This window comes from Oncorhynchus kisutch, linkage group LG7, assembly GCF_002021735.2.
Source record: "Oncorhynchus kisutch isolate 150728-3 linkage group LG7, Okis_V2, whole genome shotgun sequence".
Classification (NCBI taxonomy): domain Eukaryota; kingdom Metazoa; phylum Chordata; class Actinopteri; order Salmoniformes; family Salmonidae; genus Oncorhynchus; species Oncorhynchus kisutch.
In genome coordinates, this window is record NC_034180.2 from 7,970,289 (window position 1) to 8,089,257 (window position 118,969).

The 118,969-nt window shown below is 43.2% G+C and overlaps 5 protein-coding genes across 12 annotated transcripts; 3 read left to right on the plus strand and 2 right to left on the minus strand.

Annotated features, from left to right (window-relative positions):
• The first annotated feature begins 6,583 nt into the window (after nt 1-6,583).
• On the plus strand, nt 6,584-8,163 carry LOC116374648 (tudor domain-containing protein 7B-like). The gene is made up of 2 exons (XM_031828226.1): nt 6,584-7,099; nt 8,056-8,163. Exons 1-2 carry the CDS (start codon nt 6,755-6,757, stop codon nt 8,161-8,163), a joined length of 453 nt encoding a protein of 150 aa, XP_031684086.1. The 5' UTR covers nt 6,584-6,754.
• A 3,417-nt stretch (nt 8,164-11,580) lies between these two features.
• Nucleotides 11,581-30,426, plus strand: LOC109894127 (tropomodulin-1). Of its 2 annotated transcripts, XM_020487360.2 has the most exons (11): nt 11,581-11,934; nt 13,937-14,145; nt 15,773-15,929; nt 18,151-18,267; nt 20,592-20,681; nt 22,795-22,925; nt 23,285-23,392; nt 25,063-25,206; nt 26,144-26,288; nt 27,571-27,696; nt 28,134-30,426. In XM_020487360.2, exons 2-11 carry the CDS (start codon nt 14,023-14,025, stop codon nt 28,190-28,192), a joined length of 1,200 nt encoding a protein of 399 aa, XP_020342949.1. In that variant the 5' UTR covers nt 11,581-11,934; nt 13,937-14,022; the 3' UTR covers nt 28,193-30,426. The 2 variants fall into 2 exon arrangements, with proteins under 2 accessions (XP_020342949.1, XP_020342950.1); XM_020487361.2 differs by lacking the exon at nt 27,571-27,696 and having other exon boundaries at nt 11,591-11,934.
• Nucleotides 30,427-30,775: 349 nt separating this feature from the next.
• On the minus strand, nt 30,776-42,349 carry LOC109894128 (complexin-1). Of its 2 annotated transcripts, none has more exons than XM_031828418.1 (4): nt 42,020-42,349; nt 40,656-40,773; nt 36,525-36,703; nt 30,776-31,975 (listed from the first exon to the last, which is right to left on the minus strand). In XM_031828418.1, the coding sequence occupies exons 2-4, from the start codon at nt 40,684-40,686 to the stop codon at nt 31,781-31,783; spliced, it is 405 nt and encodes a 134-aa protein (XP_031684278.1). In that variant the 5' UTR covers nt 40,687-40,773; nt 42,020-42,349; the 3' UTR covers nt 30,776-31,780. The 2 variants fall into 2 exon arrangements, with proteins under 2 accessions (XP_031684278.1, XP_020342951.1); XM_020487362.2 differs by having other exon boundaries at nt 41,625-42,292.
• Nucleotides 42,350-50,213: 7,864 nt separating this feature from the next.
• Nucleotides 50,214-91,560, plus strand: LOC109894129 (bifunctional UDP-N-acetylglucosamine 2-epimerase/N-acetylmannosamine kinase). 4 transcript variants are annotated; one of them, XM_031828421.1, is made up of 13 exons: nt 50,214-50,581; nt 75,940-76,151; nt 76,509-76,755; nt 77,183-77,390; nt 78,232-78,384; nt 78,995-79,207; nt 79,576-79,663; nt 82,611-82,824; nt 84,198-84,327; nt 84,803-85,024; nt 86,986-87,168; nt 87,386-87,505; nt 89,496-91,560. In XM_031828421.1, the coding sequence occupies exons 2-13, from the start codon at nt 75,958-75,960 to the stop codon at nt 89,729-89,731; spliced, it is 2,208 nt and encodes a 735-aa protein (XP_031684281.1). In that variant the 5' UTR covers nt 50,214-50,581; nt 75,940-75,957; the 3' UTR covers nt 89,732-91,560. The 4 variants fall into 4 exon arrangements, with proteins under 4 accessions (XP_031684281.1, XP_031684280.1, XP_031684282.1 ...); XM_031828420.1 differs by lacking the exon at nt 50,214-50,581 and adding an exon at nt 52,161-52,576; XM_031828422.1 differs by lacking the exon at nt 50,214-50,581 and adding an exon at nt 65,661-65,735.
• A 6,867-nt stretch (nt 91,561-98,427) lies between these two features.
• On the minus strand, nt 98,428-107,935 carry LOC109894130 (clathrin light chain A). 3 transcript variants are annotated; one of them, XM_031828423.1, is made up of 7 exons: nt 107,626-107,926; nt 105,054-105,091; nt 104,661-104,778; nt 104,243-104,354; nt 103,110-103,163; nt 101,024-101,059; nt 98,428-99,489 (listed from the first exon to the last, which is right to left on the minus strand). In XM_031828423.1, exons 1-7 carry the CDS (start codon nt 107,816-107,818, stop codon nt 99,318-99,320), a joined length of 723 nt encoding a protein of 240 aa, XP_031684283.1. In that variant the 5' UTR covers nt 107,819-107,926; the 3' UTR covers nt 98,428-99,317. The 3 variants fall into 3 exon arrangements, with proteins under 3 accessions (XP_031684283.1, XP_031684284.1, XP_020342953.2); XM_031828424.1 differs by lacking the exon at nt 101,024-101,059; XM_020487364.2 differs by lacking the exons at nt 101,024-101,059; nt 103,110-103,163 and having other exon boundaries at nt 107,626-107,935.
• Nucleotides 107,936-118,969: the final 11,034 nt, after the last annotated feature.

Here is a 118,969-nt window from a genome sequence, read left to right on the forward strand (position 1 = left end):
CAACGGTGCAGTTTAAAAAAGTACCAAGAAGAAAGAAAAGGAAGAGTGCATCTGTCCTCTGGATGCTTTAGTGATGGTAGTGTTACTGTACAAAACATTTTAAAATGATTTCACCCTACTGAACATGACTTGCTGGTATACTATGTAATAATGTGTCGTCCATTCATCCTACTGTTTCCCAGCTCCCTCCGTTACCATCAGTAACATCTCTGCTTCTCCTCCAACGCCCAAAGCCCTTCAGCCGGGAGGCTACAACCCCCAGTTGGTCCAGAGTCGGATCTCTGAAGTGCTGAAGAAGTACTACAGTGGTCTGTGGCTGTCCAAGCTGCCCTGTGTGTACCGGAACATGCACAACCAGGACCTACCTGGCGAAGAGGTCATAGACCTGGAGAACTGGACACATGTCTGCTCAGTAAGTATCTAGTGGAAAATCATATTATCTTTGTTTCCATCAGCAACAAAAGGAATTGTTTTGAAATGATAGAAATTTTCCAGTTTATTTTTCACCCACAGATTTTCGGAAACATTCGATAGTCGCGCCTTTTTCCTGTAGTGTTTTGAGATGTTTCATGCACTTTGATGCATTGAGTGAAACTTTGTGTTTCAGGTTGAGAAGCCCGTTAGTACCAATCGAGCAGATAGGCTGGTCTACCCCCCTCAGCCCAACCCCCCCAGCCTTGCTGTCGGACCAGTCAAACCCGCAACGGCCCCTTATACTGTCAAACCAGCGACAACCCTCCTAGCTAAACCCATCACTACCGCTCTAGGCAAACCAGTCACCACCAACCCAATGAAACTGGCCCCTCTATTCTACTCACTGCAGAGCCCCTCCTTGAACCAGAGTCAGACCTCACCCATTCCACCGGCCCCCTCGTGGAAGTACTCCCCGACCCATACCCCCACCTCTCCAACTACCCCCTCTACCTTGTGGAAGCCCTCTCCTTCCCACCTTCTCCCTACACCCACCTGTAATTTGTGGAAACCCTCCCCTACTTCCACCTCGCCCTCATGGAAGCCCACAACTACCACTTTCTCCCCTACTCCCCTCCCCAACTCCTCCCTTCCTCACCTCCCCCACATGGATGGGCTCCCCTACCCCCACCACCCCTATCCCCCCTCTCCCCTACAGCGGTGAGCATCCCTGCGGAGGCGTGCCTCAGACTGAAGGAGCTGCTGTCTAAATACAGCCACGGCCTGTGGGCCCACGCCCTACAAGGAGACCTTCAAGGCCCCCCTTCCCAGAGGACATCCTGGCCAACCTGTCTCTCTTACAGGACATCTGCACTGTGGAGTACCCCATGCCTGACAACAAAAATAAGGCCATCCTTTACGGCCCCGTCACGGAGTACAAGGCCACGGTAGGGCTGCCTGTTCTCCTCCAGAAATATTATTGTATTTATTCATTGTTTAATTCAGGTGATCATATATTGGAGTCATTTCTGATCCTAAGTCGGGAATCGACTCTTGAAATTGATTCTCTCTCAATCCTGAGCCGACTCCAATAGAAGAAACTGGTAGAAAACACATTGGCACAACTGTAGTAAGGTATGTTGTTTGGACATGCAGATGAGCAGCACCCCGTCCTCCCCGTCGGGTTATAAGCTCAACAGCACCCACATGATTCCTCCACTGCTGCTCCCCAAGGAGGAGTTCCCCTCAGTGCTGGTTGTGGAGGCAAGCAGCATCGACCTGGTCATCCTCAGGTAGCTTATTTCTTTGGTCATTTGATTATTTCTTTTGATAAATTGCTCGTCTTCGACGTTGCAATTTCGAGGGCATTTCATGAACTTTTCAGGTAATTTTTGCCACCTAAAGCCTCTAATTTCCTGTTTAGAAGATTCCCTCCCCTGCAATATTTCCTGCGGTTTCCGGAAATCCTTCAACCAGGATTTCAGAAAAACCTGAGAACTTTTGGGAAATGTTGGGGATTTTACTTTTCATACTCATTGCTACATTGGCGAGGGCTACTCTCAGGCCCTGGAGGCAATGGAGGAATCCATGACAACGGTCTACAGCCAGCTCAGTGCTCAGAGGCTCCTCCCCTTCCCCTCGGCTGGCCAACTTGCGGCCTTCAAAGTGAAGAGGGGTGAGGAGGTCGCCAGGGCCCAGGTCTGTGAGGTCATGACTGACAAAAGTCAAGGTAAGGAAGGTCTGGAGGGGCAAGCTCAATGGAGAATCTCCATTGAAAGTTCTGTTTAGTTCAGGACTAGGCTTAATCGGTATCCAAGAAATCTCCCCTATAGGTTTGTGAAGCGCTGCAGGGAACTGTGAGTCAAAACACGATTAGGTGGTGAAAAGTTTAACAAACATTGGCCTATTAAAATGAGGTGAAAAGAGAATCAAAATCAAATCAAATGTATTTATATAGCCCTTCGTATATCAGCTGATATCTCAAAGTGCTGTACAGAAACCCAGCCTAAAACCCCAAACAGCAAGCAATGCAGGTGTAGAAGAAGTGTGTGATAATGGGTTAAAAGGTCTTTCTAAGGTCTTTGAAAGCCAAGTTATCAAACAGATTACCGACCATTTCGAATCCCACCGTACCTTCTCCGCTATGCAATCTGGTTTCAGAGCTGGTCATGGGTACACCTCAGCCCCGCTCAAGGTCCTAAGCGATATCATAACTGCCATCGATAAGAGACTACTGTGCATCCGTATTCATCGACCTGGCTAAGGCTTTCAACTCTGTCAATCACAACATTCTTATTGTCAGACAACAGCCTTGGTTTCTCAAATTATTGCCTCGCCTGAATCACAAACTACTTCTCTGATAGAGTTCAGTGTGTCAAATCGGAGAGCCTGTTGTCCGGACCTCTGGCAGTCTCTATGGGGGTGCCACAGGGTTAAATTCTCGGGCCGACTCTCTTCTCTGTATACATCAATGATGTGATTCTTTGATTCACCTCTACGCAGACGACACCATTCTGTATACCTCTGGCCCTTCTTCGGACACTATGTTAACTAACCTCCAGACAAGCTTCAATGCCATACAACACTCCTTCCGTGGCCTCCAACCGCTCTTAAATGCAAGTAAAACTAAATGCATGCTCTTCAACCGATCGCTGCCCGCACCCGCCTGCCCATCCAGCATCACTACTCTGGAAGGTTCTGACTTAGAATATGTGGACAACTACAAATACCTAGGTGTCTGGTTAGACTGTAAACTCTCCTTCCAGGCTCACTTTAAACATCTCCAATCCAAAATTAAATCTAGAATTGGCTTCCTATTTTGCAAAAAAGCATCCTTCACTCATGCTGCCAAACATACCCTCGTAAAACTGACCATCCTACCGATCCTCGACTTCGGCGATGTCATTTACACAATAGCCTCCAACACTCTACTCAACAAATTGGATGCAGTCTATCACAGTGCCATCTGTTTTGTCACCAAAGCCCCATATACTACACACCACTGCGACCTGTACGCTCTCGTTGGCTGCCCTCGCTTCATACTCGTCGCCAAACCCACTGGCTCCAGGTCATCTACAAGTCTCTGCTAGGTAAAGCCCCACCTTATCTCAGCTCACTGGTCACCATAGCAGCACCCACCTGTAGCACGCGCTCCAACAGGTATATCTCACTGGTCACCCCCAAAGCCAATTCTTCCTTTGGCCGTCTCTCCTTCCAGTTCTCTGCTGCCAATGACTGGAACGAACTGCAAAAATCACTAAAACTGGAGACTCATATCTTTCTCACTAGCTTTGAGCACCAGCTGTCAGAGCAGCTCACAGATTGCTGCACCTGTACATAGCCCATCTGTAAATAGCCCATCCAACTACCTCATCCCCATACTGTATTTATTTATTTATCTTGCTCCTTTGCACCCCAGTATCTCTACTTGCACATACATCTTCTGCACATTCTAGCATTCCAGTGTTTAATTGCTATATTGTAATTTTTTCGCCACCATGGCCTATTTATTGCCTTACCTCTCTTATCCTACCTCATATGCACATGCTGTATATCCACTTTTTCTACTGTATTATTGATTGTATGTTTTGTTTATTCCATGTGTAACTCTGTGTTGTTGTATGTGCTGAACTGCTTTGCTTTATCTTGGCCGGGTCGCAGTTGCAAATGAGAACTTGTTCTCAACTAGCCAACCTGGTTAAATAAAGGTGAAATACAAAAATAAGGATATAAGGATACTTTTCTGCAAACTTTTTAGTTGGATTTTACAGTCTAGTGTGAAAAATAATAATCATGGGAAGCAGGAAATAATGAGGACGTTTTTATTGGCCCTCCCTTTGCTAGACTTAGTTTTAAAGGTGTCCATTCCACATCACCTACAAGGCCCTGTTTATAACCAGTCTTGTCTTGTTGCCCCTCAGGTGTTTTACCTGGACCACTAGCCAGGTGTACTACTAGAAGACTGTGCCTTGTAGGTTTTCAGTCCACAGAGAGTTCAAAGGCCCTGTTTATAACCAGAATGTCTTGTTGCTCTACAGGTGTACTAGGTGGAACATGGCTTCTCTGAGGTCCTCAGTAGAACCACACTATTGGAGCTGCAGAAAGACTTCCTCAAGCTGCCCTTCCAGGCGGCTACCTGTCTACTAGCTGGTAACCAAGTTCAACTCCCATTTCCCCCATTTCTTCTGAGCGTTGCAACTACAATGTGTCTCCTGAAAAGGATTCGTTGGAAAGACGAGTTGGGATTTGTGTGATGGAGAATACAAGCAGGTAGCTAAATGCAATGTTTATTTACACGTGACACGTCACCACAGTTAGTGGTATTCCACATTCTCCTGTGTTTAATCTGCTGTCTTTATCCTTCAGGGATCCTCTCATATCTAAGTACCTCTGGGATGTAATATGGGGCAAGAGGTTGATTTTAATCGCTTTCGTTCTTTTTCCATCTCTCTTTCCCGCTCTCTTTTCTCTCTCCAGCTCTCTCTCCCTCACGCTTCTGTCACCATCTCTTTCTCCATTTCTCTCTCGCTCCCTCACGCTTCTGTCGCCATCTCTTTCTCCATTTCTCTCTCGCTCCCTCACGCTTCTGTCGCCATCTCTTTTTCCATCTCTCTCTCTTTCTGTCTCGCTCTGTCTCTGACTTGCTGGGAGCAGCATAGGGTCAGCCTCAGGGGGAAGCACATTATGTGGTTAATGGCCTTGCTCTATGGCACACCGGCAGTAGGTGTGACAAAGATGACACCCAGGCCATATGCCACCCAGGTTATACTCTATTTTTGAAAGAGTACATTAACCAAGACCATACGAACATTTATGACAGCTGGACGTACTATGGTCAGAAGGATACAGGAAGAAAGATGGAAGCAAGATAACTGATGACTAACACGTGAAACATAAGCATGCAATGCATACATTATTTTTAGGACGTGAAAAGGGTTCTACCATCGTTATAACCTAACCAAAAGCAGATATGGGCGTTAGTGGGTGTGAACTAGCTCTGAGATGAGAAGAAAATAATAAAAGGTCAAGGGAAGCTATTTTCATATAGAGGGAGGGGACTCTATATGTTATGCAAGGACAGAATCCTATAAAGACAGGACTCTGTAATATGAGAATTTAGTCTCTTTCCATGGAGGGGCTCGGCCCTGTTGTGTTAGTGATGGGGTCCTTCCATAAAGGGGCTCGGCCCTGTTATGTTTGTGATAGGGTCCTTCCATAAAGGGGCTCGGCCCTGTTATGTTTGTAATAGGGCCCTTCCATGGAAGGGCTCAGTTTTGCTACTTTGTATTAAAGTGTATATTGAATTCACAAGTTCTTGTAAGAGTGTTATATTTCTGAGACGATTCTCCACGACACCGCCTGGTCAAATTGAGCAATCAGTTAGTCAGGGAGGTGACCAAGAACCCGATGGTAACTTTGACAGAGCTCCACAGTTCCTCTGTGGAGATGGTTGTCCTTCTGGAAGGACTCCCATCTCTGCAGCACTCCACCAATCAGGCCTTTATGGTAGTGGCCAGATGGAAGCCATTCTTCAGTATTTCTAAAAAGCTGTTTTTGATTTGTCATTATGGGATATTGTATGTAGATTGATGGGGGACGACGACAATTTAATCCATTTTAGAATAAGGCTGTCACATAACACAATGTGGAAAAAGTCAAGGGGTCTGAATACTTTCTGAATGCACTGTGTCAACTGTTTTTGTACTACAGGTGTGGTAACAGCTAGCTGAACAGCTGGTTCAGAATGTAATTTGGGAAGAAATTGCAGTAGGCACACTTTAAACAAAACTATTGAATTTGCTTGCTTCAAGAGCAGCAATATGATGCTTGAAAAAGTGAAGCATAGACGGATGAGAGTTGATTAGACATTTAGAAGCAGGTGTGATCCACAGCTGGCGCAATGAAAGAATTGGGCCACAGAGTTGTCCTCATTAGCATAGCTTTCATCAGCTTTCAGAAGACACGAACTGAAAGTAGGCACACTGGATGTCCAAAAAGACAAGATGAAAGGCTCTAACTTGGACTGATTTTAACCCTCTCTTCCCCTTTAGTTAAAAGCACTTTGAACAAGGAAAAATAAACATATTTTCGATTGATTTTCCTTCTGCACTGTTAGATCTTCAAGGTTTCTAACCCTCTCCCTCCTTTCCTCTATGCGCTGTAGATCTTCAAGCTGAACTTTAAAATGAAATGCTATTGATTCTCCTATGTCATGTCGATTTCCAAGCATTTTTAACCCTTTCCTTTTCTATAGAGCTTGAAGCTGGACGAGGCCAAGCTGGTGCACATCTACCTGTTTACCTCTCAGGGCTCCCAAGATGTCACCAACAGTGTTAACCACCAGATGGTGACCTCTGACCTATGGAAGCACCCCGCCTTCCCCGGACCCCAGAAGGACGGCCTCCCTACCCCCAGTTTCCTCGACACCATGGTCGCCAACATGGTGGATCAGTTTACCCACGACAGCCCAGCCTGCAGCCCTATCCTTGTCTCCACCAAGACCCCCAGCCCTCTGGAGGGTGCCGGGGACACATCAAGAGTGCTCACCCCCACTTTGGTCACCTGCGCTTGGGGAGAGAAGCAGCTGGCGCTGACCCCTCTCATGGAGCTTCCCCAGGCGGGCCAGAACATGGACGTCTACGTGTCTGTGGCCTGTCACCCGGGACACTTTGTGCTGCAGCCGTGGCAGGTATCCAGTTCAAGAGAGCTGTCAATGTCTGTGTCCCAAATGGCACCCTAATTCCCTACATGGTGCACTACATTTGCACAAAAGTAGCGCACTATGTAAGGGAAAAGGGTGCCATTTGGGACTCTGCAGAGAAATGGTTAATGGCGTAGCTTAGTCTTAGACATTGATTTTGTTTAGTCTTGGCGATGACGTGTATTTGGATATATGTTTTGTATATTTTAGTCCGTATTGTTGAACTCCCGTAACAGCGATTTCTCTGTCCCCCCCCAAAAATTATTGCTTTCAGTGTGAACTAAGACGACTAAAACCACATATAAAGTATGTAGAAAAGATAACCGTGCTTTATCATTTTTTTTATATAATCTTTGAGGACCGACAATCATCAAAATAAAAGCTAGACAGTCAGGGAGAATTGAAAGTTAAAAAAACAATGACTATAGCAGTATATATTTTATTATGTCCTTCTATTATTATCCTTGTCTCATCGCACACCAGCAACTCCAGTGGCGGGCCGGGGACAGTGCGCGCTAACCAAGGTTGCCAGGTGCACGGTGTTTCCTCCGACACATTGGTGCGGCTGGCTTCCGGGTTGGATGCGCGCTGTTTTAAGAAGCAGTGCGGCTTGGTTGGGTTGTGTTTTGGAGGACGCATGGCTTTCGACCTTCGTCTCTCCCGAGCCCGTACGGGAGTTGTAGCGATGAGACAAGATAGTAACAATTGGATACCATGAAATTGGGGAGAAAAAGGGTAAAAAAAAAGAAAAGCCCACTTTTTTTATTTAAAAGGTATCTCACCAACAGATGCATATCTGTATTCCCAGTCATGTGAAATCCATAGATTAAGGCCTAATGAATTAATTTCATTGACCGATTTTCCTCATACGAATTGTAACTCTTGCATGTTGCGTTTTTATATTTGTGTTCAGTACATTTTGAAATGTGTCAAATAAAACTCAGGACCCGTACAAGCTGATGGGAGAGATGGTCCTTTACAACAACCAGAGTGGGGAGACGCCGGGGCCCGGAGATGAACAGAAAGGCCAGGCCAAGGTGGACCATAAGTGAGTGGACAGATTAGGGCCTGGAGGCCTCCACAGTTTTTTGTTATTTTATACAAATGAAAAATGCCAGTCACACACTTGTCAAATCAAATCAAATCCAATTTTATTTGTCACATACACATGGTTAGCAGATGTTAATGCGAGTGTAGCGAAATGCTTGTGCTTCTAGTTCCGACAATGCAGTAATAACGAACAAGTAATCTAACTAACAATTCCAAAAAACTACTGTCTTATACACAGTGTAAGGGCATAAAGAATATGTACATAAGGATATATGAATGAGTGATGGTACAGAGGAGCATAGGCAAGATACAGTAGATGGTATCGAGTACAGTATATACATATGAGATGAGTATGTAAACAAAGTGGCATAGTTAAAGTGGCTAGTGATACATGTATTACATAAGGATGCAGTAGATGATATAGAGTACAGTATCTACGTATGCATATGAGATGAATAATGTAGGGTAAGTAACATTATATAAGGTAGCATTGTTTAAAGTGGCTAGTGATATATTTACATCATTTCCCATCAATTCCCATTATTAAAGTGGCTGGAGTAGAGTCAGTGTCGTTGACAGTGTGTTGGCAGTGTTGGCAGTAGCCACTCAATGTTAGTGGTGGCTGTTTAACAGTCTGATGGCCTTGAGATAGAAGCTGTTTTTCAGTCTCTCGGTCCCAGCTTTGATGCACCTGTACTGACCTCGCCTTCTGGATGACAGCGGGGTGAACAGGCAGTGGCTCGGGTGGTTGATGTCCTTGATGATCTTTATGGCCTTCCTGTAGCATCGGGTAGGTGTCCTGGTAGGTGTCCTGGAGGGCAGGTAGTTTGCCCCCGGTGATGCGTTGTGCAGACCTCACTACCCTCTGGAGAGCCTTACGGTTGAGGGCGGTGCAGTTGCCATACCAGGCGGTGATACAGCCCGCCAGGATGCTCTCGATTGTGCATCTGTAGAAGTTTGTGAGTGCTTTTGGTGACAAGCCGAATTTCTTCAGCCTCCAGAGGTTGAAGAGGCGCTGCTGCGCCTTCCTCACGATGCTGTCTGTTTGAGTGGACCAATTCAGTTTGACTGTGATGTGTATGCCGAGGAACTTAAAACTTGCTACCCTCTCCACTACTGTTCCATCGATGTGGATGGGGGGGTGTTCCCTCTGCTGTTTCCTGAAGTCCACAATCATCTCCTTAGTTTTGTTGACGTTGAGTGTGAGGTTATTTTCCTGACACCACACTCCGAGGGCCCTCACCTCCTCCCTGTAGGCCGTCTCGTCGTTGTTGGTAATCAAGCCTACCACTGTTGTGTCGTCCGCAAACTTGATGATTGAGTTGGAGGCGTGCGTGGCCACGCAGTCGTGGGTGAACAGGGAGTACAGGAGAGGGCTCAGAACGCACCCTTGGGGGCCCCAGTGTTGAGGATCAGCGGGGAGGAGATGTTGTTGCCTACCCTCACCACCTGGGGGCGGCCCGTCAGGAAGTCCAGTACCCAGTTGCACAGGGCGGGGTCGAGACCCAGGGTCTCGAGCTTGATGACGAGCTTGGAGGGTACTATGGTGTTGAATGCCGAGCTGTAGTCGATGAACAGCATTCTCACATAGGTATTCCTCTTGTCCAGATGGGTTAGGGCAGTGTGCAGTGTGGTTGAGATTGCATCGTCTGTGGACCTATTTGGGCGGTAAGCAAATTGGAGTGGGTCTAGGGTGTCAGGTAGGGTGGAGGTGATATGGTCCTTGACTAGTCTCTCAAAGCACTTCATGATGACGGATGTGAGTGCTACGGGGCGGTAGTCGTTTAGCTCAGTTACCTTAGCTTTCTTGGGAACAGGAACAATGGTGGCCCTCTTGAAGCATGTGGGAACAGCAGACTGGTATAGGGATTGATTGAATATGTCCGTAAACACACCGGCCAGCTGGTCTGCGCATGCTCTGAGGGCGCGGCTGGGGATGCCGTCTGGGCCTGCAGCCTTGCGAGGGTTAACACGTTTTAAATGTCTTACTCACTTCGGCTGCAGTGTCTCCGGAATGAAGTCTGACTTCATTGTGTTTTTAGTCCTCGCTGATTTATGGGCTTTGTTTGGTTTCGTTTTCACATGGCTGAGGCAATATAACTGTTAGAGAAGAAGCCCCTGGTGGCCCAGGTGGAGTGTGTGGTGGAGGCGGAGCTTCCCTGGGATAGGAAGGCGATTGGTTGATTCATTTAATGAATTTATTTGAGAATGACAAAAATACATAAGCATAACACAAAGTCACTGGTTGCATCTGAAAGGGCACCCTATTCCTTACGTAGTGCACTGCTTTTGACCAGGCCCCATTTCAGAGGAGACAGACATCTGGGTCCACAACGTCATGGCTGACTTCCCAGAGGAGCTGAGTACCGCCCCGTAGAACCGGACTGGACAGACCGAACGCATAAGACTGTTGTGGTATCCTTTTCTTATCCCGCACAGGTAGAACTCTGCCAGAGTCTATCACATACGCTGAAATTATGTACAGCACTGCCTTGCAGCATATAACTGTTGGTATCCCTTTCACTTATTCCACAGGTCACAAAGATCTGCCAGAGTGTCACAGGTCATTGGGGAGCCATTTATGCAGAAGCGTGGTCTTATCAGCTTAGCAATGTCTGATGCATAGAACTGTGTTTTTTTTCTTCCTTATCGTATGTGTGGGGTGGGGTGGGGGGTGAATCTATTTGCAGTTGTGCATATACAGAGAAAGGGATTAAACAGCAGTACCGACCCCATCGATCTCCTTAGTAGGTTATGTCGTTCATGTGTATATACAAAAAGTGTCCTTTATCGTTCAGTTTCAATCTTCAATCAAATACTTTGCATAGAAAGTTCTTTGCTGATTTAGTTATTATTCAGCACCAACTTATGGTCTTTGCAGTTGATCTGTTTTAAGCCATTTGTCCTTCTAACTTGGGATTTTGTTTTTGTCTTTTACTTAAATACATTTGAATTTTTAAATAATAACGTAAGTCGACTGTATTTAATTCGTTTTTCAATACCTTGACTTTTTAAATGCTTGAAATTGATTTGACTGACACTTATTTAGCTTTTTGTGCGTGACATCTCACAGTACTAACTTAACTTTTGAAGGAAATGGAGGAATGTAGATTTAGCTGAATAAATTGATCATTCAAAAGCACTACTTTGTTATTAGTAATGAACGATAATACAATGTATAACTACTATGCTGTTTTATACCGTCAGTGGAATATGAAAGGAGAATTCTGTTTTGTGAATTTTGTTCAATTAAAACATTATACGAAATGGTATTCAATGACAAAGGTTTTTATTATTTACAATGAAAACGCGCTATTGTTTTTGCTGTTATTCTAATGTACCGGTAATGTCTACTCTAACGGTAATGTAAATGGCGAGTGTATCATTATAATGGCGCATGTAGCTCACTTGCCTGAAGAACAAGTGTGACATCACTTGACTGGCAGCGCCGGGCGAGGAAGAGTAAGGGGGTCGGTGAGTTTCCTTTGCCTTCGTGGGAGTGTTGTACTACATTACGCAAACCACTGAAAGACGAGTAGAAAGCAAAGTTCAGGATTTCAACTCGGCTGCAGTTGACAACATTCGAGGATATCCGTGCGGATTCCCAACTTTTTTCCCACCCTTGGTTACGGCGTACTTTTACTTTCCTTGTATGAAGCGACTCTTTAGTGTGACTCGACTTCCCAGAAAATAATCCATATCTGGTCAAAGTATTCAACTGTCACAAAGCGGGACCCGTTCGCTATAAATAGCCGGGATAAGCAGTGGAGGAGGTACGTGCATATGAAAACTAGCGGACTAGTCCTTAACAAATACAAAAACTCACGAATAATTAGCATATAAAGAACTTTTGCCATATCCCATGTTTTAACCCAGACTCTAACTAAAGCTTCAAATGAACCGGTGTTCCCTCGAAGTGTGTGTGTGTGTGGAACTGAAGTATTGTGTTACTTTGAATAAGCAATTTGTTAATTTTTGTATTTATAATGCAAAGTTAGGCAGATTCGAAAGAATGCACATGAATGACAGACAGCTGTCCGCCTGCATAAATTCCCGACCTATATCTTGTTAACCTATGGTTTTTAAATCACAATTGAAGTGTACTTTCTTTTAAAATAAAACCAAAATATTGCAGGTCTACTACCCAATGACAAAAACAACCTTTCGCATTACTTTGCTGCCTGGCCTGCTTTGCATCAACTCCCAGAAACTGATAGGGACAATTACAAGCGTTCTAAACATGAACTTATCTCCCAACTCCACTTCTTTCCTAATATAGTATAACATTGTTTGCAGTTAACATAACATATATTATATTGGAACAAATGGGCATTTTAAATAACATTGTGAAAAGATTGTCAATTCAGGCATTTTGACAGATTTAGTGTTTAGTTCTTGAATGTCACTTGTATTAGCCTAATGTCTTACAATTTGTGCTGTATGTGTAAGTACTAAGTAAGTAGTACTTATGGTATGTGGTTGTCTTACCTAGCTACCTTAAGATGAATGCACAAAGTTGCTCTGGATAATGACCTTTGCTAACTGACTTAAATGTATAGGTAATGTAGTACGATAACCTTGAGCTAGGAAGCTACGAGACACCGTCATTATGTTCCTAATCATGCATTGCTACATCAGACTCCAGGCCTCTGTAAATATGTTCCCTTTTCCAAGGTGACTGGGAGTGACAGGGGAGCTGTTTTTATCAGCTGTCCCCCATCAGGGTTTAAGAGGCAGGCCAGGCTTTCCGCTGCAGTTTGGCCCACAAACCTTCAACTCCTCACTGACCATCAGGAGGCTAGTTTAGTTGTGAAGCCAAACAACAGACAGAGTACTGGGGTGTATTTATTACGCCGACTCTGCTGAAACCCTTTTTTTTTTTATACTCCTAATGGAAAACGTTTTGCAACGTTTTGGACAAATTCAGGTAGGTCCTTCCCTGTTTTGTTCCGTTTGCTTCTTAAACGGTATACAGTTTCCATTTCAAGAAAAGAAAAGTACTGCAGGCCTCTCTCCTTAAAACAGTGGTTTCAAAATGTTTTTGGGTCGTGATCCCCCCCCCCCACCTAAAGTTAGTAGTTATTTTTTACATGTAGACTACTATCGGAAGTTAAGTACAATGGCAGTGGTTCACAAATGTTTATTTTGACCCACATGAAGATTGTGGTGTTTTTTTACATGACCCATCCAGCCTGTCCCAATTTGCTCCCTACCCCTAGGCCCTAACCCTCTGATGTTTGCAGATCTGAATAGCCTCAGTAGGTATTGGCCTAAGCAATGTAGTGGAGGTGTCACCATTGCCTAAGCAATATAGTGGTGACGCCTCCACTATATTGATTAAATCTTACAGATCTGCAAACATTGAAGGGTAAGGGATGTTTCTAGCCGTGCTCTGGGCTTGGGACACAACCCACTAGTAGGAACCTACCCCACCCAGCATTTTGAGAAAAAAAAGTTGGCTGAAGTGTTGTTGGACCTGGAAACAGCATTCTTAATGCATTTAGAAAAATAATAATAATTAACGGCATCTCTGGGCATTCCAGGCCATTAATTAAGCAACACAAGTTAGTTTCTGTTAGTCAAGGGCCCACTTTTCAGTGTTTATCCAACACATCAAGTTATTGGTGTTTACCAATAGTCTCTCATCTCAAATTTATTGGATAGATGCAGTGTTTGGATTTTGCTGGTAGGTCTGCCTTATCACTCAGCTAGTTGACCAATCAAACCATATTGACTAAACCTTGTCTCGTCTGTTTTTCATCCACCTTCTTGCAGACTTCCTTTTGAAAACGTCGCTGGGCACTTAGTTGTCTTTTTTTTTTTGGGGTGGGGGGGGGTCATTGGGATTCTATCGCGCCGCCATGTCCACCTATAAGAAAGAAGTAGTGAACTACAGGGACGTGGACGAGGATGAACTACTGAAGAAACTCTCAGAGGAAGAGCTACAGAGGCTGGAGGATGAGCTGGAGGAGTTAGATCCTGACGTAAGTCTAAAACTCTGATCTTCTTGGTGTGCGCGCGTGGTTATGCGTACATCTGGAGCTAGGAGTTCGATCCTGACGCAAATCCAAAACATTTATCTTTGTACAAGCTCAACAGAGATGGGAGATGCTCGGTAACAGGACAGTGCATTTAATCACGCTATCACGTTCAAAAGTCTAGGACTATGAAAAGATCCCTCAACCAAACATACAACCCACTATGAAGTAGACCGTGGTATAACACTCGTATATTAAGGTTTACAGATGTACCAGAGCCTTGGTTAAGAGTAGCTCACTATATAGGCATTAGGGTGCCATTTGAGAAACATAGGGAGAATCTCAATTGCGTCCTCTCGCCTCGCCTCCTCAAAACCCATTGGAGGAGATGGTCTGAGGGGTGGGACCTCTGGCTTTCTCGTCAATGGGTTTTAAGGAGGTGAGAAGCAAGGACTTGAGGAATTTGCAGGAACTTGAGATTCTCCCACAGACTAAGACTGACAAATGATACTCAAACCAATTTAGTCATGAGTACATCTTAGCTGGAAGCGTTGTTGGATGATGATGTAGCCCAAGTCTGTCAGATGGATTTCACATTTCATAACTTAAATTTTTAAATGTTTTTAATATATATATTTTTTAAATCCTTTGAAATTCTTATAGAGCATGAACATATTAACCTATCATATCACGTTCATATCATATATTAGCCTATATATCGTATCAGTGTATATTCAATTCTAATATGCAGTTGTAGGTCTAAACAATACAGTGATCCTCAAACCATCTTCCAAAACCAACTTCCCAGTGAAAGTCGAGAAAAACAGGGATTTCTCATGGTGTAGGCCTCACCTGCTTTTTATAATATAATATATGTTAAGTTATAGGCCCATCAGATATGTATGATACTGTATAATGCGGCGGTGCTTGACTTCATCTTTATCCGTAAGTAGTTCGTCTGTCGAGGTGTTGACACAAGCTGTAATAAGGTTATGATGAATGGTCGACGGCTCACATAAAGTCTGGACACCTACAATACCAGGAGTGCCAGCCCAGGCTTAGATGACTGGGGGAGGGTGTGTGTGTGTGTGTGTGTGTGTGTGTGTGCGCACGCGTGCGCGCGCATCTAGTGGTGCTAGTCCGTCTTTCCCTGACTTTTGACGATATCGTCCAGATCTCCCACAGAGCCATGTTAAAGAGTTAAACTGATATGTCGGGTATAAATACTGTGTCTTTAAGTGGCCAGTTCACTGTAGGTGCTGAAAGCTAAGATAAGATATTGGTCTATCGCTATAATATGGACCTGGTTTAGCATTCTGCGGTCTAAGAATAGCTGTCCGGGAACTGCCTTTGTTATTTCTGTTAGTGTTATTTTATCACAGTTAGTGATTGTGTGTGTCCTTTCACTCTTACATTCGGGCTATACGTCACACTAGGAAGTGTGTTACTATCTCAATGTTTAATGTTTCGAGAGTGGGCGGAAATGTTGTATGTAAACAAGTGCAATCCCACCCATTGCTATCATTATTGGCCAATGACGATCCTTCCTTGTGGTTAGAATACCCTCTTACCTAGAGTAAGTGCAACCAATTGTTAGCATTATCGGCCAATGATAAATCCTTCCTGTCTTTAGAATGCCCTGTTGCCGGCCGGGATGAGGCAGAAGGATCAGACCAAGAAGAAGCCGACCGGAACCTTCCAGAGAGAGAACCTGGTAGCCCACCTGGAGAAGCAAGCCAAGGAACACCCTGACAAGGAGGACCTGGTTCCGTTCACTGGAGAGAAGAGAGGTATGACCGCAGGCCCCGGCAGGATAGAATACCACTATAGGCCTGTGCTTCACTGGAGAGAAGAGAGGTAGGACCCTGTTAGATCTGATCTGAGCATCATCTCCACTTGTGGTGGTGGAGCCGTCCTCCTATTGTTTACATGTAATCCTGTCAGATCTATGAACACAGAGGGGATACGGGCTAGCTTGGCTATTGGCTAGGGGAAGTGGCTGAAGGCCAACGTGGACCGTGGCCAGGGACATATAAACAGTGATAATAACCTTTTGAGGTGAACCTTATTGCCCAGCGGGCCGAGATCCAAATATTTTCAGAACATTACAGCCATTTAAATAAAGGCCTAAAGTCCTACATCCATCAGGACCAATCAGTGGTCTCAGACAATATCTAGTTCCAGGAAACTGGACCCCAGTCACAACCCAGTTTGTATGCTGGTTCATCTGTTCTTGCCTATATCTGGACATATCCAGCTACAAAACTGCCTGAGTTGAGTCTGCCTACCTATCAGACCAAATAAGATCTCAGACAGTCTGGTTCTGGGAAACTGGGCCTGCCACAATTGAGTCCTCTAGTTCGTCCTTCTTTATATCTGGACATATCCAGGTAGAAATCAGGGCCTGGTGCCAGCTGACTCATCCCAGATCCACTCAGGTGTAGATGTAGCCTGCTGGGTATCAGCCTGCCTCTCTGTGTGTCCGCCAGACAGCGTACAGTCTGGGGGGATCAGTTTCAGCGAGGTGAGGCCCGGAATCTCCAATCTTGATCACATAAGGAGTATTATTTGGGATGTGAGGTGATTTGTAGATCACTGATTCTGTGCAGTCCGGCTGCAATGTAGCCGATCTCCAACACTCAAGCAAGCACTGTGTCTCAGCCAAGCCTGATAGATGACAGGTACCGACCAACCACAGAGACGAACATCCTGCTACATCCTGGCACCCAGCAGCTAGCCTGAAGGTGAGGTGACTTTCCAGTTGGAACATCTCCACTGGTTCCACAGACCCCAGAACAGATAATCCAGGCTACAGTCAAAGCCAGCAGGACAGGCGGTGCTGTAACTGATCCTGGACCTGGAACTGATATGAGTAAGACCTCAAACCTCTGGGCATGTATTCATAAAGAGTCTCAGAATAGGAGTGCTGATCTAGCATCAGTTTAGCCTTTTAGAGCCAAATGAATATGATTACATGGACAGGGAGGAACCTGATCCTAGATCAGATACGGTAGACTGTGGCTACGTCCCAATTCTTTTTTTCCCCCCAAAGTCTGCCCTTGCACACTTCCCGTTTATGGATTTATTCCCTCCAGCCAAATATTCGTTTTAGATCCATGACAGGGAGTGTGCAAGACAAGTGCACAGTCTGCAAACTTTGGGAGAACGGACAATATTTGGACCACACACACAGCCTGTCACTGCAGCCTTCCTCCCCCCCAGTGTTCGTTCACATAATCCTGTTCCGGTGTTCTGAGGCTTGGCCGGGGCGGCGTGGCGTGGGGCGCTACATGTCAGACATGGCTGGGTATAACACGAGAATGTCTTCGCCCCCATCTGTCCCAACAGGCTGCCTGGCTTTTTACAGCTCACTCTGAGTGACGATATGAGAAGCCCCATGATGTAAGATGATATTGCATATCAGTCTTGTATTTTCCATTGTCAGTCTGTGTAACCTAGATGGAATTAAAATGTAAGTTTTCCTCACAGAATGTATGGTCATGTTCACTATGTAATGGTAGTTGGCTACTGGTGATTGGGTAATGATCAGTCTATTTTAGTATCGAGGCATTGATTTTTCTGCTTTCCTGCAGTCAAAATGACCAATTAAAGCATTTCATTAGAAACGAGCTAGTTCTAGTTCCAACGAGCTAGTTCTAGTTCCAACGAGCTAGTTCTAGTTCCAACGAGCTAGTTCTAGTTCCAACGAGCTAGTTCTAGTTCCAACGAGCTAGTTCAAATTCAATCAATCAAATGTATTTTATAAAGCCCTTATTACATCAACAGTTGTCACAAAGTGCTTTACAGATAACCCAGCCTAAAACCACAAAGAGCAAACAATGCAGATTCCGAAGCACGGTGACTAAGGAAAAAGTCCCTAGAAAGGCCGGAACTAGGAAGACACCTAGAGAGGAACCAGGCTCCTAGATGTGTCCAGTCCTTCTTCTGGCTGTGCCGGGTGGAGATGAATAGTGGCATGTGTTGTATTAATGATTGTCCCCTAACTTCCAGGTAAAGTCTTTATACCTAAGGATATGGTGGACCCCATCATGGAGAATGTATCTCTGGAGCCAGAGCTGGAGGAGGCACTGGCCAACGCCAGCGACGCTGAGATCTGCGACATTGCCGGTAGAGAAACCATGCACCTTCACGTGCACACCCCCCTTTACAGACGGACGTAAACAGATCCCTTTTTGCCATCTTTCCCCGCTATCACCGTTCCTCTTTTATTTTCAGTCTATTCACCAACTTCAGCTAATATAGTCGAAATCCACGCTTACTAAACAGTCACTTTAGAACGCTCACTGACACTCAATCAACTTCGCTGTTCACTCCTCTAGTCAGTAACTTCCTCCTTTTCTCTCTAACTCTCCTCTATCTCTTCTAGTGATCCCACCCTTCTCCCCCCCCCCCCATACGCTGCCATCGTCATCACCCCTTCCATGACTGCTGTTGGACACCATGGTCGCCCTCTCTCTGGGCTTTATGACAAGCAGCCGCGGTATTTGCCAGCCCACACACTAGCTAGGGCCGCGACGATACCAGTACCTGTTAGTATCGTGGCAAGGAAGTAAAACACGAAGCAAATTTAGCATCTTTAGGAAAACAGCTCTAATGCGAGAAACAAACATCATTATGTTGTCATCCAGAGTCACATTCATTTAATTTCCAAACTGAAGCACACAATATTTGACATACAGCAGGTTTTTATTAAAGGACCAAAGAGTTTGGTCTGCTTTATGTTTTCATTTTTGCCTCGGGTACTGCTGGTTCATATACTGCTATCGTCCCGGCCCTAACACTAGCTGCACATTTATCTTGACTGCATTTCTCTCCGCTTCCCTAAGTATTAGTGTTAATCGGTGACTAGTGGTTTGTTTGCCAGCGTATTGTTTTGGTCCTCCCAGACATTTCCAATGGTTTGTAATTAATCCACAGCCTCCTCATGGTGAGTTTCCAACTAACTCTTCACGGCTGCTTAAAATGGACGGCTCGTTCTCCGTTGTTTATCTCAAAGAAAACGAACTGTTCTCACACTCTATCATTCTGACAGATGAAAATAATACACTGGCTCTTTTGTTTTTTGCTTCTCTCCCGAACTGCCCTCTTTTCACTCCCTTTTGTTAATTTGTGCTCCAAGTCATCTACGGTGGTCCAGAAAGCACATTTTATTTGAGTTTTCCCATCAAACTGGACACAAGATAAAACTACTACTTCTAATAATAATACATTTGATTTAAAGCGCTTTTCAAAAACCCAAGGTCCATGAACAGTAAAAGAGAGGGGGGGGGGGGGGGGGGCAAAGCTAAAACTAAGGTTCAAATTAAAGCTAAAACCGTGATCTTTGCGATAATCAAAAACATGTTGATTAGTCAAGCATGTTCCTGCAGTTCATAGGGACTGTTCTAACTGTGGCAGCAGAGGACACCCAAGCCAGGGAGAATGTCTGCATTGTGTGACGTCTGCAACAGTGACATGTGCTATTTAAACAATGTATTTAATAATGACTTGCAAACGCTGGCATCGACGCACGTGTTCTTTTGTATGTCTGGCTATGACAGGGATGACTATCTACTGCTGTGTGTGAAATGTTTTGCGAGCCGATTGTTTGGCTTGGAAGTTTGCGAGTTTTGAACGAGGCAGCTCTCAAGGCCCACTTGTGGGTGTCCTGTCTGCTGTCTTAGTTCAGCATATGATGTTTACTTGGCTAAGGAGAGCGCTGGCACTCACACCCACGTCAACTCTTCTGTGTTTATCCCTCAGTGCTCACGTCATTTGACACAATGTACTCTCGCGCTCTCTCTCTTCTCTCTCTCTTTCTCTCTCTTCTCTCCCCCCTTTCTCTCTCTTCTCTCTCTTCTCTCCCCCCTCTCTCTCTTTCTCTCTCTTCTCTCCCATCAATCCCCTCTCTCTCTTCTCTCCCCCCTCTCTCTCTCTTCTCTCCCCCCTCTTTCTCTCTCTTCTCTCCCCCCTCTCTCTCTCTCTTCTCTCCCCCCCCCTCTCTCTCTTCTCTCCCCCCCCCCTCTCTCTCTTCTCTCCCCCCCTCTCTCTCTTCTCTCCCCCCTCTCTCTCTTCTCTCCCCCCTCTCTCTCTTCTCTCCCCCCTCTCTTCTCTCCCCCCCCCTCTCTCTCTCTCTCTCCCCTCTCTTTCTCTCTCCCCTCTCTTTCTCTCTCTTCTTTCCCCTCTCTCTCTCCCATCTCCCCTCTCTCTCTCTCCTCTCCCCCCTCTCTCTCTTTCTCTTTCCCCTCTCTCTCTCCCATCTCCCCTCTCTCTCTCTCCTCTCCCCCCTCTCTCTCTTTCTCTTTCCCCTCTCTCTCTCCCATCTCCCCTCTCTCTCTCTCTCTCCCCTTTTTTTTCTATTTCTCTGTCTCCCTCCTTCTCTCACTTAATGTTTCTTTCCCGTTCTCCCTCCTTTTGTCCATCTCTCCATCTCTTCTCTTCCCTCCCTCCAGCCATTCTGGGAATGCACACTCTGATGAGTAACCAGCAGTACTACGAGGCTTTGGCCAGCAGCAATATAGTCAACAAACAAGGCCTTAACAGTAAGTGTACCGTGTGTGTGTGTGTCTGTATCCCTCCTGTCTGTGCCAAAGCTCTCGGGCATCGTTTTTAACAATGTTTATCCTTTCATGTATTGTACTTATTCGGGTTTTGCTTTTCAAGTGGATTTGAGAAAGAGTGGCACCAACGCGTACGTGTTTCAGACAGTTCACAGAAGTTAAAAATAAAACATGAATTGGAACCAACATCAAAGGTCCAAAGAGAACTGGACAAAATGTTCCTGTTTACAACTGAAGACTTTTACAATCCTCCGTTGCACCATTTCTGACGTTAAATAATATAATTGAAAAACGTGTTGATTTAGCCAAACAAACTAAGTGCAGCAAATATTTATTAACTTTCGACATTGAACATCAAGAGTGCATTTGTTATTACTGATTTAGATTATATGCTGTGCATTCGGGAAGTATTCAGACCCCTTGACTTTTTCCACCTTTTGCTACTTTACAGCCTTATTCTAAAATTGATTAAATAGTTTCCTCCCCTCATCAATCTATACACACTACCCCATAATGACAAAGCAAAAACAGGTTTTTCGAAAGTTTTGCAAATGTATTTAAAAAAAATTGGGAATATCACATTTACATTATTATTCAGACCCTTTACTCAGTACTTTGTTGAAGCACCTTTAGCAGTGATTACAGCCTCAAGTCTTCTTGGGTATGACACAACAAGCTTGGCATACCTGTATTTGGGGAGTTTCTTCCATTCTTCTCTGCAGATCCTCTCCAGCTCTGTCAGGATGGATGGGGAGCGTCGCTGCACGGCTAGTTTCAGGTCTCTCCAGAGATGTTAGATCGGGTTCAAGTCTGGGTTCTGGCTGGGCCACTCAAGGATATTCAGAGACTTGTCCCGAAGCCACTCCTGCGTTGTCTTGGCTGTGTGCTTAAGTTCGTTGTCCAGTTGGAAGGTGACCCTTGGCCCCAGTCGGCGCTCTGGAGTTGGTTTTCATCAAGGATCTCTCTGTACTTTGCTCCGTTCATCTTTCCCTCGATCCTCACTAGTCTCCTAGTCCCTGCTACTGAAAAACATCCCCACAGCATGATGCTGCCACCACCATGCTTCACCGTAGGGATTGTGCCAGGTTTCCTCCAGATGTGATGCTTAGCATTCAGTCCAAAGACCAGATAATTTTGTTTCTCATGGTCTGAGAGTCCTTTAGGTGGATTTTGGCAAACTCCAAACGGGCTTTCATGTTCCTGTTACTGAGGAATAGCTTCTGTCTGGCCACTCTACCATAAAGGCATGATTGGTGGAGTGCTGCAGAGATGGTTGTCCTTCTGGAAGATTCTCCCATCTCTACAGAGGAGCTCTGACGGAGTGACCATCTTGTTCTTGACCACCTCCGTTTGTCCAGGCTGACAGATCTATGAAGAGTCTTGGTGGTTCCAAAACGTGTTCTTGGGGACATTCAATGCTGCAGATTTTTTTCGGTACCCTTCCCCAGATCTGTGCCTTGACACAATCCTATCTCGTAGCTCTACGGATAATTCCTTTGACCTCATGACTTGGTTTTTGCTTTGACATGCACTGTCAACTGTGGGACCATATATAGACAGGTGTGTGCCTTTCCAAATCATGTCCAATCAATTGAATTTACCACAGGTGGATCCAATCAAGTTGTAGAAACATGTCAAGGAGGATCAATGGAAACACGATGCACCTGAGCTCAGTTTTGAGTCTCATAGCAAAGGGTCTGACTTACGTAAATAAGTTATTTCTGTTTTTTATTTGTAATACATTGGGAAAAAAACCTGTTTTCACTTTGTCATTATGGAGTATTGTGTGTCGATTGCTGATTTAAAAAAAAATGGTATCCATTTTAGAATAAGGCTGTAATGTAACTAAATGTGGAAGATGTCAAGGGATCTGAATACTTTCCGAATGCGCTGTACGTATTGATAATAACATTTCTGTTGTCTGTGTTTTCCAGTGTACTTGGTATAAGCCTGTGTTTTCCTATAGGTGTTATCCAGTGTACTCAGTATAAGCCTGTGTTTTCCTATAGGTGTTATCCAGTGTACTCAGTATAAGCCTGTGTTTTCCTATAGGTGTTGTCCAGTGTACTCAGTATAAGCCTGTGTTTTCCTATAGGTGTTATCCAGTGTACTCAGTATAAGCCTGTGCCTGATGAGCAGCCCAACTCTACTGACGTGGAGGAGACTCTGTTGAGGATGCAGAGGAACGACCCTGACCTGCTGGAGGTCAACCTCAACAACATCAAGGTGCTACATTACGTTGATTCACACGCACACGGTCAGTTAAAAAGATGTATACGATGTCATTATGTCCTCCTCCTATACCTTTTCTATTTCCTTTTTTTCCTCTTTAGTCATTTAGCAGACGCTCTTATCCAGAGCGATTTACAGTAGTTAGTGCATACATTTTCTTATTTTTTTAATTTAATACTGTTCCCCGTGTGAATCGAACCCACAACCCTGGCATTGCAAGTGCCATGCTCTACCAACCCGAGCCACACTGGACCCACAAAGGAGAGACAGTCTTTTTCAAATGCATTAGTCATCCGTCCGATTTTTAAAACAGTCGTGTGTGTGTGTGTGTGGCTTTATTGATTGTGTTCCAGAACATTCCAGTGAAGACACTGAAGGCTTTTGCAGAATCCCTGATCGAGAACACTGTAGTGGAACGCTTCAGCATGGTGGGAACCAGGAGTAATAATCCCGTAGCCTTTGTGAGTATTGCTGTTTTACCAAATCACCTGCACAAATGATTGTAGCAGTTACATCAGACAATGTGAATATACACGTCTCCGAGTCTTAATTAAAAAGTCGTCTCCATCTGGAAATTCAATTAAAAAACCGACCTCCCTTTGGCATTGATACCTGGGCCTGTGGCCTGGTCAAAAATTCAGTATCAGTCAAAAGTTTGGACACACCTACTCATTCAAGGGTTTTTCTTTATTTTTGCTGTTCTACATTGTAGAATAATATTGAAGACATCAAAACTATGAAATAACACAAATGGAATCATGTAGTAACCAAACAAGTGTAACACAAATCCAAATACATTTTATATTCTTCAAAGTAGCCACCTTTTTGCCTTGATGACAGCTTTGCACACTGGCTGTTCTTCCTTCACTCTGCGGTCCAACTCATCCCCAAACCATCTCAATTGGGTTGAGGTTGGGTGATTGTGGAGACCAGGTCATCTGATGCAGCACTCCATCACTCTCCTTCTTGGTCAAACAGCCCTTACACAGCCTGAAGGTGTATTGGGTCATTGTCCTATTGAAAAACAAATGATAGTCCCACCAAGCGCAAACCAGATGGGACGGCGTATCGCCGCAGAATGCTGTGGTTGCCATGCTGGTTAGGTGGGCCTTGAATTCTAAATAAATCACTGACAGTGTCACCACCGAAGCCCCATCACACCACCTCCTGCATTCTTCATGGTGGGAACTACACATGTGGAGATCATCCGTTCACCTACTCTGCGTCTCACAAAGACACAGCGGTTGGAACCAAAAATGTCAAATTTGACTCATCGGACCAAAGGACAGATTTCCACCGGTCTAATGTCCATTGCTCGTTTTTCTTGGCCCAAGCAAGTCTCGTCTTCTTATTGGTGTCCTTTAGTAGGGGTTTATTTGCAGCAATTTGACCATGAAGGTCTGATTCATGCGGTCTCCTCTGAACAGTTGATGTTGAGATGGGTCTGTTACTTGAACTCTGTGAAGCATTTATTTGGGCTGCAATTTCTGGGCTGGTAACTCTAATGAACGTATCCTCTTCAGCAGAGATAACTCTAGGTCTTCCTTTCCTGTGGCGGTCCTCATGAGAGCAAGTTGAGAGAGTGCCAAGCGTGTGCAAAGGGTGGCTACTTTGAAGAATCTCAAATATAACATATATTTTGTTTTGTTTAACACTTTCTAAGTTACTACATGATTCCATATGTGTTTTTTCGTTGTTTTGATGTCTTCACTATTATTCTACAATGTAGAAAATAGTAAAAATAAAGAAAAACCCTGGAATGAGTAGGTGTGTCAACTTTTGACTGGTACTGTATGTAACCGGTGTGAAATGCCTAGCTAGTTAGCGGGGTGCGCGCTAATAGCGTTTCAATCGGTGACGTCACCCGCTCTGAGACCTTGAAGTAGTTGTTTCCCTTGCTCTGCAAGGGCCACGGCTTTTGTGGAGTGATGGGTAACGATGCTTCGTGGGAGGTTGTTGTTGATATGTGCAGAGGGTCCTTGGTTCGAGCCCAGGTAGGGGCGAGGAGAGGGAAGGAAAGAACACTGTTAGATGTATATAGGGAAAATTGTGCCATTTCAGACACAGACATGCCTGTAATTATAGCCCATATAAATATACTGTCCCCGTTTGCTGTGTCTCTGTGCCTCAGGCCCTGGCAGAGATGCTGAAGGTGAACACCACACTGAAGAGTTTAAACATAGAATCCAACTTCATCACAGGGACGGGTATCCTGGCTCTCATTGCCTCACTGAAGTCCAACACAACCCTGCAGGAACTCAAGATCGACAACCAGGTACAATGAAATACAGCACAATCGTTATTGGAGGCCTGGGTAATGCCAAAATGTCCCATATATTTGTCAAATGTCAAATACATATCGACAATCCTTCCTCATAAAGGACCGTTCTCTGGAAAACATTTTGTGAAAATCCCAAAGAAATCGTGGTCTTTTTTTGTTGTCGTCCTGGTTTCGTGAGGAAACGCCTGTGTTTTGCCATCACGGTACCCAGCCCTACCAGTTACAATAAGACGTCACGAGGACCACTTGAGTCTACTGTTTCAACAGGGCCAGATTGTAAAAAGCAAATCATTAAATTCATTCATTGTGGTGTGATATTTCTGCCAGTGGAACACTTAGTAGTTGTTATTCCTTCCCAGTGGGGGAAAACTGGCTGAAAAGGACATCACTGCAACCTGCTTAATCAGATTGCAGCCAAAACTGGTTGAAATCTGGTTGTTGCAACGACCTAATTTCAACCAGTTTTGCCCACGCCGGGCTACTTCTTGCCAGTGAATAATTGTTCCTAACATAAACTATGCTGAATCTCTTTGATTCCGGAAGGTTTTATATTTAGACACTTTACTAACAACGTCACCTTTCATTTTATTCATTGTGCTGAGTCATGGATGAACAATACCCAGTGGACAAGCTGGTTGAAATGACAACCAGAAATGGCATCATTGTAACCGGTTATTTCAAACAGGACATTGGGGAAATCATCTAGGTTCACTGGTTTACACGACGTAATGTCTGGTTTTAAATTGGTTTGTAATGGCGTCATTTCAACCAGTTTTACCCGCTGGGTGATTCCTTCTATGTCCCCCCCACCCCACCAATTATTTAAGCTGCCCATCTGACAGTGCAGACAGGCTCAATCAAACGCTAAATTTGGAAAGGAAACGAATACTATTTGAATCCAGGTCTGATTCCCCCTCTCCCCTTCCTCCAGAGCCAGCCGCTAGGTAACAAGGTGGAGATGGAGATAGCCAGCATGCTGGAGAAGAACACAGCGTTGTTGAAGTTTGGCTACCACTTTACCCAGCAGGGCCCCAGGCTGAGGGGCTCCAACGCCATGATGAACAACAACGACCTGGGTGAGATGACGGTTCTGCTAATGCTAACAACCTGGCTGAGATTGAGGTTCAAAGACTCACTCACAAACAATAGATTAAAATATCTCTTTTATACTCAGGGTTTCTCTCCCATCGTTACTCACAATCTTAGAGATGTTCAGACACCCACCCACCTCTCACTCCATTTTCCAAAACAACGTTGAACTAATGAAACCTGCTAGAGAAGGTGCAGAGCATACGTCGGCTGTAACTAGACCTCGTAGTAGCCCATTGTAATCCATCTTAATTCACCATCACTGTTTTATGTAACTAAATAATGGGAGGAGCCAAGCCAGTCACAACACTCGGCTGTTTGGATCCCTTCCTGGATGATGACCTCACTAGAACTAAAGTGGTGTTCCAGTGAAACACTCCCAGACTTCCCAGTGTGATCCCTCACAACAGCTGAGACACCACTAGAGACATGGGACTGCATCCCAAATGGCACACTATTCCCTTTATAGTTCACTAACCCGTACATTAGGGCTCTGGTCAAAAGTAGTGCACTACATGGGGAATAGGATGCCATTTTGGATGTGCCCTCAAATTGGTCTATTCGGGGACTTGGGTTGTTGCCGAACACATTCGGGGCCGTCTGATTGGTCCAGAAACCCATGGGTTGGGCCAGAGCCAGAACGCAAGTGGCTAAAGCGGCGGTTTGAAAATTCACCATTGGCTTTGATAATCTGATTGGTTAGAGATGATCCAATTGATGATGCCTTTGTTTAGTACAACATCCCTCGTGCCCCTCGACACCACAAAACGACTTCGGTGACGGCAGTCTCAGAATAAAGTCTGCAGCGAACGACAGAGCAGCGGAAGATCTTAGTGTGAGTCATCGGGCTAAATGTTTTGGGTCCAAAACACATGATCAAAGACACGTCAGGTCTTGTACAAAGACTGTAAAAAAAAAAAAATGTTTAAAGATGGTCTTGTACTAATCTCTTGGAACGAAATGATTGACCTAGTTTGCACACAAACATCAATGTGTCATCGTGGTTGTTTTACATAACGATTACATTTTCTCTTGAACACGGCATGGTACCAGTTCTATCTACTTCCAAAGATGTGCATGAGGCGCTCTCGTCTTGGTTGACGTCTATATGATCATAGCACTTTTTCTCTTCAAGAGTGAGTGAAAGAGAATGCATGTCAGATCTGTCAACTGTCACTCACTGTTTGTGTGTGCGTGTGCTTCACTCATATTGCTCGTGTGTGTGTCTATGTTTGTTTGTTTTTTGTGTTTACCACTGTTGTGTTGCAGCTCGGGTAATCCGATCTGATCATCACTCGGACAATTCCTTTACCCTCACTCTGTCCGTGCCGGAACTGGAGAGGGCATTTGGTAAAAAAGTTCAAGCCGAAACTCACCAAACCCAAGACCAAGAAAGTAAAGACAGCAGTTGTATCGTCCTACCTCTTCAACCTGACGCCTCTTTTCCTTGAGTTCTACCCACGACTCCCTGCGTGGTGCCTTCCATTCCTCCTCGTCATCTCTTCTCTTCCCGACAGTGGCAGATCTTTCTTCAGTAGTTGTTAAGTGGGTCTTTTACAGAAGGGGACTGCTTGCTTAAGGGCTCTTTACAGTTCAAGCTTCTATTTTCTACTTAACCGTCTCTTTCAAACGTTTGGAACAGGGTTTTTTTTCTGCTTTCTTTACCTGTTCCCAAATCTTTCAAACTGTTTTTCTAAACTTCAAACTCTTCCTTCATTGCCATTCCTTTGAGTCAAGTATATGTTGTGTTTGAATAAAACCTGATTTTACCGAAGCTGCCGATTGTGTTTTAATAGTTGGACTAATTTCAATTTCTTCTTCTCTGACCACAGTAAGAAAGAGAAGGCTTGAAGGAGGTCCCATCTTCCCCAAGTGTCGGACAAGCGTGTAGCGCCGTGCCAGGCGGCAGCACTGCCCGGGCCCGCCCAGTCCCGTATTCAGCCAGACGCACTCCCAACAGATATCCCATCAACCCCTGCTTCCGAAACCCTAACCTCGACCCCTCCGTGATGACAGAAATCTTTCCAATTCGAATGTCAGAGGCTTTGGCAAATCTTGTTCCTACTGTGGAATGGAGTTGATCTACTATTGTAAAAAAAAATGTTTTTCCCTTCACAGTTTTCTGCTGATATCGGTTTAGATATCTTCAGTAATAATAATAATATCTGGTAATTGTGACATAGAGAAGCAGCCCACATATACAGAAAATATTTATTTTGTTTACTGGAGATGAACTTGTTGTGGTTGAAGACGAAATGGTGTTACACCCATAATGTATATTGTACCAAATGCCAAGGGCAGCAGATAGCCTAACGGTTAAGAGTGAAAGGTTGCCGGTTCAAATCCCTGAGCCGACTAGATGGAAAAAAATCTGACGGATGTGCCCTTGAGCAAGGCATTTAACCCTAATTGCTCCTGTAAGTCGCTCTGGATAAGAGCGTCTGCTAAATGACTCAAATGTAAATGACTTAACTTGCTTATGATGTTCATACCACATTACGGATTTCAGCATTTCGCAACCACGTAACTTAATGTTTTAAGACAAGTTGTTAGTCTGCACTTTGTGCTGTCTGTAAGCAAAGGCACATAACGGTACATGGAAGCTATGTTCAGAGGAATTGTTAAAGATTAAAAACATTTGGGGTGTAAGTTGTTTGTTTGTCAAAGTTGACCCCATAGAGACAACCACTAAAAGCTGGTCCTAGATCAGTTTGTCTGCTATGGTGTAAATCCTGTAGTATTACTGATCTCTAGTCAGTTTAAGTCTTCTCGGTCAAACCTTACACAGAGAGAGGTTGCTACTAAGCGTTGGTTCTAGATCAGTTTTGTGACGAAGTCGATATCTACTTAAGACTGACCAGGTGAAAGCTATGATCCTTTGTTGATGTCACTTGTTAAATCCACTTCAAATCAGTGTAGATGAAGGGGAGGAGACCGGTTAAAGAAGGATTTTGAAGTCTTGAGACAATTGAGACATGGATTGTGTATGTGTCATTCAGAGGGTGAATGGGCAAGACAACAGATTTAAGTGCCTTTGAACTGGGTATGGTAGTAGGTGCCAGGTGCACCGGGTTGAGTGTGTCAAGAACTGCAACGCTGCTGTTATTTTCACGCTCAACAGTCCCTTGTGTATCAGGAATGGTCCACCACCCAAAGGACTTCAAACCAACTTGACACAACTGTGGGAAGCATTGGAGTCAACATAGGCCAGCGTCCCTGTGGAACACTTTCGACACCTTTTAGAGTCCGTGCCCCGACGAATTGAGACTGTTCTGAGGGCGAAAGGAGGGGTCAAACTCATAAGGTGTTCCTAATGTTTTGTACACTCAGTGCATACTTGTTTTGTTCACCTGTGTGTTGGTCACTGACGGACAAACTGATATAGGACCAGCTCTTAGTGGCCGTCTCTGAAGCTGCTTTGGAATTCGTACTTAAACCCGGCAGATGTGATGACATGTCATCATGGCAAGTTATGATTGATTATGTTAAATGATTACTTTAGTTACACAGTAAAGGGAGTAGCAGCATTTCCCCCCTCCCCTTTTTTCAGTTACGCTGGTCGAAATGCTGTCAGTTGAATGTGTCTTGCAACCCAAAAGTGTGCAAACTATGAATTCACTGTCATCACTATGTAGCCTATCAAAGCCCAAGAAAAAGCATAAAGACAAATGACTTGACCTGCCTGTTGTAAGATCCTATGAGATTTTTCCTTTAATGAACACTCCTTCAGGTATTATTGCTATGTGGCCAGGTATCAGAGTTGTCATGCACCATTTGTTTTTGAGGGGAGCACTGATGACTAAATTCAATATCCTGTCATTAAATCCGTGTTAAAATAAACAATATATATGTGTGTGTGGATGAAGGATGGATGAGGGGGATACGTGCCCCCTCAGATTCAAAGGGCATAATGCTACTGATTAGGTATATTACTGTATGGTCAAAAGGGACAACTATAGTGTGTACAACAACCCATCCCGTATGAACTACTGCTGAATATGACTGTGTGTTCCTTGCCCTCGCCTGGCTGTTGTTCTTTCTTGAGTATGAGTATGTTTTTGTTAAGATAGTTCACACGATTGTGTTTTGTTGTTGTTCATGGATAAATCAGGTTTGAAAGTATTATGCACTGTGTTTATTTGTCCTTTTTTACGCTTCTAGGCCGATGCACCAAACCACGTATGACACGCCCTCTTGGGGAAAGTTGAGAGAACTACATAATTCCCAACAGCCAGACCCCCAATGAGACATGATGGGACCAACCACTGCTGCCAAAGTAAGATGCTTTGGTCCGTTGGGATTGGTGGCTGACTGGATATTTCCTGCTAAGAGTACCCAAATATTGCTCACTTTTTAAGTTGCGTCCTATGTTAATATTTATTGTACAATAACCTATCCTTCTCAAAATAATGTGTTTAATCTCTCTAAAGAACAAGACATACCTCCCACAGCATTGGAAAAAAAACAACCTTTGTGTCTGTGAACCAGTTTTATTAATTCTCAAGCAGAACATACATGATGGCCCTTTTATTGCTGATAGCATTCCATTCTGATTACCAACACTACATTCTTACAACCAACCCACAACCAAGTACAACAGAATTATCAAGCATTATTACCCTCTTCATTCTTAAACTGTTCTTAGCTAATTATGACTTTGCACAACCTTCTGGCAGTTCAGTGGGAAAACAGATTTCCCTTTTTATTCAGGTGATGGAAAAGCTAGCCCTCCAGTCAACACAGATTTTGTAATAGCTTTAGAAATCATGATTAAATAACTTTTTTTTAAATATATATATAGCAAATCCTGATAGCGTTGTTGTTGAATTCCGGTTTAATGTCGAAGCATAACGTTAAGTAGTACAGATAACCCTGGTCATCCTCCCCGTCCCAAAAAAAAATGTAAATGAAATTCCTGAATGCGTACATTTTATAACCATTATTACATTATACCTTATGATAATATAACGACATTCAAAATCAGAGTTATTGCCATATAGTTTTGCGTGACTACGAGAGGAAAAAAGGATATTGTACATATTCACAACTTGACTTGACAAATGGCATGCAAAGACGTAAGGTATAAAATTTAGTTTAGACCTATGGCTACAACGGGCCATACCGAGCTAGACATGACGACACAGTATATGGACATATATACGTACGTACGTGTGCAAACATTTTCACATAAACCTCATAGACAAAACCAAACATTACCCTAACATCATGATATGATTCTTCAAATTTCATTTAAAGATAAAATATGGCTTATAGTGTTATTCTCTGATGTTTTTAGAAATACGTATGATTATTTCATTATTTCCAACCAACCTAAAACAGGTGAAGCGAGGAATGTTTTTTAAATTTTAATTTCCGTTGCTAACTCTCTGCTGCAGGGGGGCAGAAAAGTAATCTAAAACTCTCACCAAGAAGGATACCGTAACAACCTAATGTAACTCCAACAAACGTGTTTGCTCGGCTACTTCTTCAGCATGTCTTGGAGAGGACCAGGGAGGTATTTCATGACCGTGTCCATGATGCTTTCCTCTTCGTCGTCGTCGTCTCCGCAGCCCTTGGGCACGGACGATTTAGGGCGGGTCAGACTGCCCTCTGCAGACTGCTCCATAGCAGCCTGGGCCTCAGCCTCAGCCTCCTCCCTCTTCTTAATTCCGTACTGGAAAAACATGATGAAAGCTTTATAATAGAGATTACTATCATTGTGTCAGACTGCCCTCTGGAGAAAACGGATAGTAAAAGTAACAGCGTTATAATAACATTGTCTCAGAAAATATACTTCTTATGAACGCCACATGGTTAGGAGGGAGGTGAGGGAGTGATGCAATAATAATGTTGCATCACTCCCCACGCAATAATAATGTAAAGAATAACAAAACATTTAAGCATTAGGTCAGGAAATACAGGAAATATAGTGGGGGTGGAGTTATATTAGAATGATGTACTTCATATAACGGCATTAATTAACAATAATTTGGCAACATAAACATTAGGCGCGTTCGAGCGCATAACTTTTGTTACGTCGTTGGTCACTGCCTTTCAAAGTGTGTTGCATTATGGTTATGAAAATTGACTGACTTGCGACTAGATGTCGATTGCATGGCCTTTACAAAACTCATGTTATCAAAGGCAGTGGCATGTATTCCTGGATGCCAAGGGAAGCCAGGCGTACCCAAATATTTGGCCAATTAAAAAAAAAATACAATTCCAAAATAATTTGTCTTTTGTCTCTCTCTGTGTTTTCATAATTTTCTGTCAATTCGCAAGTTGCTGAATCTCATCGGAGAAATCAACGAGTGAGGGAAACAAAGCCCCTCTGTCTCAGTGTGTGTATTCCATGTATCTGATACTGTCTGGACCAAAATAGTATACATTTTGTCGCTGTAGCATTTGAATGATTGATGCCAGCAAGCAGTTGGCCACCCTTGATAAAACAATTATAAAGTATTTAGCCAATCAGCATTGAGCTGAGCTCAACTGTGGATTGTCCTGGTGCAGCAAAACACAAGGGAGGCCAGTTTGGATTTGTCTTCAGACCAATCAAAAAAAACAATTTTCAGAAAAACGTCTCTGTTTTTGGTCTGCTTGTGTTGACGTCCTGCAGTGGCTAGCTTGCTAAATCGGCCTTTTCCTAAGCCATGGATGGAAATGGGATTTTGAATTATATTTTTACTTAGTCATTGGCCTGTACAAAGAATGATGAAGGCGATTCAGATCTAACCCTAAATTAATACGTTGTACCACTGGCCTGAGACGATTGAATTTCAATATGTATCCTAGATGTCGCCTAGAAGGAGCACGCTAACTAGCTAGCTAACTTAGCTGGTTCATTGTTGCCCATGTAAGGAACAACAAAAACTAAAAGTGCACTGCACGATAGAGCCACAGACTGTTTTGCCAACATGAAAGAGAGGAGGATATCATTTGTGTTCAACTAGTCTACAAGTAGGGTGAGTAATTTAAAAAAAGTGTTTTACTTGTGCACGCACACACAAACACACACACACACACAGAAATCAGTACCATGGACAGCCACATGATGTTGAAAGGGTGCTGGAAAAGCGGTGCTCCTTTTGTCTTTGTGCTGTGGTTCTAAATCAGTAGTTGTTTTAGTAAACCATCAAACATGAACTTGCTTGACCATGCTGCAGGTGATAACTGTTTGTATGTAATATATATATATATTTATATTTTATATTTTATATTTGCTTTGTGGACTTCACCGGAAAGATGTTGCCTTCTGTTTTTTTGATGAAACAAACGTATGTGTAGTTGAATTTATTCCGCCACTTTGTAACCAGTCTTTTTGATGTCACAGCCTTATTGTATATCGCGGTGGTGTATGATCGAATGGGTTATAGAGCAAACAAGTGATTTCACCCACCCACTGCTACTGATCAAAGGTCATGCAGTTTCTTATGAAGTCGCCTTCTCACCAACTGCACCGTGGGAGGAACTATTTGTCACTATTTGTTTGTTTGTTGGTTTATATCTGACCCATGTGAACGTGGGCAAAAATTTGACAGAAACAGGAACAAATGTTGCCAGGATTCTAAAGCTACAGGGGATACAAATGAAAGTGACATTTGAGACCTCTCTCTCTAAACAATTAGTTGTGCAAACGTTATGTTTTCGGTTTGTGAGTGTGTGATTATGGGGGTATAGAAAAGTTTATTTTGGTATTTATACAGAATTTAAAAAAAATAAACAATAGCCACAATGTTGACACTGCAATGTTGATCTGTGCCTTGCGGTCGGGAAACCCACTACAGTGTCCGACCTTCGGGCTGTTGCAGATGCACCTCCCCCGACTTCACTCTCCAACTTTTGTCTACAGTTCGGCTTCGTTAGGCTTACCGCTCAAACACACCCATTCTGTTCTAATGCTGTAATGCTGCTGCATATTACTGGGGTCCGTGACCTCGATGCTGATTGCACGTTAGCTGTAATTCAATCAAAATCACTGACTGGAACAGGCCTCTGGGGTTAGACCAAAATAACATTCTTTGTGCTCTCACTGTGCTAGGAGAATGCATGGCATGTCATCTTGTGGAGAAAGGGAGAAAAAAACTCCAAATGGAAAAGATGTATTAACACTCGCCCTCTTGCTGTACAAGAAGAATGTTGTTTTTGGACATATTCTGCAAATCCGCTGAATGTTTTTGAATGAACTACTGGGAGGGAAGTGCAGGCTTTCGTTCCAACCTTGCAGTAACACACCCGATTCAGCTAGTCAAGGTCCAGACTGAGGACCTTGACTTATTTGATTTAGGTGTTTTATTGCACAAAACTGCACACCCTGAGGAACCCTGGGTAAGGGCTATTCCAGGGCTATATATTACAGGAAATTGGGACAGGATTCAATACCAAATGTAGTGTGAGCCATTGTTGTACAGTAGACCTACGTAATAGCCTGTTACAAAAATCTATTTCCCAACTTAAATAACAGAAACCTGGAGATGTGATGTCACCCACTCTGTTAGAAGTAAGAGAGAGTTTTGTGCATGTGTGGTGTGTGTGTGTGACAGAGAGAGTGAAAACACAAATCTGTGCTAATTAATTTATCTCTCAGAACAGAAACCCAACTCTTCTTCCTCTGACATATTGTGCACAGCTGTTACTAGCACCTTTGTGCTTTTTGGGTTATTTTTAGGATCTTTTTTTTTTATTCCTTCCAAAAACAGAGCTGTTACAACTCTTCTCCTCTGCTTCTACTAGTCTCTTATATGTCTTTATTTGTGTTTTACTACACTGTTAGAAAAAAAGTGTAGAAAGTCTAGAACCTTAAATGGTTTTTCAGCTGTCCCCATAGGATAACATTTTAAAGAAACCATTTTGGTTTCAGGTAGAACGCTTTAGGTTCTAGGTAGAAACCTTTTGAGTTCCATGTAGAGCCCTTTCCACAGATGGTTCTTACATGGAACCCAAAATAGTTCTACATGGAACCAAAAAGGGTTCTCCTATTTAAAAAAACAAAATGTAACCTTTATTTAACTAGTTATGAACAAATTGTTATTTACAATGACGGCCTAGGAACAGTGGGTTAACTGCCTTGTTCAGGGGCAGAACGACAGATTTTTACCTTGTCAGCTCAGGGATTCACTCTACCAACCTTTCGGTTACTGGCCCAACACTCTAACCACTAGGCTACCTGCCGCCCCAATGGGGACAACCAAAGAACCTTTTTGGAACCCTTTTTCTAAGAGTGTAGGCCAGTGCTACCAAGCTGAAATCAACCTTGATATCATAGTCCGTTGAGAGAATTCAGGAGAGAGAGCAACCTTGAGGATGAGGGAAAGGAGGGCTGGAAGGCAGAGGTCATCCTGTCTTTGGCTGCCTCTGCCGTTCTGCTTTTCAGAGTCTCTATTCCCTAGCTGTTATCTTCCTGCACTGTGGTGGCTAGTGGTTACATAGCAACCATGCAGCAGCAGTGCATCAGGCAGCTGAAGAGGAGCACCGCTTTAAACACGTTGTAACATGAGAAATGTAGTCCTTCCGGTAGCCAGATATGAGTAAACATTATTTTACAATAGTTTCCCTTTTCTGACGTTTAAAACTGACCTTTCATTTTTGCCTAGAGTGAGCCGCGTCGTGTATGACATTTTTTTTGTTAAGTGAAAAAAATCTGTGCTAAACTTCCAAAAGATGGGGGGCCATGCCATGAAAAGGGGGAAATGGTTTTGTTGCTGTCAAGCGAGTGCAGTCAAGCGAGTGAACAGTGGCCTCGACTGCAGCTCCATTAGCTGACCCCTGCTCTGACTGGGGCCTCTGCCAGTGTGGAAACAGGACAGCTAGCAGCTCTATACCGTCGGACCAAACTCACTTTCAATTCCTGTGCAGTAATTAAAATGTTTATTTTGTTAGTGTATTTAGGCTGTTTGAAAAAGTACGAATCCTAAGCAACCTAACTTACAAGTACAATTAGCCAACATAGCTACTTTACTAGGTCAAAGCTGTGTGTTGGAACATCTTGATAGAGTAGGGGTGAAGTAGGCCTTGTGAATTTCCTTTCTCTTTCGGCTTCAGATCTGCCTACTTCTCACCCCCCCAAAATTGTTTGATTTTAGTAATAACTAGGGCCCGGGAGTTTTTCCAGCTCAGATCAAGAGGTAAAGAGAGAACTCAGGGCCCAACATGAACTAAAATTGCCAGCTGATAGAAAGGCAGTGTGTATAACTGTTCAACGTCACATTTATTATTTAGTTTACCTTGTCTCTGATGCCTTGTCGCATTGATTCCCTCTCCACTTCCATCTTTGCATATTTATCTTTCCTCTCCTCCTCCTGCTGCCTCAGAGCCTCTTGTCTTTCTTCCTCTTTCTTCTCTGCATCGGGGTCGGGCTCTTCCTTGTCTCCTCCCATCATCTTGCCCACATCAGGTGGCCCTCCTGGGTAACACAAAGACAAAGGGCTTGTTCGACATTGCAGCTGACAGTGCAGGCGACTGCCGACCTGACTGATCTACAAATCACCTTGCACCAGAAATAACTACTCATTATTATTTGTAGATCAGCCAGTCAGTCACCATTTACCCACAACGCATCATGGATTTGATGATCTCGGACACAGCCATTGGCAACTGTCAGACAGGCTTACTTACTTTTAACATAGACTGTCATATTGTACGGTAGGACCGCATTTACATACATTTGTAGTCACAGACACATTATCCAGAGCAACTTTCAATCGACATCCAGCGCCTTACAATCAGTGAAGTAGTCACATTAGATTTTTTTTTTGGATCACTGGGACAAGGACGAGGGAGCACTCTTGTCATTTTTTCCCCAGTACAGAATATGCAACGATATGAACTGTTTTCGGTGATCCTCATACAATGAGAAACTAAATCGTGTTCTCATGTGGAGCCATCCATTCGTAACACAAGTTTCCCTCGCACGTTTCAATGCAGAGAAATGCTGAATGTCAGGAAAAATGTTATGTCACAGTCGCAAGCATTCTGCCAAATGAGCAGAACTGTTACAGTCCGAGGTATTGCCCGACAGTGCCTCACGACTGCATGCTTGGTCATGCGAGAGAGGGAGGGGGAGAGAGAAAGAGAGAGAGATAGAAAGAGGGAATTCCAGGAGACTGTTGTGCCCCCTGGAGTGAGCTGCTAGTCTGTTTTTTTCTTCTTTTTTTCTTGCTCATCAGCATAAAAAAGAACTGCAGCAAAACGGAGAGCAAGAGAGATTGCTGCTCCTGTAGCCGGTCGGTGGGTCAGGGCTTATAGAGCTGACTGCAAATCTACATTCTCTCCCTGATCAGATAGAATCCAGGTTATATAGCATGGTGTCACCAAACTGAACACCATACAATCACTGGGGAGCACACTCAGCAGAGTGTTCAGTCTGGTTTAACCAGGATATATCCAGTCCAGGTTAGTTTCAGCAGTTTCAAAAACAGCTGTGCTTAGTAATAGGCAGCATCATCAACCCCCCACCTCTCTCTCTATCTCTCTCTCTCTCCCTCTCTCTGTCTGTCTCTCTCTCTGAGTTTGTATTGTGAGTTGATATGGGCAATAGTTATAAATAGCCACAGCTGGTTCTTGGTGTCATGTTCTGATGATGACTGCAGTGTGTGTTTTCTGTTTCATTGCACGCCATGTGCTTTGAAGAGGAAGGCGTGTTTCATGCCGTCGTGGGGCACATTAGATTAAGGATTAAAGAGGGCCCTTTATATGAAACTGTGTAACTATGCATCATCTCGTAAACCGTCTTGCTCCCCCTCCTCCTCGTCCTCCTCTTTGTCGTCCTACTCCTCTCTGTCATCCCACTCCTCGGGATGACGAAGAGTTCTACTTACAGTTCTACTGTCTCTACCGTTTTGACATTGGTGGGGTATAATTCCTTATTTATAGATTCTGGGCTATGCACTGAAGGAACTCAAGGTCACACACTCACTAAGGAAAATGATTAGCTTTGCAGTACAGAGGGAGGGATTCGGGGAGATACAGGAAGCAGTTTAGTGCACCCCCTCGCTGATACAATCTCATCTAAGTGCTTTCGAATAATGAGATTAGCTTTGACTTTCAGTCAATTATCGAGCTAGAAGAGCATCTGAAGATGCCTCCATTCTATTTTCTGTTGAGGAAAAAGAAATAGTTGCCCCTCGGCAGTACAGTACCCTTCACAAGCTGGATAGATTCCCTGCAGGCTCAATAAAACTGTAGGTTTTCTTGGAGGTTAGAAATATGGCTGATTCTCCCCTAGGCTCAATTGAAGTCTAGGTGGACCGAAGCCCCACCATTATACTGGATCTTACAACTATCAGATCTGGTCCCTTCAGATCGGCAGATGCCAAAGGGAAATAGGCTAGCTAGAGGAAAGGAGGTTGTTTTCAGATTGGCTGTTAGTCTTTCATAGTCCTGTGTGTGGATGTTCCTTTTTTCCTTCCATTCCAATGTTTCCCATTAGGCTCCACTATGTGGTGGCGTGTTGTGGGGTTCTAGGTAGAAGGACTAGGTCTTGGTCTGACACTGGTCTTGCTCAAGTTCAGATCCTCCTCAGATGAATCTTGAGCTGCTGCCTCGGTCATGATGACACACTGGGTCTTGGTTTGATCCGGTTTGTACCAAGTCAGCAATGAGACACACCTTGGCCTAGATTCCATTGAGTGTATGTCTGCTATCATAAAATAGCTTGCACATCCAGTTTCGGCATTCACGGCCTCTATTCACAAAATGTCTCAGAGTAGGAGTGCTGATCTACGATCAGATCCGCCCTCTTATCCATTATGATTTCAAAAGTCAAACTGATCCTAGATCGATCAGCGTTTCCGACGCATTGTAAATACGGTCCCAGGCAATCGGAAGAGGAGTGTAACACGGAGGAGACTAACATGTGTATGAGTCATATGCCATAACAGCAATCTGAAGAGGCTGGTCAATAATCTCCTTCTGCACTTCTTCTTTGCGCCCCCCCCCTCCCCCCTCAGGCCCTGAGCCAAAAGATGACATCACCTAACCATTCCACTGAAAAAGGCTACATAGCCTGCATCCCGATTTTCCCACCCTTCCACTCATGCGTCCCGTCATGGATTTTACAATGCTGGAAAGCACATCAATCCATGACAGGAAGGGTGCAAGTGCACACTGCAAGCAGCAGTAGACTGGGGATGCGTCTGAAATGGTTGCCTATTACCATATGGTCCTGGTCAAAAGTAGTGCACTATGCGTAGAGAATAGGGTGCCATTTGGGAAACACATTTGGGTGATGGAGCAGTCAGTGAGTGTGGTGGATTCTGGCCTCTGTCACCAGCTACCTGGAGCTTGATTGTCCGTGTGAAATTGTTTTTCATCTGTCAGGTGACAGAGACATCATGCAGGGATGTATAAGAGTACAGATACATGGAAATCAGAGATGAGATTTGTGGATAAATGTGTGATATATATATTTAAAACATGATAATAATTAGTTGTTAATTATGTTCATCAAGTTTTTTTTAAATGATCATTTATTGACTGGCGTATTTAATTCCTTGATGTGTCTGTTGAGGAGTCCATCCCTTCTGCTTTACTGTCTTCGCTGTACCTCTGCATTCAGGCTCTGTGGTTTAAGTGGACTACCGCGGACCAATGAATGAAAGTTATCTGTTTAAATGTGTTGGCTGACAATCAACATTATATTTGTGACAAGTATCTCAAAGTTAACTGTAAGAGAAAAAAATGTATTTAGTTAAGCCTGAATTAGTTCAATTGATACAAAAACATTTGGTTGATAGTCACAGATAACAGGCTAGATTATATGAGTGTGAAGTAGAATTAGAGTGTAGCTGTGTGCATCTGTAATCAAACACTTTAAATGCTGGTATGTGGGAAAGGGGCAATGCTACTGTTTGTTTCGGGATTCTTATCATGGAGACGGGAGAGAGCACGGGGCTATGCAGAGAGTTGGTGGTTGGTCCTGCATTTCAATGAGAAATGTAGGCTACCTCTCGCAATCTCGACTCCCACACACAATTTCTATAGGCTGCTCAGCCAGTGCAGCAGAAGACCCCAACAATGCAGAAGACCCCAGAAAATATGATGGAAAAAGTACCACAGGTGTACAGCATTATATTTGTCAAGACCAGGTGTTCACTTATCAAGTTTGACCTTAACATTTTTGTTCTAATATAGTCTACACCAGTTTGGTCCATAATGATAAAGGGACAACGTTAGTCAAAAAAAATAAAATGTTATGGATATAGCTTATAACTATATTCATTAACTTAGAAATAATTCATAGAATTGAAAGAATGGCACACGTAATGTATTTTCCCATCCCGTGTACAGTATATGCTGCATTGCCTTTGAGTGTCAGACACGACCCTGGTAATGGTGCAACGCGTTAATCAACTTACCTCCCATAGCTGCCTTCATTACAAAATTCATGATGATGCTTTAAGTCTTGCCTCCCCTCAGATTCACAGTTTCACGTCAGACAGGACAGATGCTGCCCAGGTGCCAGGAGAAGGAAACCTTAGAAATTAAGACAGTAGAGGTTCAGTGGTTATATTGGCCCATAACTCACTTTCTCCATCAATGACCGTGTGTCTCTGCTCCCTCCTTTTAGTTTGCAAATTGAATGGTGTGATTTACAAACAAGATGCGTTGTTGGCTACACCTCCTCCGGGTAGTGCTAACCTCAAATGTATAGCCCACTCTATTTTATGAATTTATTCTGACGGAGATAGCCTTGTGAAGGGCAGAAAAAGGTCAATTTCGAGCGGTTTTCTTGGGGCATATTTTGTAAAAAAGGCTATAAATTGACGGCACTAGTGTCGTAAATAACCGCCCCAACGTTGGTATAACGTAGCCTAGTACATTGCATGGGGCCAAGCTTTCCTGTACTGTACATCAAATGGGAAGAAGCAGCCTCATGTAAGCATAGGCTACCAGACACGATATAGCACCCCAATGCCGAAAACAGCGTTCATTTGATCAGGCAAATATATAAGGCTAATCAATTCCTCGAGTCCATAATCCGCGTTTAATGTCAAACTTTCAATTGTTCGGATTCAGTCATATGGTTTAAAACCCATATGCACGGTGAGTTGTAGCCTACGACGTCCCAAGTAGCCTAACCATAATCCCAATCATGGCTAATTTGAAATGAATAGGGCCTACGATCACGTTTTTAAAAAAAATATTCCCCTTTATTCGGGACACATAACCTTGTCTGAACCCACATACAGCTACAAAAGCAACGGCAAAAATCACTTCCTTTCTCGGGCGAGGAGCGATTTCAGCACCATTGTTGGGGGGACAGCTCCCAATTCGTCCCACAACATCAACATCTCTTGTGTCTTGCGATCGGGACATGCGATTACCTTTCCGAGCGCCTTGGATCTCTCAAAATAGCAAAGTTATCCTGGCAAAATATAGAAGTTGTCGCGAAATAAAGAGGGTGTGGAGATCCTTAGATGCTCACTCTGAGCATCCCTGCCGTATTTCCACCGTCTTCCTGGCTTCTGCACAACGACTGCACGCGCGTCAGGGGAGGGAACTGCAGTTGCTGTCTGATGATGAGGAGAGATGGGTAATCACATGGAGTTCTACCAACCTTCTCCCAAACGTCCCACGCCTTCACTGACAAAAAACTGCCCCGGACTTGCAACGTCTGCTCCCCCTATTACCCAAGATTTGGCTACTAGGTTACACCGTTTGGCAAACCGCCACTTTGATACCCCAGATTAGCTATATATAAACTCTCTAATAAACGTACCTTCAAAAGTCTGACCTAAATGTTTTCGCAAATAGGGTGAATGCACACTTCAGCTGACGTAGGCTTCTTCTGTAGGTTACTCACGTCATGCACCATTTCGTTAGCTCGTTAATTCATTAGAATGGATATGTTGATATATTTAAAGGTGGTTGCAAGATGTTTAGTCAGCGTTCTAGTCTATATAGTTCGGTACTGCGCCGAGGTGCAATGATTTTTATATCGGATAATAATTTATTGGATTTATATAGTGCTGTTCTACCAACTGAGGTACTCGCAGCGCTTTACACAGTAGGGGGAAACTCATCTCATCCACCATCAACGTGTAGCGCCCGTCTGGGTGAGGCACGGGGAACCTTTTTTGTGCCAGAACGCTCTCCACACATCAGCTAGAGAGGTGAGGAGTGATATATGCCAATTAGGAACGAGGGGGATAATTAGGTGGCCATGATGGAATGGGGCCAGGTTGGGAATTTAGCCATGACACCGAGTTAACACCCCTCCTCTTACAATAAATGCTATAGGATTTTTAATGTCCCACCCAAAAGACGGCATCCTATCCAGGACAATGTCCCCGTCACTGCGGCATTGAGATCTCCTCAGACCAGAGGGAAGTCCGGCCCTCCAACACAACTTCCAGTAGCATCTGGTCTCCCATCCAGGGGCCGAACAGACAGACCCTGCTTAGCTTCAGATGCAAGATGCAGGGTGTTACGCTGCTGGTTCGATTATCATGGCACGCTTTATTTTAGAGATTTGAAGATTGAAATCCGATATATATATATATTTTTTTTTTTTATCAACAAAAAAAAGCGTGGATTGTTCTCCATTCACCCCTGATTCAGAATATACCATTTTCATACTCATGGCATGTTTGGTTCAATAGCTATTGTCGAGTTTAAAAAACACACACAAAAACAATGTCCGCAGAGTATCTAATGTGAAACGGAATATAAAACAAGCTCATTTTCTTGTCAATAATTCAATTACCCCGACAAATGGTAATTTCAATGAATTTTCCTCCAGTCACTGTGACTTTGCAAACCTGCATGAAAACAACGCTAAATGAGACCAATAAGAATGTGTTATAGGCTTAAACAACTGTCAAATGTAGGGAATGGATAGAAGAGCATGTTTCATTCATATTCCCCACCAGGCTCCAAAGATGCTCAGAAAACTGTTTTAAAATGTCATAAACCATTTCTTCCCCTTACCTTTTATCTTAGTATTATCTGAAGCTGAAGAAGTGTTTCTTTGTGATGATAAACAGGGTTTGGGTCTGGTACATTCATTCCACAAATGATACACAGGGTCAACAAGCGTGTTTTTCATTTCTACTGCCTGTTGTCGGTTATTTGAAACCATTCCGTTTGTAAGTCAAGTGAGCATCAAAACAAAATGCATGACATTTCAGTTGATGCATTGGTGCACCTCATTTGAATTACAGCAACTGAGCTTAAGACAACCAGATAAGGTTACTAAACTTTTTATTTTACTTTTATTTTACCAGGTTATCCCATTTTCAATGGAGAACATGGACAGAAAAATCTACCAGGAAATAAGAACAATAAACAAAAAAGCTAAATGACCCTAAAGAGAGGAGAAACAGGTCTCCTACAACACTGCACATGCCCAAAAGCTACTGTATGAATTAACTATTCATCTGCAGTCTCCTAGCTGCTCCCTCAATCTCTCTCACCCTCTCTTCCTCTCTCTCTCCCCCTCTTTCTATCTCTCTCTTTCGATCTCTCTCTTTCACACACACTTATCTCAGCCCCCCCCCCCCCCTGCCCCACAGTCTCTCTTTTGCTCTCATCCTCTCCCCATCTCTCGGTCTCTCCCCCTTTCTCCCTCCATCTCTCCAATCTCCCCCTCTTCACTTTTCCCTCCCTCCCTCCCTCCCTCGCTCCCTAACTCCAAAATCACATTTGCATTATTTAACAGCCCCTGCAAGGGTGACTTCGTCTTGGCGTGCTTGACATGCTGCCTGCGCCCCACTGCCTAGTGCTAGTGCCTATATACACCAAGCCCCACTGCCTAGTGCTAGTGCCTATATACACCAAGCCCCACTGCCTAGTGCTAGTGCCTATATACCAAGCCCCACTGCCTAGTGCTCGTGCCTATATACCAAGCCCCACTGTGAGTCTTTGGAGCCAGGCAGCTATACTAATAACTGACTACAGTAGAGGGTTAGAAGAAGGGCTGCCATAGAATCCATTCATTCCTCAAAACACTGGGACTGTATCCAGTCGAAACACACTGACACAAACATCCATCATTCTCTATATAGAACCCTTGTGTGCTGTAAAAATGACATCACTGCGTTACAGAAACTCACACCAGAGAGGGGGATTCTGGGAGTTCCATTGAGCTGTATTGGAGAACGTTGGAGGAGAGGAAGAGATTGAACCATTTCACTATTTGACTGCTAACACAGTGGTTGGCAATGAGAAATGTTGCTTTTAGTCACGTGTAAAAAGCTTTGATTTATCAGGAAAGGATATTTGACATTGTGGAAAAATGTTGTGGGGGCCTGTAGTGTTTTCAATGTCATTACATTCTGAGAAATATGAATCAATTGTACATTTCACATTTACGTCCTTTCGCAGATGCTCTTATCCAGAGCAACACCACCGTCTGGGTGGTGCAGTAGTGCATGCATACATTTTCATACTATCACACTCCTTATGATATTCTTAGTCCAACTCCCCTCATCTGTGCGGAGCTGAAGGACACCTCTCTCTCTCTCTCTCTCTGTCTCTATTGTGCTTTTCCCGAAGTAGAGCAGAGCCGAGGAGGAGGGGCACGTTTGCTTTGAAATTAGTGTCAATCAACTGCACTCTGTGGTCTCTGGAGGAGGTGTGACTGCCTGCCTGCCTGTCTGCCTAGCTGGACTTCCACCGCAATGCGTAAAGGGTTCACACCCCAGCGAGGGCGGGTCCAGCTCGGCCGGACGTCCTGCAGCTATTGTGATGTTAAGAGCTTTGAGTGATCTCTCCCCACTGACTGGGCCCTGACTCTGTCTGGCTGGGCGAAGGAAACAGCCCAGACAACAGGGGGGGAGTTGGGAGTTGGAAAGTGTCCATAAGTGCTGCATACCTTACAGAGAGCTGGAGATGTACTGCAGATTGCGTCCCGACTCCCGTTCCTAGACTACTCGGAGGCAGCTAGATCATTTTCTTAGCCCCCCATACTAAATTGCTCTTTCACACACTACACACCCCCTTTCACTCTGGGTTTTTAAGATAAAGTGTTTGTTCATGACATTGGATGAGTGTTGCTCCTGAAGGGTTTTGGGTTCATCTAATTAGCGCAGTGAGGGATATTTGGCTGAAAGCCATGTTAACACACAATTAGTAGAGAGACGGTATTTCCGTGTGTGATACAGAAAGTCTTGGTGTCAAATGTGAATATTAGCTCCAGATGTGGACCCCAACAGGCTTCCTTCCGCTCCTTGCTACTGCGCATAGGGAAAATGCCCTCGCGAAATCACACTTAAGTAAACTAGTGGAACACTGTTCAGGTTTTTGCTTTCTCTGTGTATGCTCATGCATACCTTTTGATCCTTGCGTGCACACCATTACTGGTTTGATTAACAACGAATTCGGTGATGACTTGCTTACTAATACCTTAGCGAGACTGCAGCCGTACCCCCCCCCCCCATTTTGTCAGAGTGTTTCTGAACTCTCTGTGCCATAACCTTCAAATATTTCTTTAAAAATGTATTTTGAAAAAAAGTCTACTATCCTTGTCTGATGTGCAGCCCAGCCCACTGTTCAATTCTCCCTGCATTGCTATGACAAAAAAATCCTATTGTACTTAATCTGTTAAAACACAGATCCAGTCCAACAGACTCAACGCTCAGCGATACTCATCACTGGTCATCGGGAACCCTCTAAACCCATACCCAAAGGCCTCCGTCAGGCAAAACAAAAATATCCATCATCACAAAGATATCCATCCACCATCTTAGTCCCCCCCCCCCCCCCCCCCCCCAAAGAGCATTGAATAACGTGGTTCTAGATTCGCTAACTCTGCAGAAAGGGAAAAAATCTGGCGGCCCCAGTATATGCCCTGTATTGATTAAAGGCTGTTGATCGATACTGCACAGTTGATGGTTAGTAGTTTTATGAGGGGCAGTCATGCCGTTCCCACTTTGTTTTATGGTCCTCTTCACCCTCTGCTGACCCAGTACTCTTTATAGGCTCTGGCTAGGGGCCAGGCAGGGGGAGGCAGAGAGGAAGGAAGGCTGGGGGAAACCGACCCATTCAGGGAGACCAGGTAGGCTGGGGGAGACAGACCAGACAGGCATGCCGGGAAGAATAGGCAGGGAGGGAGGGAGGCAGGACAGGAAGGCTGGGGGAGGTCAGGCAGACAGACAGACAGGGAGTGCGGGGACATGTCTTTAGTTCAGCCTCCGAACATCCTCTGGAGTTCAGTGGCAGAGGGGAACGTTTGATATTGTGTTCACTAAGGGCTTTGTTTGTTCTCTGTCTGTGTCCTCGTAGAACAGCGAGCTTGTTATTCTGCAGTGTTTGTGTAGTGCTTTGCTGTTACTGTGTCCCTCATCGATTGTGAGTCATGCATTGAAAAGAGAAGTACAGTCAAAAGGATATTTGATCATATTTTGTTATAACAATGATATTACCATATCCGTGTAAACATTTGGGGTATAACATCAAGTGGTTGAATAGGAGTTGTGTAGGTGGTAAAGGTGGCTCTAAATCATGTTGCATTTCCACAATCATTTTGAAGAGAGATTTGTTCTGTTCTGTTCTATGCTGCCGTCTCCTGACGACTGCTGACACTGTCACCCCTCACAGCACGTGTGTTGGTGTATTGATTACATGATTACCAGCTTTGACACACACACACACACACACACACACACACACACACACACACACACACACACACACACACACACACGGGACTCACATGCACACGCACATAAACCCATGCACACAAGGGCGGGCGCGCATACAAATCACTCACACAAACTGCTGTTGCTGGTCTTTTAAACGCTGTGTAGGTCCATGAATACATATGGTAATACATTCAAGGGGTCATGCATATTTTACAGCTTTAAAGGGTAGGCGAGGGAGAAAACAGTGAGTGACCAGATATATCCGAATCTTCTAAAGATATTTCAGGTCATACCTCTCCTTTAAAAATAATCTCCACTTCAACTGATGATAGCATATGCAGTACATAAACAATCCCATAATTGACATGCGTTGTGTGTATGACTTTGCAGATATGATGGGTTGCCCTTGAGAGACCTTCACGAGCATTGCAGGGATGATGAAATGCACTCTCTCTTACTGTATTCGCTCTACCTCCCTCCTCTGACCAAACCATGGAACTGCACCCAAATCAGATGCGCAGTGAGCATACCAGCGTTTAAATTGCAGGGGTGCATCGAGGGAGGCAGTCGTGCGACTGAATTGTTGGTCCACACAACCGTCTGGGTGGTTCAAACAGCTTCCTTTCTGCTGTAATTACTTCCTGAATTCATTATTCAAATGATTAACTGCTTTTAAAGGGGTGAATTGGATGCTCTCCCAGCTTCTACCCTGTAACGTATATACGGTGTAGCCTACAGGCTACACCTACAATTGCTGTTAAGGGCAAACACTATACAAATGGTCAAATCAGTTAGTCAACCGACATTTAAAACATAATCCAAATCAAACGTAGATGCCCTGGCTCCTGAGCATAACAGAGCAGAGCTTATTTTTTTTCTGTACAAAATGAAGTGACAAATATAATGGAAAATACATACATTGTCGATATAGCCAATCTCTTTGGATATTTATCTAATCTTTTCTCGTCCAGATAAGTCCTCCTATAACACAGAGCACTGTGATAAGTGCTTCCTGTACTGCCCCGTAAGCAAACCTGAATTCAAAGTGGACAGGGAAATTCTCTTTTGACTTGGTTGTTTAATAGTGTTGGGGGAGAGGGAACCCAGTTTTGTGGGGGAACACCTGAGCAGTGGAGCTGGACAACAGAGGGGAATAGGGAATACCTGATAACCTGCCCCCTGTGGACAATGTAAATGTAATGGGGTTGTGTTGTGACGCAGACCAGTGAAGTTAAGGTCTATTTCTAAGACTTCTAAGGGGCGACTTTATAGTCAGCCAGATACTGTACATACTTCACAAAGGCGACTGTTAAGTGAATCAACCTGGGGACTAGTGGTTCGCTTTGTTTCCCTAACGTCTATTGAAAGCAGTGTTTGCAAGTACCTAATTTAATCTAAGCGTGCAAAGAAGATATATATATATATTTTTTTTTGTCTGTGTAAAATGCATGAAATAGGGTGCCAGCTGAAAACATAGTCAGTTCCAAGGAGCCCATTGCAGCAGTGTGACAGCCTTTTGTTCATTTAACACTTACCTGGACAAGTCCCCGAGGTAGCGCTGTTCTTTCATGATGTCTGGGGTTGGGGGGGGGGGGGGGGGGGGGGGGGGGGGAGGAGTGTCTGCATTCTGGTCTCCGTGCACGTCCTACTGCGTCACACAACCCGCCCCCTCCATCACCCCCCTACCTCGCTCTCTCACTCCCCTCTTCTCTCTCACTTTGCAGCTCTCAAGGCTTAACACCAGCCAGCTCTTATGCAATCCAGCCCTCACTTGTGGAAATAGCCCTGCAATGCAGCACAGTTATGAAATAGCAAGCCGCACTGCTGCTGTTGGGTTGTGCTCAGGATGGAGGCTGAGAGAGATGCTCAGTGAAGTGGCTGCAAGCGAGAGAGGGAGGTTCAGCACAGAGTATCTGCATTTATAGAGGGGGTTGGAGATGGAACACCCAGAGAAGAAAGTCCTTGAGAAATAACTGTTTTTCAAATCCTCTGTTTTTCTGTAGGCTACTTCATTGCTGCGTCTGATGACTGTATGCAAGCACGCAGATTTGCAGAGTTCTGAAACATCTGAATGAAGGAGTTGATCAGACATTTGATTGAAAATGCTACCCTAAGAGGACCAAAATCACTTGAAAGGTGTCGTAGCAGAGGTAGCCTGGTAGTTCGCTGAGCTACGTGCGCTCATTTGCCTGATGGGTGACCTTACCTGAGACCTTAAGTTCATATAGATAACACCTAGACTTTAGCTTAGCGGGATATTATGAGTTGAGTGACGGCCATAGACCGGTGAGGACCCACATTTGATACCCGGCCCTTTCAATGAAACTCATCCAGGCCAGGGGTAGTCATTGATTAAAGAAACATTTCAGAGAAAGAGCTCCATCAAATGGCAATGAGAATCCTTCAGAAACTAGAAAAGGGTACATTTTCTGAAGAAAATATGTGTGCTTGCTTCAGCATTTGCTACATTTTTAAGATACAGTGTATGTATTCTAGTTAGATGAGTTGTAAGTATTGGTCTAGATTAGAGCTAGAGTCTGTTTGTGCTTTTGCCAGCTCCATTGCTGTCACTGTCGAGCCATACATAATTGGCATCAGAACAAAGAGTGACAAGGCATTGACATGATGGTACGAACAGACTGGCACACAATCTAGTTGGTCTTGATCTATAGTCTTATAGAAGGTCAAACTATTAAGTCTAGGTAGAGGTCAAGTAAGTTGGTTAATGACTTGACTTGTACTATTAGACTAGTTAGATGTCTAGTTGGTACAGTTGGTTTTTGGGTGTGGTTGAGTTGGCTTAGACCTAAATCTACGATGAAGTTAGATGTTTAGATGGTCTCGTCCAGGGTTTCACAAACTCGGTCCTGGTGCTCCCCCTGGGTTCACAGCTTTTTTGTTGTTGTTGTTGGGGGAGGCAAGTCCGAGTTTGGGGAAACCCTGGTCTCGTCAAGGTCTATGTTATAGTTAGATGTCTTGTCGATAGATCTATAGTGAAGTTTGATACCGAGCTAGAAGGCCTGATTGGTGGAGTGCTGCAGAGATGGTTGTTGTTCTGGAAGGTTCTCCCATCTCCACAGAGGAACTTTAGAGCTCTGTCAGTGACCATCGGGTTCTTGGTCACCTCCCTTGACCAAGGCTCTTCTCCCCAATTGCTCAGTTTGGCCAGCTCTATAAAGAGTATTGATGGTTCCAAACAACCTCAATTTAAGAACGATGGAGGTCACTGTGTTCTTGGGGACCTTGGAGGGGGGGGGGGCGTCACATGCACAGAGTGTCACCAACTAGCCTCCCGCCTGCCGTACTAGTAACCAGTAAACGGTGTCCTTCTCCCACGTCTGTCGGGCAACTTTTTCCACGCTGTTCTATTAAGGAAGACAGGTGTTTGGCAGGAACCAATGGGATGCTTGGGGCAGGTGTTCCTGTAGATACAGGAATGCCCACATGCAGGAACACCCCTAAATTGCAGACTGCAGTTGCTCACTAATTGTACTGGCTCGGTGAGAGGTTTGCGCTGCTCGAATATAAAATGAAGTATGTATTTTTTAAGATGTATATTTCGCACACAATATGTGCCAATAACGTTATATTAGTTTGAGTATAAGTACCCGGGACTATTTCACGTTCACGCAAGCCTACATCTGAAAGAGACATGATGAGAGACCTTGCATGAAATTAGAGGATCTGCTTGAATAAAGGTAGGTAGCAAGTTAATTTAGTGCAACGTTCACGCTTCACAGTATTGCAAACGCCAGCTTGGTGGTACCTAGCTAGCTAACTTTGACCTAGCTACAGTAGCTAGCTGACGTTAGCGGAACTACATTTTTGGTTAAAGTTACCTTGCTAGCTAGCTAACGCAATATAGACAAGACAAACACATTGTGCTCCGTTATAACTAACTTCGCTATCATTTTAGTTAATGTAATATATGCGCATTTTCACTATGAATCACAAAGCTAGCTAGCCTAGTTGAAATTAGTTGAAGTTAGCACACGTAAGCTAGCTAGCAAGTAGGAAAGGTAGCACTAGTCAGCTATTCATCATATAGATACCAAATGTTACATTTGTCATTGTCTGCTAACTAACCAGTGTGAATAAAGCGGGTTGAGTTAACTAGCTAACGTTATCCCGCTAACGATGTTAACAGCAACCCTTAGATAGCTAACTGCTAATAGCTTGTTGGCAACATATCCGGGCCACAATCGCTTGCTGATTTAAGCTTTTTAAGCTAATGGGGATGTAGCCGGCTAACGTTAGCTACTTGTATAAATTGAGACTGACTTTGATATGGCAAGCCTAACTTTACAAAAATGTCTATTCAAACTAAAAAGTAATATTTGTATTCCCTGACAAGTTTATTCTAGCTAGCTAACATACTGTATAATTGAAATAGCTACATTTTAATTAGCTAGACTAGTTAGTCCTTTCATGAGAAATATATATAGTTAGTTGAAACTGGCTAATTCTCTACCTACATCTGAGTTCAGCAATGCCCATCACTATTATTTAATGTACATTTGTGGCGTGAATGTAGGGAGGGAGGCCTGTGTGCTGGCTATTAGAGAATACAGTAGATGAGTGTTTGTTGCTTCGGGTGTGGAATCAAATATTTTGTCCCACCACCTACTACTGTACATCAAAGTACATTCTTAGTATTCCTCTGTTTACCAGTGGGTGGCGCAATTTCACAATCAGCAACACGTTATTTTCATAAACTGCTTTTAGATTTGATAGTATATGATACAGATATATAGTATGAAATAAACAGACCAGGATCTGTCTTTGTTTAGGTACGAAATAGACGTGTGATGCAGGCCTATGTCTAGTCTATACAATCTTGGGAGGCAGACCCTTCATATCCTAATCAGACAGCACTAAAAGTTTTGTAAACACCAGCCAGAGAGTCTTGTAGGAAGTCGAAACAAAAAGGCAATGAATGCTAGATGCTACAGAATCACGGAGTTCACAGGATGTCATCAATACAATACACCAGTAAATCATTTGTGTGCCCTCAGTCCTTGCACATCCAGTCTGGCGTCAACCATTATCAACAGATAGGAGAATAATCCATAACATTCAGTATCAAGTCCAGTGACCATCAACCCCCAACTTGAGTATCACAACCACTGGAAATCATGTGTATTACAGATAGAATGTTTTGAATATTTATACATTTTCCCTATTAATTACCCTCAACTGAATATTCATTTTGTATGACATTTTTTATAGAATTTTAAAACATACAGTGAAGCCACTCAACATTTACATTCAGCAGACACTCCCATCCAGAACGACCCACTGGAGCAACCAGGGTCAAGCGCCCCCACCCAGTTGAACCGGGGACCCGAACCAGCGAACACTCGGCCACCCGCCCTAGCTCCCAACAGCCAGAGCACCAACCATCTAAGATACCCCTACAGTTCCCATTTTTCCAAACAGTGAAATTACTTGACCAACAGAAAATAATATCAAAGATCTGTATATAATGACGAGATGCTTATGTTTACGTCCTAACAATGGGAGTGGTTCGAAGGCAGGGAAGGCAGGCGGACAAGTTTAGGCCCAAAATAAGCCCATAGAAATGCATTGGATTAATTTTGGACTGATTTTGGCGAGAGTGAAACTGATCCTACGCATGCATACAAGGACCGGACATTTTTTCATTAAGAGTTCAATGGAAACATTCAACAATGGTAAGTCTATCGCGTTACAGCCAAAAGGCTATAGCCTATTATTGAACATGCAACTCCTTAAATGTAATGGCAATATGTAGATTTCCGCCTAAATGGGCATACCCAAAGGTAACTGCTATTCATGTGTAATTACGTGATTGTTACATATAAAACTTGGTATATTTGAAAAGACATCTGAGAGATCGTGAGGAAATTATCAGAAGATATGAGTTACATAGTTCAGAGTACACAAGATCAAGCACACAAAATAACTGTTTTTTTTATATTGAAAGTCCTATGTCAAGCTACAAGTGAATTATTGATGACAACGTGAACAATATCAGAAAAATTATGGGATTAATAGACCTAACAACTAGAAATGAGCAGAAGTTTTAGTAAGTGGTGTCAGGTGTGGTTATGGGGCGTTTCCAAATCTCTGAGCCAGGTAGCAATAGTTCTCATTACGCATAAAGGTTTAGGCCGAGGCCTCCCGAGTGGCGCAGTAATCTAAGGCACTGAATCGCAGTGCTAGCTGTGCCACTAGAGATCCTGGTTAGAGTTCTGGCCTTGTCGCAGCCGGCCTCGACCGGGAGACCCATGGGGCGGTGCACAATTGGCCCAGCGTCGACCAGGTTTGGCCGGCAGGGATGTTCTTATCTCATTGCGCACTAGTGACTCCTGTGGCGGCCGGGCGCAATGCACGCTGACACTGTTGCCAGGTGCAGTGTTTCCTCCGACACATTGGTGTGGCTGACTTCCGGGTTAAGCGGGCATTGTGTCAAGAAGCAGTGCAGCTTGGCTGGGTTGTGTTTCAGGGGACACACGGCTCTCAACCTTCGCCTCTCCCGAGTCCGTACGGGAGTTGCAGCAATGGGACAAGACTGTAACTACCAATTGGATATCACAAGATTGGGGAGAAAAGGGGGTAAAAAAAAATGTCTAAGCCTTGCTTTCTCCCACCCAGGTCGTCTGCAAATCCATGGAAACCTTATCTCATTGGCTAAAAGACTGTTAAGTTGCCATAGTAGCCAATCCCCTGTGTAATGGATGCCTACCGCTCGTAAGCAGGCAACATCATATTTTTGATGCGCAAAGATATAGTCACTTGGTGGAAAGACATACATCATCAGATAACATGGGCAATATGCTAGATTTCTTCATACCAACCAAATTATTAATTTGATACCCTCTATGTAGCTATAGCTCAAACACAGACAAAATCTCAGTTTACCTTGTAAGATGTTTGGTGAAAACGTTTTGCAATAAATATTTTGACTCTCGGGGCTGGTGATCAATAATTGTAGGTCACAGGCAGACAAATAAGATATCCTCATGATCTGTGGAATCCAGCATTTCGGTGTGTATCAACGTATTCCGTGTTTTAGTTTATGCTTCACAACGCTAACCGGAATGTAGGTAGCAGCCATCTTGAAATGAGGTCATCTGCATGAAGGCACCAATCAATAGCCAAGATTCTCAGCTTTCCGCAGACACCCTGCTTTTGCATATAGGGATTACCCTTCTCATACCAGACTCAGTTGAATAAAACAAATCTCATAGGCTCCCTAAATATGGGGACTTTACATTTTGAGACTTGATGAGGCAGCTAATAATGCACACCTAATGCAAGCAGTTCCATATCATATCTATTTAATCTTTGTCAAGTGCTGAATATAATAAGTGTAGACTTTACTGTGAAATGCTTACTTACAAAGCCCTTAACCAACAGTGCAGTTCAAGAAGTTAAGAAAATCTGTACCAAGTAGACAAAAATAAAAAGTAATAAGTAACACTAATAATAATAAGGCTATATACAGGGGGCACCGGTACCAAGTCAGTGTGCGGGGGTACAGGTTCGTTGAGGTAATTTGTACATGTAGGTGGGGGTGAAGTGACTGCATAGATAATAAACAGCGAGTAGCAGCAGTGTACAAAAGGTAGAGCGGAGGGGGTGTCAATGTAAATTGTCCGGTGGCAATTTTATTAATTGTTCAGCAGTTTTATGGCTTGGGGGTAGAAGCTGTTAAGGAGCCTTTTGGTCCTAGACTTGGAGCTCCGGTACCGCTTGCCGTGCGGTAGCAGAGAAAACATTCTATGACTTGGGTGACTGGAGTCTCTGACAATTTTATGGGCTTTTCTCTGACACCGCCTATTATATAGGTCCTGGATGGCAGGAAGCGTGGCCCCAGTGATGTACTGGGCTGTTCGCACTACCCTCTGTAGCTCCTTACGGTCAGATGCCGAGCAGTTGCCATACCCAGGCGGTGATGCAACCGGTCAGGATGCTCTCAGTGGTGCAGCTGTAGAACCTTTTGAGGATCTGGGAACCCATGCCACATCTTTTCAGTCTCCTGAGGGGGAAAAGGGTTTGTCGTGCCCTCTTCGACTGTCTTTGTATGTTTGGACCATGATAGTTCATTGATGTGGACACCTAGGAACTTGAAGCTCTCAACGCTCCATTACAGCCCTGTCAATGTTAATGGGGGGCCTGTTCGGCCTGCCTTTTCCTGTAGTCCACGATCAGCTCCTTTATCTTGCTCACATGTTGTCCTGGCACCACACCTGCAGTTCTCTGACCTCCCTATAGGCCGTCTCATCGTTGTCGACGATCAGGCCTACCATTGTTGTGTCGTCAGCAAACTTAATGATGGTGTTGGAGTCGTATTTGGCCACGCAGTCGTGGGTGAACAGGGAATATAGGAGGGGACTAGGTACCCACCGCTGAGGGGCCCCTGTGTTAAGGATCAGCGTAGCAGACATGTTGTTGCCTACTCTTACCACCTGGATGCGGCCCGTCAGGAAGTCCAGGATCCAGTTGCAGAGGAGGGGTTTAGTCTCAGAGTCCTTAGCTTAGTGATGAACTTCATGGGCACTATGGTGTTGAATGCTGAGCTGTAGTCAATGAACAGCATCCTCACATCTTTTTGTCCAGGTGAGAAAGGGCTGTGTGGAGTGCAATAGAGATTGCGTCATCTGTGGATCTGTTGGGGCGGTATGAGAATTGGAGTGGGTCTAGGGTGTTCGGGAGGATTTAGTTGGTGTGAGCCATGACCAGCCTTTCGAAGCACTACATGGCTACCGACGTGAGTGCCACTGGGCGGTAATCATGTAGGCATGTTACCTTCGCTTCCTTGGGCACAGGGACTATGGTGGTCTGCTTGAAACAGGTAGGTATTACAGACCCCGTCAGGGAGAGGTTGAAAATGTCAGTGAAGGCACTTGACAGTTGGTCTGCGTGTGCTTTGAGTACACGTCCTGATAATCCATCTGGCCCAGGGCTTTGTGAATGTTGACCTGTTTAAAATGTGTGTTCACATCGGCTACCGAGAGCGTTATCACACAGTCATCCAGAACAGCTGGTGCTCTCATTGCTTCAGTTTTGCTTACCTCAAGTCTAACATCCATATATTAAAGCTGACAGTCTGCACTTTAACTTCATAGTCATTATATCATTTCAAATCCAACGTGCTGGACTACAGAGCCAAAACAACAAATGTGTCACTGTCCCAACACTTTTGGAGCTTACTGTAACTATCGCAAACAAATATATGGCATGTTAATATACCTTTCCTAATCAGGGTCTATGTTTGGGATAGGCGATGTAGGATTATCAATATTTCCTATGCAAACAATTTTCTCGCTATATAGATGGAGCATGGGGGTGTCTATCCAAACAGTGTCTATGCAAACAGTGTCTATGCAGTGTCCTCTGCTTGGACCCGGATGGTTAAGAGGATGTAAACAGACAGCAGGTGAATGGGTCCAGAGATCTGTGTCTGTTTTTTTCTGGTTGCTTATCAAAGATAGCTGGCTATCTTGGTATAGAATCAGCTTGATCCCCTCTGTCGAAGACACTTGGACATTTTCAGTGGTATTGTTTGCAAACACACCCACATAAAGAAAATGAGAATTAAAAACAGGCTCAGTCCCTGGTTCGACCGTGATCTTGCAGAGTTACTCCACCTCAAGAATTGCATTTTGGCGGAAGGCTCGGCACACGCATACTCAGGCTGACTGGCTCTCGTTTAAGCAAATGCGAAATAAGTGCACTCGGGCTATCCGGAAGGCCTAAGTTAGTTACTTTAAGGAGCAGTTCTCTCTCTGTGGGTCTAACCCCAAGAAGTTCTGGAAAACGGTTAAAAACCTGGAGAATAAACCCTCCTCACAGCTGCCCATGTCCCTTAAAGTTGGGGATGTGGTTGTTACTGACAAGAAGCACATGGCTGAGCTCTTTAATCATCACTTCATTAAGTCAGGATTCCTATTTGACTCAGCCATGCCTCCTTGCCTGTCCAAAATGTCCTCATCTCCCACCCCTTCTAATGTGATTATCCCTGATGCTTCTCCCTCTTTTTCCCCTGCCTGGCTACAAAGTTTCTCCCTGCTAAAGGAGCTCCTTAATTAAACTTGACCCCAAAAAAACATCTGGGTCAGATGGTTTAGACCCTTTCTTCTTTAAGGTTGCTGCCCCTATCATCTAAAAGCCTATCTCCAACCTTTTTAACCTGTCTCCCCTTTTTTTCACCTTTATTTAACCTGGTAGGCAAGTTGAGAACAAGTTCTCATTTACAATTGCGACCAATTGCTTGGAAGGCAGCCACAGTTCGTCCATTATTTAAAAGGGGAGATCAAGCTGATCCTAACTGTTATAGGCCTATTTCTATTTTACCCTGTTTATCAAAAGTGTTGGAAAAACATGTTTATAATCAACTGACTGGCTTTCTTTATGTCTATAGTATTCTCTCTGGTATACAATCTGGTTTCTGCTCAGGTTATGGATGTCACTGCAACCTTAAAGGTCCTCAAGGATGTCACCATTGCCCTTGATTCTAAGAAATGTTGTGCTGCTATTTTTGACTTGGCCAAAGCTTTTGATACAGTGTACCATTCCATTCTTGTGGGCCAGCTAAGGAGTATTGGTGTCTCTGAGGGGTCTTTGCGCTGGTTTGCTAACTACCTCAGTGTAGTGTATAAAGTCAGAAAATCTGCTTTCTCAGCCACTGCCTGTCACCTAGAGAGTACTCCAAGGCTCCTCAATCCTAGGCCCCACGCTCTTCTCAATTTACATCAACAACATAGCTCAGGCAGTAGGAAGCTCTCTCATCAATTTATATGCAGATGATAGTCTTATACTCAGCTGGCCCCTCCCTGGATTTTGTGTTAAATGCTCTACTACAAAGCTTTCATAGTGTCCAACAAGCTTTCTCTACCCGTAACCTTATTCTGAACACTTCCAAAACAAAGGTCATGTGGTTTGGTAAGAAGAATGCCCCTCCCCACAGGTGTGATTACTACCTCTGAGGGTTTAGAGCTTGAGGTAGTCACCTCATACAAGTAGTTAGGAGTATGGCTAGACGGTACACTGTCCTTCTCTCAGCACATATCAAAGCTGCAGGCCAAAGTTAAATCTAGCCTTGGTTTCCTCTTGTAATCGCTCCTCTTTCAACACAGCTGACAAACTAACCCGGATTCAGATGACCATTCTATCCATGCTAGTTTACGGTGACATAATTGATAGATCGGCAGGTAAGGGTGCTCTCGAGCGGCTAGATGTTCTTTACCATTCGTCCATCAGATTTGCCACCAATGCTCCTTATAGGACACATCACTGCACTCTATACTCCTCTGTAAACAGGTCATCTCTGTATACCTGTCACAAGACCCACTGGTTGATGCTTATTTATAAAACCCTCTTAGGCCTCACTTCCCCCTCTTAGGTCTCACTTCCCCCTCTTGGGCCTCACTCCCCCCTATCTGAGATACCTACTGCAGCCCTCATCCTTCACATACAACACCCGTTCTGCCAGTCACATTCTATTAACGGCACACATCCCTGAGTCGCTCACCTTTTCAGTTCGCTGCAGCTAGCAACTGGAACGGGCTGCAACAAACACTCACACTGAACAGTTGTATCGCAATCTCTTCATTCAAAGACTCAATCATGGACCCTCTTACTGACAGTTGTGGCTGCTTTGTGTGACGTATTGTTGTTTCTACCTTTTTGCCCTTTGTGCTGTTGTCTGTGCCCAGTAATGTTTGTACCATGTTGTGCTGCTACCATGCTGTGTTGTCATGTTTTGCTGCCTTGCTATGTTGTCTTAGGTCCGTCTTTATGTAGTGTTGTCTCGTCATGATGTGTGTGTGTGTTGTCTCATATATGAGGTCGACCGATTTGATTTTTCGATAGCGATTATTGGAGGGCCAAAAAAGCTGATGCCGATTTTATAAATAAAATAAAAAAACATGTATTTGTAATAATGACAATTACAACAATACTGAATGAACACTTAACTTAATACAGCAATAAAATCAATTTAGCCTCAAGTAAATAATGAAACATGTTCAATTTGGTTTAAATAATGCAAAAACAAAGTGTTGGAGAAGAAAGTAAGTGCAATATGTGCCATGTAAGAAAGCTAACGTTTCAGTTCCTTGCTCAGAACATGAGAACATATGAAAGCTGGCGGTTCCTTTTAACATGAGTCTTCAATATTCCCAGGTAAGAAGTTTTAGGTTGTAGTTATTCTAGTAATTATAGGACTATTTCTCTCTATACCATTTGTATTTCATTAACCTTTGACTATTGGATGTTCTTATAGGCACTTTAGTATTGCCAGTGTAACTGTATAGCTTCTGTCCCTCTCCTCGCTCCTCCCTGGGCTCGAACCAGCAATATATCGACAACAGCCACCATCGAAGCAGCGTTACCCATGCAGAGCAAGGGGACCAACCACTCCAAGGCTCAGAGCGAGTGAAGTTTGAAACGCTATTAGCTTGCGCTAACTAGCTAACCATTTCACTTCGGTTACACAAGCCTCATCTCGGGAGTTGATATGCTTGAAGTCATAAACAGCACAATGCTTGACGCACAACGAAGAGCTGCTGGCAAAACGCACAAAAGTGCTGTTTGAATGAATGTTTACGCACCTGCTTCTGCCTACCACTGCTCAGTCAGATACTTAGATACTTGTATGCTTGTATGCTCAGTCAGATTATATGCAACGCAGGACACGCTAGATAATATCTAGTAATATCATCAACCATGTGAAATTAACTAGTGATTATGATTGATTGTTTTTTATAAGATAAGTTTAGTGCTAGCTAGCAACTTACCTTGGCTTACTGCATTTGCGTTACAGGCAGTAGAGTGGAGTGCACTTGTGGAGTGCAACGAGAGAGAGGCAGGTCGTTATTGCGTTGGACTAGTTAACTAAGCTTGCAAGATTGGATCTCCCGAGCTGACCAGGTGAAAATCTGTCATTCTGCCCCTGAACGAGGCAGTTAACCCACCGTTCCTAGGACGTCATTGAAAATAAGAATGTGTTCTTAACTGACTTGCCTAGTTAAATAAAGATTAAATAAAGGTGTTAAACATTTTTTAAACACAAAAAATAAACGCAAATCAGCGCGCAAAAATACGGGTTTCCGATTGTTATGAAAACTTGAAATCGGCCCTAATTAATCGGCCATTCCGATTAATCGGTCGACCTCTAATATATACATTTTATCCCATCCCGCAGGAGGCCTTTTGGTAGGCACGTCATTGTAAATAAGAATTTGTTCTTAACTGACTTGCCTAATTAAATAAAGGTTAAATATAAAAAACATTGATCCGGCTTTGTAGTATACTTTTCAGGTTGTATCATTGTACCATTCCAACCCGTCCCTCAAACCTGGTAAAATAAGGGTTAAAAATTAATACGAATTTCAAACACCTGAGGGGAAGAAAAAAAATCTTAATCAGACGTGGCTATGATATTTGCACAAAGGAAGGCCAAGGACTCAGGCTTTATGCCTAAGCAAACAAGGACCAACCGAAAGACACCCTGCAGATGGCAGAGCTGGCAAAAAGCCACAAGTACATCTTGGAGGAGATGGGGAAAGAACTGATGTTTTGACATGGTTCTTTTATGAGTAAGATTTATTATAACCTTAGTAATAATGTTAGGGACCGATTTTACAATAAAAACATTTGACACGTTGAATCATCAATGAACACATTGAATCATGATGCGGGCGCTGTATGTGAATTGTAAAATAATATATGTAATCGTACAAAAAAAAAATTGATCAACAATCAGATGTATTGCACTGTTATGCTTTAGCTTGTGCTAGATAGCACCATAAGTCCCTCGATTGGTTTTTAAAATGGTGAAAAAGAAAATACAAGAACTAATAATGAATCCAAACAAGGCACAAATGAATCCCTTCCTTTGACATAAAGCAATTATTCCTGCACTCTATCTGTACCAGGCAGGTTCCAGAACTAAGATGCTGATTTAATGCATTTTAGACGTTGCATGCAGAACACCCATACGAATATTATAGCTTATCCATACGTATAAATATGAGCCCAAGCCTCTCCCCAAAAAAACTGAATATATTATACAGCAGAACAACAAAAGCCCATAGATTTAATGACTTTTGAACATAGTGCTTTCGGAAAGTATTCAGACCCCTTGACTTTTTCCACACTTTGTTACGTTACAGCCTTTTTTCCCCTTCATCAATCTATACACACTACCCCATAATGACAAAGCAAAAACAGGTTTTTAGAAAGTTTTGCAAATCTATATAATATAGAAATGTATTTAAACGTGTTACAATTGATGGAGTCACGCATGATTCACCAAATGATATTTTGAAAGAGGAAGTAAAGTACTTAGGGAATATGTTTTCATTTCAGGCTCCTCCATCTCCCCTAACTGAAACTAATTGAATGGATTTTTTCTCTAATAATATTGTAAAATTAACATCTGTACAGAAAGACTCATCTGAAGGCCAAATTACAGAGGAGGAACTGCTTGAGGCAATTGGGGCCTTTAAGGATGGGAAAACTCCAGGGCTGGATGGCATACCAGTGGAAGTATACAAAACTTTTTTTGATATACTCAAAGGACTCTTATTAGCATGTTTTAACCACTCCTATATAAATGGTAGATTATCAGACATGCAACAAGATGGTCTGATATCATTATTACTGAAACAGGACCCAAGTGGTATATATAAAGATCCAGTCCATTTAAAAAATTGGAGACCTCTTACACTTCAGTGTTGTGATGCAAAAATCCTAGCAAAATGCTTGGCGCATAGAATTTAAAAAGTATTGTCAGATATTATTCATCCTAATCAGACAGTTTTTTTAAATGGACGATACATTGGAGATAATATAAGTACTGGAAACAATAGTATACTATGAAATATCGGGGACCCCAGATAAAGTACGACTGGAGTTTATATATAAATGCCTAGAATATTTCAATTTTGGGGAATCTCTTATAAAATGAGTTAAAGTTATATATAGTAACCATAGGTGTAAAATAGTAAATAATGGCTACATCTCCGAAAGTTTTAAACTCTCTAGAGGAGTAAAACAAGGTTGTCCACTATCGGCATATCTATTTATTATTGCCATCGAAATGTTCGCTGTTAAGATTAGATCAAACAATAATATTAAGGGATTAGAAATCCGTGGCTTAAAAACTAAGGTGTCATTGTACGCTGATTCATGTTTTCTTTTAAAACCACAATTAGTCTCTACATGGCCTCATAGAGGATCTAGATACTTTTGCTATTCTCTCTGGATTAAAACCAAATTATGATAAAATATCTTAAGATCTTGCTACCATGGAAAGGAAAATACCTGTCTATTTGTGGAAAAATCACCCTGATTAACTCTTTAGTTATATCACAGTTGACCTATTTGCTTATGGTTTTGCCTACACCTAGTGAGCTGCTTTTTACATTATATGAACATAAAATATTCAATTTGATTTGGAACGGCAAGCCAGATAAAATTAAAAGGGCCTATTTATATAACGAATATGAATTCGGAGGGCAGAAATGATTAAATATTAAAGCATTAGACCTCTCAGTAAAGGCATCAGTCATACAAAAGTTATACTTAAATCCAAACTGGTTCTCTAGTAAATTGGTACAAATGTCTCATCCTATGTTCAAGAAGGGACTTTTTTCCCTTTACTCAGATTACACCAGCCCACTTTCGATTGTTTGAAAAGGAAATAATCTCCAAAATATCTTTATTTTTTAAACAAGCCTTAGAAATTTGGTTACAATTTCAGTTTAATCCACCTGAAAAGACAGAACAAATAATACAACAAATATTGTGGTTAAATTCAAATATACTTATTGATTTAAAAAAAACTAAAATTAAATCAATAAGTACATTTGAATTTAACCACAAAAAAACTGTTTTTTTTAAAGAAATGTTTAAAAAAGGTGTAATTTTTGTGAATGATATTATAAATAGTACTGGTGGAGTTATGTCACACATGCAGCTAACACAGACATATACGGAAATGTCTGCTCTACCCAAAATTACAACCAATTAATTGCAGCATTACCACAAAAATGGAAGAGGCAAGTAGAAGGGGAAAATAGTAAGGAACTTGTATGTCGGCCCTGTATTAAAGAAGATAAATGGTTAAGAAAAGTGTGATAAGTAAAAACATATACCAATTTCATTTAAGGACCAAAAAACTGACAGCTGTGCCATATAAATTGCAAAATAGTTGGGAAGAGATTTTCGATGTACCCATTCCATGGCACATGGTTTATGAATTGATACGCAAAACAACGCCGGATGCAAAACTTCACATTTTTCAATTTAAATGACTATACAAAATTCTTGCAACTAATAGAATGTTATATATATATGGGGGATACAATCTTCCCAGTTCTGCAGATTCTGCTGTGAGGAGGCAGAGTCATTAGATCATTTATTTTGGTATTGTCCATATGTAGCTCGTTTTTGGTCACAGGTCCAGGAATGGCTGAAGAATTGCAACATTTGCCTAGAACTAACGCTGCAGACAGCAATACTGGGTGATTTGAAAAGCCATATAGTCAATCAATAATATAATAATTATTTTAGCAAAAATGTTTATTTTTAATTTACAAACTGTAGAAGCTATGAGAATAGAAATGTTCAAGTCGTTTGTGAAGCATCACAGTTGAAAAATATATGGCAAATAGAAATCCAAAATGGATGATGTTGAGAGATAGATGGGAGAGGTTGAATGGAGCTGAAGGGACTAATAGCAAGATAAAACATGTAGAACATACGTGGTCTGTAAGATGTATATATGTTCAGAACGTTTGTGAAATAGCACAGATAGAAATAGAAATCAAACTGGATGGACATCAGAAATAGAGGAAGGACAACAAACAAACAAAAAATAACTTGTTAAATAGACTGTGAATGTAAAATGTGTATTAAGATGTATAAATTGAAGGTAAAAGCCAAAGTGTTTATTAGTTTACTCCAATAAAGGAGTGGTTCTGCAGGTGATAACCACAGACAACCATATATGGGGGATTGGAAATGATGCAGACAATTACATTGATGGAACCAATATTCTTTCTGCAATATTTAGCTGATCCACCCCCTTAAAAAAAAAGTTTTTGCAAATCTATAAAATGACATTTATGTACGTATTCAGACCCTTTACTCAGTACTTTGTTGAAGCACCTTTGGCAGCAATAACAGACTCAAGCCTTCTTAGATATGACACTACAAGCGTGGCACACCTGTATTTGGGGAGTTTTTCCCATTCTTCTCTGCAGATCCTCTCAAGCGTTGTCAGGTTGGGGAGTATCGCTGTACAGCTATTTTCAGGTCTCTCCAGAAATGCTTGACCGGGTTCAAGTCTGGGCTCTGGCTGGGCCACTCAAGGACATTCAGAGACTTGTTTCCGAAGCCACTCCTGCGCTGTCTTGGCTGTGTGCTTAGGGTCGTTGTCCTGTTGGAAGGTGAACCTTCACCCCAATCTGAGGACCTGAGCGCTCTGGAGCAGGTTTTCATCAAGGATCTCTCTGTACTTTGCTGCGTTCATCTTTCCCTCGGTCCTGACTAGTCTCCCAGTCCATGCCACTAAAAACCATCCCCACGGCATGATGCTGCTTCACCGTAGGGATGGTGCCAGGTTTCCTCCAGATGTGACGCTTGGCATTCAGGTCAACGAGTTCAGTCTTGGTTTCATCAGACCAGATAATCTTGTTTCTCATGGTCTGAGAGTTCTTTAGTGCCTTTTGGCAAACTCCAAAGCGTGCTGTCATGTGCCTTTTACTGAGGAGTGGCTTCCGTCTGGCCACTCTACCAGAATACCTGATTGGTGGAGTACTGCAGAGATGGTTGTCCTTCTGGAAGGTTCCATCTCCACAGAGGGAGCCCTGTCAGTGACCATCGGGTTCTTGGTCACCTCCCTGACCAAGGCCCTTCTACCCCAATTGCTCAATTTGGCCACACCTGAGCTCAATTTCAAGTCTCAAAAATGTCAACATGTCACTTTGTCATTATAGGGTAATGTGTGTAGATTAAGGACATGTTTTATTTAATCCAGTTTAGAATAAGGGTGTAACAAAATGTGGAAAAAGTCAAGGGATGCACTGTAATTCGTCACCTACAAAATGAAACAAACTCTAGTAATCGGCTTTGAGTGTGGACAGTTATTATGCATACTATATGGACTGATTCTTACGTTACATTCCAAACATGGATTATGCAGGGCAGTTTACAGAATAGTTAGCCTACAATAAATAGTGCATTTATATGTGATTTTCAATAGTAATGGGGAATATTTTATATTTCTATAATTAATAGGCTAACATGACTTTGTTTAGCTACAGAATATTTCACCATTGTGTTTTTCATCACCTCGCTCTCCTTCATTCCTTTCTTGAGTGTGCAGAGAAAGGGGCTGTCAACGGTGAAATATGTTTAGTTGTGAAAACATGTTTGTTCACAGATTTCAGTTTATTTGTTGTGGCTTAAGTGGGAGGTCAGTCAACCAGATTTTAACTCTTTAAAAAAAAAAATCAAATTCTTTAACTGCAAAGTGAAAATGATTGTACATGCCGCGAGAAGTAACTGTTTCTGGCAAATAGGTTCCCGGAAAGCGGCAGTCCAAAACAGAGGTTCCGGCAGGATCCGGCCCAAATTAAGCACTGATGCCAACCCTGTTCCTGGCATCATCCTGTAGGTTTTTACTCCAACCCCAGTTGTGGAACCTGATTCAACCCTGAGCTACGCCTATTAGTCAAGTGACATTTTGGAAGTGCCAGTGCAGGGAGTAGTTATTTCAACTCCGATATTGGCATGGAAGGAACATTGGAGAGGAGTACTAAGAGTTAGGACTAACGGGTTCTGTCGCAACATGAGGTAAAATCTAGCATATTTCTCAAGTATCATGACGTTGTGTAAGAAAAGGATCCATAATCATTCTGGTGCTAGCTACAACTAACCTAGTCATTCCCTTTGCGATTGTAGCCTATTTCGTGGATTGTTTCTGACACAGGATAGGCCTCGATGTATCATTTTTTGACCACAATTCACACTGTGCTCAAGCTGACATGTTTCTTGTTGGCTGGATCCATTTGGTTGTATCAATCCACACCCAGTGTGTCAATAGCTGAATTAAGTTCTATGTCATGCCTGGAAGCCAACTGTTATTACCAAGTATCTGTCTAGCCTAGTGGTTAGAGCATTGTGCCATTAAACGAACACCCCGAGCTGATAAGGTAAAACTCTTGTCGTTCTGCCCCTGAACAAGGCAGTTAAACCCACTTTTTCTAGGCCTTCATTGTAAATAATAATTTGTTCATAACTGACGTTGCCTAGTTAAAGGTTCAATAAAAAAAAATGTTGCTTAGTATCTCACCTTACAACTATTAATAACTATGTGTCACCTTATAATTATTAGGCTAAGTATCTGTGACTGACTGGAATTAGTCCTATGCTGTTCTTGGAACTAGGCTAGTAAACATATTTGTTAGTACTACTAGCCTGGGGCGACAGACCACGTGGTACAATGACCAGCTATCTCGCTCGAAGTGGACTATGGCTTAAAAGAGTGGAGTCCAGGCTAGGTTGGTGGTACCTTCTTTTAGTTTTGTTTGCTCTCTTTCTTCTGCACTGTTTTTTTTTTAGAGGGGAAGCCTGAACAGTGAGGTGATACTTTGGTCATTCTATTTGGCCTACTGTTTTATTGGGGGCTGGGGGAGAATAGGTATGGAAAGGGGGATACCTAGTCAGTTGTTCAACTGAATGCATTCAACTGAAATGTGTCTTCTGCATTTAACCCAACCCCGCTGTGATTTAGTTTAGGTTTTATATTTTACTGTAAATTTGAAAATGGCTAGTTTTTATTTAGTTTTGCTTGGTTATAGAAAGCAGCACAGTATTTTTTTGAAATATTTTTTTTATAAGCTTAGTAGTATTCCCGGCAGCATTATTGCTTCATGCGTCTGGTATGGAGAATATGTCATCATCAAATTCTTGTCTGTTTTTCATTACTAGGCCGGGTCGGTGTTACTTAATTGGCCTATGCGGTTTTGCTCAACAGTGGAAACTTCATTCAGCACAGAAGACGCTTTTTTCCGTCTTTTTTTTTGCAAGGGAAAATTAGGCGTGTGTGCATGTGTAGAGGCGCAGGCTACGTACCAACTTCATGTTCCATGATGGGGAAAATTCCTGGTTTTGGCAGATGTCAGTTCACACCCAGTAAGTGTTTAGGGCCTAGGCGTATCAACAGCAGTAGTAATTAGCTAGCGATAGTCGGCTGTGCCTGTGCCAAAACTCCAGTATTCATCCTATAGCTTGTTCTCCCATCTTTTTAAATAGTGAGCCAGCATGTTTTAAAATATATTTTCATGACTGATCAAAACCAATGTTATCATGCTCTCTGTCTCTCTGAAAGCAGACGTAGTGCGCAATATGTTCCCAGATAGCACACGTATGTCTGCCCAACGTATGCACGATGTATACAGGATACATTGGGAAGATGCCAATTAGCAAACGCTGTATAAACGGCAAGACTTTGATGTATTTAGAATGCCTACATCTTACAGTTCTACATTGTTTTATACATCGACATTCTGTTCTGATGTCTCATTGATATCTTCTCCAAACTATATATATATATAGATAGATATATATGGCAGATGTCAGTTCACACCCAGTAAGTGTTTAGGGCCTAGGCGTATCAACAGCAGTAGTAATTAGGGCAGGGCAGACACTACTATATATATATATATATATATATATATGGAACATGAAATCGCAATAAAATCTCAGTATCAAATATAACGCATATGAAATCCTAAGAATAGCAATGCATATGGTATCGTCACATAAGTGTCACGATAATGTAATGAAACAGGCAGGGAGCAGGTCTCGAACCCTCGACCTTCTAGCCCGAAGTCCAGCGCGCTATCGACTGTGCCGCAAAAACATGTTCAAGCGGCAGAGTCGACATCCGCGCTTATAAACCCAGGGTCGTTACAATAATATCGTATTGTGCGGTCCCTGTGAATTCCGTGTCTAGCATAGAATATGTTCAGTCCTCCACCCACCTCGCATTCGTCTCATCTAGGTGGTATGTAGACAGGGCAAGAATATCTACAACATGACTTCATTATTCCTTTCGGTGTAACTAGGCTAGGGCTGGCGATATGTCGAATTAATTTGTTTTTGCGCAATATTCCAAATGATTGTATCAGAATCCAGTTGTTTTTATGAGCATGTATGTCAGTCTGTTCTCGTGTTTTTGTTGTTGTTGGTTCCTTCGCACCTTCTGTGCTGAGTGTAGTGACTGTAGGCTGTGAACCGTTCTATTTACATTCACAAACACCAAGCCCCTCAACCATATCACTCATTCCTCTCAGACGAGATTTCAACTCGCTATTTGCATCTGAGGTTTAATCCAACGGAATCTGTCACATGGACACCGAAACAAATTGAAACATTATTTTACTGTAACACAGAAGTTAGCCTTTCTAACGATACCCCATTGTATGTCTTAACTACTCAAATTGGGCGCAGGGCAGACACTACTAAAACGGAAGTATTAATGAACATTTATTCTGGAAAATTAATGTTCAGTTTGTGGCACCGGGCCATTGCGGTTCGCCAGAAGCATTTTAGCCAAAGACTGTTATACTAGCTGTCTAATCCGTTTTATAAATGTGCAATAAGCTTGAAACACAATTCTATAAGGAATTGGAAACTTGTTATCTCAAGGTAGTCCACTTGAATTCAACATCTGAACAAAGTAGACAGGCTAGCATGCTGTTCAAACAGTTGGAGAGAAGGGTGTGTTCATAACATTCCAACTGTTCTACCTCGTTATACCTCGTTCTACCTCGTTAGCAAATAGATCCAAGTTGGCTAGACTTTAAATATAAAGATTAGATGGCTACTCACTAGAACGTGGGCTTGTGCTTGCGAGATTGTTTGAGACTTGTGTTAATTTTCTATAATGCCTGCTACAAGAAGTTAGATATTATTAGTGAATGCGCGTTATGCAGGGTTCGGGTTAAATTTGTAACGAAAAGGACATTTTCCAGATCAGATCAGTGATTATTGCAAAAAAACAAACTATATTGATTAAATTATTAGTGGATTTTATGGTCGTGGAAGGCTTATATTTAGGCTAGGTATAACCCTGAATTCATTAGATTATTGCTGACTATATGAAATGCAGTGTATTTGACCTTTTTAATTGTAAGACAAAGCTTATTGTGAATCACCCCATAGATTTGTCCATATTGCTCAGAGCTAAGCTAGGTCTACCATCTTTAAAGGATGGCTGATCAAGTGATATCTACTACAAGTATTGTGACTCCCACTCCAACGAACTGGGAAGGCAGACAAAATGACTCCAGACAAAAGAAAAACGGGGTTGACTTCATCACAATGAAAAGCTTCAAGTAGGAAGAAATGTTCTAGAAATGTTTTATTCTGTATAATTTTTTTACATTTGGTTTGAGAGTGCATCTAAGGTTAAAGAGAGGGGCTCTTGGAGTGTTTTCAAGAAACCCTTTGGTCTATAATTCACTGCTGATGTGTTGATAGGGGGCAATGATGGTCATTGATTCCCAGACCTATGGTTGTCACGGTACCAGTATTGCAATAACACAAATTATGATACTTGATTTTCTGCGACAACAAAGAGCATGACTGAACTCTATTGTCCTTTAAAAACCTGCTGTTTTTAAAATATTGTGTGACGAGCCTTTAGCTTGGGGGTGACAACAGGGTGTGACTCTGGGTGACAACAGAAAGCTGGGTTTGCAACATTAGGGAGAAAAAAGACTTCGCTTCATTATCAATATATGGTTATTGGCCTCACATTTCTTATTAAGCATTGATTTATCTGGGTTGTTGAGATCATAGTCAGTCTGTAATATATTGGGCCCTGGCTGTAAGAGGCTCCGATGCAGGAAGCTTCAATCGTTCCCTCTCGCCCAGCAGCCAATCAGGGCTCTCTTGAGTCAGATGAGGGAAGGCCCCTCCCCCTCCTCCCCTCTTTACTCTCTCTCAGCAGGCTGCTGCTGCTTTGTCGGTTAGGAGGAAGACCAGCTAGCCTTTTGCAGTGAGACTTTCAAATGATCCGAAGGGAAGCAAAGAGACCAAAGAAAGGAGGAGAGAAGGATAGAGAGAGGGGGAGCTCTGAAAGAGAGAGGGAGAGGAGTGGATCGCAGAGTGGACTGACCATGCGTCCAAGGCCTATAGGCAGAAACCCTCATGTGAGTCAAGGTGGCTTTTATCCTCCTTTTTTCCTCCTCGCATGCTGCTGCTCCCCTTATCGCTCAGAATAGGAAGCAGCCCCGGTCTTGTGACACTTCATTGGAAACAAGGGCAGTGTGTGTCAGAGGGAGGGTGAATTCTGGCTCAAAGGCTATGTATGTTTAGACAGGCAGACAAATTCAGAATTTTTTCTTTTGACCAATCACATCAGCTTTTTTTCCACATCCGATCTTTTTCAGAGCTGATCTTTTTGGTCAAAAGACCAATTAGTGAAAAGATCAGAATTGGGCTGCCTATGTAAACGCACCTTAAGAACCAAACCAGTGCGGGGAGGAAAAATGCCTGGCTAGCATGTTAGCTTTTCAGTGAGACATCCGGTGTAGTGTGTGGGTGAGAGATGCAGAGAAGGGATGGGTTAGTTGGATTGTTGTGATGAATGCATGGACTGCCCAATGTTTCTCTTCTCGTTGTTCAACAAACCAAAGGATAAAGATTTAATTTCACGTTGCAGTTGAATGGGATTTTTTTTGTGCCTCTTTGTATGGCTGTGCTCAAACTGTACTGTGTGGGTAGTTGGCCAGTTCATTGAAAAATGCGAAGGTTTCTCTTCTGGTTGCTAGCGTAGCCTTACGACTGTGAGACTATGTGAATGTGACATGTTCAATTGAGGCACCGTGTCTTTCATCACTCCACATGTCATTGAATAAAAGGGGTTTGTTTCCAAGATGACATTCATACAATGTTCGGTTGTAGGTTAATACATTGATGAGGCCAACTGATGATCATCAGAGCTTTTGAGTCCTTTATATTAAGAATATCATAGCATTTGGGGCACTATGCAATATATTTTTATGAAAGTTAGAGCGGTTCACGGGCTATGCCTCGATATCCCAGGGACAACGGTCAGCTTAGGCGTCTTTCAGTATTTGTGGTTGTTTGGATGCTGTGACGGTGCCTGAATTATAGGCCTGTCTTGCTCTGTACTACATCAGGTTTTTTATTTATTTTTTAACTGGGTGTCAAAACTATGCTGTGGTGAGCAGCCTTGATTTAGCCTCTCCTAGATTTAAAAAAACAAACATTTTCAGCTGAGAAGTCTTTAATCTGGGTCTCCGTTTGCGTTGAATGACTTCTTATCACCGCCGATCATCTGCTCCAAAGTTGAAACCTCAAAGGGGATTCCTTATGGACAATGTCTGGCACAGTCCCATTTTTAAACCACCTCCAGGAACGCCCCAGGCTTGGGTTACTTGTTGACGCGTCTGTCAATATTAGGCTGTAGTTAGTAGTGCACCATAACATTTACAGTTGTGTTCTTTTGACTGCACTTGTTTTTAGGAGTCTGTTTGCCTGGGCGTTGGTACAGCTGCATTTGTACACTGCCGCTCTGCTGCGAGTCAATTATTACTTCACAGCTTGGTGGAAGACATCTCACTCTTCTACAGTCTCAGTTCTATTGAAGGGATGGAATAAGAATATACACATATAAATATATGGATGGGCATTGACCGAGCGGCATAAGCAAGATGCAATAGATGGTGTAAAATACAGTATATATACATATGGGATGAGTAATGCAACATAGGTAAACATTATTAAAGTGACTAGTGATCCATTTATTAAAGTGGCCAATGATTTCAAGTCTATGTAGGCAGCAGCCTCACTGTGTTAGTGATGGCTGTTTTAACAGTCTGGTGGCATTGAGATAGAAGCTGTTTTTCAGTCTCTCGGTCCCATCTTTGATGCACCTGTACTGACCTCGTCTCCTGGATGGTAGTGGGGTGAACAGGCAGTGGCTCGGGTCGTTGTTGTCCTTGGTCTTTTTGGCCTTCCTGTGACATTGGGTGCTGTAGGTGTCCTGGAGGAACAGGTAGGTTGACCTTGGTGATGCGTTGTGCAGACCGCACCACCCTCTGGAGATCCCGGCGGTTATGGACGGCGCAGTTGCCGTACCAGGCGGTGGTGCAGCCAGACAGGATGCTCTTAATTGTGCATCTGTAGAAGTTTGTGAGGGTCTTAGGGGCCAAGCCAAATTTCTTCAGCCTCCTGAAGTTGAAGAGGCGCTGTGGTGCCCTCCTTCACCACGCTCTCTGTGCGGATGGACCATTTCAGTTTGTCCGTGATGTGTACGCCGAGGAACTTAACTTTCCACTTTCTGCTGTCCCGTCGATGTGGATAGTGGGGTGCTCCCTCTGCTGTTTCCTGAAGTCCACAATCACTTTGTTTTGTTGACGTTGATCTTATCAGGGGTTAGCCTATACTGTGTAAATATTATCCCATGATCTATCTGGACGTGGTATCAGTTCTGACTCGTTTAAAAAATAGATTTTTGGTTCTGTTGAATTTGATTTTAGACTTTGATCGTTCTTACAGCGTAGCCTAGAGTAGGCTATATCAATACTTTTCTTCATTGATATTTATACCACCGAAGTACATTCATAATCTGTTCACTGCAGAAACATTCTGTAATAGTAGAATAAAACAAATTGGCTAAGGCTGTCGAAGGACTCTAGGTAATTGATGATGAAGAGAGATCAGGATGGGATGTTTTATTGACCGAGACGAGCAGAGACACACGGGCAGGTGTCGAAGCAGGCAGCCATGACGGAGCACCCGGGAGAAAAGTACATTTTCTCAAAGCTTTACTTCTTTGTGACTATCTTTTTTATACTTGGTTTTGTGTCATGTGCCTTTAAAAAAAAAATTGTAATCAAATGAAACGTATCACAACAGTTTGAGTGTAGAGTTTCAATAAACCAGTAGACCATATCTGGCTAAGCTTCCAGGTAACCAACTTTAACCATTTACATCAGTGTTGACATGAGAGACCACAGATACAAGTAGCTTGTTAGCGGCTGGAGTGTACAGCAGGGCCTTCTCTCTAGACCTTGGGAGGAGACTCTCCTTAACTTAAGACTTAATGGATTCACACACAGATTGAATTAGTTTCAGGAACCACCTGCAGGATGACCCCATATTCTATGATAAAGTGTTTTGTTTTTCAAAGGCCCGTTGGACATCACTGTCCATTTTTGAGCTTACAAACAAAACACACAGAAGCATGTTTATATACAGTGCCTTTGGAAAGTATTCAGACCCCTTGACTTTTTTTCCCACATTTGTTACGTTACAGCCTTATTCGAAAATTGATTAAATAGTTTATTTTCCTCATCAATCTACACACACTAACCCTTTCCCTCGATCCTGACTAGTCTCTCAGTCCCTGCCTCTGAAAAACATCCCCACAGCATGATGCTGCCACCACCATTCTTCATTGCAGGGATGGTGCCAGGTTTCCTTCAGACGTGACGCCTGGCATTCAGGCCAAAGATTTCAATCTTGGTTTCATCAGACCATCAGACATTTTGAATGCTTAGCAGGACAGGAAAATGGTCCAATACACACACTTAATATAAGGAATTTGAAGTTATTTATACTTTTACTTTTGATACTGAAGTATATTTTTTAACCAAGTACTTTTAGACTTTTACTCAAGTAGAATTTTACTGGGTGACTTTTACTTGAGTCATTTTCTATGAACGTATCTTTTACTTTTAATCAAGCATGACAATTGGGTACTTTTTCCACCACTGGTTGATAACGACAAATCATTGTGGTCAATTTGCTATACGTCAATTGCTTTTGCAAATCACTATGACCCCCGCCTCTCTCTAACCCTTTATCACATTCAATGGCAGCGGAGGCACTGAACCCTGACCTATATTACTTTTCCGATCCCTTCACTGTGCGCCTTCAACATCATAGCTGTGATTGGTTGTCGTAGGTAGCCATCCAATGATTGTGGAGATAATTGTCAGACTTGCCCTTCCATATCAGAATCGGTGTCTGTACATGAGGACAGGACTATATAAGGCTAGTATTTGTTTATTAATTAGTTTTGTGGTTTAGTTTTTTTTTTGTGTGTGTGTGTTTTCATGCAACAGTGCCTACATAATAGGAGAACCCATGAGAGTATTGTCTTGCATGGAGATACGATACGAGGTGTTACTGTTGTAGTGTATATTAGATGAGCATAGCCCAGGGCCCATATTCATAAAGTGTCGCAGTTAGTAGGAATGCTGATCTAGGATCAGTTTTGCCTTTTTAGATTATAATGACTGTACAGGGGGGTTTCTGATCCGAGATCAGGACTCTTACTCCGAGACTCTTTGTGAGAATAGCCCCAGATCAGAGTTGTTGTAGTCGGATCAGAGGGGCATACTACAAAAGCTGGCTAACTTGGTGATCCTGCTAACATGGATAACAATCGTATCAGTCCATACCAATTTCAAGCATATATTCCGAAATAATGCGAAGTTATTTCGGAACATTTGAAGTAAGTTAGCTGGCTAACTTATTGATCCTGCTTCGTGACATTCCCCTCTAGATAGTATTAGTCTCGATCAGAGTTGTTGATAGAAGTAGCCTTGTTGGTTGAACAAGAGCGGATCACCAGGCATAGTTAGTTGACACAGCAGACCATAGCCCTATACTATGAATCTGGTTTGAGGAGTTGGCGAGGAAGCTTTGGTCAACTCGGAGGTCAACTCGGGATAACCGGTGACACGAACGTCTCACCTTTTTTAGCCAGGTACATTTCTATGGCAATGAATCGGTCAGAACAAACAGGGCAGGCTAACTCCATGTATCCTGAAATGAAGTGTCTGAGCCAGAAGTTGAGGACCAATGAAATTCAGATTCCCTCCCTCTTGCAAAGATGGGCCTGTTTTCCTCAAATGAAGGGGATAATGACTAAGACTTACTTTTGGTATACCAGCCACGGTGGCAGGTAAATGTAAAAAAAAAATGGATGTGCATACTTAATGTTTCTAAAACAAGAAATGTCTTACTAGTAAGTAGTAATGTGGTATATTGCTCTATTTAATATTCTGTGACCTTGAGTAGTTTAAGAAATATCAGACAATGTTTAGACGCCCCTTTCGGGTTACTTTGGTAACAGGGCCACTGGAGTATCACGTGTGTAAATAGCCAAGAATGTCTCACTTTAGACTTTCAAGTAAATTAAACCAACTTTTTATGCCTGTGCCCATTTGCTTCTAAAAACAAATCTTAGAGTGCTCACAGTCCCCCATCAGTGTTGCTGTGCGAGGTGGGATAGCTATTAGGTTATAATATATATATTTTTATATATATATATATATATATATATATATATATATACACACTACCGTTCAAAAGTTTGGGGTCACTTAGAAATGTCCTTTGTTTTTGAAAGAAAAGCACATTTTTGGTCCATTTAAAATAACATCAAATTGATAAATTGTGTAGACATTGTTAATGTTGTAAATTACTATTGTAGCTGGAATATTAATGGAATATCTACATGGGCGTACAGAGGCCCATTATCAGCAACCATCACTCCTGTGTTCCAATTGCACATTGTGTTAGCTAATCCAAGTTTATCATTTTAAAAGGCTAATTGATCATTAGAAAACACTTTTGCAAATATGTTAGCACAGCTGAAAACTGTTGTACTGATTAAAGAAGCAATAAAACTGGCCTTCTTTAGACTAGTTGAGCATCTGGAGCATCAGCATTGGTGGGTTCGATTACAGGCTCAAAATGGCCAGAAACAAATAACTTTCTTCTGAAACTCGTCAGTCTATTCTTGTTCTGAGAAATTAAGGCTATTCCATGTGACAAATTGGCAAGAAACTGAAGATCTCGTACAATGCTGTGTACTACTCCCTTCACAGAACATGATGAGGAGCATCGGGCCACAGGCCACTCCTATAAACCTCACTGTTTTCATCACAGCTTCCTTTGACTGACATTCCAGCGTCTCAACTCTAAACACCATCTCTCTGCTCACCAGGAACTGTACTATCTGAGAATGCAGAGGACGAGAGAGAAGACTGACAAGATAGAGGAGAGCAAAGCCATGAGGAAGCTGCGGGTGTGCGTGGCAACGTGTAACCGGGCAGACTACTCCAAGCTGGCACCCATCATGTTTGGCATCAAGGCCAACCCGGATGAGTTTGAGCTGGAGGTGGTGGTGCTGGGTTCCCATCTCATTGACGATTATGGGTGAGTTTGAGCTGAATGTGGTTGTGCTGGAACTAGTTTTTCCTGATCCACTGAAATCACAACTATTTGCCAATGTTTTTACAATGACAGTCATTGTTTATTTGCACTCTGATGAAAAAGTGTTATTTGAGTAATCATGTCAAGTTTTTTTGCTTGACTTGACCAGGAAAAACTCCTGTCCTTAATGAGGACCACACTGGAAATAAGTCTGAGTTTGTGTTTTTATCCGTGATGATATTTTGTTTATTGTTCATTTCACTTAGTTGAATCAACTTTATGTATTTAGAAATCATCTAATAGGATGTATTCATTCATTCATTCATTAAATGATTAGTTTGACCACCTGTCCTCCTTTAGCAACACGTTCCGGATGATCGAGCAGGATGACTTTGACATCGGCTCCAAGCTGCACACCATCGTGCGTGGGGAGGACGAGGCCGCCATGGTGGAGTCAGTGGGTCTGGCACTGGTCAAGCTGCCAGATGTCCTCCACCGTCTCCGTCCCGACGTTCTGGTCGTCCACGGCGACCGCTTCGACGCCCTCGCCCTGGCAACTGCTGCCGCTCTGATGAACATTCGCATCCTGCACCTGGAGGGAGGAGAGGTGAGGGGATGGAGGAAGTGATGTCATATATCTGAAGGTTTTTTCCGGAAGTAGTGTTGGGAGCCGAATATAACTAGATTAAAATATTGGTTGCTCCCTCCACCTGGTATTTGATATAGGATGTTTTTTAAATGTCGTTTTGTGTATTTTAGTTACTATTTACCGTGTAATTGCCATCTAACTATGTCATTACTGAGTTAATACCTGCTTATTACCATAAAAAATAACAAGGTTACCAAAAATACACAGAAGTCCTGGAAACCAAAGAAGGCAACATAACAGAGATAATGATGGTCTTGGTTCAATAAAAATAACTATTTGTTCCCTAAGGGCAATGGCAGTGCTTCAAACACTCAACGAACCGCCACAGAGACAATACAGACTTTTTTATCCTGATGTCTGATCCTTCCTCCTTTCCCATCCCAAGGTGAGCGGCACCATCGACGACTCGATCCGTCACGCCATCTCCAAGCTGGCCCACTACCACGCCTGCTGCACCCGCACCGCCGAACAGCACCTCATCGCCATGTGTGAGGACCACACTCGCATCCTGTTGGCGGGCTGCCCCTCCTACGACAAGCTGCTGGCCGCCCATCACCGCGATGACTACATGGACATCATCAGGAACTGGCTCGGTACGTATTGGAGTAACTATCCTTAACCCCTAAATCAGTGTCGTTCAAACTTTTTCAGTGGGGGAATGCAGTTCAATGCAGTATACCAGACTAATAGCTAGGTTCCAGGGCCCAGTGTTTTTCCTGGTCAGGCAGGGAATTACAACCTCTGCTGTCAGTGTCAAGCACCCAAACTAAGACGGCTACAGTTTCTGCACAGCACCAGTTTTGAACTCCTATTTGAATATGCAGTAGATCTCTTGGTCGGAATTTTGTACTGACCTTGATGGCCTAGTCAGCTACAGTTACCTGGACTGAGGACAGTGATGCCGTTTTTGTTTTAGGTTTGATGTCCTGCCTTTACATCACCAAGGTGACAAATCCGCTGTGTCTTTGTCATATAATTATATCTAACCCTGGCTGGTATTACACCCAACATGAACCCACTATTCATTTCCAACACGCACTTGTCAATGAACGCACCACACTTCAGAAACAGCACGTGAAAAGTCTGTCAGCATCCCAACAACTTGTCTTCTCGAGATACAGGTAACGCACCCTAACGTGGTGTGTGAGTGGGCGGTGCCCTGGAGTGCATCCAAGCGACCTGAATGGTTGGAATGAGGGGAGGCTTCAATAAAGGGTGATTGACAGGGCTGCAGGCCAATCAGGTTGAAAGGGCCAGCCTTTTATTACCAACTTTAGGACAGTGGTATAGTACATATACCACTATATAGTATAGTGATATGGTACAGTAGCTAGTACCTTCGGTGTGGAAAGAGCAGTGGCAGCGGTAGCCTGTTGACTTCCCCCAGTTCAGAAAGTACTAGAATGCTGAGAATGTTCTAAATGACATCCACAGGAGACAATGTGAAGGAGCACGACTACATCGTGGCCCTGCAGCACCCGGTCACCACTGACATCAAGAACTCCATCAAGATCTACGAGCTGATGTTGGACGCCCTCATCTCCTTCAACAAGCGAACGCTCGTCCTCTTCCCCAACATAGACGCAGGTCAGTGGGGGGTTCTCCAATTTTTTTTTTTCGCCCTTTCCTCATTTCGCTCCTCTTGGCGCCGTCATATTGCGCAACCCCACACGCACATCGTGGAGCTGGAGCTACAGTGTCAACTCTCCCTTGGTCAATAGTGTGAGAAGGCTGCTCTGTTGAAGGGATCTGCTTTTCTAGTTCAGCTGCATGTCTTTGATCCTTCTTAGATCTAATACATGTTCCCTCTGTAATTGGCTAGGAACAAGCATGACATGTTTTGGGTTTCATCTTACACGCTACAGCAAGTGTCTCATCTAATGCCAACAGAATGTACAGTAAATGCCTAAGGCAATTTAGTGTCTAGGGCTGAATCCTTCAGTCGGTCTCATGGTTAGGGCTAGGACTGGTTTGAAGAGCGTAGAATGTCCCCCAGAAAGGATTAGAAACCAAGTTTACAATACTTAATATCCAACAAAACACTACGGCAAAACAAGAAATGGCTGCAGTTGATTCAGTTGAATGTCCAAGTGTAGACTGTGGAGGAGTCGGTTAAATTAGACATCCCACAGTCTTCTCCGTTCCGTCTTGTAACTCCTGGCAACACCTGTCCCGTCTCCGTGACGACCCCCAACAGGAAGTAAGGAGATGGTGCGTGTGATGAGGAAGAAGGGCGTGGAGCAGCACCCTAACTTCCGGGCGGTGAAGCACGTGCCCTTCGAGCAGTTCATCCAGCTGGTGTGTCACGCTGGGGCCATGATCGGCAACAGCAGCTGTGGCGTCAGAGAGGCCGGGGCATTCGGGACCCCCGTCATCAACCTGGGGTCCAGGCAGACTGGGAGAGAGACTGGTAGGGGGGTCTACTAATGTTAATTTAGTCCAAAATGGCAGGGTAGGGGGGGGGGGGGGGGGTCTACTAATGTCCATTTAGTCCAAAATGGCACCCCATTCCCTATATAGTGCTCGAATATGGGCCTTGGTCAAAAGTAGTGCACTAAATGGAGATATGGTGTACCATTTTGGACTAAATGTGTGCCATTTTGGCCTACTTGTGGTTACCAGTGTTACTTTTCATTGTATATTTCCTGGTATAGTTCTTCATTGTAATTTGCCAATACAGTATGAGTGTTTTGGTGGTTGCTTTGTTGTCATTCTTCAAGTCGTCCCATTATGAATGCTTATAGGATGTTGAGCTGTATTATTTTTTTATATTTCCAGGTGAAAACGTCCTCCATGTCCGAGACGCAGACACTCAGAATAAGATCTACCATGCCCTGGAGCTGCAGTTCGGGAAGAGATACCCCTGGTTAGCATTATCGTTATTACAAGTTGCAACAGGGAGACACCATCCAGCCCAGAAGCAGAGAAAATGTCTAACTGACCTCTTGGAGACGGGACCTTTCTATCCTAATCAGACAGCACCACATGTTCAGTAAACAACAACACCAGAAAGACTTGTAGAAATACAAAACAAAAAGGCAGCGACTGTCAGCTGATACAGAATCACAGTGTTCACAGGATGTCATCAGTACAATACAACAGTGAATAATCAGTGTGTCCTTGTACATCCCGTCTGGCGTCAACCACTATCAACAGATATGAAAATAATCCAGAACATTCACTATCAAGTCCATCAAGACCATCAACCTGCACCTTGAGTGTCACAAACGGAACACTGGAAAGTGTGTGTTACAGAAACTCCGAATCACTCTGAACTGAACTTAAAGGTGAACCGCCACTTAGAAGCAACTTATTTGGTTTTAAATGGCCCATGTGGCATCGATACGAGTCAGAAACATTCATTCTAGTGTCAAAATTGACTACAAACTGTAAATAAGATCATTTTGGTCAAAGTCCAAAACGGAGTTTGTCACGACATACTGGTGAGTTGGGGATGGATTACGATCGTGCCCAATGCCCACTAACAGAAAATAAAAGACAGTGCTGATTGTCCTCTGTCAGCTGTACACACTCCATCCAATCACAGCAGCCAGAGCATCCAGACTGAGACCGACCTGCCCATTACTCAGCACCTCAGACTTGTCGCCAATGTTATGCTGAAATAACCCTGGAGTGGCCACTTGCTGATGTGTTTGATAGTGTCAATCACTCAAGTCTGACACTTACTTGGCCAAAATGATCATGGAGACGATCAGAGTGCACTTGTCTCTCAACTGGAACGTGTCAGTATTCCTAAACCCATTCGTAAGCATATTGTCCCCCCCCCAAAAAAACTGTTTTGTAACATCATTCCCTATTAAACACTGTCAGACCGATACACTCTGGTAATGATGAGAAAGTTATAAAAAGCAAAACTGCGCCGAAGCGCACACTTCGCACCGCACCAGTGACTTGATAAGCTGATTGTGGCCTGGCTGCTCAATATGCCTGATGGCTACTGTTTCCTGGCTTCATTGACAAACACAGAGTTGGAACTTAGCTAGCTAGCAAGTGATTAAGGGCACTGATAAACAGCGTGTAGCTTGTGCTTTATTTACGATAGTTTGACAGCTTGCAGATAATGAATTCGCAGACATGTTATTGTTCCCAGAAATCAGTCCTGAGCGCGTAGCCACTTGACAGACTGTCTGCAGTGTACTGACTAGTTTCTCATGGACATTTTGTTAACTTGAGAAATACTGCACCAAACACCTAGATTTAGATCACTAGATTTAGAATTGCGCGACTAAAACCTTCTCGGTAAAAACTTCTACATTTAATTACAGATGTCTTCATTACGGATTAATTCTGACCATTTTAATAGTTTGAGGAAGTGGCACGGTGACTCAGGAGGGACAAACAACTGTACCTGCCATGGTACAATTAAGCAATAAGGCCCGACGGGGTGTGGTATATGGCCAATATACCACAGCTAAAAGCTGTTCTCAAGCACGACGCAACGCGGAGTGCCTGGATACAGACCTTAGCCATGGCATATTGGCCATATTAGGTGCCTTATTCCTATTATAAACTGGTTACCAATGTAACTAGAGCAGAAAAAAACGTTTTTTTTTCATACCCATGGAATATGGTCTGATGTACCACGGCTGTCAGCCAATCAGCATTTGGGGCTCGAACCACCCAGTTTATAACATATGAACATACCACACCCCCAAGACAACTCTCATTCGGCTTCAGTCATGGTCGCTAGCAATTCTTAATGAGCAATCTTCAAAACGAGGCCAAATCAGTGTAGTCACCCTTTAAGTAATCTTAAATTTCCCCATTTCAAGAACTTATACCTTAAAAAATATATGGTAATCTATTTGTGGCAGAATTGGCTCTTTTCAGTGTTTCTTAAACCTGACTTGGCTTGTTAAAGAAAGGTCTGAAAGCTCAAATCCCTCTTCTCCTGTTATATATGCACTCACACACTACCATTCAAAAGTTTGGGGTCACTTAGAAATGTCTAGAAGTCCAGCATCCCGGAGTCGCCTCTTCACACTGTTGACGTTGAAACTGGTGTTTTGCGGGTAGTATTTAATGAAGTTGAGGACATCTGTTTCTCAAACTAGACACTCTGATGTACTTGTCCTCTTGCTCAGTTGTGCACCGGGGCCTCCCACTGTTTCTATTCTGGTTAGAATCAGATTGCGCTGTTCAGTGAAGGGAGTAGTACACAGCGTTGTGCGAGACCTTCAGTTTCTTGGCAATTTCTCCATGGAATAGCCTTCATTTCTCAGAACAAGAATAGACTGACGAGTTTCAGAAGAAAGTTCCTTGTTTCTGGCCATTTTGAGCCTGTAATCGAACCCACAAATGCTGATGCTCCAGATACTCAACTAGTCTAAAGAAGGCCAGTTGTATTGCTTCTTTAATCAGAACAACAGTTTTCGGCTGTGCTAACATAGTTGCAAAAGTGTTTTCTAATGATCAATTAGCCTTTTAGAATGATAAACGTTGATTAGCTAACACAACGTGCCATTTGAAAACAGGAGTGATGGTTGCTGATAATGGGCCTCTGTACGCCCATGTAGATATTCCATAAAAATTCTGCCTTTTCCAGCTACAATAGTAATTTACAAGATTAACGATGTCTACACTGTTTGTGATCAATTTGATGTTATTTTAATGAACAAAATATGTGCTTTTCTTTCAAAAACAAGGACATTTCTAAGTTACCCCAAACTTTGGAATGGTGGTTTATATATTTCTTTATAGTAACCCTCACAATTTCCATTTTTCACATTGAACTGAAATCTCACTAAAATTCCCCTCTTCTTCATCCCGTGTGACCCCCCCCCCCCCCCCAGCTCAAAGATCTACGGCGACGGGAATGCGGTGCCTCGCATCATGAAGTTCCTGCAGGCCATCGACCTTGATGAGCCACTGCAAAAGACCTTCTGCTTCCCCCCCATCAGGGAGTGGGACATCTCCCAGGACATCGACCACATCCTGGAGACTCAGAGCGCCCTAGCCATCGACCTGGGGGGGACCAACCTCCGCGTGGCCATCGTCAGCATGAGGGTACGAGGTAGTGGTGAGGGGGATGCGTGAGGTGGGGGGGGGTACACTGTGTTACACTGTGTGTTAGATTTATTAATCATCTTACCATTATTAGTCGGGATTGGTTAAAAGCATAAATCCTCTTCCTGGTCATACATCAGCATAATAAACATACAGTACATTACACTATCCATCTATTCTCTCACTGCTGTGTGCTTCTCTGATTTCTGTCTAACCATCCATGTGGGGTCATCATCCCTCTACACCCAACTAGTTCAGGTTTGTAATGGTGATTGATAGTGTAGAATGCCCATAAACACCAAAGGACCCTAGAAGTGTACTAAAGAAACGATCGATGGAACTATTTCCCATACCAAGATGGCATGATGTACAGAGCTGAAATGACTTGCCTTTCAACACGACTGAGAATTAAGCCAATTCTGCCATATTTTTGTAACGTTGCAATTCTCATGGATGAAGCCCCAGGCCTGTACCATTTCTAGCCTGATCAAGCCATGAACTGTCCCTCTCCATCTTTGGAGGATGCATGCGCTCAAAGACTTGGCCTCTATTGGTTGACCTAACTATAGCCAGGCTACTCATGATGTATTGCTTGTTTTCTTTTTTTCTTTTGAAGCACTTTCAGATTGTGCAAAGCGCTATAGAACTGTCATTTGTTATTATTTGTCGCGGGCATTTGTGTTGTCTAAAACTGCTTTTCGTCAGTGAGTAAGTTGGAGTTGAACACAAATGTCAACCGTGAGAAGTCATATCTTCTATTCTCCAACTTCATGACTAATGGTTAGATTAGAATGTCATCCGATCATTCTTTAGCCTAACGGAAGTCGTCTGTCGTTTTTTAACACATTTTTATCTTGATTAGGCCCCATTTGATTTTACGTGAGTAACACCATGAGCATCTGCCGATCAGATGAAAGTGGCTGTGAGGTATAACATTCTTCTGAGACGTCAGAGATTTCTTTATATCTATATCAGGGTCAGACAAGCACTGACTTGTCAACCAACACATTGTGTTGTCCTTTCCTTGTGTGGCCTTCCTTATCTAATAATGTACCAACTGTACTTATGGGTTGATTGTGTTGAACAAGTGGATTGATCTGCATGAAATATCTTTGTGGGTAACAATTTAAAACGTGTTGGTTCTCTGTGGCTGAGTTGGTAGAGCAAGACACTTGTATGGGTTGTGGGTTAGAGCTCTGCTGGGGCCACCGATAGGATCACTAACTCGCTTCGGATAAAATCTGCTAAATAGCATATACTTTATTATTTATTATGGGCAACAGAATAAAATTTCATTTTAAGGAACATTTTATTTTAAATATTAGTGTTTTGGTCTGATTTTTAAATTTTTTATACATATTTTTTAATTGTAGGGTAAGATAGTGAAGAAGTACTCTCAGGCGAACCCCAAAACCTACGAGGCTAGGATCGAGCTGATACTGAAGATGTGTGCGGAGGCAGTCTTTGACGCTGTTCATCTCAACTGCCGGATTCTGGGAGTGGGTATGTGGCTTTCTCTCCTTCATGAAATGTCCCTTTTTATGCTTTGAATTGCACTTGAATATGGCAACCTTTTCTTATGCGAATGTGTCAAGCACATTGACTATACCAAATGTTGGGCGGGGCTTGCAATTGAACCATTTCACTGTGCTTGTGTCAAATAACTTCCCTTTATTCAATGTTTTAAATGCTTAAACGTCCCAATCTCTTGCCCCAGTTTGTTGTGCTCCGCGACAATAAATACGCTTCAAAGTCTGCGTAGACCCTAGTTTTCTCACTATATAATCATTTTAGTAATTTCGCAGACGATCTTATCCAGAGCGACTTAGTTAGTGCAATCGTCTTAAGGTTGCTAGGTGAGACGATCACATATCACAGTCGTAAGTACATTTTTCCTCAATGAAGAACTTGTTAGTAGCTAGTAGGAAAAGACCCCTAGTTTGACAGGATCTGATTTGCTCTCCTCCACCCCCCTCAGGTGTGTCAACTGGGGGCAGGGTGAACCCACAGGAGGGTGTGATCCTCCACTCCACCAAGCTGATCCAGGAGTGGAGCTCCATCGACATCCGCACCCCCATCTCTGACGCCCTCCACCTGCCCGTCTGGGTCGACAACGACGGCAACTGTGCTGCCCTGGCAGAGAAGAAGTTTGGCCACGGCAAAGGAGTGGAGAACTTTGTCACCATCATCACTGGAACGGGTACTATTACTGTTCATTCTGCTGATTCATTGTGTTTCTATGAAATATGCACGACTGTCATTATAACCTTTTTAACTTAAGGTTAGATTATTTGCAAAGGTTGAGAATACATTCCACACCCAGATGAGATGGATAGTAAACAATGACTGTGTGGGTGGATAGCGTGCAATAGAAACTAGGCAATCAAATGTCAGTCTGTACTTATTTTCTTCATTTTGAGTGGATTGAAAAGGTATTGAAAAACCTGGATTTGTGTCCTGGAGCACAGTCCTCCATAGCTACCCCCTGTCGAATGAGGGATTGTCTTTGAGGCATTTGCAAACCATTTTGATTTAGTTTTTACAAAAGTGAGCGACTAAAGGGGAAAAAAACCTTGCCGTAACCATGTTTTTTGACAATGCTACTGATACTATTAAGATCTCCTATTTAATTCACTTGAGCTTTTCCTGAGGGCAATGACATTTTTAAATCTGAGGCATTGGAAACGATAGCAACGATGACCGCACCTGTTTGTATATAATCTCTTAACGCAGTGCTAATGTGTAAATCATAGGTTGATGGCAGCTTAATTAAAGCTTAACGTTGCGACACCTGGTTATTCGATCAACAGGCTATACACGCCCAAAAAAAAGCATCAATAGCCTTTTTTGTCGGATTTCACTGACGACAAAATAATTCACCCATGTCAAATGTATTTATACAGTTTACAGACACACCTGCGCATAATTGTTCGGGGTTGGAAACGTTTCTACTGTCTGCAAACCGGGCGTGGTGACATTCTTTCCATGCCTCTGTCCTTTGATATCCAACATAACAATAGTATGATTTTCAATAGTCAAGTTCCACGTTCTGAAAGCGGACATTTTTAACTAATGCATATAAAATGCTAATATTAGTCAGTTTAATTACTTACACTTAACCAGTCATATCTAGATTTGGGCCAATGTGGTTTCTGTCTGAACTTTCCGAGAGCGCCACTTTCTCCTCCGAAGCCGTTGCTAAGTGATAATTGACGCTTCTGTGTTGTGCTCTTTATTTCTGCTAGTTTTCAATACCTAATGAATATGTCCAGTGAAAGCAGATATGCAATTTGTTGACACCACAACACGGTACAGACGTGGAAACACATGTCAATCCATAAAAACGTCCGTTAAATCCCCCCCCCCCTCTCTGTTTTGCTTGTTTACAGCGGGTCATTTCATAGAGGGACTTGTTGGAGGCGCTCTCGTGTTACATCTCCAAAATGTAGAGAATAAAGACTCTTAACATGGCAGCTGTTCTAAAAACCGGACAGAACTCTCTCTCTCTCATGTATGTGTGTAATGTGTGTGTCTCTGGACTTAACCGTTGTGTGTCATTTCTGAACCGGTGTAGCGACCCAATAAGCATGGCTTCTTCCTGATTTGCACAGGATCTGTTCTAAGCAAAGTTCCGTCGCCCATAGTGACGAATGAGGTTGTTTTGTTTTGCTCTACCGTTGTATTGCTAGCTGAAGTATCTAATTAGTCAAAGTTAACAACCCCCCCCCCCCCCCAGTTTGTCATTGATCAAGGAACGAACATAACAATTAGCTAGCTAATCAGTCAGATAGCAAATGTTAGCTATCATCAAGCTGGTGCACAAGATACGCCACACGTTTAGTTTTTTTTGTGAGTCACAACATATTGTAATGAAACAGGCAGGGAGCAGGCCTCGAACCCTCAACCTTCTAGCCCGAGGTCCGACTGTGCCGCAAAAGCATGCTCCTGCGGCAGGGTCGATTTCCGCTCTTATAAACCCAGGTTCGTTACACTATTAAGGATTGCTCGTTCATGCCAGCGTAGCTACGTAGTGTACCTACCCATCAAAACAACATTTGTCACTATAGGGGTGTCAGAACCTTGCTAACAAAGGACCCCTAACAAATATGGTAGTCGTGCTGATCGGGAAGCCACTAACCATTCTGTTTGATTTGTGAACAGGCATCGGCGGGGGCATCATCCAGCACAACGAGCTGATCCACGGCAGTACGTTCTGCGCGGCCGAGCTGGGCCACATCATGGTGTCTCTGGACGGGCCGGAGTGTATGTGTGGCAGCCGTGGCTGCATCGAGGCCTATGCATCAGGCATGGCCCTACAGAAAGAAGCCAAGAGGCTCCATGACGGTTAGTTAGAACACTTCTTGATTCAAATTTTTTTAGGTAACCCTTCACTTAAAACCGGAAAAGCATCATGCATGGTGGTTATAATGCATTGAACCAGGCACACATTGGATGTCCGTCTTCACCAGGGAGGGATGCAAAGCTTAAAACGGCACGCCTTTTGTCGAATGAAAAAGAGATGTTGATTTGACCCCTGGCATGTGTCTGTTTGGTTCTCCAGAGGAACTGCTGGAGGTGGAGGGGATGGGGGATCTGAAGAAGGCCGAGTTCGTCAGCGCCATCCACCTCATCAACGCAGCCCGCCTGGGCAACAGCAAGGCTGAAGCCGTTCTCAGAACAGGTGGGTCCGCGCTCGTTATGTTGGTTGAACATCACCTTAAATCAGACCTACTCTTTCATAAGTTAAATGATGCGGTGCCTGTAGAAAGTCTACACCTCCCTTGGATTTCTTCACATTTTGATTGTTAAAAAGTGGTATTACATTTTATGTTGTCAATGATCTACACAAAATACTCTTCAAGTGGAAGAAAAATTTTATCATTAAAAAAAAGATTAATGAAACAAAGCATTAATATACCTTGATTAGATAAATCCTCCCCCCTCTGAGTCAATGAGAAACACTGCAGCCACCACCATGCTTGAAAATGAGGCAGTTACTCAGTGATGTGTTGTTGGATTTGCCCCAAACATAAGGCTTTGGATTTAGGCTAAAACACATTTTTTTGCAGTATTACTTTAGTGCATTGTTGCATACATATATACGTTTTGGAATAATTGTATTCTGTATATTTGTATGCTTCTTTTCACGCTGTCATTTATTTGGAGTCACTACAATGTTCAGTTTTACTCCCATCACAGCCATTGAACTTTATCTGTTTTAAAATCAATGGCCTCATGGTGACATCTCTAAGCAGCTTCCTTTCTGTCCAGCAGCTCAGTTCAGAAGAACGATTGTATCTGTGATGTGTCTGGGTGGTTTAATGCATCATCCACAGCATAATTATTAACGTGAACATGCTTAAAAAGGATCGGACCATTTTTTTCAATTTTCGCCAAAGATTTGGGTATGCCATTTATCTGAAACTAGGATATGCATATTCTTGATACCATTTGAAAGGAAACACTGAAGTTTGTGGAAATGTGAAATGAATGTAGGAGAATATAACACATTAGATCTGGTAAAAGATAATACAATTTTTTATTTTTTTATTGTTACATACAACCTCATGCTAATCGCATTAGCTCAACCGTCCCATAGGGGGGACCGATATTCAATGTCTGATTTGTATGCCAGCAGTATACCACCCTGCATACCACTGCTGGCTTGCTTCTGAAGCTAAGCAGGGTTGGTCCTGGTCAGTTCCTGGATGGGAGACCAGATGCTGCTGGAAGTGGTGTTGGAGGGCCAGGAGGAGGCACTCTTCCTCTGGTCTAAAAAAAAATATCCCAATACCCCAGGGCAGTGATTGGGGACACTGCCCTGTGTAGGGTGCCGTCTTTCAGATGGGACGTTAAATGGGTGTCCTGACTCTCTGAGGTCATTAAAGAACCCATGGCACTTATCATAAGAGTAGGGGTGTTAACCCCGGTGCCCTGGCTAAATTCCCAATCTGGTCACCTAATAATCCCCAGTTTACAATTGGCTCATTCATCCCCCTCCTCTCCCCTGTAACTATACCCCAGGTTGTTGCTGCAAATGAGAACTCAACTTACCTGATAAAATAATAGATAAATAAAAAGTGACCCATTACCAGTCACTGCCCTTCATTATGAGGCTTTCTAAAAGCTCCCTGGTGCGGCAGGATAGCCTAGTGGTTAGAGCGTTGGACTAGTAACCGGAAGGTTGCAAGTTCAAACCCCCGAGCTGATAAGGTACAATCTGTCGTTCTGCCCCTGAACATGCAGTTAACCCACTGTTCCTAGGCTGTCATTGAAAAGAAGAATTTGTTCTTAACTGACTTCCCTAGTTAAATCAAATAAAATCTGTGAATTTTCTTTTCACTTTGACATTATGGAATATTTTATGTAGATCAATGACCAAAAATTACAAAGTAGGATTGAAATAGATTGAATTGTAACGCAACAAAATGTGAAAGTTCAAAGCACTGTACATTTATTTTTCCTCAATGACTGACCTGGTTAAATATGTTTGATAAATACGTTTGATCATTTTCATTTACTAGCTGAAATATGATGCATGACAACAAGATATCAAATGTGACATTGACATCATAGTCCAGAGCCAGTTTGAATCATAGTGCATCTGTATGAAAGCCACCCTGTATTTTATAGCTAACAACTCTCCTCACCCCCGTTTCCTCCTCATTCAGCCAGCATGGCCCTCGGAGTGGGCATCGTCAACATCCTCCACGTGGTCAACCCCTCTCTGGTCATCCTGTCAGGAGTGCTGGCCACCCACTACCAGGCACCTGTCCAGCAGGTCATAGGTCAGAGAGCCCTCACCTCCGCCCAGCGCATCCAGGTCCTGACATCCGACCTCGAAGAGCCCGCCCTACTGGGGGCCGCTAGCATGGTGCTGGACTACACAACCAGGCGCATCTATTAAGAACATTACGGTAATGGATTACACAACAGGTGCATCTATTAAGAACATTACGGTACTGGACTACACAATCAGGTACATCTATCTATTAAGAACATTACGGTAATGGACTACACATCCAGGCGCATCTATTAAGACCCATGGGTCAGTTGTCAAGCTCTAGTTTTCATTTGTGGTCCCCAAAGGAGGAGGGACATATCTTTCAATATTTTGACCCTCATAGTTCCATGTTTTTGTTACGTCTTAATTCTAAATGTACAATATGTTATTGTTGAAGCCACGCTATGAAAGCTGCATGTTGCTATGACATATTTAATTGTATGTATTTGTCATACCGAGCTGTAAGCACTTTGCGCCACTTTATCTTATTTTGTCTCCATTTTGGAATCGGCAAACGTTACTGCTGGTTTGGAAAACCAAATGCCCCCAGGAGATGTTTTAGGTACCGCCACGTTAAATGTTTCATTTCAATCAATCAATCAAATGATTCATTACCATTCAATCATTTAAGTTGAGCATGTGGAACTGGAACCAGTTCTGCAACCAGGTGACTTACCCAAGGACCACTCTCTATAGGACCACTCTCTATAGGACCACTCTCTCTCTAGGACCACTCTCTCTCTAGGACCACTCTCTCTCTAGGACCACTCTCTCTCTAGGACCACTCTCTCTCTAGGACCACAGTTACGACGTACCCTCAAATGTAATGCCTATGCTATGTATGTCCATAGTTGTCTTGACTGTGTGCTTCAATTGAAGGTGTGCTGCCAAATCACTTGTATTCACTATCATTCTTTGTTTTGTTTTATGTGCACTTTTTTGTTGTTGCCTTGATCTGTCATATTTGAAGAGTTTACTGTGTACAAATCAGTCATGTGATTATCCCGTTTGTCTATTTCTGTTTTTGATCATGTCATGGATCCTGAAGCTTTTTTTATTTGACTTCACTTGGGTACTTTGTGACCCCCCCCCTCTCAATGCAATGGGTATTCTACACATTAAACACACGCAAGAAAATGTCCGTTACGGATGGGTGGATGGATTAATATGGTTCATTAGATGCTATTCATGGTTTTAGGTGTGGCAGAACAAGGCTACATCGTAAACACACCACAGGGCTTGGCGGAGTGCCAGTCTGCTTGTGCTATCGTAGGGTTGAACATTAATGTCCCTGAGGGAAAATTGGCTTAAATCCAGTACTGCTGTATACAAATAAACACTGAACATGAAATATTTTAACATAATACAACGCACTTTCCCATGTCATACATACCGTGTCACTCATTGTCATCACAATCAGTGACGTTTTAGTGTATTATCTGCCACTAATCCCTGGAATCGAATCCACTATCCTGGTGATACAAGCTCCAGGTTTTACCATCCAACTGAGCTGCAGAGAAACTCGGGGCATAGTGATTACAATCAGGTGGTGGTGCGATTGAGACGCCGCAAACCAGAATGGCTGATTTCTTCCCATGCCCTTCATCTCCAGTTGGCAAGCAAGATCCGCCTCCAGCTGTTTGTCACAGTAGTAGTGTGATTTTATAGAATCGCATCCGGTTCACAAAACAGTTGCACACTTTCACTGTACAGAAATTGCCAGGTATCTACTTGGTAAAGGAGAGAAAAAAATGTATTTACAATATATAAGTATGGTTTCAAATGTGACAATACAAAGTAGTCTTGTGCCAATACCCCTGTTCTTTTGTCTGTTTTGACCATGTCATAGACAGACACTAGAATCTATACTGTACAAAAATATGAACGCAACATGTAAAGTGTTGGTCCCATGAAACATGAGCTGAAATAAAAGATCCCAGATATTTTCCATATGTACAAAATGTTTATTTCTCAAGTTTTGTGCACAAATTTGTTTACATCCTGGTTAGTGGGAATTTCTCCTTTGGGAAGATAATCCATCAACGTGACAGGTGTGGCATATCAAGAAGCTGATTAAACAGAATGATCATTACACAGGTGCACCTTGTGTTAAGGACAATAAAAGGCAATACAATGCCACAGATCTCTCAGGGGAGTGTGCAATTGGCATCCTGACTGCAGGATTGTAGTATGCTCTTCAAGGATGAATCCTGGTTTCAACTGTACCGGGCAGATGGAGTCGGCGCTGTGTGGATGCCCCATGGTGGGGTTATGGTATGGGCAGGCATAAGCTATGGGCAACCAACACACATGCATTTTATTGATGTCAATTTGAATGCACAGGGATACCGTGATGAGATCCTGAGGCCCATTGTCGTGCCATCACCTCATGTTTCAGCATGATGTTGCATGGCCTCTGTATAGGGTTGCACATTTTGGGGAATATTCAGAGGTGGAAAAGTTCCTTGGGAATTAATATTAATATCATTTGAATGTAGATATTTTTTGCATTGGATATATTTACTATATCATATGGAGACAAACAAACCTTTTACCTTATAAGTAGACATAATTACAAATTATTAAATCCTTCAATAGAAAAAATGTTTTGTTACGAATGAGTCGACTTCACATGGCATGATTTCACTGAACAACAAAATAAAGTTAATATTGAATGATCCATCACATCTCCCCAAAACGTTTTCAACATCTGTAAAATTATAGTCTAGAAACTAAAGATTTGGTTGTCTTCCTCTCAGGCTTCCATGTCTTCTCCCTGGACCTCCTCAATGTCCACCTCTTGAACATCAGACTCTGAGGCCTCATATTCACTGTCACTTTCCAACCTTGTTGAGGATGGCTCGTTGTCAGACTCAAAAAGCCTCAAATGTGCCCAGGTGGCCACTTTTTCAACCCTTGTATTGGTCATCCTGTTGCGTGCTTTGGTGTGTGTGTTCCCAAACAAGGACCAGTTCTGAGGCGGCTGATGTTGGTGGGATTTGGAGGATGATGATGGCAACAGGGAAAAGAGCCTCAGATCCACAGAGTCCCTTCCACCAGGTAGCTGATGAGATATGTTAGCACGACTGCCATATTGTATCTCCATCCCAAAGCCCTTGCTTGTAAGTTTACTTCGCCAGACTGCCAAGAACCTTGCCCTCATCCAGGCCAAGGTGGCGAGACAGTGGTGATGACACCATTGGCCTTGTTGATCTCTGCAGCAAACAGGATGCTCTTGCCAGCATACTTGGGGTACAACATGTACGCTGCAACATGTATGGGCTTCAGGCAGAAGTCTCCCCGCTTTTTGATGTATTTCAGAACAGCAGTTTCCTCTGCTTGGAGCAACAGTGAAGTGGGCAGGGCAGTATGGATTTCTTATCTTACATCTGCAAGCAGAGTCTGAACATCAGACAGGATGGCTCTCCCTCAATCCGTGCAATGGTTACTGCTACAGGTTTCAGGCTGCTTACCACTCTCTCCCAAAATACATCATCCAGCAGGATCCTCTTGATGGGGCTGTCCATATCGGCAGACTGTGATATGGCTATTTCTTGGAGAGACGCCTTCCCCTCCAGGAGACTGTCAAACATGATGACATCAACACCACTACAACGGGTGTTGCTGGGTAGCTTCAATGTGGTGCTCTTATTCTTCAAATCAAATCAAATCAAATGTTATTTGTCACATACACATGGTTAGTAGATGTTAGTGCGAGGGTAGCGAAATGCTTGTGCTTCTAGTTCCGACAATGCAGTAATAACCAACAAGTAATCTAGCTAACAATTCCAAAACTACTACCTTATAGACAAGAGTAAGGGGATAAAGAATATGTACATAAAGATATATGAATGAGTGATGGTACAGAGCGGCATAGGCAAGATACAGTAGATGGTATTGAGTGCAGTATATACATATGAGATGAGTATGTAAACAAAGTGGCATAGTTAAAGTGGCTAGTGATACATGTATTACATAAGGATGCAGTAGATGATATAGAGTACAGTATATACGTATACATATGAGATGAATAATGTAGGGTATGTAAACATATTAGGTAGCATTGTTTAAAGTGGCTAGTGATATATTTGACATCATTTCCCATCAATTCCCATTATCAAAGTAGCTGGAGTTGAGTCAGTGTGTTGGCAGCAGCCACTCAATGTTAGTGGTGGCTGTTTAACAGTCTGATGGCCTTGAGATAGAAGCTGTTTTTCAGTCTCTCGGTCCCAGCTTTGATGCACCTGTACTGACCTCGCCTTCTGGATGATAGCGGGGTGAACAGGCAGTGGCTCGGGTGGTTGTTGTCCTTGATGATCTTTATGGCCTTCCTGTGACATCGGGTGGTGTAGGTGTCCTGGACAATTCTTCTCACTTTGCTTGGTGAGGTAGATTGCTGCTATAACTTGATGACCCTTCACATACTTAACCATTTCCTTGGCTCTCATGTAGAGTGCATCCATTGTTTTCAGTGCCATGATGTCCTTGAGGAGCAGATTCGATGCATGAGCAGCACAGCCAATAGGTGTGATGTGAGGGTAGGGCTCCACTTTAGACCAAGCAGCCTTCATGTTCGCAGCATTGTCTGCCACCAGTGCAAATACCTTCTGTGGTCCAAGGTCATTGATGACTGCCTTTCAGCTCATCTGCAATCTAGAGACTGGTGTGTCTGTGCTCTTGTAGAATACTGGTTGAGGGGTGGACATGATGTAGTTAATTATTCCTTGCCCACAAACATTCGAAAACCCATCAGAGATGATTGCAATACAGTCTGCTTTCTCTATGATTTGCTTAACCTTCACTTGAACTCTGCATCCAGCAAATTAGTAGATAAAGCATGTCTGGTTGGAGGGGTGTATGCTGGGCGAAGAACATTCAGAAATCTTGTCCAATACACATTGACTGTGAGCAGTTGCGTACACAGCTCCAGCAAGACATTCATCAGCGTTTCTCTGACTACGTTCCTCCATAGAGTCAAACAAATGTCTGATTCCAGGAGGACCATGAGCTGTTGAAATCGTTATGGTGTCTGATTCATCATTTTCACCTTGAATAGAAGTACAGGGATTTTTGTCCAGCGGTTGCTTGTTGTGAGCGCTAAGGGAACTTTATGCACGTGGCCAGATGATTCTGCATCTTTGTTGCATTCTTCACATGATTTGGCACAGTAGTTGCAAATGTACACCGCTTTTCCTTCTACATTAGCTGCAGTGAAATGTCTCCACACATCAGATGGTGCTCGGCATTGTCCTTGAAAAGATTAGTAACAAATTTGCAAAAAAATTTAAATACAATTCCATGTACAGATAAATAGTTAAGCAGTTAGATGAAACAACTCCTTTGTATAAATGTTTTAAAATGAAACATGTATGGAAACAGGTGAATTAACACTCAGTTAGCAGTCTCAAGCAAGCTAAAACCCACATAGTAGAAAAAACTAACTTGCAGAAATTGTTAACAAGTTAGAAATTATTTAAACACTTTTCTGTAGGCTACTATTTACTAGATAACAAAAAGTCTAAATATATTCACCCCACCCAGTATTGTAATCAAAACTTACCAAAAGGCATGTAGTCCTTGGCTCAGACAGTGTAGTAGTTGTGGGCTCAATAGCATCTCATTAGTATGCAAGATCTTGAGAATCAGCTGTACATGCAATTCAATTCCATTGAATTGGGGATAGTTTAACCAAAATATGCCACAAGACCTAGAATTGCCTTGTCTCTCCCACAAAAAAAGGTTCACTGTTATAAGCTAACCTTTTTTGATGAATTTAAGCAAAATTCCACAAATTCCCAGGCTTAACTTCCCATGGAAATGTACCGGAAAGTTTCCGACCCTTTGCAACCCTACCTCTGTTCACTCTTTCTGGAAGCTGAAAATGTCCTTCATTCTCACCAAACATGTCACCCATTGAGCATGTGTGGGATGCTCTGGATCAACGTGTACAACAGGGTGCTCTAGTTCCTGCCAATATCCAGCAACTTCACACAGCGATTGAAGAGTGGGACAACATTCTACTCGCCACAATCAATAACCTGATCAACTCTATTGCGAAGGACGTGCCGCGCTGCACGAGGGAAATGGTGGTCACACCGGATACTGACTGGTTTTCCTTTTTTTAAGGTAACTGTGACACCAACAGATGCATATCTGTATTCCCAGTCATGTGAAATCCATAGATTAGGGCCTAATGCATTTATTTAATTTGACTGATTTCCTTATATGAACTGTAACTCAGTCAAATCTAAGAAAGTGTTGCATGTTGTGTTTTATATTTTTGTTCAGTGTAGTTGTCTAGAGTCAGACAATTCACCTGAGCAACAGTCAGTCAGACCATCACCTACCAATGATTAAAGGAAACGTAGAGCTACTGACTGGAATGCCTCCTCTGTTTTCATAGAGGGTGGAACGTGGCCATCAACAATGCCGCTCTCGCGTTCAGCCTAATATTTACTGTTATAGATGTATCACTTGGTTACGGTATGTCACCACACTGTTTTCCATGTACAAATACAGTGAGATGTGAGGGGCCTGGCTTCCAAAATTAGGTAAATACTATTCCCTGAACAATGAATTAGTTTAATGTAAAGTACTATGTCAAGAGAGTATGACAACGTAAACCAGCAGGTCTTTCAGTCCTCTGGGAATGTTTTCATAGCCTAGCTATTATACACTGCTCAAAAAAATAAAGGGAACACTAAAATAACATCCTAGATCTGAATGAATGAAATATTCTTATTAAATACTTTTTTCTTTACATAGTTGAATGTGCTGACAACAAAATCACACAAATTATCAATGGAAATCAAATGTATCAACCCATGGAGGTCTGGATTTGGAGTCACACTCAAAATTAAAGTGGAAAACCACACTACAGGCTGATCCAACTTTGATGTAATGTCCTTAAAACAAGTCAAAATGAGGCTCAGTAATGTGTGTGCCTGTATGACCTCCCTACAACGCTTGGGCATGCTCCTGATGAGGTGGTGGATGGTCTCCTGAGGGATCTCCTCCCAGACCTGGACTAAAGCATCCGCCAACTCCTGGACAGTCTGTTGGTGGATAGAGCAAGACATGATGTCCCAGATGTGCTCAATTGGATTCAGGTCTGTTTCTGACCGTTTGAGCAGACACATGCACATTTGTAGCCTGCTGGAGATCATTTTGCAGGGCTCTAGCAGTGCTCCTCTTGCTCCTCCTTGCACAAAGGCGGAGGTAGCGGTCCTGCTGCTGGGTTGTTTCCCTCCTACGGCCTCCTCCACGTCTCCTGATGTACTGGTCTGTCTCCTGGTAGCGCCTCCATGCTCTGGACACTACGCTCACAGACACAGCAAACCTTCTTGCCACAGCTCGCATTGATGTGCCATCCTGGATGAGCTGCACTACCTGAGCCACTTGTGTGGGTTGTAGACTCCGTCTCATGCTACCACTAGAGTGAAAGCACCTCCAGCATTCAAAAGTGACCAAAACATCAGCCAGGAAGCATAGGAACTGAGAAGTGCTCTGTGGTCACCACCTGCAGAACCACTCCTTTATTGGGGGTGTCTTGCTAATTGCCTATAATTTCCACCTGTTGTATATCCCATTTGCACAACAGCATGTGAAATTTGTCAATCAGTGTTGCTTCCTATGTGGACAGTTTGATTTCACAGAAGTGCGATTGAGTTACATTGTGTTGTTTAAGTGTTCCCTTTATCTTTTTGAGCAGTGTATCTCTAGCCTATATGGAATGACCATATAAACCCCTTCAAACTCAACTTTGGACCTTGAAGCTAGTTCCACTGCTTCCCCCTCATTCCTCCCTTCGAATCAGGGACTGATTTAGACCTGGGACACCAGGTGGGTGCAATTAATTAGCAGGTAGAACAGAAAACCAGCAGGCTCCAGACCTCGGTAGTGTTAAAGGCACCGCATTGGCAATCCCACGTCTGCATTGGCCGTGCAGTATTTACGTTGATACAGCCTCTGCAGAGGTCGGGGCTTTAATACTTATTGTGCTTCGATGAGCAGTACAGGTGAGTAGAGCTGTTGTGAAGGAAGTTTTCAAGGAAGTGAGTTTGTTTAAACAGGACCTTCCGCCAACCAATCATGTCAGTGCGGAGCCCTCCGCATTGTTAAAACATTTGGGAGGCACACGGCAATGCGTACGGAACTCAATTCGGCCTCTGCAATTGTGTCACACCCTCCGACCACATTTTCGGATCAAACAGAAATTCGCTTTAAGAGTTGAATACTCCTGATATAGACGTTCCAAATTAGGTTGCATTTGTAAAATTCCACAATAGCTCGTTGCTACACCAAATATACATGAACATAACTAATAAAGCCATTTATTGGTTGAACAGATTCAAGCGCAAAGATTTCACGTTCTGACTGGCCACCTCCCAACCAACAGCGTGGCTTTGATCAAAGGTAGGCAACTTCGGTTTGACCATTTGAGATACTGCATACTTGAGATGACTCCCATTGTTAGGACAGAGACAGTCATCCAAAAGGCAGGCGGTCTGCTTCCCGTGGACAGATTTGAACAGGAGAAAACCCCCTCGCTTCACCTCTTCCTCTCTGCCATTTTCAACAGAGATTAATTTGAAGCCAGATATTAATTTTCACCAGATTCTTTTGAACCCAGAGAGACCCCACGGCCATACAACAAACAGCAAAAGTGGTGGAGGGCCTAAGGGAACACTAAACATAATTGAATTCAAAACGCAGTATAAAATGTCATTTGTCTCACCTGAAATTTTACTTCCACCAATTAGGTGCAACCATAATCATTTGAATGTCACGGACAACACTTCAATAACGATGTTGACGACAAAAGTTTCATGTTTTACTAATATTGAAATTGATGGACAACGAATACATTAAGCAACACATGGGCTACAGTAAATCTTAACCACAATGTAAATTTATATATTGCCTGTATATGTACATAGGTACACACATATAGAGTACATAATACACCACATGATGTTTGGGGGTAATTCCGTTGCAATTCAGGAAGTACACTGAAATTCAAATTCTCTTCAATGCTTTTCAATTAGCAAAAATTTGATTTGGAATTGTGTACTTTCTGAATTGACCAGAATTTAAATGGAATTGACCCCAACCTTGATGCTTACACACACACACACACACACACACAAATAGATATTTACCATACTTGATTCGTGGTTCAAATGGGAAAAATGCATAGATTGAAATAGTCACAATAAATGCCACAAGCCGGCTCTAAATGGGTTTCCAACACACTTAATAAAAACAGACTTTGGTCCTTAAAATAGAAACAAAAAATAAATGCGTATATACTTATTTTGTTCTTTAATGATGGAAAGGGAGATGGAAGAGAGGAATAATATCAATCCATGAACAACGACGACCTCAGGTAGGTAGATAGGTAAGGGGGGGGGGGGGGGGGGGGGGAATGATACATTGCCCTATGAGAGGTTGGTTGCAATCTGGGTCCAGAGAGGGTTAGGGTAGAGATACAGCCGTCTCAATTCACCCCCTTTCCCCTCGGCCCCTCAACGTTAACAGATCTCTAAGGTGAAAAGCGACATGGTGGATCGTGGAAGCTCCACCAAGACACTGCTTTTACGCATCCAGAGCCTTCAGATCTGCAAACGCTGAATGAATGGTTAGTGCGAAGGGGAGTGGTAGGGACTGAATTGAGATCTAATAGAGCGAAGGGGGGGGGGGGGGGGGGTTAGCGGACCAGAGGGGCCTGCTTGAGGGAGATGAGGACAGAGCGCATGCGGGACACGTCTTTCGCCTGCTTGCTGGACTTGGGGTTGAAGTCGCAGAGGCGCGCCACGCGCTCCCACTCGGTGCCCGGGTTGTTCTCGTCCATGTCCGACAGCATGGCCTCCTCGGCCGCTCTGCAAGGCAACACGGGAGGGGGACAGCGCTTTAGAGAGGGAGGGAGCAGGCCTGGGCCCCAGAGATCAGCAGAGTTTTACAGAGGGCCTTACTGCTGTTCACTTACACACCTCCTCCTCTGCAACACCACAGGGACAGACATGGGGAATCCCCATAGAAATACATGCCGAATGGATCTAAACTACCTTCATGACACGAATCAATTTGGGAGTTGACAATAACATATAAAAAAATATTAATTATGAAAATGGTGCCATTTTAGCATGGCTTTTCCAGCGTTTTAGTGAGGTCTGAATCTAAAAACCTTTGCTTGAGGAGGAAGTGTTAAGTAGACAGCAGCGGAGACCCAACTACATCACAGTACATCCAAAAAATAAACATTCTCCGGGTGGCCACATCAAAAACAGATGAAGAGAACAGGGTTGGATAAGATCATACAGCATGCCCCCTATAACCCCAATCATACAGCTAGCTAGTTACCTGCTTTTCCCTGTCAGTCTAATCAAGGGGATTTTGGGGAAAAAAGAAGCACAGGTTTTTTTTGGGACGGTTAAAACGCGGTTTGGTTGGTTAAAAATGCAGTTCGTCACAGAACTGGGGGGGGGGGGGGGGCGTAACTTGCCTTTTGGTTACGTTTAAATATTCTCTCAAGATCCAAGTATAGCATTAGGAATAGGTTTTGTCTTATGTCCTTTATACTTGTGCTTGATAAGTGCGCTCAGTGGCAAGTTCGTTTTCTTTTTAACAACCAAAACCTGGATACCGGAGACTTTGCCATGCATTTTGCTGCGGTTGGAAAGCAGGCCATTTGAAATGCAGCAAACACTTGATATAATAACCATAAGAGACTTTTGATTGACATGTCACAATCTTCACACCGATACCGAACCCAAAAGGGCATCTAATTCCACTAGAAGGCTTAGCATACATAACTGAAATTAAATTAAATAAAAAATGATAGTGCCACAATCACAATAAGACATTTTGAAATGCAAGCCAGGGGGAATAGCAAAACCCAAACCCACCCACCCAAGATAGGACACTTCCACTGCCAAAGAGTTAAGAAAATTGAAAGACCCCCTCTATAAACTAGAACACAATACACAGAGCAAAATGGGGATGAGAAGCCAATGAAAATTCACTGTCACAACGAGACTACAGGTACGAACAGGACTAGTGGACCAAACGTATCACAGAAGGGACACCCAGCTTCTAAAATCATTTCAATTGGCAGTGGATTTTGTATTCATCTACAGCAGGGCTCTCCAATCCTGTTCCTGGAGAGCTACCCTCCCTGTAGCTTCCTAACTCCAACTCCAGTTGTAACTAACCCGATTCAGCTTATCAACCAGTTCATTATCTTTTTCTTTTTTTTTTAAGGGTTGGAGCGAAAATCTACAGGAACAGGGTTGGAGAGCCTCGACTACAGTCTAGTCTAATTGTGCACCACTATTGAATATTGTCTTGCCATTTTTCTAGGTTAATATACACTTCTCCCTACTAGGATATTGTCTTTTTGTTTTTTTACTTAACTGGTCTAGGCGGTAGCAAGGATGGTTAATGTGTGTGCTTAAAGGTGCATAGGAAAAGAAACAAGGAGAAACAGATCACAAGTCAGATATATAGAAATGAAAAGTAAATGAGCTTTATGCAGATGACAAAAGCCAGCATGCATTTTCCCAGAGAGAAAAAAAGTCATTTCAGGGGGGGGGGGGCAGATTATTTTTATTTTTCTGTGCACTAAGTGTGCTTAGCTTGCAGCCTTCATCTGCTGTGCCATTGAGTTGGTTGGGTGAGGCAAAAAATACGTGCCCCCTTGGTCTCAGTAGCCGTGGGTCTTTGTTTTGGCAGAGACAAGGACGTTTGGTTATATGGGAACCTTTGCTCTTTAGCGATCGAATGAATTCAATGGTGGATAGATACAAGGGCTGCAAGACTAAGAGTGCGAGTTGGGCAACAACAGTAGCATGTCATTCTATGGTAGACAGTGGGTTGCTAGTAGCTATTAACAGATTCTAAGCAGATCACATTCGCATGTTTGAAGCAACGGTGTATCCAATGAGCTTTCAGTTTAGAAATACAGACGTACTAGCGACATCAACGCAACAGTTGACTGTCTACATGCAGGGCTCTGCGACAGTATCAGGCTACTGAAATTAGACTTCAACTGTTGGATTTTGTCATAAGTCGCCTCGTACGAGCCTTGGATTGTGCTAGCCAGAACAGCTCATAGGAACAGGAGCCCATCTCCTGTCGCGTGAAGCAGCTGTACAAGTACACCACCCTGGACAGGACGCTAGTCTATTGCAGCCCCCCTCCAAATATACATCTTTAATGCAGAGTCTTAGTTTGACAGTATTTGGTATGACTCGGCCAGGGATCGAACTCCCAACCTTCCAATCTCAGGGCGGACACTCCAACCACATGGCCACCAAGTTGGCGTATTCATTCTTAAAAATTGTAATGACGCTCTCCAAATGAGGGATTCAGAGTGTCCATTCAACATTGTCAACCAACAGACATTCTAGTACAGTACAATAGCTATTGCATAAATAACTCCTATAAAAAAAAAAATTAAACACCCATCTCTGCAGTTATTTGTGCGAGGGGGGGGGGGGGGGTGTGTGTGGTTATTCTAGAAGACACTGAAACAGCAGAGATAATGTTGGGATAATGTTGGAAAGAAACGGCCCTCCATCAACATGGTTGCCTTTGCACAGCTTTTCAGGAGCCTTATTGAACCCGAAAGGCTACCAGGTATAAAGCAGATAAATAAATAGCCTTTCTAATGGCAGGAGATCTCTTAAATAGTATTTAACAGACTAAAGTTAACCTTCAGATAATATGCCTGCATATTATATGAAGGTACTACTATATTGATAGGACTGTTAAGAGTTGGAGACACAGTTGCTTGAAACAAAAGTACAGTCTTAACTCTACTAGAGACATTAGCCACACGGTATCGACACGCAGCTGAGGTAGCCGAGGTAGTAGCTATACGGTTCCGTCAATACATTTAAAGTAGTGCGTCGCCAAGTAACACACCTAACCAATGTTTTTCTACATAGCGTCAATTTCTATAACTAGTTTTCCATGTGCACATATGAATAATACAAGTATAGATGATTTAAAAAGGGATCTAAGAATACAAAAACATTTGCAAATGGCGTGATGAGATGGCGTGATGATGGCGTGATGAGATGAAGGGACATATAGATGGATCATGGACGATGTAATTAAACAAGACCAAAGTAAAAGAAAAATGGCCACTCGATTTACTACACTACAGTTATGGCAAACATAATTCATACGGAAACTGAGCATTAAGCATTAAGGCTGATGCAATGACATTCAACAAACAAACATTCACTGCATAAAATTTAAAAATCAATAAAAAATTTAAAAAAAGAGACACCTGGTGGTTTTAAAGGTCGCAAAAACAGTCACGCACGCTCAAGATAAAGTCTACTTCTTTGAAAAATAACGTTTTAAAAAAAATGAAGGGGGAAAGCCAAACGTAAAAATCAGCATTAAAATGGAAGATGCGGCGTGCGATTGACGCGAGTGACGTCACGTGGGGAGAAAAAAAAAAGAAACAAATGTTAGTTTAGCAACATACACATAACCAATCAGGTCAGAGAAGGGCTGTTTGTAGAAATCCTCATCCAGAACCCTGGGAGACACAGGGGATGTCCCAGAGGAAAGCGGCAAGCAGGAGAGAAGAGAGAGAGCGGTAAAAAGGAGAAGAGCAAAAACGACAGAACAAACCCAGCCCAGAGCTCTCCCTCGTACAGTAATCTGCGTCCAAAATGGCACCATATTCCCTACCTAGTAGCATTACTTTTAACCAGAGACCTATGAGACTACATAGGGAATAGGGTGCCATTTCAGATGCACCTATATACAAAAGAGACTACAAACAACAACAGAGGCAGGTTAGAGGTAGCTAGACATGAGACAGAGACTGGAACATTGGCTGATACATTATTCAGAGCAGAGGGATGGCTTGGGTTACAGACGCTCAAGTTAGTGAAAACTAGACTTTATACTGTCTGAGCCCTTGGAGGCGAGGCATTCCAAAACCCTTATCCTAAGTCTTATCAAACTTATATATATATATATATATTTTAAACATCCTACATTTCTGTTTGCTGCTGGGGCTGTCCTGTTATCTTTCAATAGATATTAACACCAATTGATATTAGAATTCCTGACCTCAACTAGATATTTCTGAATCTGCCGTGCTCAAAAGGCTTGTGGTTCAAGGGTCAACTCTGGGGTCTCGTCATTTAGCAACAGCTGTTTCACCTCTTAGCAACACCATGCATGACTTGGATTGCCGCTCCAGGTCATTATCAGAAATAAAACTACCCTGAGAATTAATATACATTATAATTTTTCATTCCGGAACATACTATACTGATCTTTTTCACTGGTCTACCAGAGACTGCACACAGCTAGCCTACGTATTTTCATGTAGGCCTATATAAACCTTAAAACACATAAGAGGTCGTAGAGAACAGAGGGACCAATAGGAACAATTGCTGCACAATAACTAAACTATTCTGCAAGGAGATTTCTGCAGAGTGTCATTTACACTCAATGGACAGGGTTTCCTTTCGACGGCTCCTGTAGAAAAAAGTGAGTCAGTGGACAAAAGGTTTCCTTGGAGTCCAGTGGGTTTTTAGTCCTCCTGGCTCAACCCGGGCCGTTTCTACATAGAAATAGAATGACTAGACTATGCATTTTTACCTGTTATTCACTTTAGTCTTCTCCAGCTGCTCGTCCTGTCTAGTGTGCCACTCCTCCAGCTCTACCTTGGCCTTGTCCTTCCACTCAGACTCCTGCTTACGAGAGTTAGCGTCTGGGGAAGGGGAAATTAGGAAGCAGAAGAGGTCTTATGATTCACACAGTACATGCAATTCTCTTGAAAAATGACATCACAAAAACAGAAGACTTCTAAAAACCAGGGGCAATTTCAACATCAGCTAAATGTGCTGAGTTTTTCTTGCACTGCAAGTCAGGGCCATACGTTTTCCAAAGATTGTGGTGTTAGAGTTGGGCACTCGGCGCTTTGGATTCAACTGTAAATAGTCACATCGGTTCCTTCTATTCTATTGTTACACTGCTATGGCCCTCTAGCCAGGATATACCAGGGGCCTCTCCTTACCTAGGACCTCCAGCCTCTCTCTCTGCTCCTCCCTCCATTTACGCAGGCTCTCTGGCTCAGCCTGCAGCCGGTCGGCACTGGAGATGGCGGAGTATGCATCAGACGGGCCATTGCTCTCCTAACAAACACATGGGTGGTGTTCAACAGGGCACACTAGCAACGTTAAAACGTGTCTCATTGGACAAGTAGATAACAACTCCCCCCTTTTCTCACTCTGTTCCAGAGCATTTTCTTCCGTTTTGTGCCTACTGAACACAACCACGGTCAATAATATGACACAACAATGGCATTTAGTGTTCATTAGGCTATGGTTAAGTATTCTAATGTTTTCCATTGAGTCGATATATTCACAATCTCTGTTGTAAGATAAAATGGGAAAACATAAGATATTACCTCATTAAAGTCTCCATTGACAGCACCGTCCACTGCATCTGCAAATAAAATGAACCATTCATCACGAACAAAGCCATATCAAAGACAATGAAATGGCCTACATCATCAATTCACATCACAGAGTGGGTGTGTATCAGACCTCACTACAAGTCTTACTCTACGACGGATAGGATCAAATTCAGATTATGGATTTGTAGTTGTAAGCTTGCAAAATACTACACGTTGGTTTGTTCTAGTTGGGTGGGTATAGTTTGTGGAATGTTCCAACATGAATCTGTTCCAAAAACTTCAGAAATAACAAGGTTGCCAACAAACACATACAAAGTTGTATAGCGGCAGAATAAGATACCAGGTAAGGAGTGATACCAGGTAAGGAGTGGAATTCATTAAATTCACTCACCACGTTAATTCCTGAAATATATTTGTCCTCACTCTGGTAGCCTATGGACAAACATTAAGAATAAGCTACGTGGTAAGTTGGTGCCTATTCGGCAGCTGGTTAGCTAGGTGAATTGATCATACTACTTTGTATGCGTTGTTTGTTGGTAACCTTGTATTTTACAAAGTTTTTGGAACAGATTCCTGTTGGAACGTTCCACAAATTATACCCACCTGCTCTAGTCTAGTGCCCTAGTACATAAATGCTTGGTTTGGCAATATCTTTACGATGAACGATTCACTCATTGGAACTAGCTAGCTAGCTACAATTTAAGTCAGAAGTTTACATACACCTTAGCCAAATACATGTCAACTCAGTTTTTCACAATTCCTGACATTTAATCCTAGTAAAACTTCCCTGTCTTAGGTCAGTTAGGATCACATGTTATTTTAAGGAATGTGAAATGTCCGAATAATAGTAGAGAGAATTATTTATTTCAGATTTTATTTCTTTCATCACATTCCCAGTGGGCTAGAGGTTTACATACACTCAATTAGTATTTGGTAGCATTGCCTTTAAATTGTTTAACTTGGATCAAACATTTTGGGTAGCCTTCCACAAGTTTCCCACAATAAGTTGGGTGAATTATGGCCCATTCCTCCTAACAGAGCTGGTGTAACTGAGTCAGGTTTGTAGGCCTCCTTCAGTTCTGCCCACAAATGTTCTATAGGATTGAGGTCAGGGCTTTGTGATGGCCACTCCAATACCTTGACTTTGTTGTCCCTAAGCCATTTTGCCACAACTTTGGAAGTATGCATGGGGTCATTGTCCATTTGGAAGACCCATTTGCGACAAAGCTTTAACTTTCCGAATGATGTCTTGAGATGTTGCTTCAATATATCCACATAATTTTCCTCTATTTTGTTGAAATGCACCAGTCCCTCCTGCAGCAAAGCACCCCCACAACATGATGCTGCCACCCCCGTGCTTCACAGTTGGGATGGTGTTCTTCAGCTTGCAAGCCTCCTGCTTTTTCCTCCAAACATAACGATGGTCATTATGGCCAAACAGTTCTTTTTTTGTTTCATCAGACTAGAGAACATTTCTACAAAAAGTATGATCTTTGTCCCCGTGTGCAGTTGCAAACCGTAGTCTGGCTTTTTTCTATCAGTTTTGGAACAGTGGCTTCTTCCTTGTTGAGCGGCCTTTCAGGTTATGTCGATATAGGACCCGTTTTACTGTGGATATAGATACTTTTGTACCGGTTTCCTCCAGCATCTTCACAAGGTCCTTTGCTGTTGTTCTGGGATTGATCTGCACTTTTCGCACCAAAGTATGTTCATCTCTAGGAGACAGAACGCATCTCCTTCCTGAGCGGTATGACGGCTGCGTGGTCCCATGGTGTTTATACTCACGTTCTATTGTTTGTACAGATTAACATGTACAGATGTTTGTACAGATGAACATGTATGCACCCCCCCCCTCCCTCCCCTTAAAGAGTTGCATAACATGAGCTTGCTTCTGGCCAATGTAGCTAACTAATCGGTCAATAATCTAACTTCCTGAAGACGACAGTTTTGTATGAAAGTCCAATGGTCATTGGGCCATATATCAAATTGCAGTAATGAAGTGGCCAGTAATGTTGTTGGTGCAGTGGGATCAATCCAATGACAGGAAATAGACGCAATAATAGCCAGGAAATAGACGCAATAACTAGCTAACCGGTCATTCAAATACACTATATTTTCTGTTAGTTTATTCACGACACTTCACAAACATCAAGATATCAATAAGTAAAGTTACGTTATTAACTAGCATATACACATGTAATGTAGATACTAACTAGCGCCGTTAGCGAAATTAGCGTCACCTTGCGCATTACGAGCTAGTTTCCCGAACATTTTAAATAGATGGTCTGAAATATCGGATCCAGCCAGCTAAAATGACGTTACTTGTTTTTTCGCGTAATCTCCTTCCTTTAAATATCCTGCAGACAGTCGATGTAGCTTGCTAATGTAGCTCGTTTGCTGGCTAGCTAGCTAATTAAGATGGCTAGCTAACTGTGTACACACTAGCTGGCTAGCCCATAGCTAATCAGTTATAGCCAACTTGCTAGGCTTTGACCCAGCCAAATAATACGAACGAGCTAGCTACTGTAACTTGCTAAATTAAGAGTTTTTAGAACACAGTTACCGTTTGCATCGCCTGTCAGATTATTGTCTAGCGACGTTGGAACCTCTCCGCTGTCCAGGATGCTGAATCCTTCGTCATTCTCAATCCCCGCGATCTCGCTTTCTTGCTGGGCCAAGAATGCGGCAGCGGGGTCTTCGTCCGTCCCATTGCCGGCCGCAGCCTGTGGTGCGCTGAGCATGTCAAAATCGTCCATATCTAGCTATTTGATGGTGGTGGCTAGCTATTGATAACGTTACAGTATCTAATGGGGGAGTAGAGCAGTGGATCAGCTCGAGAGATAAGGGAGGAGACAATGAAAATGCGGAAACTCTGGCAGGGCCAGTCAGAAACGAGGATTTTTTATTGACTTTGCTGTGCACCAACCACACAAGGAATATGATTGCACCTGATATGTAAGGGTCCCATGATCTAGCGTGCGTTGGGTTAGGCAATCTTGCATCTCAGGGTTGTCAAAGAATTTGGAATTAGAATATTAGTAATTTCATGAATATAATCTATATGCAGGGTACAGCAAGTGTGCATAATATTGTCTGCACTATAAAAATATGTAAAGCAAAGATTGGTTCAAAGAAAAACAATCATATTTTATATCTCTTTAAATGGCAAATGGGGAGATGACACGTGATATATACTGTCAAAAATCTTTGCTAGCCTGTGATCATAATATTCAACTCTCCTGATGTTAATTTAGAATGTATAATCAATGGGTTATGGGATGCATCTGATATCTATAACCAATTTGATACACTTCTCTTTTCACTCAAGTGGTCTATTTGATAATTGGTGCCTATTATGGCAGTGATGGTCTACTGTATGCCTATACTGTATTACATTCCAAATGCATTTCTTAGTTAGATCCGGTGATCCAGAGTGGCGCAGCAGTATAAGAGACGTCACTGCAGTCCCTGCTTGAAATCAAGACTGCATCACATCTGGCTGTGATTGGGAGTCCTATAGGGCGGTGCACAATTGGCCCAGCGTTGGCCATCATTGTAAATAAAAATGTGTTCTTAACAGACTTGCCTAGTTAAATAAAGGTTACTTTTTAAATGATTATTAACAATGAAGGAGTCATTTCTAGCCTGAGTGACAGTCTGTTTGTGCTATAATGCCAACTCTGTTTGGCTTGACAAAGACAGCAATGGAGTTGGCAGATCTGGGACCAGACTATAAAGCAGCTACTGACAAGAAACCCATAGAAATAACCCACTTCTAGTTGGGTAATACTACAAAGTCAAACAGTCATACAGTGCATTCAGAAAGTATTCATACCCTTAACCTTTTTTCCATGTTGAGATGTTTTGTCATGGCCTACACACAATACCCCATAATGTCAAAGTGTAATTATATTTTTCCACATGTTGACAAATTAATAAAAAATGAAAAGCTGAAATGTCAATACCCCTTTGTTATGGCAAGCCTAAGTTCAGGTGTAAAAATGTGCTTAACAAGTCACATAATAAGTTGCATGGCACTATATATTCCCCACCAGACACACCACTGTGGGTTTCTTTAGGTCTACTGTACCCAAACCAAACACGGATTTAATCTGTCGCTTAGTTATGTATAGAACCATTTCATTTTGGACCAGAGATTACTCAGGCAAAATGTTTTTTTTCTAAAACAGAAACAAATTAAACAGTGTCACAGGGCCTCTTTTCTTTTAAAATGTCTAATTGAACTGTACTGTGTATAATACTACGAATACCTATATATTAATCGTGTGTAAGAAGTATTTTTGTTTTCTTGACAATCTGACTCTTATTTTTAATTTATTCTAATATTGTCTGTTCTTGTCTATAACTGCTCTGTGCTCTGTCATGTAATTTATGTTTTGTGTGGGCTAAGCTAAACTATATATTTTCAAAGATTATCTTTGAATCCTAAATTAACCAACATGAATGAGCATTTTTTTTGTCACACCCTCATCTGTTTCACCTGTCTTTGTGCTTGTCTCCAACCCCTCCAGGTGTCACCCATCTTCCCCATTAACCCCAGTGTACTTATACCTGTGTTCTCTGTTTGTCTGTTGCCAGTTTATTTTGTTTCGGCAAGCCTACCAGCGGTTTCCCCGTGCGCCTGTCTTTCTCGATTTGCTCCACCATCCTCTTCCTTGGTTACATCATCGCTTCAGGGAATGTACAAATGGATCCCGGGAAGGTGAGAGCGGTGGTGGATTGGCCTCAGCCTACGTCCAAAGTGCAGCTGCAATGTTTCCTGGGATTTGCCAACTTTTATCGCCGCTTTATCCGGGGTTACAGCATCTTTCTTCCCCCCCTGTCTGCACTCACCTCTCCCTAGGTTCCGTTCACGTGGTCCCCTGCTGCTGACCGGGCGTTTCGGGACCTCAAGCACCGCTTCACCACAACTTCCATATTGTGTCATCCTGACCCATCCTGTCAGTTCGTGGTGGAGGCCGATGCTTCGGATGTCGGAGTGGGGGCTGTCCTGTCCCTTCATTCTGCCCTGGACCTCTACTTACATCCCTGTACCTTCTTCTCCCATCGTCTCAACGCCATGGAGAGGAATTACAATGTCGGGAATTGTGAGGTTCTCGTGGGGAAGATGGCGTTGGAGGAGTGGAGACACTGGTTGGAGGGGGCGGAACATTCTTTCATTGTGTGAACGGATCACAAGAACCTAGAGTATCTCCGCACCGCCAAGCGTCTCAATTCCAGGCAAGCTAGGTGGGCCCTGCTTTTCACCCAGTTTAACTTCTCCCTCTTCTACCGACTGGGATCCAAGAATATTAAGCCGGATGCGCTCACGCCGCTATAGCCCCGTGGCTACACCCTCGAACCCTGAGACCATCCTTCTCACCTCGTGCCTGGCGACGGCACTCAGCTGTGGAATAGGGAAGCAGGTCCATGAGGCGCAGCATTCCCAGCCGAAGCCCAGGGGGGCCCAGATAACCTGATGTTTGTTCCCGTCCCTCTGTCCTGGAGTGGGCCCACTCCTCCAAACTTACCTGCCACCCGGGCTCCCGTTGGACCCTGGCCCTTGTGCAGCAACGCATTTGGTGGCCTACCATGGTCCCGGACGTCTCTGCGTTCGTCGCCGCCTGCACAATCTGTGCGCAGACCAAGACTCCTCGGCAAGCTCCGGCTGGTCTCCTTTAACCACTGCCTGTCCCTCACCGTCCCTGGTCTCACATATCCCTGGACTTCATCACTGGTCTCGCCCCGTCTGATGGCAACAACGCCATCCTGACAGTAGTGGACCGGTTTTCCAAAGCCACCCACTTCATTCTTCTCCCACAAGCTACCCTCTGCCAAAGAGATGGCCCAGCTCATGGTTCAGCACATCTTCCGGATCCTTTGAGCCCCGATGGACATGGTCTCCGACCGAGGTCCTCAGTTCTCGTCCCGGTTCTGGAAGGTGTTCTGCACATTCATTGGGTCATCGGCCAGCCTGTCCTCCGGGTTCCACCCTCGGTCCAACGGCCAGTCGGTGAGAGCCAGTCAAGACTTGGGGATGCCTCTTCGCTGCCTTGTCTCCGCCAACTCCACCACCTGGAGCCAACATCTCGTGTGGGTTGAATATGCCCACAACACCCTCCCCTGCTCTGCCACTGGGCTCTTTCTTTTTGAGTGTTCCCTGGGTTATCAGCCCCTGCTCTTCCCGGAGGAAGAGGTTGGCATACCCTCGGCCCAGATGTTTGTCTGCCGCTGTTGTCGTATCTGGAAGAGAGCCTTATCTCCAGTGTACTTGTACCTGTGTTCTCTGTTTGTCTGTTGCCAGTTGATTTTCATCAAACGGTTTTCCCATGCTCCTGTCTTTCTCTCATTCTTGTTATCTAGCTTTCCTGTTTTTTTACCATTCTGCCACAGAACAGCTGGCAGGCTCAGGGTCAGGGCACTCTGGATTACTGACCTCTGCCTGCCCTGACCTGTCATATAATTAATTGATACATTGTACATTTAATGAAATAATTGTCTCGCTGTAGCCTTCCTATTTCCTTTGTAAATATCCTTATTTGCATTCCCTGTGGTTCACCCACAAAAACCTAACTTGGCCACATTCCTGAACTCAACTGAGGTCCATTGCTTGAGATATCTGACTCTTTTGAATGTAGTGGATGGTTAACTGATATGCACATTCCAATGGAGGTTCCTTCTTGCTTGCAATGAAAAACACGCCAATATCTCAATATACCAAAAGCTTATATATCATAAAAGCCCAAACTCAAAGTAACGTTTCAAACGTGTACTCAAACAAAGATGTCCAGCTGAATACATACATTCAATACAGCGCCGTGTCCACTTACACCCTCAGCTCTCACCCTCTCCCTTCCACAAAGATGTACTTTGGTACTTTTGCACCACCCAGGATTTCTCTGTGCAATATCACAGGACTTCTAATCAGTCAGGAGAGGCCTTGAGTTATTGGGAGTGCGCATTCCTACAGTCCACTGCAGTCCACTAAATAATTACACTTCTCATACCCACAGAGCTTAAACCTAGCACGACTTTCAATCTCTAAGGATATATAAAAACAATATTTTCATACTAAAATGATAATGCTGTAAAACAGTCATTTACATTCTATCAGTCCCACCTTTTAAATGTTTTATACAATAGGCACGAACATTCCAACTGGAGCTTTTAACCTTTTTTCTCCTCATTCTGCTGGAGATCCAAGAGTGTACTAACAGACACTTGATGGAGAGAAAAACATAGAAACGCATTACAATAGACTCACATACTAATATGTGGATATATATATATTTTATACTAGGCAAGTCAGTTAAGAACAAATTCTTATTTTCAATGACATCCTAGGAACAGTGGGTTAACTTGCCTGTTCAAGGGCAGAACGACAGATTTGTCAGACCTTGTCAGCTCGGGGATTTGAACTTGCAACCTTTCGGTTATTAGTCCAACACTAACCACTAGGCTACCCTGCCGCCCCGAAGAAAGAAGTAAGAAAGTAAGAAGTAAGAAACCCGGCGCTTCCCACCTCTTGACTGACCTGGGCTGCTTTTCTGCTGAGATGGACAAAAATAAAGGATCTATACACCTCCCCAAGCTCCCACTCAGTCTTCCCCCAGGACTACAAAATGTGTTCCCACGCCATGTCCTCCTCACTTCATTCTATGCCACTGGGCACACACTGGTTGAATCAACGTTGTTTTCACGTCATTTCAACGAAACTCTGAGTCACATATTTCCTAATAACACTCCGCAGCAGATGAGCGACCACTAACACAGACAACTTTTCCTCTGGTGAACTGGCTTCCTGTATATTGGGCCTGTGGCTAATCATTCAAGGGTTTTTCCTTCGTCAGTAAAACCCTCCCGTTATGTAGTCAACAGAGTATGAAATTGCAATAATTGGTTACAGTAATCAAATTCAACATATCACAACAGCTTGATTGTAGAGTTTCAATAAACCAATAGACAATATTTGTCTAAGCTTCTAGGTGACTAGCTTAACCATTACATCAGTTTTGTTGGTATAACCACTGATACAGAGTAGCTTGTTAGCGGCTGGAGTCTACAGTAGGGCCTTCTATCTCAACCATGGGAGGAGACTCTCCGTAACTTAGTGAGTCTAAATTAGGGAGGGTTTTCTTCTAAGGTCGAGAAGCTAGATTCGTTTGTACAAAGATGTAATTTGTTTCAGAAACCACTCGCAGGATGACCCCATATTACATGATGACACCCCCCACGTCTCGCCCTTGGCAGTGTAACTCAATATTTCCTCAGCAGAATAAAAAAATTAATGAATCAGATTAACAAACATAATGAATCACCCAAGCCAAAGTATAATTGTAACCCTTTATAAATTCAAAAGGAAATCATTTTCATCCATAAGGGAATTCAAGGAATAGTCAAATAGACTAGAGACGGGTTTCTCTCACACTCATCATGTGCTGCTGTGTGTGAGCAGCGCACCCGCCCTTCCCTTGGTGCTTTCTTCACAGTTCAGGGACAGCGCTCTGTGTCTCTCGCCTGTCCAAATCCCGAATTGGAACTATTGATAAATGATACAACCCAAATTTAGAATGACAGCCCCTTATCTTCGTGCAACAAACATCTCAAACTCCCTATCTGGTATTCCCGGAGCGAGGAATTAGCACAGTGCTTGTTTTAACTTCTCAAACTCTTCTTGACACTAGTGTCCAGTCTACTGGGTCTTGTCCCTGCTTCCCCACTTCTGTCAAAGTATTCAACGGCGAAGCCATTGATGAGAATGACAGAATAAAACTATGGACATAGCCAAATAGACCCAGTTATTAATTTAGCTGTCACTGCCACACATACTACTGGGACAGTGACTCATGCACTTTGTGACACCCCGAAACTCCATGAAAGGGTGATTCAAAATTGAGTCTATAAAAATGTTCCCCACACCATTACACCACCGCCACCAGCCTGTACCGTTGACACCAGGCAGGATGAGTCCACGGGTTCGTTCTGCTTACACCAAATTCTGACACTGCCATCAGCATAACACAACAGGAACTGGGATTCGTTGGACCAGGAAATGTTTTTCCACTCCTCAATTGTCAAGTGTTGGAAGATCGCGTGCCCTGTGGAACAGCTCCTTCTTGTTTTTAGCTGATAGGAGGGAAACCTGGTGTGTTTGTCTGCTGCAATAGCCTATCCATGACAAGGATCGATGAGTTGGGCGTTCCGAGATGCCGTTCTGCACACCATTGTTATACTGGGCTGCTATTTGTTTGTGGACCGCCTGTTAGCTTGCACGATTCTTGCCATTCTCCTTCAACCTCTCTCATCAAGAAGCTGTTTTTTCGCCCAAAGGACTTTCGTTGACTGGATGCTTTTTGTTTGCCGCACCATTCTCTGTAAACCCTAGACACTGGCGTGGGTGAAAAGCCCAGCAGGGCAGCCGTTTCTGAGATACAGGATCCGGTGCGCCTGGCACCAACGATCATACCGCGCTCAAAGTCGCTAAAGTCACTTGTTTTGCCCATTCTGACGTTCAATCGAACCGTAACTGAATGCCTCGATGCCTGTCTGCCTGCTTTATATAGCATGCCTCGGCCACGTTACTAACAGTTGGTAGGAGCGATCCATTTTTGTGAATGGAGTGGTGGACATAATAAACTGGGCACTGAGTGTATATACAGTATCCTACTAACGTCAACATAAACTTTATTAATCTTACATTTCTAGCATGAACTTTTGTCAGTACGGCCCCCATTTTGCCTTCTCTCATACCGTCGCGTGTGTCATTTTAATGACAGATCGGTATCTTACTGTATTTTAAAGTCTAGGTTATTATACTTTCCCAGTGTGAGGACCCCGGTTTTTGGAGGGGAGGGCAATACCCAATCAATTATGGCCAACCTCTTGTCTGAGTCTGTAATACCAACATGTTTCAAGCAGACCACCATAGTCCCTGTGCTCAAGAACACTAAGGTAACCTGTCTAAATTACTACTGACCCGTAGCACTCACATCTGTTGCCATGAAGTGCTTTGAAAGGCAGGTCATGGCTCACATCATCACCATTATCCCAGAAACCCTACACCCACTCCAATTCGCATACCGCCCCAACAGATCCACAGATGATGCAATCTCTATTGCACTCCACACTGCCCTTTCCCACCTGGACAAAAGGAACACCTATGTGAGAATGCTATTCATTGGCTACAGCTTAGCGTTCAACCCCATAGTGCCCTCAAAGCTCATCACTAAGCTAAGGACCCTGGGACTAAACACCTCCCTCTGCAACTGGATTTCCTGACAGACCGCCCCCAGGTGGTAAGTGTAGGTAACAACGCATCCACCACGCTGATCCTTAACACAGGACCCCTCAGGGGTGCGTGCTCGGTGTCCTCCTGTACTCCCTGTTCACACATGACTGCATGGCCAGGTACGACTCCAACACCATCATTAAGTTTGCCATGATCATTAAGTTTGCCAAGTTTGCTTGATCACCAACAAGGACGAGACAGCATATAGGGAGGAGGTCAGAGACCTGGCCGTGTGGTGCCAGGACAACAACCTCTCCCTCAACGTGATCAAGAATACAGGAAAAGGAGGACCGAGCACGGCTCCTTTCTCATCGACGGGGCTGTAGTGGAGCAGGTTGAGAGCTTCAAGTTCCTTGGTGTCCACATCACCAACAAACTAACATGGTCCAAGCACACCAAGACAGTCGTGAAGAGGGCACAACAAAACCTATTCCCCCTCAGAAGACTGAAAAGATTTGGCATGGGTCCTCAGATCCTCAAAAGGTTCTACAGCTGCACCATCGAGAGCATCACTGCCTGGTATGGCAACTGCTCGGCCCCCAACTGCAAGGCACTACAGAGGGTAGTGCGTACGGCCCAGTACATCACTGGGGCCAAGCTTCCTGCCATCCAGGACCTCGATACCAGGCAGTGTCAGAGGACGGCCCTAAAAATGGACAGAGACTCCAGCCACCCTAGTCATAGACTGTTCTCTCTGCTACTGCACGGCAAGCGGTAACGGAGTGTCAAGTCTAGGTCCAAGAGGCTTCTAGACAGCTTCTACCCCCAAGCCATAAGGCCACTGAACATCTAATCAAATGGCTACCCAGACTACTTGCTATTTTACGCTGCTGCTACTCTCTGTTATTATCTATGCATAAGTCACTTTAATAACTCTACCCACATGTATATAGTACCTCAATTACCTCCACTAACCGGCGCCCCTGCACATTGACTGTACCAGTACCCCCTGTATATAGCCTCGCTGTTATTATTTTACTGCTGCTTTTTAATTATTTGTTACTTTATTTTATTTTTTTTAAGGTTAAGGGCTTGTAAGTACACATTTCACTGCAATCCCTGTTGTATTCAGAGCATGTGACAAATACAATTTGATTTGATTTGATGTAACTCATGCCTGTCAGAGTGGGTCTTGATGTCAATATCTAAGGGACGGTTGGATTTTCCAAACTAGATGATCTTTCACCTGAGCTGCCGCAAACTTCCTTAAATGTCCATTCTAGAAGTGGACTTTAGAAGTGATCCCTCCATGCTCACCCCACGCACTCGATCTCGGGACAACTCATGCAGCACTCCTGAGAGAAAAGGCAGTTGATAGCTTCGACTGTATGCTGCATATATGTTGCTGGCTTGGATTCAGGTTTCAGATAGAAGTGGTGGGCTGTAGTGGACAGGGCTGTAGTGGACAGGGCTGTAGTGGACAGGGCCGTAGTGGACAGGGCTGTAGTGGACAGGGCTGTAGTGGACGCCATTACTTTAGCCGGTTAGAGGGGGTGGGGCTCGGACTGATCTTGGTCAAACGATCCCTTCCATACATCTAGATACCATTCGGAGTTACTATCACCATAACCTCGAGAGAAGACAGACCAGGACAACAGTTCATAGCATTTCTGATTCAGGAATTCAAGATTGACTATTTATTGTATGACTAATTATAACATTTTCCAAAATTCTTCATACAAATGTCTAAAATAAATATAGTAAATATACACTTTTGAAACCATTATGCAAGTTGACTTATATTTCCTGTCATATTTGGCGATCTCACAAGAAGGTTACAGGGCCAGGGAGTTGGAGGGCCAACCCTTGGCAAGAAATATAGATAATACAGCAGACCCAATCTGGTGAGTTTGTGTTGAAGCAAAGACAAAAACAAAAACAAACAAAATAACAACAGCAATACACGTCTTCATAATTATCTTATTTACATATTATATAACATTTTCCACCAATTTTCGCTCATCTTTTTGGGTGATCAGGCCTCACCAGAAAGTCAGAATAGAGGTTAACACTAGCGTTGGGCAATAGACCGTTTATACCGTATACCGGGGTATCGAAATACCGAAGGTATGATTTTCAATCAATTGAAAATATAAACCCCCGAGGGTCTTGCCGGGGAGCGTGTTACCCCACAACTTATAATTAAGCTCAGTGTATCTATAAGAAATATCAAATGTGTCAAATACATTTTCTCCAGCTCAGGGCTCCAGCAATGCATTTGGTTTGCTAAATTGCAAGCTAAGTGGCTAGACGTCGAGATCAAGCCTTTTGGTTAGAGCTGAGACATTCATTCCCCCCCTGGATCAAAATCCCTGTTGCCTAAATAGGTTTGTGTCTAAAAAAAAAAGAAATTGTTTTTTTATTTCGTTTTTTAGAAATTGTGCCCCTTGTGTGCATTTCGGATAATATCATGTACGCCGGGATGGTACAGAAACGGTAGAAAATCTGGATATGCCCAACCCTTGTGAGTCTGTTCCTTCCCTGTACTTCAGACTCCTTGTTTGAAACATTCTCTGTACCAGGTTTGTGTGGTTGTTCAGTACATTTCTCATCAGGAGACCTTACATGTGTGCAGCCAAAATTCGGACACTAGATACTTCAGAAAATGTTATTTTGCGTGTTCCTTTAAGGTGTATCCTTTCTCACCTGTGAAGAACCTACTAAAACCTAATACAAATACCACCAGGGTGGTTTGTTTAGTTTTTGTATTGTCTAGGGTTTTTTGTAAGTCTAGGTGTTTATATGTTGGTTCTCAATCAGAGGCAGCTGTTTATCGTTGTCTCTGATTGGGGACCATATTTAGGTAGCCATATTCCTTGGGTAGTTTGTGGGTTCTTATTCTATGTTTAGTTGCCTGTCTGCACTAGCCATATTGAGTTTGAGTTTATTTTAATTTTTACAGGGACAGTGCACATTAATCAACATTTCAGTAAAAGTGCCGGTTTTAGCCAACCGGCTAATTTTCAACCGCAGTCCCTGGGCAGGTTATTAAAAACAATTACAATATAGACAATAGCAACATAGAAGAAGCAAGACATAGCATACAGACAGAGCAACATAGGACAAGCAAGACGTAGCATACAGACAGAGCAGCATAAAACAAAAAGCAGCAAGACAAAATTCATAAAAGCAACAAAGTGTTTCCACACCTCACAAGCTACAGACAACAGACAACATGGAGTGGCAACACACAGCTAGGGACCATGTTCACAAATCTGATTGACCTTTAGCCATGTCTTCAAGCATTTTGTGAAAGTTTGATATGTGGTGCAGTTATGTGTGTCTGATGGCAGTGTATTCCATATTTGCGTCATGGTTCGTTTTGTTCAGTGTTCTTTCTTTAATAAAGAAGTATGTACGCTTACCACGCTGCGCCTTGGTCTCCTCTATATGATGACCGTGACATCATGAAAAGAAAGTTTGAAGAGATCCATGTAGTCACAGAAAACGGTACATCAGACATCGCTCCTATTAGTGGTTTGACATCACTCATAATGTCCTTGGCTATACATAATGTTGTTGTGAGCATAGTGACAGTTTTTGCTTTGCCATTATGAGGTATTGTGTGTAGATCAATGAGGAAAAAAAAAGTTTATCAATCAGTACAGTCACCTTGTAT

Coding starts and splice junctions, on each gene's coding strand:
- LOC116374648 (XM_031828226.1), top strand. CDS start 6,755: ATGGTGACCTCTGACCTATGGAAGCACCCCGCCTTCCCCGGACCCCAG. Junction 7,100..8,055: donor TTGTGCTGCAGCCGTGGCAG/GTATCCAGTTCA, acceptor AATAAAACTCAG/GACCCGTACAAGCTGATGGG.
- LOC109894127 (XM_020487360.2), top strand. CDS start 14,023: ATGTCCACCTATAAGAAAGAAGTAGTGAACTACAGGGACGTGGACGAG. Junction 25,207..26,143: donor AACTCAAGATCGACAACCAG/GTACAATGAAAT, acceptor CCCTTCCTCCAG/AGCCAGCCGCTAGGTAACAA. Junction 26,289..27,570: donor GATGAACAACAACGACCTGG/GTGAGATGACGG, acceptor GTTGTGTTGCAG/CTCGGGTAATCCGATCTGAT.
- LOC109894128 (XM_031828418.1), bottom strand. CDS start 40,686: ATGAATTTTGTAATGAAGGCAGCTATGGGAG. Junction 36,704..40,655: donor AATGAAGGCAGCTATGGGAG/GTAAGTTGATTA, acceptor TGTGTTACCCAG/GAGGGCCACCTGATGTGGGC. Junction 31,976..36,524: donor GACAAGGCATCAGAGACAAG/GTAAACTAAATA, acceptor ATGTTTTTCCAG/TACGGAATTAAGAAGAGGGA.
- LOC109894129 (XM_031828419.1), top strand. CDS start 69,962: ATGATCCGAAGGGAAGCAAAGAGACCAAAGAAAGGAGGAGAGAAGGAT. Junction 87,169..87,385: donor AGCCAAGAGGCTCCATGACG/GTTAGTTAGAAC, acceptor TTGGTTCTCCAG/AGGAACTGCTGGAGGTGGAG. Junction 87,506..89,495: donor TGAAGCCGTTCTCAGAACAG/GTGGGTCCGCGC, acceptor CTCCTCATTCAG/CCAGCATGGCCCTCGGAGTG.
- LOC109894130 (XM_031828423.1), bottom strand. CDS start 107,818: ATGGACGATTTTGACATGCTCAGCGCACCACAGGCTGCGGCCGGCAAT. Junction 104,355..104,660: donor AGAGAGGCTGGAGGTCCTAG/GTAAGGAGAGGC, acceptor CCCCTTCCCCAG/ACGCTAACTCTCGTAAGCAG. Junction 103,164..104,242: donor AAGACTAAAGTGAATAACAG/GTAAAAATGCAT, acceptor TGTGTCTCCCAG/GGTTCTGGATGAGGATTTCT.